The sequence below is a fragment of the Macrosteles quadrilineatus genome, unplaced genomic scaffold, assembly GCF_028750875.1.
Source record: "Macrosteles quadrilineatus isolate MER2022 unplaced genomic scaffold, UCM_ALF_1.0 Scaffold_4__1_contigs__length_99947679, whole genome shotgun sequence".
Classification (NCBI taxonomy): Eukaryota; Metazoa; Arthropoda; class Insecta; order Hemiptera; family Cicadellidae; genus Macrosteles; species Macrosteles quadrilineatus.
Genome location: NW_026542597.1, coordinates 31,149,862 through 31,294,040, shown reverse-complemented (window position 1 = coordinate 31,294,040; position 144,179 = coordinate 31,149,862). Strand labels below are relative to the sequence as shown.

The 144,179-nt window shown below is 36.8% G+C and overlaps 5 protein-coding genes across 16 annotated transcripts in view; 2 read left to right on the top strand and 3 right to left on the bottom strand.

The window, feature by feature from the left end:
* The window catches only part of LOC128991420 (SR-related and CTD-associated factor 4-like), a 51,386-nt gene extending 8,238 nt beyond the window's left edge, over nt 1-43,148 (top strand). The window contains exons 3-22 of one of the 5 annotated variants that reach the window (XM_054414283.1): nt 9,816-9,977; nt 10,212-10,386; nt 10,503-10,588; nt 13,322-13,432; nt 14,695-14,846; nt 15,844-16,015; nt 18,634-18,797; nt 19,852-20,019; nt 24,079-24,200; nt 24,580-24,788; nt 25,210-25,381; nt 25,969-26,229; nt 29,984-30,148; nt 30,413-30,601; nt 31,536-31,617; nt 37,101-37,751; nt 38,264-38,316; nt 38,796-39,530; nt 39,959-40,012; nt 40,497-43,148. In XM_054414283.1, coding sequence (XP_054270258.1) covers nt 9,816-9,977; nt 10,212-10,386; nt 10,503-10,588; nt 13,322-13,432; nt 14,695-14,846; nt 15,844-16,015; nt 18,634-18,797; nt 19,852-20,019; nt 24,079-24,200; nt 24,580-24,788; nt 25,210-25,381; nt 25,969-26,229; nt 29,984-30,148; nt 30,413-30,601; nt 31,536-31,617; nt 37,101-37,751; nt 38,264-38,316; nt 38,796-39,530; nt 39,959-40,012; nt 40,497-41,992 — 5,379 coding nt within the window. In that variant the 3' untranslated portion in view covers nt 41,993-43,148. Of the gene's footprint in view, nt 1-9,815; nt 9,978-10,211; nt 10,387-10,502; nt 10,589-13,321; nt 13,433-14,694; nt 14,847-15,843; nt 16,016-18,600; nt 18,798-19,851; nt 20,020-24,078; nt 24,201-24,579; nt 24,789-25,209; nt 25,382-25,968; nt 26,230-29,983; nt 30,149-30,412; nt 30,602-31,535; nt 31,618-37,100; nt 37,752-38,263; nt 38,317-38,795; nt 39,531-39,958; nt 40,013-40,496 lie in introns of all 5 variants that reach the window. The other 4 variants (XM_054414279.1, XM_054414280.1, XM_054414281.1 and 1 more) reach the window with 4 other exon arrangements.
* Nucleotides 43,149-45,253: 2,105 nt separating this feature from the next.
* On the bottom strand, nt 45,254-60,056 carry LOC128993337 (venom protease-like). Its single transcript, XM_054417173.1, has 8 exons — nt 59,925-60,056; nt 55,211-55,309; nt 53,787-53,920; nt 52,882-52,926; nt 51,279-51,388; nt 49,775-50,040; nt 47,818-47,981; nt 45,254-46,613 (listed from the first exon to the last, which is right to left on the bottom strand). Exons 1-8 carry the CDS (start codon nt 60,007-60,009, stop codon nt 46,437-46,439), a joined length of 1,080 nt encoding a protein of 359 aa, XP_054273148.1. The 5' UTR covers nt 60,010-60,056; the 3' UTR covers nt 45,254-46,436.
* Nucleotides 60,057-65,356: 5,300 nt separating this feature from the next.
* Nucleotides 65,357-71,032, top strand: LOC128993340 (probable dolichyl pyrophosphate Man9GlcNAc2 alpha-1,3-glucosyltransferase). Its single transcript, XM_054417177.1, has 2 exons — nt 65,357-67,122; nt 69,672-71,032. The coding sequence occupies exon 1, from the start codon at nt 65,503-65,505 to the stop codon at nt 67,015-67,017; it is 1,515 nt and encodes a 504-aa protein (XP_054273152.1). The 5' UTR covers nt 65,357-65,502; the 3' UTR covers nt 67,018-67,122; nt 69,672-71,032.
* Nucleotides 71,033-72,524: 1,492 nt separating this feature from the next.
* On the bottom strand, nt 72,525-124,749 carry LOC128991505 (polyhomeotic-proximal chromatin protein-like). 8 transcript variants are annotated; one of them, XM_054414434.1, is made up of 20 exons: nt 124,704-124,749; nt 95,318-95,490; nt 94,547-94,726; nt 93,905-93,983; nt 92,110-92,271; nt 91,698-91,816; nt 90,354-90,558; nt 89,245-89,372; nt 87,492-87,614; nt 86,900-87,128; nt 85,297-85,407; nt 83,023-83,162; nt 82,203-82,324; nt 81,363-81,553; nt 80,833-81,101; nt 80,008-80,299; nt 79,390-79,503; nt 79,107-79,227; nt 77,266-77,449; nt 72,525-76,799 (listed from the first exon to the last, which is right to left on the bottom strand). In XM_054414434.1, exons 2-20 carry the CDS (start codon nt 95,405-95,407, stop codon nt 76,572-76,574), a joined length of 3,087 nt encoding a protein of 1,028 aa, XP_054270409.1. In that variant the 5' UTR covers nt 95,408-95,490; nt 124,704-124,749; the 3' UTR covers nt 72,525-76,571. The 8 variants fall into 8 exon arrangements, with proteins under 8 accessions (XP_054270409.1, XP_054270413.1, XP_054270412.1 ...); XM_054414438.1 differs by having other exon boundaries at nt 86,900-87,095; XM_054414437.1 differs by having other exon boundaries at nt 91,722-91,816.
* A 1,226-nt stretch (nt 124,750-125,975) lies between these two features.
* Nucleotides 125,976-127,577, bottom strand: LOC128992831 (piggyBac transposable element-derived protein 4-like). The gene has a single exon (XM_054416574.1). The coding sequence runs from the start codon at nt 127,575-127,577 to the stop codon at nt 125,976-125,978; it is 1,602 nt and encodes a 533-aa protein (XP_054272549.1).
* Between the last annotated feature and the right edge of the window lie 16,602 nt (nt 127,578-144,179).

Here is a 144,179-nt window from a genome sequence, read left to right as displayed (position 1 = left end):
CATTGCCAGATAACAAATGTTTGAGGATGAACATGTACATGTGCTTGAGAGAGGGCAGATGGCCATCAGTTTTGGGGTACGCCCCACCATGCACGCTGGTATAAGCAGGAAGTCAGATTCAGATTTTCGGCGCCGAATGTCTGACTCCGATGAGGTGGCCATAATGCAAGCAGTTTTAACCTGTACCTGTCTATGTTAAGACCTATTTGAGGGATGTATACATATTTTCCCGCAACTTCTTGTAGACGACAACAGGTTTTTTTTTTAATACTTTAGGATGAGCTTGTACACCTTTTATTTAATTCTCTTAAAAATCTACCACAAGCTCACAAAAATCTGGGAAAGTTATCACAAAACCTTGAGTTAGCATCCAACCTTGAGGTAGATAAATACATTTATGTAAGTTAGACTTTTTTTTTGACAATATGACCAAAATTTTCCATTCAACTAAAGCGGCAGATAAATTTATGGTACAATGCTGCTATAATTAAAAAATAAATACTATGCATTTTACAATGGAAACCACTTAAGCGATCAATACGTAAACAAAAATTACAGTCCGTCAGGCAGGTTGTCTGAAACCAGAATGAACAATTCATTCCGGTAATTCCGGCAACATCAAACGGATGCATTGCACGACGTCCAAGTGCCACGACGTCCAATAATATTTATTCAGTGCCACGACGTCCAAAACATAATTTTTGAGTTGTTGCACGACGTCCAAGTGCCACGACGTCCAAAAGTACAGTAACTGCCAAAAATATAGTCTTTCTACAAGCTTTGGACGTCGTGACACTTGGACGTCGTGAAACAGCGCACTATAGAATTGTAAAAAAGTTACATTTGCGGGAGTGTTGCACTACGTCCAAAGTCGCTGCCAGTTGCACGACGTCCAAGTGCCACGACGTCCAATAAATATTTGACTGTTGCACGACGTCCAATATAGCTCAGCGCTGTTGCACGACGTCCAAGCTCCTTCATGATGATCGGTTACGATGACCGGCTACTTGCCGAATAGTGTTCTCTCGTGTAAAATGCTTATGGAACGTTTATTAGTTATATATACATGGGTATATGTTCTTGTTCAGAAATATATATACTATGAATATTTGAACCATTAATTGAAACATCATAAAGTAAAAAATACATAAAAAGAAAAAATAAACAAGGCAACAGTTGGAAAACTATAAGGTTTACATGGTTTGAAAAATGATGACATTTTGTTAACAACCGATCAACTTCATTATGTTTGGAGTAAGCTTTTAAATACTTATTTTTTCAAGACTAGATGAATGTACATTGATCAACATGATCTTTGAAAACTATTTTTTATACCCTCATTTTAATTTTTACTAGTATAAAGAATAGAATGCCTTTTTTGAACTGTTTTTTAGGCTTCAATTAAATGTCTTTATGTCGCAAATATGTTTATTAATAGTATTCACTTAACATTGACTTAATTTCATTTCAATAAATTTTGTGTTTGTGTTTTGCTACACCACTTATTAAATTGCAACCAATGAGAATCTATATAAATAAAATTGGAGTTTTGTCTGTACATTGCTCAGGATCATTCATTTTTAGGTTACTTTTACGTTTTATACATTAAAGGTCGATTCACACATATCAGTTCAGTCACAGTTCCGTTACAGTACAGTTACAGTCCAGTCTCAGTTGCATCCGAAATTTCTCAGTCAATTTTCCGTCTGTTGGTTTCAGTCAGTCTTCCGTCTCTGAAATGTACAGTAATTTACAATGAAAATGTTAAAGTTATAAACCTATATTCTATCAAATTATCATTGTCCATCTTGTTAATTGTTACAAACAGTATTCAAAATGTAAACACAACCATTTAAATAACAATAACACTATTTTCTAACCTCTAACAGTTCTGTCAGGCGTCCGAACAATCAAAAAGTATCGATGGAAAGAAATCTGAAATTGACTGACGGATGCCAGCAGAGTGACTGTTGGAACTGCAACGGATGAGTGTAGATAACGCTATAGAAAATCCATTAAAGAATATTTTTGTTAACTGTGACGTGCCTGAAGTGACTGGACTGTGACGCTCCGTAACTGATGTGTGTGAATCGACCTTTAAGGAGCCGAAACAAGTCTCATCTAAATTTCTGTCTGTCTGTCTTTCTGTCTTTCTGTAACACTCAAGATGGCATTTTACGCAATCTTCTCCAGGAAAACGAGAGTACCTATCAAGATCCAAGTCATTTTAATGTATTCACTGGATTGGCGAGAGTGTCTTTAGCCATAAAAATATTCACTACTTAGTAAATAATATTACGGACTTTAAAAAATGCAGTTTTGTGCGATTTTTGTCAAGTTTTCGTCCAATTTATATCACATAATGATCTATGAAATAACGAACAGCTGTTCGGATCAAGATTATTTTTTCTCGCTGTCACTGATATGTTTACAAATACCACAACCATTTCCGATCACGTTTTGAAGGCAAAGCCCATTTATCCAAGTGAGATTAAAATCGTTGTCTTACATAACGGATTTAATTAATCGCAAGTGGAATAATATAGTGTAACCGTAAATGAAATTTAATAACATCATCCAGGTTAGGAACCAGAGATTCTTTGTGTATCAAATTGTTCTTGAGTTTTGATAACCTTGAATCAGTGTTGTATAGGTCTGGGAAACTTGAATTTATTAATGATCGTCGCCAATACCTTACTAACTCATTGACGGCGCTTCAATGGTGGTTGTGTAAAGTGTAAAGTGTAAAGTAAAAAATCACAACTGCAGTGGGTGATTGTAACAGAGGTTTACGGTTTATGGATGATGCTAAACTCGCTTTTCCAATGTGTCACTTTCTGTTCCTACTCACCGTATGATGCAATCGCTGGACCATACAGCCAATAGGCCCATAGCCCATCTCTAGGGTACTTACGCCTACCCAATTATTCATAACAACCTTTTCGACGACGATCCTTGTTACCGGTACTTTTCCCTAGAATACACGGCCTCCCTACTTAAGAAATAAAATTACAAACGTCCAAAAACCCAGCATTGCGTGATTTTTGTCACATTTCATTCTAATTTTAAAAGATATGCCAATCATTGTTTAGAGAATAGGCCTGCGTAATCTATTAAATAACAAACAGTTGTTTTTATAAGGTTGTTTTTTTTCAAACTGAATAAGTTTACATTAAAAGTTGTTTACGAATAAAGCAATTAATGGGAAATAATTTTGATTGCCGATAACTTTTCACGAGAAAATCCAAAACCAAGAAATCAATAACCTTGGGACTTGATTAACGCATTTAATTTGTCGGACGTAATTCTTAACTGTAAACGTTGGTTTTTGGTACTGGTTTTTTTCTTAGAACCGTTGGTAGCAGCAAGAATCATTTTTACGTACCAACACATCACTGTAATTTACAAATTAGTTATCGTTGGTGTTGCACCTTATTTATACAGTGGTATTACAGCCTTATTCAATTTAATTGATGTCTTAACTGTATAAGTTTTGCTTTTTCTGTTTGGATTCCAAAATGTTAGTTTATGCTAAGAAAATGATAACTCATTTAAGTAAAACATTCAGTGCCGGATTTACCACTAGGCCGATTAGGCCGCGGCCTAGGGCCGCAAGCAAAAGGGGGCCGCAGAGGATTGGGAAAAACATTTTTTAGATAAAATTAATAACAAATAATTTATTTTAAACCACCAGTTTGCCGCGATCACAGCTGACCATAATGATGTCTCCGCGGACCGAGGGAGATGTTCACGATTTTGCCGCGGCCTCGGGTGCCTGTGATGACGTCCCGTGATTGCGGCCCGCGGGAGACGTTCATGATTTAGCCGCGGCCGCGGGAGACGTTCACGAATTAGATGCTGTATCGAGTTGTCAATGATGATGTCCCCGTGATTGCGGCCCGTGTGCGGGAGATGTTCACGATTTCGCCGCGGTCACAAGTGTCGATGATAATGTCCCCGTGCGTGATTGCGGTCCGCGGCAGATGTTCATGATTTCACCGCGGCTGTGAGTGTTGATGATGCATCCCCGTGATTGCGGCCCACGGGAGATGTTTTTTTTCATTCTTTATTTTGTAATTTCATTAAGAATAATACAATGGCGCCATGTTAACGATTTCGCCGCGGCTGGGGGTGTCAATGTGGATGTCCCCATGGATTTTATAATTGTTGAGAAATGTTAACCCCACAAAAATTTTTGAAAATTTTTTTGTAATGTAATGTTTTATGTATAGGCTACCGGTACATTAAATTGAAGCCCATAATTTTCCCCAAAAAAATACCGGCACGGCCGTGGGTGAGAATGATGAAGTCCTCATGATCACAGTCCACGGGAGATGTTTTTAACACGACTTTGCCGCGATCGCAAGTGTCGATGATGATGTTCCCATGATTGCGGCCCGCGGCAGATGTTCATGATTTCACCGCGGCTGTGAGTGTTGATGATGATGTCCCTGTGATCGTGGTTCACGGGAGTTGTTAACGATTTCGCCACGGCTCGGGGTGTCAATGAGGACGTTCCCGTGATGGCTTCCCGAGCGAGATGTTTAAGATTTCGGCACGGCCGCGGGTGACAATGATGAAGTCGTCATGATCGCAGTCGACGGGAGAGGTTTTTTTTAACACGACTTTGCCGCGATCGCAAGTTTCAATTATGATGTCCCCGTGATTGCGGCTCGCGGGAGATGTTCACGATTTTACTGCGGTCCCGGATAACTATGATGACTTTGACTTGGTTTAGGAGAGATGTCCACGATTTCATCCAGGATCACGGGTGTCGATGATGATGTCCCCTTGATGTATAGGAGATAGTCACTATACTTCCGCGATTGCAAGGAATTTTCACCACAGGGGGAGGGCCGCTCAAGTAATTTGGCCTAGGGCCGCAAGTACCCTAAATCCGGCACTGAAAACATTTGTTTAGCAAACCATCATGAATTGTTTACGATTTACGTTGTTTATGTATCAATAGTTTGTGGCCTATTTTTGTAATTTTATTATAGATTAAATTACCATTACCAATCTAAATTGTCTATAGTACTTCATTTTATAAAGTAAGCCGTCATTTCGACAGCATTTTGGGTCATCTTCGGTCCAAGCAAATATAAATTGTTATGATAAAATTTGATGACATTGACAAAGATTTCAAATTCTAATTTTATATGTACTTTGTTATGCTTAAAACGTAGCAAATTCCCGAATTAAGTTCTGTATTTTTGTGTGTATGTCTGTTGGTAACGCATTTATGTCCTTATTTCTCAGTGTCACGAAAAGGACAAGAGCACCTTGATAATGAAAATGTCAACCCGAATAAAGTGTTAAATGGTAAGGTTGAGGTAGTACTTTAAATGCCTTTAACCATTGTGGGAAGTAACTTTCAACTATAGGCCTTAGGGCTATGCCTCATAGATTTGTTTTGGCTTGAAACTGTCAGATACTGTATTTGCGAAGGTTTATATATAATAGTTTTGCCAGCATATCTGAAAATATGCAAACCAACTGCGTTTCTTAATATAAAAAGGTTTCAACTGACTACTTTAAGATCCCCGTGCGTAGAACGGGCACACAGCTAGTATCATATAAATAAGTTGCACACAGGGTTCTTTTGTTTCCCCAACTCTAAAATACAACGCACATGAATTGAAAATAGCGAATCGAATATCAATAAAGTTAACGTATAACAATAAATTTACATATTCCTAGATTATAATTGAATGTGTTTACGAAGGAACACCACAACCTCAAAATTCAACATTACAGTATATTTACTCAAGATTTATTGTTTTCATATAGCACAGTTGACGTTGCCAACTAGCGTGGGAGCGGAAGTCCTAATAAAGGCTGGTTCTCGGAAAAGTAATACAATTGTAGTTTGAATGAAACATTTTTTTTATTTTGTACAGGATTCATGGGATCCTCAGCATCAAGTACAAACTGCAAAATGTGTGTCGAAGGTCTGATTAGACCTTCCGAGATTTAGACCTTCAGCAACTGATCCGTTTTTTACCTTCCTTTAATTTATTCTTTTTCATGTTGTGCTTCATGTAACATACATAGACTAGAGGGCCGCTCATGCCCTTGACAAATAAATTAAATTAATTAACCTTTTCCCACTAATACAAATCAAAATCGTCATTAGACAAGAATTAAAACATAAAATTTTTAAACAAAACCTACCACGGCATATTCTTGAACAAGTATGCCTACAAACCTACGATACGCATGTTTGTTATTATTATACTTAACCTACAAATGCTATGACTTAGGGCATACCTGTTTTCCTACATAAAACATGCGAACTAATTGCGAGTGCGACGTGAACTTAGAAAAAGACTAGAAAGAATTTACAACTGTGAATTTCTCAGAATTGATTGACAGTTCAGATGAACCTATGGCCACAGACTACGGAAACCTACAGTATTATTGTATTAGTATACTGTATTTGTATTATTGTGTTACCAGTTACTAGCAGAGTACCAGTCCTTCGTACGGGGTTGACATATAAGTATAAATGCTTATTGCAGTTATGGAAGAGGACACGATTAAAAAAAAAAAAACTGGTCTCTTAATTTATACGGTATCCTATTGTGTAGCACACATCTACCATAGTCCTGATGTTCTTGCACCTAGACCATGGAAAAAGTAAAGTTCTCATTGTGTACCACAACTTTTTTTTGCTAGTTGGTTCAAATTAGCTGTGGTCATTAATGCAAACAAACAACATAATAGTGCTGCACCCTGTTTGGCAAGCCTTATAACTTTTTAATGCTGTTTAATATCATAGAACCAACTTGTACAGTTGAAACGGCTGACAAAATTCTTTAATTTTTTTAAATATGAATTCTCATAAGGTTAACTAGAGAAAGTCCAGAGCCAGAGCCACCGGGGAGGAGACTGAAAGAATTTTTGAGGTAAAAATATGTTAATCGGGGATGTCATCTATCATCATACCAAATTTCAACCTTGTCGGTTTAGTATTTTTCGCGTTTGCTTGTCACAAACATCCATCCATCCATCCATACATCCATGGTTTGCACTGTAAACAAAAAGCTATCACAATAGTTCCATACCGACAAATAGGAAAATATAAATAAATATGGAAAAGGGTAATTTTCTAACATATTTTAGTGAAATTATACAGGGTGAATTTTAAATGAGTTCCCCCCCCCCTACTTTTTTCTACATTTCTTAAGATATCAACTTCGGACCACGTCAGATCATTGTAGTGTAGTAAGTACTTCATTTTGACTGGGTAAACATTTTTGGCCGCCATCTTGGATCCGCCATATTGGATAGAAAACTTTTTTTCAAATGTAAAGGTAGGGTTGTGACCCATTGTTTCAAGCTAGAATTTTACGCTGATTACAGTGCCGTAATTAGTTTTAAAAAATCTTGATCCGTTCTAAAGTTATGAGGACTTTTTATAACTTTATTTTTAGCTCATTTTAACATTGTGCATTTACAAATTAAGACCCTAATCCCAAAATAGTGCTAGATAAAGATAAGTATACACCACCATTCATTGTCGACCTATTATCACTTGGTTATGACGGATTTATTTTTTTCGGCCGCCATCTTGGATCTGCCATTTTGAAATGTGATAAATTAATTTAAATATGAAGGTGGTGTTGTGACCCATCATTTCAGACTACTTTTTTATTCTGAATTTAATGCCGCAATCCGTTTTGCATTTTCATATTTTTTTTTTTTAAATATTGGAAATTCAAGTAAGATAATTTTAATATCTCATCAAGAAAGCCTGAGCAACAAAAACGGATTGCGGTATTGAGTTCAGCATAAAAAAGTAGTTCAAAATGATTGGTCACAATACCACCTTCATATTTAAATTAATTTATCACATTTCAAAATGGCAGATCCAAGATGGCGGCTGAAAAAAATAAATCCGTCATAACCAAGTGATAATAGGTCGACAATGAATGGTGGTGTATACTTATCTTTATCTAGCACTATTTTGAGATTATGGTCTTAGTTTGTAAATGCACAATGTTAAAATTGGCTAAAAATAAAGTTATAAAAAGTCCTCATAACTTTAGAACGGATCAAGATTTTTAAAAACTAATTGCGGCATTGTAATCAGCGTAAAATTCTAGTTTGAAACAATGGGTCACAACCCTACCTTTAGATTTAAAAAAAAAATATTTGTATCCAATATGGCGGATCCAAGATGGCGGCCAAAAATGTATACCCAGTCAAAACGAAGTACTTACTACACTTCAATGATCTGACGTGGTCCGAAGTTGATATCTTAAGAAATGTAGAAAAAAGTAGGGGGGGAACTCATTTAAAACTCACCCTGTATAATCAGGCAAATGGAAATTCAGTCTACAGATTTGCTGTGGCAGGGGGATTATATTACGGTTTACACAAAAATAAATCAAAACATAAACCTCATAACACTCAGGAAAAGGGCCTAGGTTGATAGGGCAATGATTATAGAATCTTAATTATTTCCTATATCCATTATGAATGATTTCTTTTAAAACGAATTATTCCCACTGTTTCACAGGAAACATTTTTAACCATTGTAGTAACATCATTATAGCTTAAAAAGTTGATAGTTTACATAATATTTAGCACATTTGACGGATAAAACTTTTTTGAATTCGTCATATTATATGTGTATGAAAATTCATATATCTGTGTATCAATATCTACTTATCTCATTTCTGTTCAATGGAAGTTATACAATTTCAATGATACCGGTACTTAAATGGGAAGTCTTACAGCTGTTATAAAATGTGCATACATTTTATCTTACGAGTAAATTTGCTACCAATTGATATAGTATGACAATTCTATTCTACTGCAGTACTTAGAATTCTACCACTACTCACATTAAACCAACCATATTTACTTTTGGGCTAGTGATTAATTTATTGTATTAATCATACAATCTAGTGAATAGTGTAGGTAGTCATTTATTTATTTCGTTTCTATGACATAGCTCTATTTTGTAGAAATCAATTATGCAATCATAACAACAGAAATACTGCATCATTACATTTTACGGTGACATAGTATTTATTTTACATATACAAAATTTAAGCTAATGCAATAACTAGTTCAATTAGAACCATTGAATATTGAATAATTTAAACATTAATCGAAGACGAAGCGGTTGACAACTTTCAAACAGTTGACTAGGACTAGTTGCCTTCAATAATTGCAATGCGAACTGTATGCACTGAGGTCGGCAAACAGTGTTCACAGTGTGCAGGCACTTTGGACGTCGTGGCACTTGGACGTCGTGCAACAGTCAAATATTGATTGGACGTCGTGGCACTTGGACGTCGTGCAACTGGCAGAGGCTTTGGACGTGGTGCAAATGATACGTCTTTACAATTATATAGTGCGCTGTTTCACGACGTCCAAGTGCCACGACGTCCAAAGCTTATAGAAAGACTATATTTTTGGCAGTTACTGTACTTTTGGACGTCGTGGCACTTGGACGTCGTGCAACAACTCAAAAATTATGTTTTGGACGTCGTGGCACTGGAAAAATATTATTGGACGTCGTGGCACTTGGACGTCGTGCAACACTCCCCATCAAACCTTGGTGTTCTTAAACATACTAATCCACTAGCAAAGTTTCTTGAGCTTCCATGGTATGACAAATTGACAATAGTGGTTGGCCTCGTTGTGCAAATGTATTCAACATTCTATCTTCTATGTTTTACATTTTAGAGTTTTCTCAGTAGCCTCACGTCAAACAACGGTGACGGCTAAATTCTGATTGGCGGATCAAGCTAAATAGTTTGGTTTGAAGTTTTTACACTGATTTGTATTTCATGTTTCAGTGCAAGCCCGAGTACAAAGTACCAGGGCTGTATGTGATTGATTCAATAGTGCGCCAATCCCGTCATCAGTTTGGCACCGAGAAAGATGTGTTTGCGCCGAGGTTTGCCAGAAATTTACAGCAAACTTTCGTCCATCTCTTTAACTGTCCTCCAGAAGACAAGGTCAGTTTTAAATACATTTGCTTAACATTTAAGGCTTAACTACCCAACCTAAACTCAGTTTAGGTTTTAATCCAAGCAAAGAGGTCAGATAGAGTAGATAACGATTTAAAAAAAAATGTTGACACAATAAAAAAAACTATTTTGCTCTAAAGTTATTATAATAACTGGCACTCATTGGCTGTAAAAAAAAAATTAAGGGATAGTTTTAAATCTTTATATTGATCAATTTTACAGAGCAAGGTGATTCGAGTGCTAAACTTGTGGCAGAAGAACAACGTTTTTGATTCGGAACAGATTCAGCCATTGTTTGATTTGGCGGATCCTAACCATCCGATACACAAGGAACAGCAGGCCCAGGCTCCCAGCAACGGAATTGCCCCCGCCAACGCCAATACTACACCAAAGAATGGTAATACTCTAAACTTGTTAGATTCACATTGATTATAAAGCTGCTTTGGTAAGGCATATAAAAATCTACAAAACTAACCTTCAAGTTTAAAGGATTGTATTTTGGAATGTTTTTAGTTTCAGTCAAGAAGGAGTCCGGGACTGCTGGATGGGTCAACCAACTTAACTCAGACTCACACTCAACTGTCCAACAGAAAGCTCCTGTAAGTTACTTCTGCAATGCCACTCACTGTTTCAGTAGATTATGAGTAATGTGTAAATTGAATTTAAAAAGACAAAAAATATTTGGTGGAAGAAGAGAAAAGAATGATGTAACTAATTCAGTTTTTTCAGCCGACTGGGAAACTGGGTTTGAGATATAAACCACACTTACAACTCAAGAAAACAATTTAAACTTATTTTATTACCGGTACGTGTTATTATTTTTATTTTAGAACAGTTACTTATTTGTTTGTAGTTTAAGTATAAATTTACACAATTCATTGTTATTTAAAAGTATATTCATGAATAAGGTATAAAGTATGGTTTTATTTTATTTTTCAAACTGCTATGGTTAAAAAGGATTAGGGATAACCTAGAAATTTTGAATTTGGTATTGAGTTTTAAATTTAATTTTAATGGCTTGCTGGTCCCTGTAAATGTGAATTCCTTTTGTGTCAAAACCATTTTGTAGCAGGCCTGCCTTTTACAAAATATTGCATACATTTTTGATCATCAAAAGCTGGACTGTTAACATTTGTTTGCCAATTTGAGCTGGTGAATTTGAATAAATTAATAGCTAATGAAGTCTGACATTCAAATCATTATAATATATTGGATTCTGTATTATGCCTAGTTTGCCACTTATCCTTATATATAATACGTGAAGGCGATTTCTACAAAACACTACTCCTCCGTTAATAATGGACGGATTTTTACAAACGACGTGTCAAAATAAAGTATTTTTTGTGTAGACGCCCCCTTTCACCAATTCCTGTAATAAAAATCCTCGGGCTTTGCCCCACAGGTCATCAAAGTTGGAGTTTCTCCCATAAGATTAACATGGGGAAATCTAAATATTTAACTGGAAACTTTGTCCCCACTAATTTGAGAGAACGGCTGGGCGTAGAAACTTGGTAGAGGTGTCCAAAGAAAGGTCTTGGTCTGTAGATGAGTTATCAAAAGAATAACTAAGCAAAATCCCTTAGGGCTCTGCCCCAGAAGCCTTTAAAGATCCCTCCACAGATTTGTTTACATTTTGGCCATGTGGATAGTACTTTTTTAATGAAACAGCTGTTAATTTTTAGATTGTATTTTAAACAACACAAGTTTATTGGGAGTTATTGAATTGTCCAAAAGAAGTATTTGCAATGTTATTTACTGATTTTAAAATTGATTTTCTTCTTTATCATGTCATGTTTTGCAATATAACATTCCATTATGAAATCGGTGGAAAATACTTTTATCACAGCAACTCTTAAATTATTTCTTATTGAACTATATCTTATATCCATTGTACGGGTCGGTGTCTGCCTTTTTCACCATTTTTGCTTAGATTTTATCATATTATTCTACACTTATCAAATATTTATGTAGAAATATCTGCTCTTATCGTGTCTAATAAAATCCAAACATAGAAACCTTGCCTAAAATGGTACCCACCTTGAAAAATTATTTGCACCTGCCTATATTACGGACTTTTGCGCACTGGGTTGGTAACATTATTGAAAATAACACAACATTTTGGCTGTAAAATATGGTACAAAGAGAAAATACTATTTAAGCAGCTACTGTCATGACAGAAAGGTCATATTGCTTTTAAATTAGATCACATAATCCTTTATAAGATACGTTGATTAACAATATGTAACCGTCAATATATACGTTACAGCCAATTTACAGTATTTTTGCTTTTTGGAAATGTCCCATTGCTATGTCATTTGAATTATTTGTTGCCAATGAAGCCGCCAAGACCATATGAACTAGGAGGCCCCTAACAGCTCAAGAATAAAAGTCAACTTCACTTCAAATATTCCACTACACGTAACATTCCGTAGAGAGATTATATTGACAACTTTATGTTATCGATAAGGCTGAGACATCTAACTGACATCCCCCATGTCAAGGAATTCGAGCTTTAACAGTAACCCCACAATCAATTTCTCAAAACTATGCTAGAGGGTTCATTCACTGGCAAAGAAGTACGATATGAACTGACGCGATGTGACGAAGGAAAAATTAAACTTACACTGTAACGGATATACCTCCCTTTGAAGTTAGAATATGTCTTCCCAACAAACAGGTTTTCTTTTCAAATAAAATCATATTAGACTGATGAAATCACGGAAGTGTTTAACTACAAAAGATCCACCAATACGATTTTAATACTATTTAAAGGTTCTTCCAAAGGAAGAGATACCATATAACATACTAATAATAACTCCGATGACGTTCACTATAGGAAATATTTCATCAACCAAATTTGGCAACCTAAACGCAATTAATATCATTATTGTTTTTACACTCATTACTCTTTAAACAATGCTAAATGCTCAAAATATGTATATTTCACCCAATTTATCGCAATTAGATGAATTAACGTAAGCCTTGAAAGTAACCGTCGATTTTGACGGGTTTTCACCTAGTTTATTAAAAAACTCGTATACCAACAATATGTTTTAACAAAACTGTTGTAGTTGCATACAAACAGGGCACCTATGAATAGTTTTGAGATAAAATAGATGTTTAGCGACCTTTTAAAGTTTCAGTGACCAGTCCTATTCCGCAGTCCTTATCTTAATGATTATTACATAGGGAAGTAAGTAGACTTTTCTTGGGTTAAGGGGACTTTTGGATTTATTTACTATTCAACCTTTCCTATGAGTTGAAATTTGATTATCAAGAGCAACTGTACAACTGTTCTGTAGTTGTAGTAACACGTACTGTATATGTTGCAGACCCCGGGACAGGCGCTGGACGTCAACCTGATACAACAACTGCAACAGTTGCAGACAATGTTGCTGGACCAACAGGCTGACAACAAGACTAAATCTGCAGAGTCCGATCAGGTAAAACACTCGGTCGATCTTTTAAACTTCATTTAGGTTAATGATCAGCCTCCGAATCACTGATAAAATATTAACCGGTTTAATGACCTCATCTGCCAAGTGAATGTGAAGAGGCTACCAGTTTTGATTTACATAAAGACACAAATGTCATTTTATCCTTCATTCCGAAGTCGTTGGGCTAAGAAGACATTGAGACACGTGACAAATAATAACAAAGCGGGCAATTGTGCACGGTAGTTGAGACTAAGTGAGATTTTTTTGTAATTTTTGTTCCCGACTAAGACCATATGTTTCTTGAGCCAAGGCCATTTATTTTAAATCCAGCCCAATCAAGAATAGCTGGGCCAGGTTTAGAACCATCAAAAGCACACTCTGAGCTGAAGACACGACAACTATAACCTTTATGGTGAATGAATTGAGTATTTTGTCTTACAATGAAAGTTATAGAAAAATGTGGTAAATGTCATTTTAAGAAATAGAGTATTTTAAGACAAACGTGGAAGTAAAATGCCTCTATAGTGTTCATAAAAAAAGATTAAATGATCAAATATCACTAACTTTAAGATCAAAGTTCTGTAATTTTATCAAGAGAAATGTAATAGACAGTATTATCTCAAGCAAAACTAATAGTTCGGTGATTTTTTTGTGTCATGGAAGACAGACACCTAAATTATTAGTATTTATATTGTTTTTAGCAGTTTATTATCTCCATTTTTACTCTTTTTTCCCCTTTAATATATCAGTAAAATCTTAAATTATAGATAAAAGAATTAAATATAGACTGACAAAGGAAGGTTCCACAATGTACTTCCAGAGCGTGCTCAGTGTTTGTTGATTCACCGTCTGCTACCTGAGCTACCACCCTTGCAAACGAAATGCTACCAACATATCAGATCCACTTTTCAATATGGGTACAAATATCTAAACTCCCGTAATTTTAATGGCAAAGCCAATTTTTCTTAAATCCCCGGAAATTTTTAAAACACGGAAAATAACGGAACTAACTCCTACCCTCCAGATTCTGGGGAATTCTTCAAAAGTTGGCAACCCTGGCTCCAACTACCAACTTGTCATGGCAACGCTCGCAAGCCCTTGATGCTGCAGTGGTGTGCGCCGAAACTACACAGCACTCCTAGCGATGGACGCCAGTATATCAGCATTGCTGTTGGTCTATATTTAAATCTTCCGTCTATCCTTGAATGCACTTAAGTGAGATGTAATACCTTTGTAAATCTCTCTGACAAGTTTGTGTAATGTGCTAGATAAAATTTGACAAGAAGTTGCTGGACTTTGACTATGGAGAGGAGGAAGATGAGGACGGACCGCCACAACATCATCAACATCAGCACCAACACCAACACCAGCAGCATCATCAACAACAACAAGTCGTGGCTGGCCTGGACTCCCTTGGCAGGTACTTATAAACCAGCTCAGTAGCTTATAACTCTATGAGCTATACGGGTTATTTAGTGACTTAATATTATTTTTTTTATGATTTTGCTCATCTTCTGATTATAAAACTCCAAATTATTTGAAAAAAGTTGAGGCCTATACTCACTGTCTAGAATATCTTATTAAAAAAAAAAACATATATTTGGCTAACATCCAGTCACACTTCAACTTCAATCACAAATTGGGATAAGATACTAAAACTTAAGAAAACAGCCTTCAGAATAATTTTTTTATTAGAATATAATAAAACAGTATAACATTCAAAGAATTGGAAATGTTAACAATGTCCATCTGACATTGTTGTTGGCAATCATTTCTGCCACAATTAAATTAATTGAAATACCTCTGAAACAAACTACCACACATACTTGGCATTTAAAAAATCCTTCAACCAAACACAAATTGAAACACTATGAAAAAAGACACCTTACATAGGCTTAATGTTTTCAAGAAATTCCCCAGTGATATTAGATATGAAGAAAAGAGTTAAAATATAAAAAATAAACTTGTTAAAAAATTAATGGGTTAGCCTACTTAGTGGTAAGTAGCTAGCTATATTCCCTGGAAGAGTACTTTTCCACCTTTCTTGGCTTAAGTTGGAAATAATCAAACGTTGTAAAATTTTCATTCATTAGTTCTTGGGTTATTAATGTTTTAGTGATCAAAGATTTTTGTAAATATTATTTACAATAGACTTGTTATATCATCTAATGCCATCCAGTGTACCAAACCGTACCTTATGAATAAAGAAAATCTGATTTGAATTGCACAGTAAAACCCTTTTGATGTCTGAACGATATTAGTGCACATGTATTATCATTAGATTACTGTGTGGAAGTACATTCAACCTAAAGTCTGCACGGCCATTGCCCAAGGACTACGAATCTGCCGCTGTGGAAGCCTATTTGTAAAGAGAATTAGTACTGTAATCTTCAACTGGAATTTTGTATTTGTCATAGCATCCTGGCCAATCCGGAAGTGCTTAGACAACTTCAGACTCTGCAGCAGACATTGAGTAACCCGCAGAGTCTGCGGCAGCAACAACAGGAGATGGAGGAGAAGATGAGGAAGATGCAGGAGATGAGACAACAGGAAGAGGAGTTTGACAAACATCTTGCGCAGACTGTGCCGGTGAGCTAGGCCAGAGAGAAAACAAAATTGTAGCATTTAGCTAAAGTTGTACACAAACATGGTAGTTGCATCCTTCTGAATTGGGAATGGAGTATATTTTGATCACCATCTAAACGTCATCCTTTTTGTGGACTTGATTTAAATTTATGCTATTCATCCCTGCACGTTTCTTTTAAAATAATACAATTTATGTAAGAAAATTAAATGAATTTTTTTTAATATTTGTCATTGGTGCAATGGTTTTAACTTGGGTTTTAAATCACTTTGAAAGGGGTTGATATTTACCTGCAACTGGGTAGTGGGCTAACCATATGATCAAAAGTCCATTAAATATTTCTTCCTAATATTTTTGCAATTTTTTGTAGTAAAAACTGTTAGGTTGTATTTAAAATTATGTGGTAGATTTTTTGAATTTAGAAATCTTACGTTTGTGCACTTCTCAAGGGATTACTTATGGAAATAGTATAAAAATTGCAAGTTTCTAAATAGCTGTTAAAATATGGCCATTACTAGTTGAGCATGTTGTTAGTTAAAATATATCAGAGGAAAAACAAAACTCCCAACATTTAGTTTAAGTAGTTTTACATGGACCAATGTAATTGCATCTTTCTGGATTGAGAAAACATCTTCTATTGACCACCATTGATACGTCTTGGTCCCAACTTAAATGTAGTTAATTTTACACCTTTTGTTTTTAATAATAAGGTATCATTTGAGGTATACCTTTTTAGCGAATTTCCCTATAGGGAATAAGCTATTACCGTAGGTCTCATGGTAAGACTTAGTCCCGGGACCGATTTACTTTTTCATTTTGATGTTCCTAGAAGCCAAAAACACCATCCATTCAAATTCATATATATATATATATTTATCTAATATATAAAATTCTCGTGTCACAGTGTTTGTCTGCAAACTCCTCCGGAACGACTTCACCGATCGTAATGAAATTTGGTGTGTAAATTCTGTAGGTATGCGAATCGGACGTAAACTATTTCCCGTTTCGAAATTCTTAAAAGGGCTCCGCCCCAGTGGCTCTGGAGTTTCCCATGTTAACCTTATGAGAAATGGAATTAATGAATCTTAACAGCTGTTTCAATTAAACAAGTTGGTTCTGTTCTATGATGTTCAATAGCATTAAAGTTACAAGGATTACCAACAGGGTGCAGCACTATTATTTCTTTTACATTTATGACAACAGCTAATTTGCAACCAAAAGGTGAGTGAGCGTAGCGAACGAACTTCAACCTGGTTGCGAGTGAGCGTAGCGAACGAGCTAACCTGAAGGCAAGTGAGCGCAGCGAACGAGCTCCAACCTAAAGGTGAGTGAGCGTAGCGAACGAGCTCCAAACCAAAGGTGAGTGAGCGTAGCGAACGAACTTCAACCAGGACGTGATTGAGCGATGCGAACGAGATCATCTTGAAAATTAAACGTAACGGTACTTTCTTTCCATCGGTCTGTCTTAGGGGAAACCTATAACTTAGGCGATACGAAGTTCGCCGGGTCAGCTAGTATATTTATATATTTATATATATATATATATATATATATATGTGTCCGTCAGCACGATAACTCGAGCAAAAATGATCCGATTTCGATGAAATTTGGTACAAACGTGTAAACCTACGTTTATTCGAACGAGTTCGCGAGCCAGCATGATCGGACCATGGGAACGGGGTTTTATGGGGGGATTTATGGGGTAAAAATTGGTTTTTCTCATTTTTGACCCTCAAAACATAAAATTTCCCAAATTTCTTCTAGACCATTTTGAAGAGCTTAAAAAAACAAATAATTCAGTATATTGAAGTGTTTTTGTATGGTTATTGGTTACAGAGAAAATTATAAATTAAAATTCCCATGTTATTCTTATGGAGAATAAGTAAACTTTTGTAGTTTGCTTGTTTATGCATATATTTGGATCAAACTTGGCCAATCGATTTATTTTATACTAAGCTGTTAATATTTTACTGAAAAACACACTTTATTACCCTGTAGGCAGCAAACCTACGTACTCGTTAAACCTAATGTTATTTGAATAGATTTAATTGAAAATCAAATCAGGCAAATGGAAATTCGCTTAGTCTGCAGGTTTGCTGCGGCGGGGGTATTTAAATACCTTTATGTGTCAATTGAACATTTTTTTAACATATTTTTGTCATCATCTGGTCTCAAATTATAGGCCCATATCATAATGCCCTACATTCATTAATGAGTAATGTTAGATAATTAAAATCTTTAGGAATGCTGCATTTCAAGAAACAGTTGTAATTATTGAAGACCACAACACCATAATACTAGACCCTGCTGTCCTTGGTCATTGGGCTTTTAATCAAAGGTCCTGGGCTAAAGGACAACTAATCTAAGTAACAAATCTACACAATGCTTCCTACTCCATTCTACACTCATATTTATATAAAAATTCGCTCAGTTGCATCTCAACAATTATTGACAGGTATATAAGCCACTATGAATGAGCCCCAACCTTATAGTATTGTAGTTGTTTCAGTTGGTGTAGTGATTTTGTTTTGTGTTTGTAGTGTTATTGTAGTGTCAGTATTGTAAGTGGTTGCTTGGTTGTTGGCATTAGAACCTTCCCTTTGCTGATCAATGTGAGTTAAAGCCTGGAGAGCTGAGTGGGTTCGCCGGGATGGACCTGACCCAGCCCCCGCCTGGCTATCCCCCCCAACAGAAAATGGTGATGCCCCCGGGCATGATGCTCAAACCCCCGCCTAGTCCACTGGAGGACGGGGAGCATGCTAGCTCCGACGCTGACGACAGGATCGGGTGAGTGTTATGAGTGTGTGAAAGAGCTTTAGATACTTTTAGCCTTCAGTACTCTGAATCTTTTATAGTGTCATCAAAGTACATGGTGTCGGCAAACGGATGCATACTTTTCCCATTTGCTGGACAATGAATAAGTCAAATCCCTGGGGATACCAGTTGGTACCCACTTACCAAATTTCACCAAAATTAAAGGGGGTCAAAAACAATTATTTCCTCCTAAAACACAAACTAACAAATTTAGACAAAAAAATACCTTATCCATATACTATGTAAAGGGGGGGAAAGTAATTGTTGGTTGGGCTCTGTCTTGTGTAAATACCCCTAATTTTAGGAGGGACGTGACTTATTGTGGACTCACAGACAGCCAAAAGTGAAAATGCCAAGTTATTGAGAATAATAGATTTCAAAAAAGCAAACGCTCAGTATAGTACCACAGATACACAGTTTAGTACATATCACATACAGTTTTTGTTTTTGAACTAAATACATCCACAGAGGATAATTCAAGTAAATCGAAATAAAATCACAAAAATATAACATCCCTTCATTCAATATGAATAAAACAAACAAAAATAATATGAATCGGGTAAAAGAAATGCAAAAAATGTATAAAATAAGCAAAAAACTTATACTTTTCTTTTGAAAAAATCAAATGTCAATGTTTGTATTTAAAATTTGGCTAAATTGCGAGGGGCATTGACAAAGTATAGCAAAGAAATATCCAGAAGTGTGGAAGCTAGAATATTTATTTTTCTTCTCTGTCATATGTGCCCAAGTTATGCGAACTGCCGGGTTATTGAGAGTCACTTTTGTGCGACTTAATTGCATATCCATCTACCACTATGATGGAGAAATCTACTATATTATGGGTATGTTTACCCAACTCAACAAATCTGTCAAAATACACGATTGATGAGCCAGATACATATTGTGTTTAACCGCTTTCAAACAATTAACATTAGCATTGATCTTTTATTTTAGTTGTGACCATTTGTAGCTTATGTTGTGACAGTCAAGTTGTAGTTGGATTGTTGTATCTATTGTTGATGTACAGCAGGAGAGATGAAGGAGGTCCGTCAGTGGTAGTGTTGGACAGTGACTCTCCCAGTGACTCACCTGCTCACAGTCGCAGGAGAAGACGAAGATCTCGCTCTCGCTCCAGATCTCATCATCGCAGGTCTCGCTCTGACTCTCGCTCCAGATCTCGTAGCAAACGCAAACGGTAACTACTAACCTCATTCATCGCCTAGAATTCAAAGTATTTTATGTCAACCAAGAATCATTGGAAGACATTTTTTACTAATAGAAACCTTCCTCCTCATTTTTTGGATGTGTTAGAGGGAAGGTTGGGAGAAAAATCCTTTACAAGAAATGGTCCAACTGAGAAACCTCAAAGCATCAACTTTCTCTAGAGTCTATATTTATATCCACATAACTACCATTTTAAAGATAAATGAAGATCTAACTACAAAATACCCCCGCCGCAGCAAACCTGCCGACTAAGCGAATTTCCATTTGTCTGAATTGACTTTCAGTTAAATATATTTTAATAACATTAGGTTTAACAAGTACCTAGGTTTGCTGCTACATGAAACTAATAAAGTGTGTTTTTGAGTAAAATATTGATAGCTTAGTACAAAATAAATAAATTTTTCAAAGTATATCCATAAACAAGCAAACCACAACATTTGACAATATTCTCCATAAGAATAACAAGGGAATTTTAAATTTACAATTTTTTTAATTTTCTCCGTTACTAATAATCGAACAAAAATACTTTTATATACTAAATTATTTGTTTTTTTAAGCTCTTTAAAAAGGTCTAAAGAGAAATCGGGAAATTTTGTGTTTTGAGGGTCAAAAGTGAGAAAAACCAATTTTTACCCCATAAAACCCCCCGTAAAGCCCCGTTCCCATGGTCCGATCATGCTGGTTCGCGAACTCATTCAAGTTTATCCCGCTTTACACCTTTAAACCAAATTTCATCAAAATCGGACAAAAATTACTCAAGTTATCGCGTTCACGGACGTATATATATATATATATAAGTCTATATATATATACATATATAAAAATTTGAACGAATGGTGTTTTTGGCCTCTGGGGACATCAAAATGAAAAAGTAAATCGGTCCCGGGTCTAGGTCTTACCGTGCCACCTACGGTAATAGCTACTTCCCTATAGGGAAATTCGCTAAAATACTTCCCTATAGGGAAATTCGCTAAAAAAAATGATTTGTGCTAGCCTCACCTGAGATTTGTGCTAGTATGTCAGGTGTGCTAGCCTGACATTTGCAGTCAAGCCAAATTCGAGGTAATATTGTGATTATCATGGAGATATCATCCTCGTCTTCTGGGATCACTGCAAAATCCAAAATATCTTTCTCAATTAGGGAAACATCATCACTGACTTTCGCGGTCGCAGAAAATAATGAACATCTCCCCCGGCCGTGAAGATATCATCATTAACTCCCCCAGTCACGGAAACGTCATCGTCGTCTTGCGTTCGCGGCTAAATCATTTAACATCACACATAGCCGTGTAGACATCATTGACTCCTGCGGTCACGTTATCATAGTCACCCTCGATTGCGGCATAATCATGAACAATTCCCGCGGCCGTATAGACATCATCATCATCGTCTTTTGCGGCCATCATCCACAATGGCAAAAAAATTCTAAACATTTCCCTTGGCCGTGTAGACGTCATTGTCGTCCCTCGCGATCACGGAAACGTCATCGTTGTCATCAGTGTTAACAGCAAAATCATGATTATCTTCCGCGGCCAAGTAGACATTATCATCGTCTCCGGCGCACACGGAAACGTTTTCTTGCACGCTCCTTGCAGTACCGGTAATTTTCCGATCGCACGGGCTTGACAGGTATCGGTATCAACTTTTGACAATCAGTTTTCCATACCAATACCAACTGCCAAGTAACGTGGTATCGTGAATTGACACATTCCTAATATTAGCTCATATATACAGGGTAACCATTAAGTCTTAGGACGACGTTATAACTTTTAAATGACAAACGATATCACAACCACATTTGGTATACCGTTACTGGAAATTGTAAGCTACTTTTCTGTGTACATGGTGGTCTGATATCACCTTTGGGGGATGGCCCGTCGGGGGTCAGAAAAAAATCTTTAATGACAGCCTATGTTGAGTTGTACATCATTTTAAAGGTCTACTTCAACTGAAAACAATGCCGCAAACCGGACTTCAAAAGGTTGATCCATTCGGAAGAAATCACGTTTCAAAGTTTAAAAAATGTTTAATACCATTATTACTGTAGCTAATAGAAGTTAAGGGTAATACTTACAGAAAGTCTTTTAAAGTAGGTGTTCAAAATGTCCACCATCGGTCGTCTGGCAATATGCTAACCGGTTATAAAAGGCGGCTACTGCATTTTGTAATGTATTCTCGTGGAATAGCTTGAGCTTCATGTGATATCCTATGTCTCAGTTCGTTCAGATCTGTAGGCTGAGTTCGATACACTTTGTCCTTGATATAGCCCCATAGGAAGTAGTCAAGCGGAGTTAGGTCAGGGGAACGAGCCGGCCACTCAATCGCACCTCGTCTTCCAATCCACCGGTGTGGGAATACTGCATATAAGTATTGACTTACCTGAACACCATAGTGTGGCGGTGCTCCGTCTTGTTGGAAAAAACATGATTGGAAGTCAGCGCCCAGAGTAGCTTGTAAAGCAGGAACAATCTCATTTTAGAGCATATCCTGATACTTGTTGGCATTTAAATTTCCATCGATGGTCCAATAATTGAATTACGTACGATACCTGCCCATACGTTTACTTTTTGGGGGTGTTGTGTGTGACACTCACTCATCCAGTGTGGGTTAACATTATCCCAATACCGGCAGTTATGCCTGTTAACATGGCCATTCAACATAAAAGTCGACTCATCTGAAAATACAATATCGTCCAAAAGTATTTGTCTTTGGTCAATTCTATTCATCATAGTTTCACTGAATTCCATCCGGGGATCAAAATCATCTTTGGTTAGTTCCTGCAACAGGGTAACCCGGTATGCCTTGAAACCAGACTTCTTTAATACGTTGCGAACTGATTCACGACCTATTCCATGAGATTGTGCTGCTGATCTGATTGTTTTGGATTTTCAACGAAAGACTGAAGAATGTCTAATGAGCCGTCTTCGTCTGTCACAGTACTTGGTCGTCCAGATCTGACACGATCCTTAACAGTACGAGTGTCTACAAAGCGAGCAACTGTGTACTGTGCTGTGGATTTAGAAATAGGAGCTCTATCAGGAAAAGTAGCATTGAATAATTATGTGACTTCTGCAAATGGTCTTGCATTATCACCCCAGCCGCGCATCATTAAGAGTGTAATTCTTTCACGCTCACTAAGCGGCATCTTTTAAAACTTATAATCTTATAGTAACAGGATATGGCTGCAAAAACTACTGTAGCTTGAGTGGTAATGATAAATGAACTGTTAGACAGATAAAAGCCATTAAGGGGGAAGTCCAGTGGATGGGAAACCCTGACCTAGAGGCACTACTTTCACTTTTCATTGTACTTCTTAATACAGCAGGTTTTCCTGATTACACTTAGCACATTGTCAGACGGCCGAAAGGAAAGAGTAAGATTATTTCTTACGTAATAATGGTATTTTTCATTTTTAAACTTTGAAACGCGATTTCTTCCGACTGATCAACCTGCGATCAACCTTTTGAAGTCCGGTTTGCGGCATTGTTTTCAGTTGAAGTAGACCTTTAAAATGATGTACAACTCAACATAGGCTGTCATTAAAGATTTTCTTCTGACCCCCGACGGGCCGTCCCCCAAAGGTGATATCCGACCACTATGTACACAGAAAAGTAGCTTACAATTTCCAGTAATGGTATACCAAATGTGGTTGTGATATTGTTTGTCGTTTTAAAGTTATAAAGTCGTCCTAAGACTTAATGGTCACCCTGTATACACTTTGTTTCCATTCTTCCATTCTGTGTTATTTAATATTCTCTTAGTTCGAGAACCTCTTTGGTTAGTAACTGAAGCTGAGTAAGAGTGCCTGTACCACAGTCGAACCCTACATTTCTCTTGGCGTTATTTACTCCATCAGGAGTTATCTGGTCCTATCCATAATTACTCTGTTGTATATGGAACGAACCTGCCTCTTTTTTTGAAGTAGGCCTATAACTTTTCCAAATTGATAATTTTCTCATTCATATTATTGTATATTGCCAATTTCACAGTAGCTTGGTTTCATAAGGACATTAAACTATCTTTTTTGCAGGCGGTCTAGTTCTTTCGATGATAAAGACTGGGAGAGATCAAAGATGAGGGAAGCAGAGAAAGAAAAGGAAAGGGAGAGGAAGAGGAAAGGACTGCCTACACTCAAGAAAAATCATCTGGCAGGTTTGTTGATTACAATAATCATACATTTTACCTGTTTGACTGTTCACTTAATTTTTATTAATTTGTACATTTCTGAAAACAGTTATTCCTTAAGTGAAATCTAATTTTTTACCTCAGAGTGCCATAAAATGGATGGATAAAATTGAAAAACTTTCTTCCATATACTTAATGGATATGAAATTGTTTTATTTTTTGTTTTTCTTTCCATTCTTGTTGTTATTTTGTTGTAACTTTTTATTTAGTTTTTACAACTTATCGGTCGACCATGCATCTGTTCACCATTGCCTTTGTAATGAAGAATGTTTTATGCATTAAAATACTTATGACATTATTTAAAATTCAACACACGCATGTAAGCTGACCAGAAGTAATTTTCCAGTTTGCAGTACAACTCTGTGGATCGGACACTTGTCCAAACTAGTTCAGCAGGAAGAGTTGTCTGACACATTCGGAGAGTTTGGTGACATTGTGAGCATTGACCTGATCCCACCACGCGGCTGTGCGTTTATCTGCATGAACAGACGCCAAGACGCTCACCGGGCACTACAGGATCTGCGGCATCACAAGCTGCAAGGCAAGGCCATCACGGTGAGTTAAAATATACTTAGGGTGTTTGCAAATTATCTAGTGAGCGAAAAGTAACAAGCATTGTGTATTTTGGCAAAAATACTTCTCACCGCATATACAAGCCAATGATTCATTCTATTTTCTACTTTGTACCTGGTAGAACTATCTTTGTGTTTTATGTTAACATAGGTTTTTATATGCTCATTCAAATTGACCCCAGTTTAGTGTGTTGCTACCAAATCTATTTTTCTCTGTTTACCTGAGCTTTGAATAAGAAATGTTATACAGAACATTTTTAGTTCCAAAACAGTTGACAAATATTTAAAGCTAGAGCAGCACTGCTAGGATCCTTATCTCTCTGATAGCCAAAGGGGTTGAGGCTTGAGAGTAAGAATATTTTCACATAAACATATTCTACCTATCTCTAACTGTGTGTCTGCAGCTGGCGTGGGCTCCAGGCAAGGGCATGAAGGGCAAGGAGTACAAGGACTATTGGGAGGTAGACCAAGGGGTGTCGTACATCCCTTGGAGCAAGATAACCCATGACATTGACGTGGAGCTGCTGGAGGAGGGAGGCATGATAGACGAGGAGTCCATGCCTGACTGGCTCAGAGGTGAGATTCTCTTCCATTCTGGTTAATCTCAGGTCTACACACTCCCCCACCGTTTCCTCTCCTCTAAACCCATCTTCATATACTTTTACTAGGTCTTCCTCTTAGTCTCTTTCTAACATCTCTAACAATCTAACAACCCTTTTCTAACATCTCTATCCCACATGTAATGCAATATGACTTAAAGATGTGTGTGAGGTAAAGATTTGTCAATTGCCCCAAGCTTTAAAAATAAGTCGAGTCAAGCTTTTGTGTGTATCTTGATTAACTAAAATTCTTTTGTTGTGAAAGCAATGAACGTTTAACAAATCCTGCAAAACAAGCATTTTTAAATTGATAAGTTTACTTGAAAAGTATTTCGAGTACTTGTAAGTTCACAGGTTTGTCTTACATGTTTGCAAATCCAAATGCCAGTTTATTGAGATGGTAGTTACACATCAAAGGCTGTACTAGACAATGATGAATAGAATACTTGATGTTCATTCACGTATGCCAAGCCTGCTACAAGTGCTACTGACTGCTGATTTGTTATCACTACCACACCTGTGATCAGTACTTCCCTGTAAATTCTTGACACTGTACTTCCACAGAGAGGATGAAGAAGAACAAAGATGACGATCACCATCGGTCTCAGAGCTCCTCGCAGGCTGAGGATGACGAGTCTAAGGCTGGTGACCTGGACATTCCAGTTCCAGCACCTACTCTGCCCGGCTACATCCCGTTGCCTGACGGACCACAACCTGCCGACCGTCCCCCCGTCAGTCAGCCACCCCCCACCATGCCTCCCCTCATGGGCCCTGCACCCCCATTGGGCATGATGCCACCGTTTGCCGTCCCGCGTGAGTATACTGGTAATGTGTCATCTGTTTTGTTTTTGATACCATAGTTTTTAAAATCCTATTACACAGTTCTCTTGATTGTGGATTTTGTATTACTAGTGTCCCTATTGCTCGAATTCAATCAATTGCTAAATGTTACCTAGGCATTACACATTTGTTACATTGTAGTTGGTAGATAATGTTCTTCGTTTCACAATTTGTAACGAAGAACATTATCTACCAACTACAATGTAACAAATGTGAGGCACAGTATGTAGGCCTATCCACCAATAGCCTCAGAACCAGGATGAATGACCATAGACAAGATGTATCTACTGGATACAAAGACAAACCAGTTGTACAACATGCCCAGAGCCACAACAACCCTAGTTTCAATGACTGCTATACAACCAAAATAGTCAAATCACTGCCTCCTCGATGTAACCAGTCACAACTGAGAAGATGGGAATTGTCTTACCAATGGTTTACTAAGTCTAGACAACCCCCAAACCTAAACCTAAGATAATACCTTTCATCTAACCCACTCCACTTCAACATCCAACCTAACTAGCAGGCTTACATATTTATTCATATAAATATAGTGCATATAAGATCAACTGAAACTGTGTTTTTTGAATTCATACTATTGGTAAAACTGACTCAACAACTCACTGGCCATCATTTTGGACATCTAGAAAACTCTCTCTTCCTTAGTTGAAAATGCTGTCAGTGGCAGTGAAATATTCTAATGTTTTGTGTATATAGTGTAAAGTTGTGTTTTCCTGTGCCAGTTTGGACTCTTTCCCATTCAGGTAAGCCCCACACAAAAAATCATCCTCTCAAAAAATCCTAAAAAATCTAGGCCCTTGTGCTCTATGCCAGCGTTTCCCAACCTGTGGTACGCGTACCACTAGTGGTACGCAACGGTGACTGCGGTGGTACGCAGTGACGTACGAGTAGGCATAGTAATTTCACCATTTTTTGCACCGGTGTGCCACTATTAACAATTAATTGACCACCGGCAACTGTAGGCCTATCTAGTTAAACAATACATTAGAACAAGGACGAGTTAATTTGTTAGATAGCTATTACAGTTACTGGCTTATAACAGTAGCAGTCAAGTAATATGTGCGAGATTCAAAATTCATGCCCCCAGTCATCAGGCGATAGGCAGTACGAGTACAGTACATGCACGGATTCGGAAATGATCGGGATGGCTCGGCACTCGGCTCGTCAGCGCTGCGATTCCCCACCACAGTTCATTGACCTCTGTAGTCGCTCACTAGTCAGTCGCTACTCTATTTCTGTCAGTGTCAGTTTAGTGGAATTCACTGTGTATTTGTTTGAGGTTAGTTTCCTTTGTGCTTACGGTACGCTGTTGATATGGATAAGTTTTTAAAACGAAGTCAACCTGGTCCTTCAACCAGTAGTTCTCAACCTAAAGTTTTCAAAATTAGTGAGAGTGAATTGAACACTGTTGGTGGTCCTTCAACCAGTTCTTATGGGTCTAAAACTATTCAAAGTGATATGAAAACTGTTGGCAGTAGTTCTGAAGGTACGGACACGCCTACTGAACGTGATGTAGCCCCGACTAGTAGGCCTACTCAGTCATCCAAAAGTACAGCTAAGGTAATTAAAAAAGAGATCAGACGAAAGTACGACCCTAGTTATTTAGCTTTTGGGTTTACTTACACTGGGGATTTAAATGAGCCTACTCCACAGTGTGTTATTTGTATGGAAACATTATCCAAACATAGTATGAAACCGTCCCTTCTCATGAGGCATTTCAATACAAAACACCATAATTTAAAAGGGAAACCTGTGGCTTATTTTAAAAATAAAGAAAGTGAGCTTAAAGGTAGCAAAAACACAATGAGCTCATTTTCATCTCTTAACACTCGAGCAGTTGAAGCATCGTACAAAGTAAGTTTAAGAATTGCTCAAGAAGCTAAACCACATACGATTGGTGAATCCTTAATCCTACCTGCTGCCAAAGATATGGTTTCTTCAATTTTAGGAGAAAAAGAAGCAAAGCTGCTTGATGTTGTGTCGTTATCTAACAACACGGTAACACGAAGAGTAAAAGACATGGCGTTAGATGTCAAACGCATGTTAATCGAGAAAATAAAGAAGAGTCCATATTTTTCACTGCAAATTGACGAAACAACAGACATTACAAATATGCCGAATTTGCTGTGTTATGTTAGATATGAAGACAGTAACAGGGTAAATGAAGACATGTTATTTTGTGAGATATTACCGACACATACAACTGGTGAAGACATTTTTGTTAAATTAAATGGTTTTATAAATGAGCATGATCTGGATTGGAACAAGTGCGTGGGACTTTGTACTGACGGAGCCGCCGCAATGGTAGGTCGCCACTCTGGGGTTGTGGCTAGAGTAAAACAAGTAGCCACCCAAGCAACATTCACTCACTGTTGTTTGCATCGAGAGGCTTTGGTAAGCAAAAATTGCCCTGAGAGCCTAAAGAAGGTTTTAAGCCAAGCTGTTAAAACAGTAAATTTTATCAAGGCACGTGCTTTACATTCTCGTTTGTTTGCAATACTGTGTGATGATATGGGTAGTTTGCACAGACAGCTATTGCTACACACCGAGGTCAGATGGCTATCGAGAGGAAAGGTTTTGACTCGTCTGTTTGAGCTACGCAATGAGGTTTTTGTATTTTTGTCCGACAAAAACTTTGAATTTAAGGACTGCTTCGCAGATGAACTGTGGATGAGTAGGTTGGTGTATCTGGCAGAAATATTTTCAAAGCTCAACGAACTCAACCAAAGTTTGCAAGGAAATAACAACACCCCTTTTCGAGTTAATGACAAAGTATCTGCAATGAAAAAGAAGCTGAACCAAGGAGCGAAAGAAGCAGAAGAAAAAAAGATTTCACTGTTTCCTACTCTTGAGAGTTTTGTTGACGAAAATGACATCCAACTTAGTCCTGAATTTCTGGCTGACATTAAAAACCATTGTCTCAGCTTAATTAACAGCTACAACCTTTACTTTCCTGAGGACTTGAATGAATATTCCTGGATCCAAAACCCGTTTGCAGAGATAGAAATGGCACCAGACAACTTGACTGCACCAGAAAAAGAACAGTTGTTTGAACTAAACTGTGATTCGGAACTTCGGCAACAATTTTCAAGAATGATGCTTGTGGACTTCTGGGTCGAAAGGCGTGTGGATTACGGACAAGTAGCTGACAAAGCAGTTAAATTTTTGCTTCCATTTTCAACTTCATACCTGTGTGAGACAGCCTTTTCATCTCTTGTGTACCTTAAGAACAAATATCGAAACAGACTTCTAAATGTGGAAAATGATCTCCGTTTAAGGCTAAGCAATCTTCGACCAGACATTCCAAAGCTAGCTTCCAAAATTCAAGCTCAACCTTCTCATTGACGTTTTTTTGTATTCTGTTGTCTTTTCCATTTTTTGTTGCAATAGGCCTATGTGTCATATCTAGAGCTTGTTTCTTGTTCATTTTACTGTAATTCATTAAATGTTGCAACACTACACAGAATTTTATATTTCATCCTTTTGGTTGTAAAGATTAGTTAGGTTTACACAATATTAAAGATTTTTCCATAGTTAACTAGGTATTCATACTTCACGACTAGGTGGTACGTGACATTTTTTGGTCTAGTGAAGTGGTACACCAGTAAAAAAGGTTGGGAAACACTGCTCTATGCTACACCCTCAAGTTAATAATAAATTAGTTTTATCAAGTGGATTGTATATGTTTGAGATTTAACTGTTGTATATGCTGTTATAGGCCTGCTAGGACCCATGGGCATGGCGATGGGGCCGGGTCTGATGCCGAACGTACCTCTAGGAGTCCCTCCCCCGGGCATGCAGGGTCTCATGGGCAACCCACTGATGCACCAACAGATGATGAGTAGAATGCCACAACCCGTAGGCTCTCCGTTCAACCCTCCACGTAAGTGCTCGGCTAGGATTCTCCAACAAAATATTGTCTTTACTTACTTCTGAAATTCTTCTTTGAATTAAATTATAACTCAAATGAACTGAACTCTTTACTTTCTTGCTAACTATCCCTTTTACAAATATTCTAACAAGTCACCTGGCTTTCCTTTAAAATATATACAGGAAACGTAATTTGTAAAGGTATCATAGTTGATCTCGGATAGACTGGATTTAAGCACAATCATTGTAATTCCATTGTTCACTCACCTACTGACAGTTCTATGTGCTGCAGCGGGAGTGGGTCTACTTGGCCCCCAGTTGTCCCAGATCCCACTACCAGGTCAGGACAAGAGCAAGGCGGGGCTGGGTCCAATGGGTGTGCCTCCGCCCACAGACGGGTCCATGCCGTTCACTGATGCCATGATGCAGTTGCCGTTCACTTTACCTCCTCAGCTTCAGCTACCAGGTTAGTTGATTCGTCCTGCATGTTCTATCTTTCTAAACATATTCTGCTCCTGTTAGTATCCATTACTTCTCTTCTGACCCATGTTTTCAAGCCTCTTAGATAACCTGTGTCTGAATATACAGGGGGATTTTTAAATGAGTTCCCCCCTACTTTTTTCTACATTTCTTAAGATATCAACTCCGGACCACGTCATATCATTGTAGAGTAGTAAGTACTTCATTTTGACTGGGTATAAATTTTTAGCCGCCATATTGGACACAAAGTTTTTTTTTCAAATGTAAAGGTAGGGTTGTGACCCATTATTCCAAACGATGATAATATTCCAGCATAAATGCCTCAAATTCAACTAAAAAAATTAAAACATTAAAAAATAAAAATAAAATAAAACTATTTGCGGCATTGAAATCAGCGTAAAATTCTAGTTTGGAATAATGGGTCACAACCCTACCTTTACATTTGAAAAAAAACTGTATCCAATATGGCGGATCCAAGATGGCGGCCAAAAATTTATACCCAGTCAAAATTAAGTACTTACTGCTTTACAATGATCTGACGTGGTCCGGAGTTGATATCTTAAGAAATGTAGAAAAAAGTAGGGGGGGGGACTCATTTAAAACTCACCCTGTATTATTGGTAACTGATCAAATGAAATAAGGAAATAAGACGGAGATCAAAATGGGAAGAACAAATTATGTAGTTCTTTTGTTGATAACTGTTGAAAACTTGGTGTTCAATAATCTCAATTAAAATTTAATATTTTTTGTAAGGTTAATTTTATTTTACTATCATGATTGCGCGGTGAACAAAATTTAAATTTTGCAGTTTTCTACTATCTAGAAAACTTACCACTTGGTCTTGCTTGGACCTTGCCACTGCAGAATATTAGCATATCAATGTTTCTGTTGTAGATTGTAAACTCTAGTTTGTGTTGCAGGCATGGGAATGTTGACAAGACCTCCTGTGGCAGACGTCAAACCTGGCGATGGCGACAAGATGGACACAGGCAGTCCTCCAACGTATGTATACTTAGGAACCACTCCCACTTTACAAACATTTCCAAATAACATCTTAATTTTGGGACAGTTGATAATCCTTTGATCAGAATAGATCAGGACAATGAATGTTATAGACTCATTGTGATTACAATAAAGCATGCTATTTTTAAAATCAAAAGTGCAACCATTTAACTCAAGTAAAAGTTTAGAAATACAGTAGAACCTCGATAGTTCCACACTTGTAAGGGGTTTCGAACTATAGGGAGTGAACGGTAGTGATGGTAAAAGCCAGAAATTTTTGAATCTCAAAACCGAAACCAAAATTTAAAAAAATTGAATCTCAAATCAAATCTTTAAACCTAGACACGAAACTTTTTTCCTTAGCTGGTGACAAGAGTTAAGGTTAAAAATATACAGGTAATAATAAAATGTTAACATTAAAATAAATTAAGCTCCTGACACCAACATGAACATGATTAGATTAATTAGAACATTTAGACTAGCGGCTAGTCCCTGCCCACCAAATCTGTTCGGGAGCGAAACTTCTACCCTCCCTCCAGCTGAATTTTCATTCCTGGATTAGTTTTGCCAACAGTGTCATTTGGAAACTTCTGATTAGCTATAATGCAGGTTTACTAATTGAAAAATTAGTTTTGTTCATAAAATAAAATTATAAATGCCTCAAATTCAATTTTATAATTTTTTTATGAAATTAAACTGTCAATAACCTAACCAAACCAACCAAACTTGCTGATAAAGAAAAAATCTGATGAAGGTTTATTAATCGAACAAATAGTTCTGTTCATAAAATAAAACTATAAATGGCTCAAATTTATTTTATAATGTTTTAATTATAAAATTAAACTGTCATAACCTAACCAAACCAACCAAACTTGCTGATAATGAAAAAATCCTAGACAAAAATATAGCGCCTCAGGTGAGATTCGAACCCGGCTCCTTCAGGTTATCAGCCCGGCACTCTACCCACTATACCACCGAGGCCGATGGCATCATGCCGTATCGTTGCGCTAATGGTGTTCCTCAGCCAATCAGAACAGCTGGAGGGTAGAAGTTTCGCTCCCGAACAGATTTGGTGGGCAGGGACTAGCCGCTAGTAACATTTAGTGGTCAATATTTATTTGTCTTTATTAAACACTAGCGTCTAGACTGCCAGTGCAAGTCCGAGGAGCGGACTCAGATCAGGATCGTGGATCAGATCAGTGGATCACCCCCCACCACCGCACCATGTCGTACGCTTCCGAATCATACCGGCGCATCCGCATAGCTTATCTAACTGTTCGCGGAAAATTGTTATCTGTATCACTGTCGCTGTCAAAACGTATAATTTTTAGATTAAATTTGAATTAAATATAACTAAACTATCATAACCTAACCAAACTAACCAAACCTGCTGATAATGATAAACTCGAATGAAGGTTCACTAATCGAAAAATAGCTCTGTTCTAAAAATAAAATTATTAATGTCTCAAATTCAATTTTACAATCTTTTAATTATAAAATTAAACTGTCATAACCTAACCAAACCAACCAAACTTGCTGATATGAAAAAAATTGTTGACAAAAAGTTAGTGCTCCCAGTGGGATTCGAACCCGGCACCTTCAGATTATCAGCCCGACACGCTATCCACTTCACCACAAAGGCTCATGACTCAGTTCCGTATCGTTGCAGTAATGGTTGACGTCACGCCATCGGCACTGAGCGGTGGTGGGGGGTTTTTCGATCTGATCCACGATCCTACCGATCCTAGGAGTTGCACTGGCAGTCTAGATGCTTATATTAAATATTGCTAAGCAACTGAGCTGTATGTTGGTCCAGTTATAGTATGCCTTTTGAAGTTCAGAATCAGAATACAATTTACTGTTTTCATTACTGTTAATGGTGATCCGTTTGATTTATTGCTACAAGCTTGTGTGAAAAGTGGAAACAGTGTTAAGACACAATATTAATGACGCAAAATATGTCAGCAGTTTCAAGAATAAAACTGCCAAAAACTTCAATTTCGAAACTTTTGAATCTCCAAACTCGGTGATCGAATCTCAAAACCGAAACTTTTCCAAAGTTTTAATGGATTTGAGATTCGGTTTTGAAACCATCACTAGTAAATAGAGTTTGATATACCAGTACAGAAAAGTAAAAATACAAGTTTTATATAGAAATCACACAAATTTATTAAATAATAAGCTTAACAATTTCACTGTTCATTAGTCTCAAGTCAACAATAAATGACAAATTAATGTTCAAGTCAAGATAGTTTTTCACCCTAATTTCACTCTGATAGCTGGAAAGAACTAGTCCCCCGGTCATTAACCGTACGTGTAAAAAAAAAAAAAAAATGGATCGCTAATGTTTAGATGGGTAGCCTCAGCCCGTGTCGAACTATTGAAGGTTTACTGTAATTAAATCAAATTTCCTTCAGTAAAGGTACAGTTTTGTACAGTGTATGGTGTCGAACATATCTAATCTACCTTAAAATATTATTTACGATGGTTGTCTGTAAATTAAGGTCTCCATCCAGCTCCCCAAGCAAGCCAGTTCAAATCTGAGACCAACGTTATGTTCCTTACCGGTACTTCATTCACTACTATTCTAGATGCTTCCCAACCCTATAGGACAATTAATTAGTTGGTTATAGTAAAAGTCGCAAAGGAAAATTAATGCTCTCTCCGAGTATAAATCACATTCTGTGGTTAAATTTTTGTTAAAAGGGGCTCAACCCTGCTGCCAGTTAACAGGATGTGTATGCAGAATTGACTACGGAAATCTAATTATAGAAAACAATTTATACTTGGTGGAAGCGTCCACTTTCTTTCACACTGGTTTTTAATTGTATGACCAGACCAATTGTCCCATAGGGATGGGAATCAGCTGAAAGTTCGACGGGACCTTAATTTACAGCCCTCGTACAAGAGATCATTATCAGTAATAATAATCTTAAGAACCAGTGAATAAATATCATTATTATCCTAAATAAAACTATCTGAGGTGGAAAGGTACCCTTCTTGAAATAAAGTTGGTCAATATAAAAGTACATTACGTTACTTTTCCGTGTGTAGACACGGCAAAGGGCAACTTTCCAGCCTATCAATACGGATGGAGAAGCACCTGTTTCTGTGTAGTATGATGTAAAATTTTATTCATATTCCAGCAAGTGAATTAAAAAAAAAAAAAAAAAAAAAAAAATGCCAAAATGTAATAAGTTACCTTACTTACATTACGATTCTAAAACCTAGTGACTTAGTCCAACGAAAAGCTGATTATCAGTATAGATTAGGGGTCTGCGGTACAGAAAATTTAAGGTCGGTACGGTTCGGCACGGTACAATATTTTGTACCTCGGTTCTCGGTACAAAATCGGTACGGTACGCGGCTACCCGTATTTTTGCGGTTTTCTTCTCAGAACTGTATCTAAACCATTATTTTTAACTTTAATACATAGACATTACTATGAAAATGGATATTATCCTACATTCATGGTTTTCTAACAACAATTACTGTACCACATATTATTAAAACAAAACCTTTTACTACTAAGAGGATTGTGTCAAGAAAAATCACAGTTGAGATATAGGCTTTACCTATTTTACTCTGAGATACTTTGAATAGCCATGATAAAGTAGTTTAAAAATAGGATAAGAGTTTTTATGAATAAACATGTTTGAAACATTTATTGACAAGATAATTTCACAAAACTGGTAAATTATTTCCAACCAACACTATGTCTAGTTGTTTTTTTTTTTTATTTTAAAAACATATAAAAGCATTCAGTAGAAGACAGTGTAGTTTTGCCAGCTGTTCACAGCAGATGACAAAGAAAAACTGGAGGTTATGATGAAGTAATGGCAAAGACCATTTTTTTTTTATCAGCTTCAAAACTAGTTAAGTTATGGATACAATTCTTGCAAAGTTTTTTCTGAAACTAAAATTTGGATTATCACAGAGTAAGATTTGATGTTGGGCAATTAGACTTTATAACTGTGTAAAAGGTGTGTATCCCTGAATTTATAAATTGCATTCTACACTTATTCACTGCCAAACATAATTCAGTAGAACCTTGATGAACCGAGAATTACACTAGCCTACATAACTTCATTACCCCAAGTAAAATACCAAGATAATTTTTATAATTGTATTTGAATCGTATAATCTTAGTTTGTTAAAAATGCATTGTATGTTCAACAATAATTGCAGTCCATTAGTGTTAAGCAGTATGGTCCCAAATTATTGTTTTTGATTTTGAAACATCACAGTTCATTTGACAAAATTATAGTTGAAGCAGCTTAATGTCAAGTCACGCTTGTGCAATAGTTTGTTTACATGCTTTCTCCAGACCACGGGGGAGGGGAGGGTCTGATAAGCCGTCTATTGTTCACCCCCAAGAAGGTCCGACCCTCATTAGTGCCGCTCGGCTGCACTCAGTGGGGAACCACCTGCTGTGCGCTATGTCACAAAAGCTGATAACGACATGGGTGTTTAGTAACCATGGCAACTTGTTGAATGCGTGATGAAAGGAAACCCAAGAAATAGGAGAACAAAGAGAAAGAATAACGTTGTTATCTTTATACCCTTTTTACAATTTCCGTTATTGTTATCATCTTTATGTAAGATTTTATGATTTTGTTTTATAGGTTTATAAAATAATTCTTTTTAACTACGGGAATATCAATTTATAATTTATCAACTTGCTTCTCTTCTGAAACAGCATTACCGGATGCATAATAAAGGTCAATGGCCTAAAATATCACGATTGTGCAATATTGTATTTTGATGTTGAAATTAAAATCACGACAAAAGTTTGTATATATCCATGGTCGTCAATAGAAAGATAAAATATCCATAACAAATATTTAATTTATAAAATAAGATTGTAGATTAGTTACAAGTTTTATATGTAGCCATAAACAGTTTTATGGCAGTAGGCAATGGCCAGCGGCAAATTCAATATTCACGAAAATACTGATTAAGTTAGAGATAACATTTAACAGTCATCATAAAACCATTATTTTTATGATAAAACAGAATTGGGGAAAGTCGTAAAGAAATAAAAGTGATAAAACTCAACAGTTCTTGGAAGTACTTCAATACAACAATTATTGTCGTGATAAAATGTTAATGGATTTGGGACTGCTAATGGGTTTTTTATTGCATCATCACGCTAGTAATAAATTATGAAGATCGTAAACAAACATCTGATAAGACTTTTATGTGCTCGGAACCAACTGCCGTTGACTACGATAGTAAACTGAATGTAATTTATTATTATAATAGGCTGTACCGAACCGAATTTGTACCGTGTAAAATGCTGTACCGAACCGATGACGGTAATTAAGCTTGTACCGTACCGTACCGACTTTTTCGGTGCACCGCAGACCCCTAGTATAGATGTAAATATACTAAGGTTTTATTCAAAACTCCGTCCTTCATTAATTCTTCACAATCTCACGCAACAATTTTATTATAAGCTACATTGAGTTGTGTTGTTGCAGGAGTGGGGCGGGGACTTTGTTCGGCCAACCTCCGCCGCAGTTCTCTCCCATGTCACTCATGAAGATCCCACCTCCAATGTCAATCCCTCCCCCCAACAAGGGGGACAACCACACATCCGAGGACAAGGACGAGAGAGAACTGAGGGACAAAGATTACAGAGATACGCCTAAGGAATACAAAGACAGGGACAAAGATCGGGATAGAGATAGGGACTACAGAAACAAACGTGACAGAGATTACAGAGGAGATCGTGACTATAGGGATAGGTCTGACAAGGATTACAGAGAAAGAGATAAGGACTACAGGGAAAGAAGAGATAGGAGAGACAGGTCAAGAGAAAGAGACGAGAAGAACGATCAAGACTTGAGGGACAAGGATGGGAAACCAGATGACAAGGAGAGGAAAGACGAATTGTCTAAAGACGACAAAGGCTTCCGGGACAGAAACGATAGAGATAGGAGTAGAAACAGAGATAGGGACAGGGACAGGGATAGAGGACGAGTCAGGAAGTGGGGTGACGGGGAGAGAGAGAGGGGAAGAGATGACAGGAGGGGTAGAGACAGGGAACGTGGACGCAGCAAAGAGATGAAGGGAAGTGCAGAGAGAGATAAAAGTGGACAAGACAGACTAAGGAACATGGATCAGGACAGGTACTGTGATAACAAATTTTAAATTAAGACCTTTCTGATGTAGGACACCAACCAATGGAATTCAGACTTGCACCACCTTTTAGTAACCACTCAAATGTTGATATTTCACACTGATAGACGTTTCAAGATCAGAGTATGAAAGCATAAAGTAAATCTATTAATTTTGGTTGTAAGTTAGAAAGAACAAAGATATTTTATCATCTACTTGATTTTTATGATGAGAATTGTTACTGTAGATTAAAAGTAGTTGTAATTTTTGTATAGTAGGCCTACAGCCAAGCTTTAACATTGCAAGCCGTCATGTTAAATGTTTTAAAATAATAATTTCAATGTTTACTAATGGTTTGCTACCCTTAAGTAATTTCCTACAATATAATCATTTAAAATTAAATATTAATATTAAGACCCGTGGTAAATTATAGAAACATATTTGACTCTATCCAAAAATAAGATGTTTTCTTGAATTTACTATAAATTAATATTGTTTCTAATGTGGAAATTCCTCTTTTCAGAGGAGAGTTTCTAAGAGGAGGCATGGAGCCTGACAACTTCCAAGGCCCACCAGGTAAACCATTGATCCTTATTACATTTTATTTTTTGTGATATATTCTTTTTGTCTTCAATGTCATAACTGACTTTGTCCTTTTAATGTCCATAACTTAGATCTGAAATGCATGAAAACTAGCTTGTCAGTGTGGCGAATGTCTTAAGTCTTTATAGACCACAGCAGAATTTTAAAATCATAGCGAATTGCAGTTAAATCCCTATGGTTCGGCTGCACGTTAGTCCGAACTATCCCATAATCTGGCAGTCAAGAGATTTTGCAGGTTTAGTCTATTTATGGTAATTTTATGTCACTGCAAGTCTTTTTTGTCCATTTCAGTTCCATTGATAAGCAGTGGAATTATTTTGGGGACGTAAGTGTTTTAAATACCATTGAAGTTTTGTAAGTCCTATGCATATAAGAATAATTACAAACAAATAGTTTTACCGTAACTCTAACAAAAAATATACCTTAGACTGATAGATATGTTTTTCTTGTAGGTGGACAAAACTTTGGTCCGAGGAATGAAGGATTCCACCCTGAGGGGTATCCTCCAGACATGCATGGACGACACCCTGGGCGGAGAGAAGGGTTTGACGGTCGGGGCCCTGGGCCGAGGGACATGTTTGACCACAGAGGCCCTCCACCTGATGGCTTTGACCCAAGGGGTCCACCTCCTGACGGTTTCGGATCCCGAGGAGGTCCACCAATGGACAACTTTGACCCTAGAGGACCACCTCCGGAAGGTTTTGGACCTAGAGGACCACCACCAGAAGGTTTTGGCCCTAGAGGACCACCTCCGGAAGGTTTTGGCCCTAGAGGACCACCTCCGGAAGGTTTTGGCCCTAGAGGACCACCACCAGAAGGTTTTGTCCCTAGAGGACCACCACCAGAAGGTTTCGCACCACGTGGTCCACCTCCAGATGGATTTGACCTGCGGGGCCCGTCTCCTGGTGGGTTTGACCCGAGAGGTCCCCCGCCAGACTTTGAAGGTCCTCCACCTGAGAACTTCAAAATGAGAGGTCCGCCTCCTGATAACTTTAACCGAGGTCCTCTTATACCGGACAACTTTGGACCAGGTGGTCCACCTCCTGACAATTTTCTCCGAGGTCTTCCTACTGATGAGTTTGGGCCGTTCGAAGGGTTTGGTGGTCCTGGTGAGTTCCAGCCGAGGATCCGGTTCGAGCTGTTCTCTAGAGGACGCGGGCGGGGACAGGACGCTTTCCGCGGCAGAGGTGGGCATCAGTGTTTTAAATATGTGTTTAAAATAAATGTCATGCCTTTTCTTATTTGTCAGGCCTACTTATTTTTTTACATAAAATACAAAAAAAACTTAACCATATAAAATTATCTGTGACCATTTTGCTGCGACATTTAGTTATTACAATTTGCTTTTTCAATATATAGCCTAATTACAATAGCCTAGTTAATAATAGCATTTAAAATACAATATTTTCATTTAACATGTTAATTTTTGTTATCAACAAGTAAGAATTGTTTACAGGTTTTTGCCCTATAATAGCAAAAAAAAAAAAAAAAATAAGTGTGTGACAAATATAGACATTCTAATCCAAATGTAAGTATAGGAGATGTATTACCAACACTTGCCCATGTGTATGTTGTAAAAGGAGGTAATTATATGATTATTGTCTTATTATTACAGGCGGTCCAGCTATGTTTTCACCCAGGGGTGCTGGTCCTAGAGGTCCTAGAGCAGGTAGTTATTGATATTTCGTTAAATCTTAGTAATCATACTGTAGGCCGCTGCTCTGTGGTGTTAAGGTTAGTTTGGTTCAGTGTAGTTTATAAAGCTTATAAAAAAAGGATAGTACTATAAAACAAATACAAATTGACGTCTTTATAAATTTAGATCTTTAACATTTAACACTATATATCAACATAAATCTGTTTAAACAAATTTTATATTTTTTGCTATTATTAAACTGAACAAAATTAACCTAACCTAACCACCATAGCATAACGTGGAGTCTTCTTGAAAAACATACAATTGATATTTATATCTCGTGAAGACTATACCTGATACGATATAAATACCGAACTAATATTTCATCCAATAATATATTGTAGGCTCTCTGCGGAACTGGACCCTTTAATTTTTGTGCCAATTTCTTCTTTCATAAAATTCCTACTCAGTAGACCTATCTCTCAAAATACAGGATTTTAAAACTTGATTTTTCTAGGTCCGTGGATGGAGTCTCAAGGGCCTTCTCCTCCCAAACCAGGATTTGGATTTCCACCTAGAGGATTTGCCCCACCTGAAGGTGGTCCAGAGCGATTCGGGCCTCCAGTGTTTGAGGAAAGCGGAAGAGGACGCGGAAGTCCAACCATCAGAGGTCGAGGAAGAGGATTCCAGGGTCGCGGAGAAGATAGGAGGTGGGAAGAAGAAGAAGGAACATCACCAAGTCCGAAAAAGTTATCAAGATGGAGCAACATGTCCCCTCCCCCAGCGTTTGCCCCTCCCAGTGAAGAACCAAGGGCAGAGTCAGACTCTGTTGTTGAAACTTCAGCAACTGATCCAGTGGCTATGGACGTCAGTGAATCCCAACAAGAACCAGTTTCAGTCAATCAGGATGATAAAAACACAGAAAATCCCTTCTGCTCAGAAAATTCTTTGTCTCAAACAGATAGATCAGTTGGAGATGTTCTTTTAGAAACAAATCGAGATAATGAACCTGGTAATGAAAATATCCTTCCCTCAACTGATATGGCCGGTGATCAAAGTAATAACTTGCCTGTTGAGGAGGAAAGAAACTTTCCTTTTGGTGGAGTTAGTGAAGATTCTTCTAGTATGCAAATGCCAACTGACAATCAGAAAACAGAAAGAGAAGAAGTAAGCTCAGTCTTCCAACAAGATTCTCAGTCCATGCCGGATGTAGAAATGTCAAGTAGCCATTTCAGCTTTACTGAAAGTGGTCAGCAAAGTCAGCCAGAAGATTCTCAAACTTCTGAAACACCAGAAAGGCGAAGCTCCTTCCAATTAGAAAATTGTCAAGCAAATGAAGAAGAGCAAAGAAAAGAGTCAGAAGTCGAGGGATTTCAATCAGAGGATCCAAATCGGAGGTTTGCTGATATTGGGTTCGCTGAGAGAATGTCACATGCGGAGAGCCTTATAGCCTCTTCTCTGCAGGAAGATAGGCAGGCCTCTATGAAAGAGATTCAGGAATGCTTACAGTCACAGTCATCACCCAAAGTTTCTACTGCAGAACATGACAACGTTGATTTCTCAATGGGTGACTCAGTGTCATCTGCTGTAGAACAAAGTGTATTTGAGACTCAATCCGCCTCTGGACCAGACTATGATCCTACGGAAAGTTCTCAGTCAGTGCATTTTGATCAAAGGCCTAATGACTTCTTTGAGAACTCGCAACCTTGCAACCAACAAACATTCAGTACTGAAGAGCCACAAGAGAATTTACCTTCCTTTCACGAACAGCCAACTGAAGTAGAACAGAATTTGTGCAGAGAGACTGAGTCTATGCTGCAGCAGTCGCCTGTAGAGACAAATTTTGAATCACACCAAAGCCAAGTATCACCACCGGAAACTTCTGGTCATGAACAGCCGTCGTGCGAAATTCAGGCTCAAAATTCTGAATCGGAAGTGAGAATAGGGGAAGTTATATCGGGTGAAATAAGTTCTTTAGAACATAACAGTTCTTTAAATGATTCTGAACAATAGAACCTAGTCTAGTATATCTGCCCGAGAAATTAAAACTCATTTGTAATTTAATTGTTTGTATGATGAACATTTACACGTTGTATCTTGGAAGCGAGATGAGCAAACTGCCGCGTTTGACCAAAGTTTAGTGCCAGGTGAAATGTGGTTGTGGAAATGTGAACACAGGATAAATCAGGTGTTGTGGTTTCCTGTATAAACAGTTACCAAAACCAAAACCAGTCTTAATATTTTTAATTTTGATAGTAACGATGAATAGAATGAACACTGTGGTGCTTGTTATTGTTTTGTACATTAGAATTTTAACCATATTTATATATTTTTTATACGATGAGTAATTTGTACAGTGTTTCATAGTTATTTATGTTTCAAATTTGTATATTTTATACAATTTAAAATATTTCAATTAAAAATTGCAAACAAAATTGCTTTACTTGGTCGAGTGTTCCTGTGTTCACGAGAATTACCACGCCACGACCACGGGCTGCGGAGAGGATGGAACTAGTGCTTGCGCTCAAATAGAGTGACAAGTGCAAGGTACTGTGACTCTGACTTTACAACCTTAATTTTAGTTTTGGCGACATCACAAGGATCTAATGTGAACAATCGGCTTTCTGGGTCGATGTTAACCGTTAATTGAATATTTATCAATATTTATCATTTATACTAGTTCCTTGTGATGTCTTTTACATTCACCCTACATTTGTATATTAATGGACATCTTGTACTAAGTAGTCATTTTAGATCTTTATTGTATTAAGCATGTCTTGTCAAAAACAGGTTTTTGTCTACAAAATTGTAAAAAATTGTATCGAATTTGTTTTCTATTTTGTGTTGCAAATTCTATTTACATTTTGATGATTTTACCGTTTTGTTATAAGTTTTGCTAGGAAGCCATTCTCATTCTGTCCATGATTTGTGAACTATATTGTAATGTTTTGTGAAGAGTTTTAATGTTCATTCAAACGAAATGTTGATTCATTTTGATACGACATTTACAAAAAGCTTTTGATTTATTTTCAAGTTGCTTTATAACTTGCCGGAGTTTGACTTGTAACATATTTTTAATTGATGCATAGACTATATACAAATTGCAAACATGAGTTTTTGTAAGATATTGTTAGCATCTTGTTTAGTTTACGGTTACAATAAATATTAGGGCATAAAATGTTTTTGCTTACACCTCTGAGCTCCACTTCACTTGCTGCTGCTGGGAAGCATCCAGAGAACAACTGTCAGCCAGAACAACCAACAGCAGACCTGCATACACTCACCACCTACATACACCTGCTGAGCTGATACATGACTTCTGAAAGAGATGGGTATGTCTTATGTCTGAAAGAGCCATGTCATCGTCATGTATATTTTAATATTTTGTCCAAAGATGGACAACAATTAAGTTTTGGGTCCTGGCAAAAAAACTGCTGGTTTGATATTATTAACATAAAGCTAGACTAGAAATCTCCACTATACTGGTCTAGTAGCATTCATTAGTAGTCAGACTTAATCTCAATGTATCAATATAACAGATGTAAATAACAAACCTTACCCTGATAGCACTATCTGGAGATTGATAGTGAGTGCAATTCTGCACATCTATCTAGCTAGGTCATTCACTATTGAAATCCTTGGAGGCTAGCGGCCGTCTTGGAATATTTTCAAATAGCTGTTAAGGGCTTATAAAATTATTTGTTCAAAGTGATTGCAATTTAAATATCCAGTGCACTAAGATCAGAAAATTAATACGTAGTTATGTACTTGTTTTACAAGTGAGTCCATGGAGGCTAACGGCAATCTTGGATTTTTTCTTGCTATAAGAGCAGTGTTAGATTTGTTGATTTCAAACAGCCACTGAAGAGTTATTTACCATCTCAAAATATTTTTTTCAAATATTTAAGTGAAAGTAATTTAAATGCTCAGTGCTTGTGGAAGTAGAAGTCGTCTTTATACTTGTGAAATTGTTTTATGTGTTATAATGTGCAGGCTCCCGGGACTCTTCAACAATATCCAGCAATCTAACACATACTTTCTCCCATTAGCTTATCAACAACTCAATGAATAAGCTATGGGGGAAATCTCTAAAGCTGCAATAACTTGTGAACTGTAATTGGGATTGTAGTGTTTAGTTAAGAGTCATGAACGACTACAACATGAAATTAATTATATATTTGAGCTGTTAACCTGGTTTTACCTTTGTATTTAGGGAAGATCACAAAAGTTGCTATAACTTATGAGCTGTAATTTTTACAGTAATGGGGGTTGTACGCTTTGTTGAGAGTTAAAAGCACGAAACACACAAAACCTTTGAGAGTTCGTTTCCATTAGCTGGAGACAACTTTTCTTTTTTCTCAAAGAAACACTGATCTTTCTATTGACTGTGGTCTGTTGAAAATTTCTTTTGTTCAATTTAAGACCATCCATGTGAAAGATAACTTGGTTCTGGATTGATCAGATTTTGAAGGATGATTTCATGAAGGTTTTGTTACCTGAAAATGTTAGGTATAATTGCTACAACCAGCTTACAAGTACAAGTTTGATGTATGTTTAGCTAATCCTAAAGCTTATATTATTGAGTTAATACAGTGAAGTCTTGGTGAGATGACAAACATATATTCACTGTTTTATTATTAGTTTATTTATAGTACTACTGACTGAAAGATTTATTTGAGCTGCTAGAATGATTTGATAGCTCAGAAGTTAGAATGTCACTAGAATGACCATCTCACTGGTAATTTGTTTTTCTGAAAATCAATAGCTTAAGCTGGACAATAATGGTAGGTATCCACAAACTTGACTCTATTAAAGTCAAAATACATTTTAGTTAAAACTATGTCTCAAGGCCATTAAAAGTGCAAATGCTAGCACAAGATGTCACAAACTCATAAGATTCATTAGAATGCCATGACACTCATACAATATCTTTATTGTGATATTCATCTTAAGTTCAAATCTCGTTTGTACTGTCTCTCTGAATTTAAATGTAGTAATAACTCTTAATTCAAAATCTAATAATTTGTTTGACTCCTAAATGCCATGAAAACCAAGCATAAAACAATCATTGAAATCTAATTATCCGGTTATTCGGTAGTTGTGCAACCCCAAGGTTTTCAGATATGGTATTTTACTTAAAAGCTGAATTTCTACTTAATGATAGAGGACGGAAACAGTAGTTTTTAATTTGACTATAATCATTCCCTTATATTATAAATGAACTTAGATCAATCTAGATGCAAAACTACATGCTTTAAGAAATGGCATAATGAATTATAAGAATACATAGATCATTTTTAATATTAAATTAGGTACATGTTTTTTTTATCTAACTATATTACACATATACAATTATATACAGCCATCAGTCTCAAATGTTTATATGAATGTCCCTGAAACAACTGAAGTCTCTAATAATTTTCCTAAACATGAATTGAATTCTGAAAAATAAAAATGCATGGAACAGTCATAATATATTATGCGTAGAAAATGACTCCTAGCGCTATCCCTAAACTCGAAAACAAACAAAAAAATCGTATTGCCACAAAATAACTCTTTCTGCCCCAGCACTCCCATAACATATTAGCGAACAATAACAAATCCGAATGGTTTTCATTAGCTCTTGACTTACACGTCTTAAGTTCTCTCAATCAATAAAAAACTAACCATTTTAGAAGTTGTTGGTATGTTCCTCCCATACTGTATTAATTTTTGGTCAAGAGTAACACCAAGAAGCTTATTTACTGACTTAGCCCTGTTATATTGTTCAATTTGTCTCAAAGTAAATATTATAATTTCAGTTTTACTTTAATTTATACTCAAATAGTTAGAATCAAAACACAATAATTGGCAGAGACAGTCCAGTTGCTTTATTAATATGATTATCACATTCATTCAAATATTTCCGATTTACTAGCACAGATGTGCCATCTGCAATCTAAATTACTAGGGAGGTCATTAGTGTGCAATAACTTAATTGTAAATATGGATTGTTATGTACAGGATATGGATCAGCTAGCTTACCTGGTAGACAGAGTACAGATTAGCCTCATATTAAGTTTTTCTGTGTTGTATGTGTGTCTAGGGTAATCTGGACTCTGTATACCAGTCCCAATAATAGCCTAGGGCCAAGTGTCTTGTCCCCTAGCCCCCCTCCTCCCCCTACCTGGAGCAGCCCCTGGTTTCAATTGGAATTAAAATGGCTGACATACTCCGCAAATCTCAAAACAAAATTCAATATTTCTTTAATTCAGGCTTTTCTAAGTCGCAATAATGAGACTGAGCTGGAACGAGATTCCAGAAATCTGACGAATAAGTTACATATTAATATTTTTAACAACTTATGTGGATCTGGCAGTTCCTAAAGCCAGGCGTTAGTCTCAGGAACAATCGAGCAAGACTTTTAACTAGATCCCTTGTAGACAAATACTTTCAACAAATAGTAGATCGTCAGTTCCTATGGCCAGACGTTGGTCTCGATCCATTGTATGTAAGAGGACACCCTGGTATAGATGGCTGGATACTTGGGTTGCCCGTAGAAGTTGCCACATTTGACTCCAAAGGACGTTATCCCCACCTGACTGTACATACAGGAGTCAGGCCGCAGGTACTGCAGCGGACCCCCAGAGTCGCCCTGCAATCAGCCACAGACATGTAAGCCAGCAAATATCAGCGTAAACAATGAAATGTGAAACTGAGCAGTAAAACCATTGTTTATAGAGTAGTTTCCTTACTCATGTTTTTCATTGCATTGCGGACAGAACAGAATAATGTTCTTCTTTTAATCTACCTAGTACGGTACTGTAGAAAACAGATACACTAGGTACACATCGATTTTGGAGGATCAATCTAAAAAAGGTGCAAAGGAAAAAAGTGAGAGCGTACTGACTCCTTGATCCTCAAACTACACAGTATTGGTGGTGTGTGGTGGTTAACGACAGCTTATTACATCTGGGTCTGGGGAAAACATAACTAAAATGTACATATTTAGACAAGCCCATTTTATCAACCAAGCAAAACGCTAGTTTTGTTTGACAAGTTAATACTGTCGCTATGGTCTCATTACTTTTAACCTTTTTTTTATTCTTTATGTGATTTTTTATCCTTTTACACAAAAAATTATGGCTGACTTGATTAAACATTGATTTTAAATCCTGTAATGTGTACTTCAAAATCGCCATAGACTGGTCGATCTGTTATACATTACCAGTGCCTTAATGTCACCAAGAAGGACTCTGACAAAATTAATAAATGGGACTAAATCAGAGTATTTTTTTAGAGGAGTTGTTTAACAATTCATCTAAATAAGTCTTATGATATAGAAATTACATTAAATATTAACTCTGAGTCATAATCCTTTTAGCTGACTGGCTTATGTCTGACTCTGAGTCATAATCCTTTTAGCTGACTGGCTTATGTCTAACTCTGAGTCATAATCTTTTTTGCTGACTGGCTTATGTCTAACTCTGAGTCATAATCTTTTTAGCTGACTGGCTTATGTCTAACTCTGAGTCATAATCCTTTTAGCTGACTGGCTTTGGCTTCTTTGACAAAAATTTAGTCTTAATGTTTAAAGTACAAGGTTTTACGGAATTAAAAACTATACATTATCTCACATACCAACATCTTTTCTTGGATTGAAGGAAATGGTGGGTGTAGCATAACATTATTAAATGTTGTTAATTGCTGGGCATCAATTATGATGTCCAGCAATGAATTAATTGTCCTGTTTAGTGATCAATTATCATTGGACTGTATTTTATGCTTATGCTTACATGTTTCAGCTTGTCTGTTCAATATGAAAGTCTGCCAATTGCTTAATAAATCTTCAATCCTACCTGACAGGTGTCTGTTCCATTGACAAAGTTGGCCGCACACAGCATCATTTTATCTTTCAGTTCTGCATCTCTTTGCTTCATAATTGGGCCTATGGCATTGTTGCACTCTTGTTCAGGTATAAATGAAACATTGCCTTTTTGGAGGATGTCAGTCATTGGTCCTCCTACAGAGAGACAAGAGTAATAATTTAGGATGTCATCAGCATTGTTAAACAAGTTTTAGAGTGAAAAAGTCAAATTGGTCTTGAGACATATTATCGGAAGGAGGATATTACCATAGTACAGATAAAATATTATGGGAATCTGTAGTTCTTAGGAGAACAAAGACTTACTAGAGACCAAAGGAATAGACTGGCAATAGCGTAGAAATTGAAGGCACCTTTTTTGGGTGGTAGGGCCTTTGGAGAAGATTTCTGAGGATACGTGTATTTACCTCCCACTGACAATGGGAATAATCAATTGATTTAACTTTTAATAAAAAAGAAATATTTTTGCTTTAAACCATCTTCTGAAATACACAACAAAATTCCACACAGTGAGAAATAATCACCACCTAATAATAAACTACAAGTTACAACTTGTAGTTTCCATTATATTTGCATTGGGTGTTCAGCTAATTTATATATTAGTTTGTAGTTTATTATGAAATGGGCCCGAGTCAGTAAAAAAAGAACTCCTAACTGCCAAATTAATCAAACTAACATCCTAACATTGACAGTTTTACAACTTTCTCACAGACAAAAATCACCTGACTAAAAATGACAAAATTCCCTTACAGACAATCTTTTATTATGATTGATATTTCACACATGTTTTTATTGTTTACAAAAATTGACATTTATTTAGAAGAGTAAGCTTCTACTAGCAAGACCCCACTCGAGAAAAACAGGCCATGCTACAGGATCCATGACGTCATACTATAGTGGATGATAGATTCGTTGATAGATTCACTGCCATGTTCCATATGTTTTAGGTAAATAAGCTGGCTGTTTGTCAGATTTTAACGGTAAGATTTTAGTACAACTATCCACCACTGTGACATAGTGTGGAGCTGCAGCATGGCCTGTTTTTCTAGTGGGGCCTTGCTACTATAGTCACAGATGTGATATTACAGCTGCTAAAATTTGTCCTCATAGTACCAACACTGCATGGGGGAACTAGCATTCATCAAACAACTGCGAAAAGTTAAGAGTAAAAGTAAATTATTGCCACATATGGAATCATTAATGTTAGCCAGTATATAGTACAGATTTAGTTTGAATGAAATGTGTGTGGCTACTTAATGGCTATGACATTGAATAATTTGATTTATTTTTCTGAAGCCATCCACAGTAAAATTATACCTTAGTAAGGTTGGCTAACGTGGACAACAATAAAAACTATTGTAAACATATTATTCAAAATCATTAAACTATTAAAGTACAAACTGTTTACAAACTGATCAAGGCTTTAAATTTTGTATTCCATTGAAACCACCAGCAAAAGTGTTTCTGTTTTGAAGCATTAAATACCATAATAAACAACCAACAAAGTACTTCTTTACTTAACTGTGAAATGAAAGGTAAAACCAATTCTCACACAGGCATAGGTCTCAGTTTGCATTGTGACTAAGACGTAAGGAGTAGCTAGAGAAGACTGCAGGCAGGTATGAGGAGTTGACAAAATATGTGGTCCGTAGTGCTAGAGCGCTACACGGACCACATATTTTGTCAACTCCTAAAAAAAAGTACAGGTTAAGTCCTTAGCATTTAAGGTTGTCTGAGTTCAGACAGAGGTGACAAAAAGACCAACCCACTACAATGTACATCATGACACGCCAAAACAGTTAACAATTTCTTAATTGGTTTTTATTGCCCACTGGAGGGGTCAGATGACACAAAAGGTTGGAAAATCGAATATCAGATAGTTAAGACTAGCTATTAACTGGCTTGTAATCAACTTACACCCGTACACTCACCATACTCAATACCGCCCCATCCTGATAAGATGCCGTTACTTGTTGGTATTTTGTACTCAGTATGGAGACAGATCGGTTTAATGAATCTGTCGAAGACAACTGGTCTGTCTAGTTTATACAGAGTGATATCATTGTAGCCCCTATCTTGATCGTACTCCGGGTGCGTTATTACTTGGATGATCTTGAACTCCTGTGGTTTGGAATAGCCCAAATTTTCGTCGTCATTAGACATCATGTTGTAATCACCAAGACGAACGTACTTCGGCCTGTAAAACAGAATAATATTTTTATTAGTGTCTGTTTATTACCACAGAGTCTACAGTTTGCAGTGTCTATATATTGTTTGTTTCAAAAATATATCTTTCAAAACGTTACCGGTACTGTATCTTTTGATAGTAAATACTTCTGTGGACATGTGTATGCTGTAACCATAGTTGGTTGAGTTCAATGTATTGTCTTTTTAATGAATTAATGTAATTTTTATTTTTATGTTCTCTTTTAGTGATCCATAAAGGTATTCACAAGTCTCAGCACAGGTTATAGTGACTTTATTGCTGACTTGTGACTTGTTTTCTTTTGAAATAAATCATTTAATGCATTTTGATTTTGTTTAACACTACTATATACCAAAAATTGGCCTCCAATGTGAACTCAAAGCTGCATTATTGATACTGTTAACGCTTTGAGCTTACAAAAATGTATGCGGGTATAACTCAACAAAAACGGCTTAGAACTAATATTACATGTCCTGCAACCTTGTGGCTATGTCAAGAACTATTTCACTTGGGCTAGGGCTTCAGGTTGACCATTGTTGTTCCATTAGAAAGTGAAGCAATCCCAGTCTGCCATTCTGCATTGGCCAAGGAGAAATCACCAAAATTGAGGTTTTTAATTTTTTCTCAGTCAAGTCTGGTGCGTAAGTAGGAGTTTGCCTGTCTGTAGGAGAGGCCCAAATAGACAAATCAGGCAAAGTTTTGGTAGGCTAGATGAATTTTTAGTAAGTTGCACATCAAATCAGCCATTTTGCATAGCCTTTCTAGGTGTAGACTATAAAAATCTGGTTTCAAAAGTATTTCAGTTTCAGTATTTGGATTTTGTTTTGTTCATTAGATGCAAGAAATAATAAAAATAGATTTAGTTAACCAAATCACTCAACAATCCTTGCCTCAATGGAAGAGACTTTTTACATGTTTGCAAAATCATGGGTCAAGCTCACCCCTAGTGTTTACAGAATGAAGGCCAGTTGGCAAGCAGGTTACTTGCCTCAGGGAACTTGCAACTTGAAATACATTGTTAGAGGCCTACCTGCTCTATGGCATTGTGTAAACACAGTTTGCCTTTGGTAAAATGAATAACAATAACTAAGGCTGGTCTAACCCATGGTGGAAGTACTTTACTTCCACCATGGGTCTGTCTAACCTGCCTGCCTACTGATGGCCTCATGTGACCGCAGCTTTAATGCCTAAATCAGAAATATTCTACAAGTGGACAGAACTGCCAATACCCTCCGGCACGATCGTTGCAGTGAGCGGCGCTCAGAACAAACTGTTCACTGATGAGACTTCCTCCGCATCTCCACTGGACTCCGAGGAAGCTGTCAAACCCGATCAGAGCCTAAAAAACCATAGAGTAAGTTAAAAAGAGTGCATTAGCCTTGTAAAACATTTGGACTACAAGGAACTCTTCCAAAAAGTCTTTTTAGTATAAATGATGTTTTGCAGTATCATTCAGAAAAACTCCTGTTATTTTAGTCTGAACATTGCTGCAAACCAAAAATATTTACTGGGCGTTCATTCATTTGTCTTTATTATATACTCAAAACCTTAAATTTAGTTCGTACGGTACAATTATTGTCGAAACTTTCAAATAATGTATTCTGGCTCTGACTTTATGTGTTAAATGGTATAGCCTGCACTTATCACTTTTCAAATACTCTGTACCTATTCATCAGAACTATTTCAAGAGTTTGACAGACAAACAGTTATATTTTTCAAAGAAAATTAAAACAAAAGTATATTGAATTTATATAAACAAAAATGGAAATCTATATAAATAAAATTAGAGTTTTGTCTGTACATTGCTTAGAATAATGAACTTTTTGGTTATTTTTACATTTCATAGGTCAGAGAAACCGAATCAAACCTTATCTCAATTTCTGTCTGTCTGTCTGTCTGTCTGTCTGTCTGTCTATCTGTCATTCTCTTGGTAACGCTAAAATACGCACTTTATTACAACTACTCCTCAATAACTATAGCACTGTCCCGCCTGAAACTTATTTTCCAAATACTATACATATATGAGATGGTTTTAGACGTATTTCATCGAATATGAGACAGTTAGATATTTAACAGTAAACCCTTGAAAATCAAGTTTTTGTCGATTTTTGACGTGGAATTTCTGGAAGCCCATGTTAACCTTATGAGAAATGAAATTATTGAATCTTAACAGCTGTTTCAATTAAACAAGTTGGTTCTGTTCTGTGATGTTCAATAGCATTAAAGTTACAAGGATTACCAACAGGGTGCAGCACTAGCACTATTATTTCTTTTACATTTATGACAACAGCTAATTTGCAACCTGGAGGCGAGTGAGCGTAGCGAACGAGCTAACCTGAAGGCAAGTGAGCGTAGCGAACGAGCTAACCTGAAGGAAAGTGAGCGCAGCGAACGAGCTCCAACATACAGGTGAGTGAGCGTAGCGAACGAACTTCAACCAGGACGTGATTGAGCCATGCAAACGAGATCAGATAGTAAAAATAAAAGTAAGCCTACCGTTATAGGATCGACCGGCAGACACAGAGGTAATTTAACCTTTTATTGATTGTCATACCGATCCGGAACAACAAAAAACAACATAAAATGAAGCTATGTATAATAGTTTGGCCAGCATATCTTAAAATATGCAAACCAACTGCTGTTCGTTATATAAGAAGGTTTCAACTGAATATTATAAGATCCCCGTGCGTAGAACGGGTACACAGCTAGTATATGATTAAAATACAATCTGATACTGCACCAATGTAAGGGAGTCCAAAAGTCATTATTTGATCCATTAGAACTGTTTCAATTAATAAAATAAAATCGTCAATATTAAACATAAGGGCTTACCATGTGAGGAAATTCAGTGGGTTTAGCGTCAGTGCCATTGAGAATCTAAAAAAAAAACAAAGCACATTAAAATCATACAGTAAGTTATATGCAGTATATTAACATAGATTGTTGTATTAATAGTTGCTGTCTGAAGAAACTTTTCTGTCCCTCCTTTTGTTCTCATTATAAATTGATTTATTTCACTTTATATTAAGGATAGCTGAGGTTAAGTATATTTTATAATGACCCAAATCCATAGATAGATTTGATATTATGTGAAGAGCTATTTTTTGTATTTAAGAAATTATGTATGTTATTAACTTATTTAATAATGTTGTTAGTTTTATCCTATCCTATATTATTATATTTCTTATATGAGTTGTATATATGGACTTATGCTTGCAGCACAAAGATCTAACAAACGGCTTCGACGATCTTTTCAAATGTTGTAAATAATTTATTTCTGGCCTAAAAACATGTTTAATGCAGTTAAAACTCTAATTTTACGTAAAAATGAAATTGAAAGTCATTTTTTTTTACATTGGTCTTATGGGTTGCCAAGTAACCATGTGGTTGAACAAAACAACAATAAGGAAAAAGTAAACAAACGATTTGTAACATGTGTTTATAACGCTATCCGCAGTACACTGGCAAATTGCAAAATACAGTAGTCTACAAAAGGGGAAAAAATCAGTTGTAACTTTTGAGCAAAGATCACACTGAAGATTACTCGATTCGATATAGGGGTTCAATGGAAATAAACTATCGAGCCATGGCTCGGTCCCCAGTTACTTTTATCTATGGTAATATTCCAACATACAGCTTTCTTTCTACACCAACAGCCTATATATACATAAGATGCAGGAAATGCAGATATAATTAAATTAACTTCTTTTTTAAAGCTGTATGATGAGTTTACTCACCAAGCCAGGCAATAGACTTGTATCGGCCGCCGTGCCGTTGATGATCAGTGGTTCTGCCTGGTCGTAGTCATCATCGTAACTATCTATTGAGGTTCTTGTCAGTCGTACACACTGTGTCTCATACTTCCTACACACTGCCACAACATATAAACTAATACAGTGTTTACATGCCTGTCTAGTGTCTACTGGACTAAAATAATTTTGACAGAAGCTCTACGCAGTGTTTACATGCCTGTCTAGTGTCTACTGGACTAAACTAATGCAGTGTTTACATGCCTGTCTAGTGTCTACTGGACTAAAATAATTTTGACAGAAGCTCTACGCAGTGTTTACATGCCTGTCTAGTGTCTACTGGACTAAACTAATGCAGTGTTTACATGCCTGTCTAGTGTCTACTGAACTAAAATAATTTTGACAGAAGCTCTACGCAGTGTTTACATGCCTGTCTAGTGTCTACTGGACTAAACTAATGCAGTGTTTACATGCCTGTCTAGTGTCTACTGGACTAAAATAATTTTGACAGAAGCTCTACGCAGTGTTTACATGCCTGTCTAGTGTCTACTGGACTAAACTAATGCAGTGTTTACATGCCTGTCTAGTGTCTACTGGACTAAAATAATTTTGACAGAAGCTCAGTCAGAGGCTCATCCAACCATGTTTTATTTAAATGAAGAATTGTGTACAACTGTCATACGTATACACTCAGCATTCAGTACCCAGCATTCAATGGTAATACTTTATACTGATACTTACTGTTAAAATGTATAGATTTTTTTTTTTACATTGAGTAAAGGAAGTAGGGTGCTTCTAACTAAATGAGTTATTCAACTTTGATATTATTTTACAGACTTTATGTACAGTACAGAGTACAAGCATAGTCAATATGGTACAATGTAATAATGAAAAAAATTTTTTGACTATAGGGTACATTATTGAAATATTATAAAAGTAATATACAAATATTTTACTGTTAGGGTGTTTTATCGGTCCAAGAGATGATTGCGTCCCTCTCCACCTACCTTGTGGAGAAATTTTCCTCTTCTTTGCACACACAACAGACAGTGGCGGATCCAGAGGGGGGGCGAAGGGGGCGACCACCCCCCCTCGGGCATACATATATATATTTTTTTACTGCATGTAATACAGTAGTGCATACACATTGCGTAAAATAATTTGTTACACTAACTTTGGACAAAGAAATTGTATAAAACTGCCATTTTGGAGACTTAGTTTAAACAAATGTTTGGGGGGGGGGGTACCCCGAATCCCCCAGACCCCCCGGTTTGCCCCCCCTCCCCTTGTGACTGTTCTAGATCCGCCACTGAAAACAGACCTAAAACTTCTTGTGCCCCTGCCGTTTATTTGATTAAAATTTCAATAACAAAATAACCTAGAGACTATGTATACTCTGTTTGGTAACTTACTTTGAATACTCTTTCTTTCCCCTTGTATCGCGGCCAGTCTTGGTCTTACTGTTGTAGTCAGTGTGTGTGGTATTTCTTGGCCCGGGAAATAGATTAAACCTGTTTTAGAAATTCAAGTGAGGATATAAAAATGAATTGTAATCAATACCAAACTGTTGATCATGCTCTTTTTTCCAACCAAGAACTTTTTTTACTGGAGTTATTAAATCTCACGTTATTAAAATGTAATAGCTCATTGAACCATTGGTGGTTCTAAGGGGTGGGGGAGGGGTATAAATCCTCCCCCCCATTGGAATCTGGAAATTAATATTTTAACATATTATTTTATATTTTGTCATCAATCACTAGCTCATGTTCTTCAGGTTAATGTTGTATTATTATTTATATCATTTGCTTATTGTTCAACTTGAACAGATTGTAAATTAAATAAAGTTAAAAAAAAATATTTTGTCATAAAAACATACGGTAACAGAGTTTTTTAGGCAGAGTTCTAGACATTGAAATGTCTTAAAAGTCACCAAACGACTTAAAACAGATGGCTTACTTAAAAAAAATTCCAAAGGAACACAAAAAACAAAATTTGTACAACAGTAATATATATAAATAAATTGTAAGCATATTAAGCTGGGTTTTCCTAGGCGCGGAAGCGGAGAGCGGAGTGAGGAACGCGGAGAGCGGAAAAGAGGTTAACATGGTGTTACGCTCCGCTTCTAGGAAAACTGTAACATTAAATTACCTAAGACAAGTGGAGTCCGCTCTCCGCTTCCGCGTCTAGGAAAACCTGGCTTTAGTCAGTTTTATTTCTTTTTTTCTTATTTTATACCCACTGAGAAGTTAGTTGAAACCACTCTTCTTCTGTCTGTTAGTATATTTTATAAATACACCAAAGACTGCAGATCATAATATAAGTTGTCTACACGATATAAAATTAATAATTAATTAAAGACCCACATTAAGGACAACTAATACTGATCAGAGCTATTTAGTTAGGGGATCCACAATCCTAACTGGAAAACTGTTTAAAACATGGCAACATCATGTAACACTATTGCTTGTCATCTGGAGTTAAGCCAAAGTGTGGAGCTGAGATAGTATAATTGATTCTAATTAAGAGAAAATGATGAGAAACAAGAGAAATCATTCCACAAAAGTCATGTCACCGCATACAAACAAACATACATCAAAAGATACTACAGGGATTAGCATGAAAAGTCTATTTTTGCACTATTCAAATTCAATTATTATAATATGGATATAATTTTTGTCAAGCCTTTAAGTAAAAAATTGGTTTGAAGTTTGTTGATATTTTTAAAAGTCTTAGACTTTAAGTTATGTTATTGGAAACCAGACATTCTTTTCACACATCTTTGGTTTTGAAATTGGCAACAAAGTCATTGGTCATATTAGCAATTTTGGTATGTTTTTTTTTACCTCAAACAATGTGAGGTTCAAAAATAATAATATTATGCACAGTTAGCAATGCTGATTGTATAATGTTATCTACATTTTATTTATAGCCATTGAACCCATATTACCGCCAAAATCATCAATAGTTTCCTCATTTTGAAATATCTATCTGTTTTCCTTTTAAGAATTAAATAACTAACTGATAAATTTTAAATGCAAAAGTTTCCTGTAACACAAATTAATTTTATTGGGCAAAAATGTATTAGATACTAGCCGCTATACTGTGCCTTGCAAGGGGGTCAAGATGCAGAAGAGACAATTTTGGTTCAATTTTGGTATGGTTCAACTGTACCACTTTAGCTTGATAACAGTCAATTGGTAAAACGAATCCTATTTGAGAAGATTGAATGAATAGCAAATAGCTTATAAATCACGATTTTTGCTGCCAAATAAATAAAGTGAACCCTGAAAAGGCATAGGCCTATTTTTGCCTGGCCTGTACAACTAAAATTTGTTATTTCTCAGCTATTCGTAATTCGATCTTTTTGACTGATAACATTTCAAAGGAATTTTAAATGCTAAATAAAAGTGTTTCTGGAATCTTTTCATAAAATCAGCCGATTTCAATTGATTTGAGAAATAAAAATTGAAATGGCCGCCATTTTTATTAAAAATGAAAACATTGTTCTTTTGTAAATACATTATGACTTGATACAATTATTGTATACCAACTTTCATAAAGAAAATCTTGAATGGATCTTGAGAAATGAATTTAAAACATAAAAACAAAATGTTAGATATCTCACAGGGGTATTTTTGAAAATAATTGTTCTTGATTTTCGTTGTTTTTGACCCAATAAACCTATTCCTACTTTGTAATTACTTACGGGACATTCTGTATAAACCTACGGGTCGCCGGATTTCTACCCCCGGATATTTACCCCCATGAAAAAACGCCTACGTCATTTTGACGTCACGAGGGGCGGAGCTTATACACGGTCGAGAAACAGCCCGCGACTGGAAATCTACCCCCGGACATCTACCCCCAGACATCTACCCCCGGACATCTACCCCCGGACATCTACCCCCAGACATCTACCCCCGGACATCTACCCCCGGACATCTACCCCCGGAAATCTACCCCCAGTGGTCAGCTCTGCCGCGTATCAGCCAATATTCATTGTTGTAATTGATTTTATCAATTGCTTTATGTAAATCAATGGCTCTTCGGTTAATCATTACCCTCTAATATCTAGTATTAAGCATGTGATATGTCATTGCTTTGTTTAACAATCTTTATCTTCCTAATAAAATAAGCTGTAACAAGCCCTTTTTCACCCGAACTACTTCACTGATATTTATGATTGAGGTGTAATTTTAAATCTTAAGATCCAGCTCAACGCAAAACGGCATTTAAAACTATATGTTAATAAAGGGCTTCTAAAGTGTGACCCTTAAGCATTTGATTCATTTCCAGGCAGTGATTTAAATGGTTGACCAACTTTCACATACAGTAACAGCTAACGGCGCATGCATGAGCGCGGATCGGAAGTATTTATCACAAAAGATTGACCAATACGATTTTAATACTATTTTAAGGTTCTTCCAAAAGAAGAGAAACCAGTTAATAATAATAACTATTATGACGTACGGTATGGGAAATATTTTGTTCATTGAATTATCAACCATATTTTATAACTAACGCAATAGTCATTATTGCTTTAACACTTATTAATAATCAAAATAGCTAAAGAGCTAAAGGCTCCAAATTTTTATTACTTCAATCTATTTATCGCAGTTATATGAATTAGCATAAGCCTTGAAAGTAACCGTCAATGTCGACGGGTTTCACCTAATTCTGTTCTGTATACTACCTTAAAATGCCTCATTTTAACATTTTACTGGCAGGAAACCTGCTTATTCACTTCCTATATGGTATTCTTATGAATGAATCTTTTGAACACTTATTTATGGACATAAGTTGACAAGTTTTGTTTTAAGGCAGGATTTTCCAATAAGACTTTATACATTCTTTGAATATGCGAATGTGCTGCAATTAGGCGTACCGTTGATATATATTAAAAGATATTAGGCTATGCTTAAAAAATTGAATGTGGCCATTATTTTGAATTTTAATAATTGTCTTATTTTAGGTCTTTAATAGAAGATACTTTAAAATCCTCTCTTAGTACGCATTTAAAATCTTCGAAACTATTTTTTTTACTACTAGGTGATATGAAAAATTTACCATTATACACCTGACTTTTATTGATCCTCTTTCTCAATTTAAGAGTTTACAACTGAGTTTTGGTTTACTAAACAATTATTACTACTAGGCCTACATCGAATAAACCGGAAGTTCACCACAGTTTATTCACATTTTTATTTAAGAAATGTGTGTAAAACAATGGTTCAGTACGATGTAACACTTGACCATGTGAAAAATGCGCAATATTATATTATTTTCATAACTTTTTCACCTACTATTTACAGTTTCAGACGATCTATTCATGTTTTCACAACCTGTTTTAAAAATTAATCTGTTGAGTACTACTCACATTTCACTTTTAAACTGTTACTGTATAGTGTAAAAGTTGGTCAACCATTGGAAGCACCTTCTAGGAATAAATCAAAGGCTTAGAAGTCAACCTTTTGAAGCCCTAATCGAAATATCCTTTTAATTACCAGCTTGTGCTGCGCTAGATCTTAAGCTTATAAAAGACACATCAATTGTAAAAATCAGTGAAACAGGTCGGGTTGAAAAGGACTGTTACAACTTATTGAATTATAAAATATGGATAATGTTAAAACAGACATCGACATATCACATGTTTACTACTGGGTATAAGAAGGTAAAGCAATTTATAAAATCAATTACAACAATGAATATTGGCCGATACGCGGAAGAGCTGACCACTGGGGGTAGATTTCCGGGGGTAGATGTCCGGGGGTAGATGTCCGGGGGTAGATGTCCTGGGGTAGATGTCTGGGGGTAGATTTCCAGTCGCGGGCTGTTTCTCGAACGTGTATAGGCCCCGCCCCTCGTGACATCAAAATGACGTAGGCGTTTTTTCATGGGGGTAAATATCCGGGGGTAGAAATCCGCTACCCCAAACCTACAAGTCTCAAACGATATTCCTTCAGAACAAAATCATTTTTTTTATTTTTATTTATGACTATTAAATATTACATCTACTTGTAAAAAGATTTATCAATATATAAACTGAGGGAATTGTCACCTGTGTTCTTTTAAAGGCAATAATATTTTTTTTATTAGTAGGCCTACTTGAAAACAAACATCACTTACCCCCTTCATTGAAAATACTCTTCTGTGGAGCGCCGACTACTAAAGCGACAACACACGTAAAGGCGACAGAAGCGCGGGAACACATAGTGATTTCGGCGGGAGACACTGTGAGGGACTGGTGATAATGTTGTGTGAAGCTCTACAGCGCGCAGCTGAACTCAGCAAACGCGTCTTTTCCTGCAATGACGTCGCACAACGCAAGACCAGTTTGGACGTCGTTGACCACACAACCAGTTTGCAAATCTCTTGATTTCGTTTTTTTACAAATCAAAATTACAGTACATTCGCACTGACGCTGACGTCTTGGGGGCGTTGCTAGGATCATCATTAGTAGATTTCCCATCCTTGTGGAACAGCTGAAGCCAATTTTACTGTTAGTTCTGTCCGGTGTACTACCATAGACTAACCGTATGTTTTATATATGGTACTACTGTAGAGTCGTGTTTTGTTTACAATTAGTTTCTTGCTATTTCAGTAATTTAAAACCTCGTTTAGCCAAATAAAACTATCTAATCATAGACAATAACTTGTCCACTAGCTATATAACCAAACAGTGAGGCACAAATCATGATAAACTAACCCTAAAATTGCAAACAAAACACGACATCTACTACAGTACACCGGACAGAACTAACAATAAAATTGGCTTCAGCTGTTCCATAAGGATGGGAAATCGAGTATGTTTTATCTATAGTTAGCCTATATCCTGGTTATCCATAGTATGCCTACATTGGTCAATATGCTCATTGGTACAGTGGTAAAATAAAAAAATAAATAAATGTTGAACGAAGTAATATTACGAAATAAAGTCACGAAAATCGTTAATTGTTGAAAAAACTTCGTTAGTAAACTACAGAGTTACCCATTTAACAAGTTGTGTGTTAGTTTGAAACTAATCGTTAGATGAACTGAAAATATTTTTTACGCGTGCCTACACTTAGTGTTTCGCATTTTAGGGAAGGTTATATGTTTATATGTATTTAAATTGTTGAACAATTTAATAACGACGCAATTTAAACGTAGAATATGCTGTAGGGATTGCCAAACAGATGATTCGGTTATCCAGCAACAGTCAGGTATGTTAGTTCGATATTGATGGTAGGGTGGAGAGTCGTATAAAGCCGCGTTTACACCGGAGTTGACACAAACAAACGTTTATGAACTTTTTATGTTAGTCTATTAACAAAGTTATTAATTAATATGTTTCTAACATTTTGTTTTGACTTGTAACGTTTGTTATTAACATTTAGCAACTTCCACAACCACGCTTCACGTCAGTTCCCCCGACAATGTCAAGTGAGCAGGATGTGTTTCTTGTTGCGACTGACTGTTTGATTTTTGCGAAGCAGAGGAAACCAAGAATATTCTTGGTTAACCTTCTCTAGGCAAGAACTAGGTATAGTGGAAGTGACATGTTGCAATATTTAAAAGATGGCATCCTTTGTCGAGAGAGTTAAGGTGTGACGGGAGCTTGAGAATTTCCTACCAATGGCTAGTTTTAACTTCAAATATTTTATTTAAATGTTGGGTCACCAGAAAATTTCCAAACAGGAGAAAGAAAGGATATGAACTCGGAACTATCGGAGAGCAATACCAGTTTATGGGTAAGTTAGCAGTGACATTGCGTTTTGGATAATAATAGCATCTAAAATGTGTAGTAACATTTGTTAACAACAAAAATGTCATTAACATTGTGGCCGATCCAAGAATGATACCGACTCTTTGGTAACATGAAATGGTTTGCCCGATTTGGTAGTGGGTAAAGAAATTGTTGTTAAAACACGGGATTTGTGTTAGTAACACGAAGTGTTACTGACAATTTAGACGCGTTTTCTAAATGTTATCAACAAGTTAAAAGCAATTTTTTAATGTATGCGGAAACAACTCAAACAGAGATCAGAATGTGTGATATTATTTTAACTGTACGATGTTTTAAATGGACAATTCTCAGAATCTCATCACGCTTGATATCGTTCTGGTCATTAAATAGGTTATCATCACATCGTCGCTTGGGTTTCCTCTTGCATTTCATACGTACGTTTTCCTTGCTAGTTATCAACCAAATAATTTGTATGGGTATAATTATTTTTTCCTCATATCGCTAGCTCCAAAGAATCAAGGATTTTGTTTAAATTATGACAACAAAATCAAATTAATTGTTTTTAATAGTTTGAATTAACACAGCGCTCGAGAAGTAACCGTTAGGCCTATAAACACAGATACATCTAACATACCCTGCCTGATTCATTGATTGAAAACTGAAGCAAAGTTTGCTTTTTTATAATTAAAACATCTTGCATCTTCTTAACTTAAAGGACTTATGCGCGTACATAGTTTGAGTTTGGACACATTACAAATCCCTATAAAAAAATAATCATTATTCAATATTTTCAGAAATGGAGAATTTTAACGCAGCTGTTGGTCATACCAAATTACTGTATTATACTAAAACAAATTAGATTTTTTTTTGTCGGCTGCTGGACTATTTTTTTAATTAAATTAGAACAGCTAGCAATTTGCTATAAATATAAAATCCTCGGTCATCCTAGGCCGCCAATAGCCGTGGCCTTGCACTAGCCGTAGGCAACTACAGTAGTGAGTGGCCGATGTGTGAGTGGCAAGGACTCAATAATTAGTCGCGGGTTGATTTAAATTGCCGTAAGTTTTGTCTATGTCTAGTTGAACAAAGCTCTTAACTACACACCTAGCTGCTTTTGTTTTCCACATTCTCCACCTGAACGGCTGATTGGTTGTAGCGATCCACGTGAAATTTAGCACAGTCATAGTAATTAACTACGGGAAGGCCACGAATACTTGAGGGAAGGTTTATCTGAAAAGGTACAAATCAGACGAAAGGGAGAGACATGTTTACATTGTTTGCAGAATAACAATAAACAGGTAAACAAAAGAGTAGTAACATTAGTCAGCGAATCATCCAAAACAGCACATTACAAATATATAGTAGGCCTACAAATGAGTAGACCAGTAGAACAATCGGATTAATATCGTTAATTGAGCTTGAGCATAATTTACTACCTACAAAATATATAACTTATTATAGTCGCCGGCATTAGGCAAATGTACCATTGACTTTATAGGTACTCCAAGTAGCCATTCCATTTATTTGGACCAAATATACCATTCAATGACTTTAAAGATACTGAAATTAGACATCGCATTGACGAGAACCAGACGTACTTTGGATACTGAAAGTAGGCATTCCCTTTATGTGAACCATGGAATTTGGATATTGCAAATAGACATTCCATGTAAGTGAAATAAGCGTAGGGCCTAAGGCTGTCACTCCCAGATAGCAAATTAAGGTTGCGACAAGCAATTGTCAAGCTTGTTGCTGACAAGTGACAAGCTTGACACAAGCTTGTTACTGAAAGCATGTGACAATCATGTGACAAGCTTCCTATTTGACAAAAGTTGAGGTTGTCACATGCTTGTCATGTTTGATTGTGACAACCTTGTCAGAGGTGAGAATGCCACAATCATGAATTATTTATTGTTGTGAAAAGCTGGACATGTTTACAATTGTGACAGGCTTGTCAAGGAAAGTTTAATAAAGCTTTTCAAACATGGCAACTCTTTAACAACAAAATTAATTTTATCCTGTAGATATAGAAGTGTTATATAGACAATAGTTCCTGCCTCCTGTGGGCGTGGGTGGTCCTTCCCTTTCCCTTCTTCCCTCTTGGTATCATCTTCTTTCTTTCTTCCACAATCCAATCCACATCCACTCCACTTCACTTCAGCAGTTGTCTTCGTGCTCTTTCTCCCTTTCTTTTCTGTGGTTCAAGAGTTTAGCCATAGGCCCAAAGATGAACTAATCTATGGTTTAGCCATATAGATTAAGATACTTCATCCATGGTTTAACTATGCTTATGCTATGCGTTGTTTTTTTGTACGGATGTACGGTTTTTGTTCAGTATTTCAGGTTCAGAGCACAGAGTTTCAGCTGTGGAATTTTCTAGGTAATTTTTTTTTAACTTGTGATCTACGCAGTAGAGTGACTATTAGAGATAGAGTCTACGTTGTCATTTGACCAGACTGATTCTGGTTGACCTAGTTTATTTAGTTTGAGATTATTTTTCTATTCCAAAATAATTTGATTTAACACTTTGAGGACTTGTCCTGTGCCAGGCTAGAATATTTCATACCTGAACTTAATTTGTTTGAACCACCAAAACATAAAAAGAAAATAATTCTTCATCCTAAAACTAAGTATTCGCGATAATGGTCTTTCACATGGTCGAAGGAAAATCCCTTTTTAGCGAATTTCCCATATACGGAATAAGCTATTACCATAGTACTCATGGTAAGACCTGGACCCGGGACCGATTTACTTTTTGTTTTCAGGTCCATAGAGGCCAAAAACACCATCCACTTATATGAAAAATAGAATAATAGGGCTATAAAGGAAATTCACAGACATTGAAAAAATTAGTACCCAAGTAAAAAATATTCATTAAGATATTTACTGGCTAGTTTTAGCTCTAAGGCCATTTTCAAATGGCCATTTTGAAAATGGCCTTAGTGCTGAGACTAGTCAGTAAATATCTTAATAAATATTTTTCACTTGGGTACTAAGTTGTTCAATGTCTGATTGTCCTTTATATATATGTGTGTGTGTCCGTTAGCACGATAACTCGAGCAAAAATGATCCGATTTTGATGAAATTCAGTACAAACGTGTAAACCTACATTTATTCGAATGAGTTCGCGAACCAGTATGTGGACTATGGGAAGGAGGTTTTATGGGGTAAAAATAGGTTTTTCCCATTTTTGACCCTAAAAACACAAAATGTCACAATTTATTTCCAAACCATTTTGTAGAGCTTAAAAAAACAAATAATTTAGTGTATTGAAGCTTTACTATGTGCCTAATGGTTAGGAGAAAATTCCAAAAGATTTTAAATTTAAAATCCCCATGTTATTCTAATGGAGAGTCAACTGTTGTAGTTTGCTTGTTTATGAACAAATTTTGATCAAATTTGGAGAATACATTAATTTCTTACTAAACTACAGTATTAACATTTAACAATAAAAATACTTTTTACCCTCCCTGTTGCAGCAAACCTAAGTTGTCGTTAAACTAATTGTGTAAAAATAGGGAATAAATGTGATATTTTTAAGGAGACATTTTAGTGTAAATCCAATTAAGCAAATGGAAATTCACTTACTCTGCAGGTTTGCTGCGGCGGGGGTATTTCCTTCAATAGGGGGGGGGTCTTTCATAGATATATGAATTTCACATAAACATCTCCCATCTCCAGAGTTATTAATATAAAGAGGCAACACTGATTATGGAGCTACATGAGCAAAAAAAGGCTAGACCAAATCGGAGTATGTTTGCCGCATCGTCTGCTGATGGCAAAACATTTTGTCTTCTTCTCTATTTCTTGACATTTTGTCTGTTTACGTCAACAAAACAACACAGCGTCGACATAGCATTTATGCACTGTGTTCTACGGTATCTATTAAACGACCATGCAGGGTAAATTTTATCTTTTCAAAGTCACTCAGTGCTGTGAATTTATGTGAAGTGAACTGTAGTTTAAATTTTTGTGAAGATGCTTGTTATTTTGTTGGGGGTTCTTTTGAGGTTATGTGTTTCTCTTCATTCATATTCTGGTAAAAACAAACCCCCAATGTTTGGTGACTATGAAGCACAAAGACATTGGATGGAAATTACCTTAAATTTGCCGGTAAAAGAATGGTACATAAACTCCACCGACAACGATCTAATGTATTGGGGTCTAGACTATCCGCCACTAACGGCCTACCACAGTTTATTATGTGGTCAAATTGCAGCATATATCAATTCTAGTTATGTGGAATTGTTTAAGTCAAGAGGATTTGAATCTGATGCTCATAAGCAGTTCATGAGACTAACAGTGCTTGTGTCAGATTTGATTACATTCGTTCCAGCCATTGTTTTGTTTTTCAAACTGAGTAAAAGGTTATACACTACTTATGGAAAAGAGTTCGGTATGAGTCCTAATGAAACGATGAAATTCTCTTGTTTATTAGCATTAACTTATCCTGGACTAATACTCATAGATCATGGACATTTTCAATACAATTGTGTTTCGCTTGGACTCTTTGTATTTGCTGTCACAGCGATCATTGAAGAAAAACAATTACTAGCTTCCACCTTATTTTGTTGTGCTTTCCTGTACAAACAAATGGAACTGTACCATGCCTTGCCGTTCTTTTTCTATCTTCTAGGTCAACTGTTTTTGCTGTTTAAGCAAAAAGGAATACTCAGTGCTGGGAAGAAACTACTTTTGCTCGCAATTGTTGTCATATTTACTGTGACTATAATCTGTCTTCCATTTTTGACGAGCATTGATCAAGCAACACAGCTGTTGGTTCGTCTTTTCCCTATAGCACGGGGGGTATTTGAAGACAAGGTTGCTAATTTTTGGTGCATGATCAACGTTATTTATAAATTAAAATCTGTTGTGTCCAACGTATCAATGGCCAAAATTTGTGGAGTTTGTACTCTTGTTGCAGTTGCACCAACCTCATTCAATGTTTTTTGGAACTCTTCGCCTCTAAAATTCATCTACAGTCTAGTGAATTCCTCACTAGCATTTTTCCTATTCTCGTATCAAGTTCATGAAAAGTCAATTCTTCTAGTTGCTATACCTGTTTTGCTCATCCTTCCCTCTGATCCTAAAACATGCATTTGGTTTCTGAACATCTCTGTTTTTAGTATGTTGCCATTGCTGGTAAAGGACCAGTTATTGGGTCCTTATATTGCTCTTACTACTTTCTTCATTTTATTATTTAATTGTTCTTCTTTTGTCAAACTTCACAAGTCAGCCGTAAATGTCAAAAGCCCTGGTAGCGTAGTAAAATATATAGTTCACTCTTCTGTTCAACAGTATTTGTATCTTGCATCAATGTGTGGTTGCTTGGTTTTGACAGTTAGCATTTCTCTCATCAGCGCTCCCAAGCGTTATCCTGACATTTTCCCCCTGCTTATATCTGCTTATTCTTGTATACATTTCTTAGCATTTTTTGTATATTTTAATGTGAAACAGTGGACAATTCATGAAATAAAAGGGAAGTGGGAGTAGACATTGAATTCCAACTCTAGAAGATTTAGAAAAAAAGAAGCCAAAGAACCAAAGATTAGGCCTGTTTATTTACAAGTAGCCTATGAAGGATTAAACAAAACCTAGGTAAGTTAGGCTTTGTGTTTACTTTTAAAAGCATAAATCATATTACCCATAAAGAAATTTTGCATCCGGAGAAAAAAATTTATGAATATGGTAGGCCTATATGAATTTGGTGTTAAAAACCGGCAGGTGAACAAGTTGAAATTTGGCACTTCTGTTTACACTAATCTAAGGTAATTTATTCAGTTTCTTTTCCACTGTGCATTCTCTTTCTCTGGTACCTTGGCATTATCTGGAGGCCACCCATAGGCCTATACAGTGCGCTGCAGCGGTTATGTTAGGTTGGGTTATCATAAATGGAAAGAACACACATTAATTGACTCACTGTCCAAATTTGACATGATTACAATTAACGGCCTTTGAGTTCTGTCTCCCAGAAGGCAGCCATGTCGGCGAGGATTGAGTTGTATTCGTCGCCGTCTCTAGCTGCCACAGGCGGTGACAGGTTATGCGCGCGCTCCGTTCAACAACCTCACCGCCCTACTTGGAGGGGATTTGGCAAGAGAAAGTACAAATAGCTCACAATAAGTCATCCCATTTGTTTGCCTTGGCAAACAAATTTGTTTAGGCCTATTCAACAGAAATTAGTAATTTAGATCAGCACAATCTGTTAGTGGCTCACATCAAATAAAGACGATTTTGACCAAAAAAAACTGGCGACAACTTTAACATGGGGATGGAATGTCTAGTTGTATCAATAGTCAAAAGAAATAAAAGCAAAAGAATAATATATAAAATAAATAGCCTACCTGCAAGTTAAACTCAAAATTATCTTTAGAGGTAAAAGCGGCTTTCTAGTTTTTATGTGTAAACTATTTTACCTACAACAGTTAAACTAGCCTTTTCAATTGAGTTCTTAGAATTGAAAAGATTCACATTACAGTATTATTTTGTTGCTTTACATTAAGTTACAAGTTTGGATCAATGAGGTTCAACCATGGTTCAACGAATGAGGGAAAAGAAGTAAACTAATACTTTGAGCGTCAACTTAAGATTGAATTGAATGAGTGATTGAAATAAATTGCTTGGAATAGAATCATGATCTCCGAGCCACGATTGTGTCAAACCATACAAACACTAATCCGGCAATACGGTCGTCACTGGACTACCTTGATTCTAAAATAAGTGACCTGGAAGCTTATCCAGAAATAAATCCCCCAGAAATAAAATGTAATGAATTTCAAGTTTTTTTTAGTTGAAGTTAATTATTTGTTTGCTGTGTGTCTTTGATTAGAAAATACCCCCGCTCCAGCAAACCTGCAGACTAAGTTAATTTCAATTTGCCTGATTTGATTATCAATTCAATCTATTTCATTTAATTTATTTTCAATGGTAAACACTATTTTTGCAATACGATACATAAATTTATGGTCAGTCTTACAAGCAAACAGTAATAAATAATCAGATCAATTCTTAAAATTGGAAAATAAATACAGTTCTACAAGAAACAGGAGAGTCGCAATGTATAACAAGGAAAGACAATTTAAAAATTAGGAAAAACTTAACATTCGCTGTGAAAATAAAACGTAGTCAATGGTAACGATAACAAGGGCAAAGGAATTTAGTCAGCCTAGCGATAACAAAACTATAATTGTACAATTGACAATAGGAACTTTGAGACAGTGAATAACAGAAAAAATAAAAATTAACAACCAACAAGAAATATGAAATAACAACAATAGTGAATATAAATATAAAAGATAATATCTAGCAAGAGATGTTGAATAACAATAACAACATAAATGTTATTTCAATAACATTAGGTTTAACCTACGTTTGCTGTGACGGGAAAAGAATAAGGCGTGTTTTTTTAGTTAAACAAGTAAGCTAAGAAACTTAGCAATTACTATCCACAGTTTATTATGTGGTCAACTCAAATTGCAGCATATATCAATTCTAGTTACGTAGAATTGTTTAAGTCAAGAGGATCTGAATCTGATGCTCATAAGCAGCAGTTCATGAGACTAACAATGCTTGTATGTTGGCGAGCGAAACAGTTTTACTGAGTTTAGCTTGGTAAAAAATAAATAGATTCGCCAAGTTGTTAGAATAACATGGGAATTTTAAATCTAGGCTACAATTTTTTTGATTTCTATTTGCTGTAACCAATATCCTTACAAAAACACTTTAATATACTAAATTATTTGTTATTTTAAGCTCTTCAAAATTTTCTAGAGAAAATTTTTTTATTTTGAGGGTCAGAAACAAAAAAACCAATTTTTTACCCCATAAAGACACGTTCCCTTGGTTTGCGAATTCGTTCAGATAAACATAGGTTTACTTAAACGTTTGTACCAAATTTCATTGAAATTAGATCATTTTTGCTTCATAGTGCTAACAGACACACACACATATATAAATTATATGGTTGGCCACTGGGGACATTAAAATTAAAAAGTACATCGGTCCTGGGTCCAAATCTTAGCATGAGACCTACGGTAATAGCTTATATTCCCTATATGGGAAATTCGCTAAAAGGTAAATGTAGCTAACAGTATTAAAAAAAACACTTAGGAAATGTTTTTCCTGACTATATATTGTTTTTGTTGCAGCAAACCTGGGCCTGCTTCTCAGCTCAACGTGGAGCTTCACGTGTGTAGATTTACTAGATGACAATCAAAGGATTAAAACACTTTGAGAAGACATTATTATTGGATTGTATTGTAATAAGTAAGTTACAGATGTTAATAGTGTATCTAGGTTGTACTGGAGGTTGGAGCCCATCAGGATTAATTTTGTATAGAGAATTCAAACCAAATTATTTATTTCTCTTGAAAAATATGTTCTGTGAAATACATAATTAGATAACGGGTAATTAGGTAGATACAGGTTTGCAATAATTAATTAGTCTTCCACTGTAATTACAAAACAAAGGGTACTGTGCTGTTAGTTGCCGTATAATTCTGCGGGGAAAATAATGTGTGTGTATTCTCAAAAAGTTAGTTGTTAGGATTCAAAAATAATTCTAAAAACTAATTTTTACAATATTTTTACGACTAAATTCATTTTACTACCAATCACACTGCTGTCGGTTAAGTTATATTGCAAAGTTCAGCGTCAAGTGTGAAATTGTGAGTGATCATTCAAATCAAATTATATTTCAGAAGAAACTAAAAAGAAATCTTTATAGATAGTTAAGTAAGAAATGTAACAATAAATTAAAGCTATAGATAGACTATGTAATGTAGTTATATTTTAACCGCTACTGTAGGGGTCAATATCTAAGACAAAATATTTTTTTAAAACATTTTATTGAAAGAAATAATATTTAGTACCCATTAAAAAAAAATTAAACCGATTTAAATTACAATTAAAAAATAACTTAATCAACTGTGAGTAGCCTGGACTCAAGATTTTAAAGGTTGGAGCACACTTGGCAAGTCAAGCGGAAGCGAGGCGCAGCATCGCAAAGTTTTTCCTCCTGCCTCTCCAGAGGAACCTGTCCCCGCTCCTAAGGAGACAAGAAGATCCGAATCAACATGAGAAGTTCTGAAAACACTAAGAAGGTTCCGAAAATTCAAAATACACAAATTTTGAACAGACCCTGTGCACACCTAGCAACCCGAGATGCTGCGCCGGCCACACAAAAAACTTCTACTCCGAATTCTCCAAGCGGATTCGAGAGGAAGTTTAAACCCGTGCTTCTCTGCAAGTTGCCAAGTGTGCTTCACTTTATAATTTCCATATATTTAACATGTGGTTAATATTTTGTGGGAGCCAAATATTCAAATAATTAACTATCTGCTGTAGGCCTACAATAGATATAAAAAATATGAATAACGCTGTATAGACATCTAAAGACAAGTTACTTATTTGCATTTGTCATGTATGAGAATTATAAATTTGTCATGAATAAGACTTATACATTGTTATACTTTTTTAGTTGTTATTTAATAAATTTGTATTTTTGTGATTTTGTCTCCATTTACCACATCCTTCTTTAACAACCCTTTAAATGTTTTATCATCATTTTTTCTATACTGTAGGATGCTGAGAGAATAGGGAGAGTATATACATAATTTGTTATAACCATCATCGCAAGAGGGCCATTCAAAATTTTAATTTTTCACACCATTCACGAATATTAGAATTAGGATCCTGCCACGTTCAGCCACTCTGGTACAGTTCGGCCAAAGTTTCTGTGCGCGCGACCAGATCTGGTTGGGTCTTGGCGAGGGGGTTGGCTGGGCTACTTTTGTGAAAACATTTGTGTCTTGCTACTCACTCACCCCTACCCCCAGCACTGCCAATAGCCGGTACCCATATGTTATAGTTCGGCTAGTAGCGACCCGTCCACGTGCACAGAAGTTTTGGCCACTCTGGTACCAGAAGGAAGAAAGTATCTATGATCTGGCAGAATTTAAATTTTCATCATAGGAAACCAGAAATCATTAAGTCAAAACCAACTGTGAAATATTCAACTAAGTTTTGCCACTCTGGGAACGATATTCTTTCACATGAGGCCATTTTTACATTGACAGGCTAAAGGCCCTAAATGTCAACCACATCAGAGGTAGGAACATGCCCCTATTCTACCTGCTTCAGGGTTGCTGCTATTAAGAGGGGGTCGAACATAAACTCACAATCGCCTTTTAATTCTCTCGTTACTCACTCACAGCTGTGGCGCTACCGTCGCTCCTGGTATCAACGTCAGCAAGGCAGTTCTAATGTCGGACCGGTTGTTCAGGAAGGACAAAAAACGTAGGGTTGTTAACCCCAAGGGTTTGGACCTTTTGGGCTGAAACACGATAAAGCTGGCGAAAGTTCCAACAAGGCAGAGTAGCGTGCACTGAGGCACTCACCGACTACGCGCGCTCAATCTGGTTACAATTGCGTATCTATTGTATTGTCAGTTTTTGTTTTTATAATAAGTCAAATTATGGAAGAATAAATTTACTGATTGTTTTTATTTCAACAGTTCATCTCTTTATTACACCACATGAAATAAAATGTTAAACATAGAAATACTGCTTTTTGGCAAAGTACAATCATTAAGGAAAAGATGCTCTTTAATACAGCGTTTGATTTATAATTTGTTACCTAATCAGTGGTTTTATAATCAAGTAGGCTACAAAATAATACAAAATCCTTATGGGAAATGAAATACTAACTTTTTCTGATATTAAGGTTATGCAGCAGAATTGGAACTTTCCTAGGTAATAGCTTGATTCCCATTCATATCATCTATGCTGTGTTTAAAATTAGAAACCCACATAGTCCTGAAAACAGGGAATTTTGAGTTGCACTCTATGTTAAATTGACGCCCACAGACTGGAGCCACTGAGCTATGTCCAGCCCCCTCTTAAGCCACCATTACGCAAGGCCAGTAGCCTTGTCTCAGTTAAAAGGTATTATCTTTTTAATTTGAAGGAAAAGGTATTTTATTAAAACATCAAAAACGTAGATGAAAAATTATCAATTTGTTTTAATATTGTAAACTGGCAGTGTCGGGAGACAAATTAATATACAAATTACATTTAAACATAACAAAAAGCTAGATATTATGTACAAAACATAAAATAATTTTAATAAATAAAGATATCAGTCAAAACAACACATGTAAATTATATACAACAGTTTTGCTTTTAACTCCCAGCCAACAATAGTTGGACTAGTTTAAAGTATACATTGCACACTACCTAATTGTATCTAACACATTTGATCAGTTCCAATGAAATCTCTTTGAGCAGGGTTAAGTCTGCTTCATTATGGATGACAAGATAGGGTAACATTTTTTATTAATGATTTGCCAGGATTGAAATTATAAGTTTGAAAGCAAGTAAAAGGGATTGTGATCCCATCTCAGCTTCCCTAATAGAATTTTGTTACTGAGATAGTTTTTGTGACTTAAAATATGCTATTGTGTACAAGTTGTCCAAACACAAGTACCAATTGCATTTGAAATTTACCTATTGGAATCACTAAAATTTCCCTCAGCAGGCTCAGCTTGCAGTGAATAACCCCATTCAAAATATTGTCTTTAAGGGGTATCAAAAGTTGTCAAGATTCTGGATCCCCTCCAGCAATCCTTTTTCAGACTAAAAACAGGTGATACCCGAAAAGAAAACATTAGGTTAGGTGGGACTACTCAGAAGATCCAAGCTTAACTTGTACCAACGAGTCATCTGATAAAATATGTGGTAATGACCTAACCTCTACAGATCAGCGTAAATAGATTGCTAGAAGAGATCCAAAACCTCAATAAGTCTAACTATTGACTTTATTGGGAAGCAAACAGTCCCAGGAGAACCGAGCGTTCTAGGATGTAAAGGTGGGACATAAAAAAAAGAAAAACTCCTATAATCCAAGATTTTCATGTCTACTTTAACCATGGAATGTGAGTTATGATAAATTCCACATTGAATGCTGTTGACAGCTGCAAAATATGATACAACTAAAACACTTATTTTCCTTCTTTCAACATTATAACTCAAATAAACATATATCCTGTATGGTTAACAAAAAAAAAAAAAAAAAAAAAAAAAAAAAAAAACGAAGTTAGACATACAATAAGATACATTGTAGGAATTAGCTCTGTTTTATAATAGAGATTGCACAGGAAAACTATTTCTTTAAGGCCATTTTTAATTAGTTAACAAATTTGGCCGTAACAAGAATTTTTAGCATGAAATTATAGTAAAAAAAAACTTTACAGAGTAGTGATAAGAGTTTATACTATTCAGTTCAAAGGCATGTTGTTGATTACTTTACCAAACTAACATTCTATGTGAACCCTATTTTTAATTGTATGATTGGCTAATGCATTGCAAAACCATTAAAATTAAGATAAATGTTTGACTGCCCAAACTGTAATACTTGTTATTTAAACCATCCTTTACTATATTTTATTTTTAACAGCCATCAGTCACTAAAATGCTTATATCTAGGATAGGAAAAATTACGTTTTGTACAAAGTTTTTACAAAATCGGTACAAAATCTATATTCATACATTATTTACAAATAGCAAAATTAATAAACGACCAACAACACTTTTCACAAAATGACATCCCTAATACAACGGAAAGCGCATATAAAAAGGTTATATCAAAGCAACAAATAGACATATTTGCTCTTGAAATTTCTAAGGAAACAGGACAATTTGTTTAATTGCTAATGCATATTTAACAAAAACATTACAAATTCAATTTTATCATAACTTTTCCAAATCAATTGTTTATGGTAATAGTATATTACGTTACTAGTCCTGAAAATGAATGTTTACCAGAACGAGTCCGGTACACACATTTTGGACGAGTTACGTATGATAGTTTACACCATACTACTAAATCCGTACAAATCCCTATATATTTCCACCAACTAAAGGACTAAAAATCACTAGTCATAACCTCTAAGAGATGTTTTTTTTTTGTTTATAACCACTCATTGCCACCTAAATACAGTATAATCAGCTGATTGGTGTCCGGTAAAACTCATTGAAGTACAGTAGTACGCAATAAAACCCCATTCGAATAAGCTGGCGGCAAACAGCTGTTTTCTGGACTAAATCCTTCAAAACATTGTAGTGTGGCGTAAAAATATTTTTTCAATATTTCTGGTAAAATTCCTTCACCAAATTGTTTACCTTGAATTCTTAGTACCATTGAAGGATTACAAAGAATATCCATAGTACCTTTTATAACGCCAAATTAAATTCTTAAATACCAGAAGTCGATTAGAACATCCAAAGAAAGGTAATGCAGAAGAAACATTCCGAGAGCGGAAGTGAGTGTCATTTTTACAGTAAAACTCTGCTAATCTAGAACATTCAATCATTTACTATTGGATACTGAAGTAGACATTCCATCTATAGTGGTCCTATGTATATATATATATAGCCTATGATATAGCTTTTGCCAATTTGTTTCAAAGAACATAGTTGGGTAAGCCAGTCACAGTATGTGCTAGTGTCTAAAAATTATATGTTCTACCATATTTTTTTATTGCTGACATACATTATCGGTCTTAAAGACTTGCTATAGCTCACAATAAGTTGTTTCATCAGTTGGACTTGGTAAAAACATAAGCCCAATATGTCAGTGGCTTACATCAACTACGATGATTTTGATTAAAACACTGGCAAAAGTGTTAACATGGGGCGGAATGTCTAGTTGTATAAATGGTTTGAGCCTTTTTTTATTGAATAGTGAACAAGTCTTATAGGAGGGGAGGTGCACTTGGTAGTGATGATGAAGAATCTTTATCCCCAATTTTAGCGAATTTCCCTATAGGGAAGTAGCTATTACCGTGGGTGGCATGGCAAGACCTAGGCCCGGGACCGATTTACTTTTTAATTTTTATGTCACCAGAGATCTAAGTTATTTGAATAGATTTAATTGGAAATCAACTTAGACACATGGAAATTTGCTTAGTCGGCAGGTTTGTTGCGGCGGGGGTATTTTTCTTACTTATGCTCGTTTGTCAGTATTTGACTGTGCAGTAATTGGAAAAGTTAACAAGAAGAAGTTAATAAAAAAACAACTGTCAGTAACAAAGCAACACAGATCACCTCACCCTATTCTAGACTCACTCTTAATTCAAACTCAGCTTAAAATATACAGAAAAGTGTGCTTTGCTGACTTTGGCATTACAAACTAAGCGAATGACCCATTAACACTTGACTCCCAGAATGTTTCATCTGTAGCAATATCTCAATAGTGCATCACAGATCCCTGCCTTCCAACATAGACACAACTATCACAAATTACCTCTCAGCTAGATAGCTGAGGGAGATAAATTAAACAATAAATAACAAGTGTTGGGGAAGTAGTTATAGTACGCTACTTATGTAGCGATTTTTCATGTAAATACCATGTTTGGAAATTTCACGTAAACCTATGTTTTATATTTTATTCATTGAATGATCAACCATATTTTGTAACCAACCCAATAGTAATTATTGTTTTTACACTTATTACTCATTAAACAAACAATGCTAAATGCTCAAAATTAGTAAAATTTCACTCTATTTATCGCAGTTAGATGAATTAGCTTAAGCTTGAAAGTAACTGTCAATTTTGACGGGTTTTGCCTAGTAGCCCTTTAAATTCCATTACACAATATAATGTGTATTGTAAGTATAAAAAAAAACAATTTAATCACTTATAGTGATTGTAAAATGTTATTTAACTTCATGAAGTACAATTATAATACATCAGACTTGCTTGTTTAACCATTTGATTGTTTAAAAGACTAAATACTTGATTCTAAGAGTTTGTTTACATATCAGTGCCCAAGTAAACTGTGGGATTTAACTAGCATAAATCTTGGTTTTGAAAAGATGCTTGTAAATATCTTAACTTTCCATTGCAAAACAAGTGCCACAGCTTGACTTTTTAAGACATTTCAGAAACCGTTTGCAAAGCGAGAGACAGATTGAGCGAAGTGAATGAGCGATGAATGGTAACTGTAGTGTCAGTGATCAGATCATAAAAAGTTACGGGTAGTGACGGCTTCATTTCTCAGGACTGGCTTGAGCGCCGGGCTGTGGTGTTGTGGCTCGCATCGTGTCTATCTTGGCACAGATCTTGAGCGCCGGGCCGAGCTTCATAGACATAGCAGACATGAGGTGGTCAGCCTTGAGCAACATGAGGGCCTGGCCGTCAATCTCCTGGATAGCAAAGTCCTCAGCGTAGTCCATACACCCTGGCAGTGCTCGGATAAACTCACAAACATCAGCCACCTGCAACAACAGATTACATTTATATCTTGGTTGTAGTATGTCCACACTGAGACTGAAGCAATTGAACAATAAAAATAGTCATCAGAGAAAAATGAAGAAACTAACTTGCTCTTCTTTCTAATTCGCATGAATCAGTCTCTCACGAATTAGACACATGAGTGAGTGTGAACCTCTGACAAAAACAAACATTTAAGTCTTGATCTGCACTTGGTATCCCCAACTGCGACAACCAATCAAATGACACATGAAATCTTTCCCTCCTGCAAAGGTACATTCCATGTGCCAAAAGTAGGTTCAGTCTAAGCCAATCTTGATCGGCTGCAGATCACGTTCGATTTGTAAAGTCCATAAACAGTTTATTGACAGTTGTGCTAGTTTCTTAGTCTGCAAGTCCAACTAATGATGATCAGAAATGTCAAAAAACATGTAACCTTTTAGCATTATCAAATACTACAGTTGTACTTACCGTCCACTTGAGCGGGTTGACCTTGGGCATGTTGTCGGAGTCGTCCAGGTCCATTGCAGGGTTGACAGTCGTTTCACCAGGGGAAGGATTGCTACTCTCACCAGCAGAGTCGTTGGTGTCCATGTCTGCACTGTCCCCACCCCAGTCCTTGCCCTTCCCGTCTGGCTGCCGTTTGGCAAAAGCTCTGTAACATGTCCACACGTTAACATCAAATACTAGAGGTTGGTATTTACTTCATGAGTATGATCTCACTTATTGTGGTTCATATGTTCTACAGCAGTTATCATGGAAATTGTGACACCAACATTAAAGTTTTAATGCACATGGTCTTAAAAGCATAAAAACAATACATTGCCAAATCGAAAATACTAAGATGGATTTACTTTTGAAAAACTTCCAAAGTAGGTTAAAAAAGAAACTTAGTAATACCATTTAAAGATACTAATCTAATAAATAACAATTTCAGTACCAACCAATTGGCTAAAAAGTTATGCAGTCCTAAATTTTAAAACGGCAACTACTCTTTTCCAATTTTAATTTTTTGTTGTGAAGTTATAGGCCCTGTCACACTTAGCCTGTAGCTAGTTTTATTTTGAAAATAAATTACTGAAATATTTGACGTTAGGATGTAACATAGAGCAAAAGGTTAGTAGGATTTTTAGTGAAGATAGCAGGTTTATCAGAATAGGAAAGAGTCCAAACTAACACGAGAAAAGCAAAATTTAACACCATACACAAAAACATTACAGTAGACCCTCTCTAATCTGGCACTGCACCACTCCGGCACTCCAGTAATCCGGCGTCTTTTGATGGGTGAGGTCTTCCGCGATCGCGGTAAAATTCTGATTATCTCCCGCGGCCGTGTAGACATCATCATCCACTCCCGCGGTCACGAAAACGTCATCATCGTCTGTCCGATCGCGGCAAAATCATGAACATTTCCCGCGGACGTATAGACGTTATCATCGCCTCCCGCGGTCACGGAAACGTCATCGTCGTCATGCACGATCGCGGCAAAATCATCAACATCTCCCGCGGTCACGGAAAATCATCGTCATCATGCGCGATCGCGGCAAAATCATGAACATCTCCCGCGGTCACGGAAAATCATTGTCATCATGCGCGATCCCTGCAAAATCACGAACATCTCCTGCAGACGTATAGACGTTATCATTGCCTCCCGCCGTCACGGAAACGTCATCGTCGTCATGCGCGATCGCGGCAACAAGGGGTTCCGATTGCGCGATCTTCGGAGACGTGTTTAGTTGCATTTTAAGTGTTTTTATTGATATCATTCCAGTAATCCGGCAGTATGGCGGTCCTATATCTGCCGGATTACTGAGAGTCTACTGTACTAACATTAGAGTTTTTCTCTATTACGACAGCACTTTCAACTAAGGAAGAGCTAAAAATTGAAAACTCTTCCTTAGTTGAAAATTCTTTAAATGACAGTGAAATATTCACTTATCTTGTGTATACAGTATAAAGTTTAGGGTTTCTTGTGTCAGTTTGACACAATACCATTCAGGTAAACTTCTTACCCTACCTAAAAATCCTAATACTGAAATATTTGATAAAACTTGAGTTAAATCACTTTCTTTGGTTTCAAAGTATGTAAAGTACAAGAGCACATTGTCTAAAACCAAAATATATTTTTTGTAATCATTATCAATTATATTTTCCTCAAAGCACACATCATTGATACTATAAAACGTTGTCAGACTCTGCATTATGAACAGATTGGATAATAAATACAGTAATAATTATATTAAAATACTTATTTAATTAATTATTTATTTAATTATTAAATAGTGCTACTTTTGTCAGAGCTCTAGGCCTACCTTTTGCAGGCAACTGTGCAGAAGCGTTTCCCCTTCTTCAGTTTTAGTTTCACGTCAGTCTTTCCGCAGTTCTCACATTTGTCCGAGTCAGACTTGGCTCCCTCCAAAGCTTGTTTTTTTACTGTAATCATTCAAATCTCACATCAAAAGCTGGCCAAGATGGAGTTCAAAGATATTAATCAAACTGTGAATTAATTCTCTATAAGCACACAGAGAAAACTAGTTAACAATCAATACAAGCCACCAATGTAACATAATGATATATTAACGTTACAGTACTCACACGGAGGCTCGTCTGCAGACATCAGTTTGGTTCTGATCTCCTTCTCCGAGCGAGCCACTTGCGCCAGCTCAGACAGTAGAGAGTTGCTCCTGTTGGTCGGGAACGGTTCTGCCGCTACAAATAAAACATCCTTTGTAAATTCATTTATTTCATACTTCAATGCAATTATTTAATTGCAAAACTCTAAGACTTTAGCAATATTGCATAGATCTTACTATAAACTTTGTCCCCACAAAGTTATTTACTAAATTTAAAACACAGTTCTGTAAAAGGGATAACAAGTAGTTTTTTAACAAATTAAAAAAAAAATTGAAAGAACATTTCATTAGGATTAGTAGAGTTCAAAGTTTAAGAATCCGGCCTCTGATCCTGTTCTGAGGAGTGAAAGTATCTTAACCTAACAAGATTAGTAGGCCTACATAAATTTAACCCAAGGTGGAAATTATACAAAGAAAAACCACACAGAGCTAATAATCACATTTCACGGGAAAACCTTTTACTTGTAATAGAAAATGTCTGCAACTCATTTAAATAACATAAACTCACCAAGAATTTGCTTAAAAAATGTCATCAGATTCTGTGCCTATACAAATATGTGAGAAAAATGATTGTTTGTACCTTCTTGTATGACGAATCCCTCGATAACATGTGTCAGGACCTGAGGTTTGACTAGAGCCTTGGGTAGATCCCTCTCTCTAGCAGGCTCCTCTGTAGGCGGGGCATCTGTCTTGGCCGTCGTCTGCTCTAGCGCCGCCTGATCTGTCACCCCCGCCACAACCTCAGTGTGTGTGTCTACAGCAGCTACCTCCCCTGCACCATCCCCCGTCTTGTCATCCTCCTTGGCGGGGGGAGGAGCCAGCGTGGGGGCAGGGGGCATCGACGTCACTGTCATCACCGGCCTCTCCACCATCTGAATAACAATTGCTTATTAATAAAAAACTATCCATCTTTCTTTTGTGCTATGGAAATGTAGATTTTAAGGATGTTTAGTGTATGGGATTCTCTGATATCTTCCCAAAGGGAACAATGTACTTATGGCACTAATGATGTACTGATGAAAGTACTTATGACGATGTATTTATTATCAAGGAGTTTATTAAAATACACACGTAGGTAGCATCTCCATCTCAATGATTGATTAACTGTCTCTTCATGTCCAAGAGAGCTATATTTTTATTCTGTTTCATAAGTGAGTCTGGACCTGCATCTTAAGCTAAGCTTCAAACTACTCAATCAATTAATCAACCACTGTTGTTGACTCGCTGGGTCCCCATTCCATCAGATCAGAAGTCCCACACTATAATCATTAGAGCAATAGCAGATTAACAACATATTTGCTGTACTCTATCCTTGATGTACTCCCACAACTTTCAGTACTCCATTCCTCAATATATATATACTTTAAGTTAGCAATGCACCTCTCATCTAAACTGTAAATTGTACCTGAATAGGCTGAGGCTGCTGAGATAATGCCTGCTGAACTTGAGCTTGGGCTTGGGCTTGGGCTTGAGCCTGAGCCTGAGCTTGAGCTTGTTGTTGAGCAACCAACTGTTGCTGTTGTGCTTGCTGTTGTTGTTGCTGCTGCTGTTGTTGCTGTTGCTGCTGCTGCTGTTGTTGTTGTTGCTGCTGCTGCTGTTGTTGTTGAACCATTTGTTGCTGGACCATCTGTTGATGTTGCATCTGTTGTTGGTGTTGCAAGGTAACAGCCATACCTGTAAGCAAAGTTTAATAATTAACATCGTTTTGAATTCATTCAACAATTTTGTTAAGCACTAATATAATTATCTGATCTTGTGGTTTCTTTAACTCAAAAGATAGTTATGAAACCAACTTAGAAAAGTTTCACTTTAAAATAAAGAGAAGCCAACAAACTAAAAAATTATGGATAGAATATTAATTTGGTGTCTAATAAACAAAATGCAGGTCAATGTAATTACTTCCGTGAACCCTGATTGTAGTTGCAGTTGGCCTACCTATGATAGGTGGAGGTTTGGGCTGAATTAACTGTTGTTGCTGGTAAGTGGTGATCTGCTGAGGAGACATGACCAGTTGTTGTTGCTGAGGCAGCTTCTGTTGCTGCATCTGCTGCTGTTGTTGTTTCATCTGTTCCTGAGTCATCTGTTGAGGACTAGCCACAATCGTGCCAGCACTTGTCAGAATCATCCTGAATCACACATATGCTCATGTACTTAGGTAATGGCCAGTATATACTCAGTTAGGAGGTACACTACCCAGTACCTCTATGATGAGTTAAGATAAAATAAGGTTCAATCAAGCTAAAACTCATTTTATTAGATGACATTTTCACAAAAAGTTTTGTGTATGATTAATCAATTTGTTTTAAACATTTTTTAACGGATAAAAATAGCTTGTCCCTAAAAAAGTGAGTCAAATAGAGAAATAGATAATTTTACGAATTATTTGAAAATGGTTTTGCTGACTTACTTGAGAAATTTACAGTACAGAGACTAAAATATACACTCATAAATATCACAAAACATAACACTGATATTTTGTCTCGAGACATCTTCAGAGAGTAGATTGAAGCGAAATGTCAGAGACAATACCAAGAGTGCAAGGGCTTATAGATACACAAGCTACACAGCTGAAAACTGACACTCCTTCATATAGGACTCTCGATAGAGTTTTTGATATAGTAATCATTGGATTGATTAGATATTGGCCATCAATCTACTCTTATACTAGGGCAAAATATCAGCGCTGTGTGACTTGTTGTTGATTTAATTTTCTGAGTGGAGCTAGCTAACTCCAATCCCTATGTTTTATAGCTGGATAGGCCTATGCCTACTCACTTGTTGGACTGCAGTTGCTGATGCTGAGGACTACCCATGGTCTGAGGCTTTGTCTGGTTGGCCGCATCTGCTTTCTGTCCCCCCACCCCAGCACGGATCATCGGCTTAGCTCTCATCTTGGCCTGCGTATCAAAGAAAAAAACCCTTAACATTTTGCAGAGTTTCAATCAATTTTTCACACAATTAATTTTGGTACTAAGCCTCTAATTCCTTATCAAATCATTTGTGCTCTAAACTTGTTGTGTGCTGTTATCTATCTGAAATTCTTTTCTTGGATTCAGTTCTTCCTTAATCTCTAACCTAGTGCTCATTCCCCCCAAAACGAATATTATATCGGTTCAAAAATGTCATCTCAAAGAACTCTTGGAATAGCCTAGTTTCTTAGTCTTATTCTCAAAATGTGTACCACAGAATTTTCATAATTGAATAGAATATTTCTTTAATGCCTTCATTTTATACTCAAGAAATGATAATAATTTCAAATGTCCAACTCCAAGAAATTACAGAAAAATTGATTTATTTATCCTGTTCTCAAACTGTGCACACAGTATTCAAACAATAGAATAAAAGGATTTTGATTTTAAAATTATTTTAAATCCATAATAGGTGGACTACAACTATCTTTGTGACCACAGTAAATACTTAAAATTACAGCAGATGCAAATTTTCAAGAAGTGTACTTTAAAACTTTTGAAATTTAATCTTGTATAGTTGGAACACTATCAAAGTTTCAAGTGTCACAAAATCCAATGGTGTATGAATTGTGTTGCCAACCAATTGCTTCAAAACTCGATTCCTAAGTTTAACCGGAGGACAGTACCTGTGCTTTCTGATTCTGCATCTGCGCCTGGGTGATGTGTTGGTTGACAGCTGTCTGAGTAGACACTGATGAGGCAGGTCGGATGGCTGGCTGGTTGCTAGGCAGGATGTTACTCAGTTGGCGGACTCCTGGCTGACTACCTGTCAACATCAACTCGATACTTAACTAAAGAGGTGGGGTTGGGATTAATTTCAAGTACAACAAATTGTGAAAATTCATAGACTGGGCCTATATAGCCAAGTAAACTGTTATACAGAGATACATTAATTCTGAGTGCTCATATTTCCGAGTTACATCTAAACTTATCTTTTCGGAGCGACCAATTTCAAGTGCTGACTGACTACGTTCTAGACTACTGGTCCCAACTCCTCAAATTTTAGAGCAGTCAGGGCTAAAAACATACTTTTTGTCAAGTCAAGTCAAGACAAATAAATCTTTATTCAGACATACAACAATGTGTACATGAATGCGTCTTAATCTTAAACTATAACTAATACTAAAACCATTTGTCCTAGTCTGGTGGACAAAGGTGAATCAGATAACTGTCATAGCCAAGCTAGAAAGCATGCAAAGGCTCGGCACGCTACAGGCCACTGGAGCCTTCAGGAGCAGTCCATCAGCTACTCTAGAAGTCGCTCTTGGGCTGCTACCACTGGATATCTTCATCAGATCTGAGGCCCTCAAGGCGGCTTACCGTCTGAGGGTTTCAAATCTGTGGAGGGAAGGCCTGTCAGGGGCAGGCCACTGCGCCATTGCTAAGACTTTGGCTGAGTGTCCTGTGCTTGACATGACCTCGGACTTCCTAAGCAAGGAAGCAGTTTTCACCAAACCCTTTAATGTTGAATTCCGCTCCAGAGATGAGTGGAAACATCAGGAAGGGCACCTCCAAGATATGGAGAGCTTCGTCTGGTACACAGACGGCTCCCTAATCGATGGAAAATCTGGTTTTGGGGTTTACTGTCGATCACCCAGAACAGAACTATCAGGAAGTCTGGGACAATACTGTACCATCTTCCAGGCAGAAATCTATGGCATCTTGGCTTGTGCCAACCTAGGACTAGCCAGACGGTACCAAGACAAAAGGATAGTGATTTTATCTGATTGTCAGGCTGCTCTCAAAGCTCTTGACTCAAATGAAGTCACCTCAAAACTGGTCTGGGAGTGTTTCAACACCCTCTGCAGACTTGCATCACAGAACTCTGTAACTCTCGGCTGGGTCCCAGGCCATGTAGGCATTGGCGGCAACGAGAGTGCAGACAAGCTGGCAAAAAAAGGTGCGAGCATGCCACTCTTTGGACCAGAGCCATTTTGTGGCATCAGGAAAGCGGCCGCTAAACATGTAATAAACAAATGGTCCAGGGGACAACACCTTGAGCGTTGGCGTAATTATCCTGGACAATCACTTGGAAAAAAACTGCTCTCAGAACCTAGCACCCCCTTCACTCGCTGGCTGCTAAAGCTGGGGAGAGGGCAGGTCAAGCAGGTACTTGCTCTTATCACTGGACACAGCCATTTCAGGAAATATCTCCACACTCTAGGAATTGTCAATGACAAGCAGGAGTGTCGACTTTGTAATCAGTCCGATGCGACTGCTAAACACATCATTCTGGACTGCGATGGACTACGGGCTAGGAGAAGGGCTCTGTTTGGTCTAAAGCAGCCAGGTGATGAACCAGACGCTAACATTGGGCAAAAGCTCCTGCACCTAGTTAGGGACACAGGTATAGGCTTACCCAGTTAGTGGCAAGTGGGATGCACAATAAGCTTCGGTTGACGTGCTTGGACCTTGAGTCCACCCTCACACAATCAATCAATCAAAACCATTTTCCTGATCCATTTTATTTATTTTACATATTTACATGTTTATTTACATATTTTAACATAGTGCAGTAAATTCTTCAAAATTTGTCTGGGTTACCAGTATAGATTTGATGTCAGTGGACGCTATAAATTATGAAAATTATGATGTATTAAAAATTAGGTATTCTAAACATAGAATCATGTTTTTTGTTAGAGCATTGACTATTAATAGTCAAAGGTTAAAGTTAAATTGATTCCAACTGAGACCATGAATTAAACTTTAGTTTAGTGAGGTAATTTTACTTGAAATCTCTTTTACAGTAATTTTACTCCAATGCCATTCTTAATAAAAAGAACCATTGTCTTACAGTCAAAATACTTCATTTTTTCAAACTGTTTTTACCACAGCTGTATAACTGTTCCTAACATATTCAGATGAAGAAAAATGTATGCTGTGTTGCCATGCATCTTTACCTTTAGGTTGTATGTTGTCTGATGAGTTGCGAGGCTTAGCCCCCACCACAGAAGTTGTGTTGCCGCTGACTGCGATCTGAGTCAGATTAGGCAACCCTCCCTGTACTCCACCTGTGTACATCAATAGTGACAAAACTCATTTGAACATGATAAACCTTAATAGGTTATTTGATAATGGCAGTGCAGCTGCACTATAATGATATGCTACCGTTCAGTACCCTGAATAGATTCAAGATTCAAGATTCAAATAGTCTTTATTCAATATATAACATATATGAAACATACATGTATCTGAATAGAGTCAAAATCTATATACAAATCATACACATTAAAACATAGATCTACGCAAATGTCCATTATGAAAAATAAATGGAAATTCAAATGAAATATTTTGTTTTATCTACAAATTCTTGTAATGAATAAAAAGGATTTTTTACTAAGAAATCTTTTAAAAGTTTTTTGAATTTTTTGAAATTTGTCTCCTGCCGGATTTTTATTGGTAAATATTGTAAAAATTTCAATCCTGCATAGGTGGTTTTCTTGGTATAATATTCTAATTTATGCTGAGGCAATCTAATTTTTAACCTAGTATTATAGTTATGCCCGGGATTGGAGGGTGTTGTTAGTTCCCTTTGTTTCAAAAAGATTATGGTTTCAAGAATATATAAATTATACACAGTTAAAATGTCCAATTTACGAAAAAGATTCTTCACTGAGATGGTTTTCCGTAATTTCATAATAGTGCGAATTGCTCTTTTTTGCTGTTTAAGTACTTTATCAAGATTTGATTTTGTTGTTCCACCATAGACTGTGATTCCGTATGAAATGTGGGATTGAACTAATGAATAATAAATAATTTTTAAAGTTTCCAAATCACAGACTCTGGACATCTGTCTCAGAGCATAGATACCAGAAGATAATTTGTTTACTAGGTGATTGATGTGATCATCCCATGAGAGATTTTCATCAATGATTAAACCAAGAAATTTAGTTAGGCCCACTTGATCTATTCTATCTGATTTTAAGAAAATATTTGGCTCGAGTTTGACTTTTGATTGTTTGGTTGAAAATGATATTAGGTTTGTTTTCTTTTTATTTACTAATAGATTTTTTTAATACATCAAGGTATGATGCAATAGTGGGTAAGGAAATGAAATTTGTTTAATATCAAGTTCCAGTTATCCTGTATTTGTAATAGACACAAGTTCTGACTTGTAAACTAAACTAAAATTCAAAAGAAATTGTCTAAATTAGCTACCTCTAATAAATTCAGACAATACTTTTTTTAACTTTCATATCTTAGACCTTTTTTTTGTTAGAACAGAATTTTTTGGTGATAAATCTAAAATGTATCTAAACAGTAATTTTGGTAACCTACATTATATAAGGCACGTGAATGTGTGATTTATTGATTTCTAAAGTACAATAGCTTTCAATTCAATTGACAATAAGCCGTCCCACCTTCAAATCTTAGGACATGAGCTCTAGCCCGGAACAGTTTTACATATTACTTCAAGCTAAATCTTTAGTAGCATCATGTTGTCAATTATATCAAATTAATTGGCGATTTAGAGGGAATTGAAGAACTGTGATAGTGACTGACCATGCTGCGTGTGTATGGACTGTGGCGGAGGACTCTGTATAAACATGGGCGTGGTGCCGTCCTGCTGTGTAGCGCCTCGGATGAAGATGGGGTTCTGCGTAGTGAGCAGAGGCTGTGGTGTAGCCCACGCGATGCCCTGCGGCAGGCCTGTGTTGAACTGCCACGGAGAGAACTGCATCGGCTGCGGTGTATTCTGCTGCACGGTGCGGCCGCCCTGGCACGTCGCATACTGCGTACATTACACAAACACACTGTAGCTACTCTACCGTGCCACACTCACGCATGCTACACCCACCACTCACCTCTACAGCCACTGTACATTAGACGTGAAGCAGTTGAGTGAGTGTAAGGAGAACTTTTACTTTAATTAGTATATAAGCGCAGGTTAGTTTTCTGAAAGACTAAAGGGGTTTAACTTGAGCCACGCCCTCAGCATATAATTTATAGGCTGAATTTTACCGAACTTGAAGTACCGTACACGTATTAACATCTATTAACATTATAGCTAAACATACATTTAAACACAAAATTTGGTATTCAAAGTGATCAGATACTATCTCCTTACTGAGGTTAGTGTTAACGTTTAGTGTACCTGTATTGGCAATATCTGCTGTCCCTGGCCTATGACACCAGAGTGTAACTGGCCTTGAGTGGCCAGCGCTCCTGACTCTGATGTTTTCAACTGACCTCCAGCCACCACATTGACACCTTTCATCTGATAACACATGCGCCACACTACACTCACACTACCCCGACACAAAAAACTAGGGATGGGCCGATTCATACTTCCTAGATCCTAACTTTAGATATGATATTAATAATGGAAACTCCCACGATCACAATGAAATCATGATTATTTATGTTGCAATTGCTGTGTAATCGTGACGAGGCTAAAAGTCGCGTAGTGGTAGGAACCCAGCTGGATTAAAAGTCGACGTAGTAAAGAACATGGCTTCCTTCGTTTTTGAGCTAGCTTGCTTGTTCCCAACAATTGCTCAAAGGATTCACAGACAACCCTCATACTATCAAGATCGCTGAAGACATCTTACAAATTTGCGAAATCAAAATTTCTTGATGGAATCACTGTTGTAGGTGGAAAACAATGAAAAGAAATGTAGCACTCACAAAGTATAAATCACATTTTGAGACTAGATTTCTTTGGTCTAAGGCGTCAACTGAAGTCCATCACCAGTTCATGGACATGAATAAAGTTAATTGTTTAGACATACTGTATAAAATTGTGCAAGTTTGTAGGCCGGCTGCGTTAGTTCATGAGTCTCACTTGAGGTAGTAACCAAAGTTGGGAGAAATTTACATGTGGATGGCAGTATGAACTATGAACAAGAGATTGCCGAACTGATATGGAAATCTATGTCTTTAGTTGTATATGACAATCATCAGCAAGCAAGGTTTTTTGAACTTTGGTCATGGTCTTTCTTTGGTGATTAAATTGAAACTGTATAGCCTCTTTGTTTTTATTTATTGTATATCGTTCTTTGGTTTGGAATCGGAACTGCAACCAAGAATCAAGTGACCATTTAAGCGTGAGGATCAAACCATTTTGGAATCGGCCCATCACTACAAAAAAGCATAGCAATTAAATTAATGGTGTTATGACATAAAATCCCAAGCTTAAAACAGGCAACACACCAAACATTGAAAGCGTTTATTTAGCAGCCCATACCATCGTGAGCAAAACATGCTTAACATGTATAGCTATTATATACATCAACTTAACAATATACAATTTTATTACAATTATTAAAAATTGTTGGGGGAAAATAAATTTTTGTAAAAATATTTCTCATATAAGAAATCCCTCACAAATAAATTATTGTAATAATAGCAAAATGACCATAGCGTCTAATATTAATTTTAGGTCTTCATTCTTCTCTAAACACATTTTACTCTTAACTTTTGAACCAATTACATTATTCTGTTATATTTAATTTCTTCATTTTACAGTAGTACTTATAATAAGTCTAAAAGTCTCGCCTATCCCACAAGTGTTTCATGATTTAAATATTTTTAATTTGGGTATTGAGCTTGCAGTCAGCCCACCAAAAAATTAGAGTCCCCCAAAAGGTGCATAATAAATTACCACAACACTGTTACTGTATTTTGACTTAATATGGTACTAATTTACAGAGCAGAATTTATATTTATTTTTTAAATTTTGTTTTATAGGTTTTGGCATTTTTAGATTTTAGTAAGAGAACAGTCCAAACCCATCATAAAAAAATCATCTATAAAATATGACCTGTTAAAAAAAAGTTGCCCCTAGTCCATGAGTGAAAAGAAATAATTTCACTACAGTAGCGTTAGTATTATTACAAGCTACTGACCTTTTGCATGTCCTGCTTGTTGGAGTGGGCAGGCAGGATGTTGGGCTGACTACTACCCAGGGCAACCTGACTGATGAGCAGCGTCTGGTTGGTGGTGGTGGGGATGGTGGCGTAAGACGGGAACGATGCTGAAACACACACATTGGCATCACAACAACTCATCAATGCTATACAGTACACTATCCCTCTAACACGTTTGAATCTGAAAAGCATCTTAGTATAACCTTAAACAACTGATACAACTATATATTTCATCCCCATGTAAAGGTTGTTGTTTTTTAATGAAAAAAGGTTTAAATGAGTCATCAACAGAGTATGCTGATGTAAATTCCTGATTTCTATTGAATAGGCCAATTTTTCAACCAGATAAACAGATGGCATGATTGTTACCTTTCGCATCATTTATGTCACATCCTATCTTAGTAAAAAAAGATGGCTGGAATCTAATTTTACACATGTACGAATGGCTGATTCAACTGTGTTTTTTACAGTAAAAAAAAGGCGACAGCAGGTCAGTACGAAGAATGGAGGTCTACTTCAGTATTCAAAATTCAATGGTATAACCTTTGACTATGTATTGAACTAGAAATCCCTACAATGAAAATCAGCTTAAAACTTACTGTAAATTATGACGTAGTTTGTGTCAGATCAACTATCTCTGTAAGAAAAACTAAGGAAGGAAATTTTATTTTAACAGTAGCACACTCTCAAAGTGGCTCATTTGCTCCAATAGAATACAACATTGTTTACATATGGTTCACACATAGTTTTGTTCATAGTTTAGTAAGCAAACAAGGCTACCTGTTCATCTTCTAGCATTATTCAGTACATACAGATGTTATTGCAGTAGTCTTTTTTTCAGCACATTATTGTAGTTCACTAATTTTGCACACTTGATGTAACACCACTTGATTTTGCCCCAGTAATATCACTAGCTAATATCAATATTATTTCTAAGATCAAAGTCTTTTTAATCAAGGTGAATCGCCTCATAGCTTGATCACACATGCAATGTGGATTCTAAAAAGTGAAACCCGCCATAGCCCAACTGAAACATCAGGTAGTTTTCTGGGAGTGGGAACCCCTTGAATATAGCTGCTTCTACTCACTAGGCTGTCCCTGGGTGAGCTTGCCCTGTGTGATCATGTGAGAGGCCAGTTGGTTGGGCTGGAAAGGTTTTCCAGCGGCTATAACCTGGATGGAGCCCCCAGGGTTCATGCCAGCCGGGTGTAGAGCTATGTTGCCCGGCATGAGTAGTTGGCCACCCTGCGTGCTGTACATCTGCGGAAGATATGGCTGCTGAATAACCTGCACCTGCAAAACAAACACAGGTTAGACCTACCAATACTGATCACTGAACCAACATAGCTAAGTCGTAAATGTGGAGAGGTTCAGGTGAGCAAGAAAGTCTAGGGATTTTGGAGCCGAGTCTAGGCTAAAAGCTTGAGTGATCAAGCACTAAGTTAGAAAATTGAAGTAAACGGAGCTTTGTTGATATTACCACAATTGTGAATTGTGTCTGCAAAGATTACACCATCAAGGATTCACGCTTCCACTGCGATTGGGATGGATGATAATAATGTTTCCACAAACATGGGAGATGTTCACGATGTATAAACCACAACCATAACAAGTTATGTTATGAAGCCATCATTATTAACAAATCCAAATCATTAATGTGATGATCAATAAATGTTTCTTTTTCTGCAAAAGTGTGTCAATCATGACAAATTAATATAAATCTATTTTTCATGGGTTTGTGTGTATTTAACATGTAAAAGAAAAACTATGTCCCAACTAAATTTGTTAACATACAGAACCCCCAATAATAAATAATTTTGACAATTTCAAAGATCAGAACACTGTTAGGTAATTTAAACTAAACATAAAAAGTATTAGCAAGCAAAAATACAAACCAAAAAGCAATAAAACCATTAAAGTGGGCCTACCACATTTCATTTACAATTATTGCAACTAAATTCAAACAAAAGTTCCCGATCGTGATTAGACCTACATTAATTCCGAAGTTCCTACATTTACAAATAATCATTAACTACAAATTAAAATTACATTCACCGAAAACTATAAATAAAAACAATATTTCATTTCTCAATTTTGAGGGAAAAGGAGTTGACTATAAACCAACATGATTTCTACAAGACATGCAAATAAATAGCTACATAAGCAAACCTCCCAAAAAAGTAATAACAATAGGTTTTTATCACTTTCATCACAAACTAACATCATCACAGTATACTGCTAGTCGTAAGCATCAATTTAGACTACCCTAACATAATCCTTAATTTTTGTTTAGCCTGTCTGAATTTAAATATTACATTTCATATTAAAGTAGAAACCTAAAAGCAACACAAAATGTTTCTTTACAGTACTAAACACATTCCAGAAAATTTCTATCAAGAACTATGTATGAAATGACATGCTCATGCACATACCCGACCACTGGCCCAGTCGCTGACCTGCTGTATCTGACCCTGCTGCGGGGCCGGGGTCTGGGCTTGTATTGGATGTTGCCCATGCTGCAGTGTGGACATTGTGGTGATTGTTGTTGTGCCTGACAACATCAAATGTCAATTAACATCGGATAAACTTTGTATAGAAAGCAACGTTGTAAATATGTATTTGAACATTTTGAAAGTAATACATTCTCTTAATGAAAATAACTTGGGAATAATTTCTTAGGAATGGAAAGATAGAAAACTAGGCTCAAAGTCAATTTAAGTCAGATACACCATGTGTATTTGATTTATGTCGCTCATCTGACAGATTAAGTCGTAGAATGATGGACTGATGAACATGAGACACCAGGTTCATCATTACAACCTATATACAAGAGAGTATGTTTACCAGACTGAGGTGTGTGTATTTGCTGCATGTTGCCAGGCAGTGCCATGGTGCCCAGAGGTGCTTGCATGGTAGTCAGCGTGTTGGTACCACTGCCCTGGGTCAGCTGATTGAGTGGTGCTTGTGTCAGCGTCGTCTGCCCTCCCTGCTGCAAAGAAATGGATCCTGCAACCAACAACAGTGATGTGATTCACAAATCACCACTTTAGTGCATTTATCTTACTCTTCTATCAGGGTTATTAATTTTACTGGTGTGTAAAAATAATATACATTATTTCCCCAGTATGTTAACATCTTTCTGTCACTACAACAGCCATCTGTTGAGTGCAAGTAGCTCAGAGAAGCTGATCTGCTGACCAATTTTAGTTTAGTTTATTTTTGTTTTAGTGGGTAATGATACTACAACACGGACGTTGTTTGGATCTGTTTGGTTTGTACTTTAGATGGTTTGAATGACAATATATTTCATCTTACAAATAAATAGGTTGTTTTGTACATTTGCAGTATAGTCTGTCCGTTTGGCTATGATACCCAGAGGATTAGGAACCTTCTCGGAACTCAACTCACCCTCTCAACCCGTTCGTCGGGCTGGCAGGAGACAAACAGTGACTTACCGACTTTCACAGTCTCACAGATCTGTAACTTTTTATTTTAAGTTAAAATAAATTGTTCTTTATAAATTTGAGTTCTAAATGGAATTCCAAAAATAATAAACCCAAACATGACGTGGATACATAATAACTACGATCTGAAAGTAGTACAATTACTCTGAATAGTCACCGACTTTCAGATCGTAGATATTAAGTATCAACATCGGGTAAGGACTCATTATTTTTGGAATTTTGTGTAGAACTCAAATATATAAAAAAAACAATTTTTTTTAACTCAAAATCCAAAAAAATGCATATTTGTGGGACTGTGACAGTAGGTAAGTCAACTTTTTTATCAACGGTGAGCGGGTCCGGAAGGGTGAGTTGAGTTCCGATAAAGTTCCTAATCCCCTGAGTATCATAGCCAAATATAACAATTTCACAAACTGGTTAGCTGGCATTATTGGGTCCGTACTAAACCTAATGTGTTTCAATCATTATTTTTTAGAGTTCTACATGTACAATGTGTGGTATAAAAAGAATCCATTCATTTGGTACTAACATCTGAAGGTTAGTATTGTTTTCATATTAACGGGACAAGGGACTAGGGACTGGTAGGTAAAATTTTCCTGTCTTTCTAAATAATAATTATTACTTTGCAAATTATTTTTTTTCACTTTCAATAAAATAAATTCATCTATCTATCATAGAAATTAAAAAATCATAAGTAGTCAGGACCAGTACAACCATGCGACCAGAGTATTTATGCCGATTATGCTCTATGCTCAGACCTGGATATTTATGGCGATTATACCCAGAAGTAAAATGCTAGTAGTGACCATATAAAATTTTGTTTAACATATTTTATTATCATTTTACTATCCTTACAGGGTAATAATTGCAAAAAAACATCTCAATCTTCTCTAACTTTAATAAAAATTATAAATACCCAGTTTTTGGGTATTTACCCGGGCCTGGGGTAAATACCCGGGTAAAAACCCAATTTATATTTACCTACCCACTGGGTATTTACCCGGCCCACATCACTAATTGCACAACAATTATTTTGTTAAAACATCACAGCAAGTAAAATATCCAAAAGAAGGGTGGTTTGGACTTTTTCAGTTCAAAGTTTTGGTTCCACATTCCAAGTTCCTAAGTGACCAAATGTGTCTACAGCATGTTCCAGGTAGTTAGTTGCAACTCACCCAGCTGCATTGTGTTCCCCTGAGACTGAGGCACTTGCTGCATCTGCTGCTGTAGTTGCTGCAACTGCTGCTGATTATTCTGAAACACACACATTGGACTGATATACTGTAATGACATTTCTCCTGTGACAGAAAAATCCTTTGATCATTGAATGTTAGGTACCAAGACAAAATGTATATAAACTGACTGATGAATTTTTTTTCCATGACTAGTCAAAATCTCACTGGAGGGTGATTTTGTATTTAGTCAGACCGTTGTCAACTTCAAATGTTAATTAAGTACAATTTTATCTGGAGTTTGACTACCTCACTATCAAAAATATAATTTTGTATGCAATGATTTTTTTCTATCCTGGGAACGTTTTTAATCATCATGGTTTTTTCTCTTTTTATGTCCCAACTTCATTCACATCCTGCGAAGCTAGCTCTAACCCAGAACAAGCAGAGCTAAAGGTGATTGGTGGGATTTGAACCCAGACCTCAGGGACCAAAGTTCCACACACACTACCACTACACCATCTCGCTCCCCAATCACTAAATACAGTAGTGAGAAGCTTAAATAAATCTTTCATAACAAAGAATCTAGAGATTCATAATATTCTCAATTCTGGAATTTAAAAAGTGTTTGTCAGGTGTTCATACCTGCTGTACCTGCAGTTGTTGCTGTTGTTGTTGAATGTTGGCAGTGTTGACTATCAGTGCAGAAGGAGTGACCCCTTGTTGTTGGCCCCCCTGTTGCATCATGTTGTCATGTTGTTGCTGCATCACCTGTTGCTGCTGTTGTTGTTGCTGCTGTTGTTGCTGTTGCTGCTGCTGTTGTTGCTGCCAAACAACAATGAAAGGATTACTAATTGCTACATCTTTCCCTACCATGTTTAGATAATAATACACAAATATCTCTCCATTGGTAAACCACAGTAGAAAAAAATCCCAATCCTTATCAACCGATGGGTAAGTTTTAAGACACAATCCAATTGCTATTTAAAAGGTATGCAAACAAAAGAAGGAAATGATACCAAAAATATTTTTTGGGGAAATCTACAGAACTGTTAAAAAAATTATGCATACTACTATGTGGTCTGCATACAATATATAATAGACAAATGAAATAAAACAAACTCAATACAGACCTGTTGATAATTTAACATTTACAGGGAGATTGTGGCACCACTGAGAACATTAGTCACAGAAAGTTAATTTAGAAAATTAATAAAAATTAAATTATAACAATATTTTTATAATCTTATACATTTGTGGGTTAAATTTGGCCCATTAAAAAAGCATTATTTAAAAAATATAATGTTGGAATATAATGTTTGTTAGAATATCAAGTATCAGACTATCGAGTGCCAACAGCACTGTTTCATGTAAATCTTTCTGTCAAAATACTTAATAGTTTATCAAAATAATCACCTGCTGCTGGTGATCATTTTGCTGCTGCTGCAACTGTTGTTGTTGCTGGTTCTGTTGTTGTTGTTTGTTGGCATCGCTCATGTCGTTCATTCTGTCTCTCTGTTGTATGCTAAATGGAAGACTTGGATCTCTGACACTTTAGTTGGCAGTCATTTTTTCTGTCTTTTAGGGACCTAAAACAAAGAAAATTTGGTATAATTTAAACAATCAAATTTTGATTTTTTACTAATTGAATCACTATGAAATATTAGGAACATAATAATCCAGAGTAATTAATTTATCAACATAGTTAATTATCAAAAGATCTGAGCTATAAACTAACATAATTTTACGGGCAGAATCTTTGTATACAGCAACTTGTTACTAGTCTATTTAATTTGTCTTTGGGGTTTGTCTATCCATTAGCAATGTGTTTAAATTTTTATTAGGAACAGTCCTGGTCTTGTTACAACCTAACCTTTTATCAGATGGCCAGATTAATTGGTATGGTGGCTGATAAGATAAGCTCCATGAAAAATTGTTGTTTTCAAATTGTTGTATTCGTTTGACATATGTATATGCTTTAAAAGCATATCTTATTCCGTAAATTAAAAACAAACTAATTAAGAGTGTTGATTACTGACTGTAAACTGTCAAAAAAGGTCATTATTCATTTCCCCAAATCTATTGATTTTATTCAACTTCCAACAAACTTCTCATATTTGTTTTGGTTTGGCCACCGTCCATAGCCGAAAGGTTTATGTGCACACTGTTATCATATATCACAACACAGCAATCCCATACAAGTTTCTGTGTATTGAATTACACATTAAGTACAAAGTAGCACAGCCACTTCACTTGGGCCAATTCTGATTGGAACTCGAAGATAAATGGGTTACTAGTTCGTGTTCGACACTACATGATGGCGGGGGGAGGGGGGTAATGATCGTGGTAGAGGAGGGGGTGCATAAAACAAGCTGATGACAATGATTACCAGGGGGGATGCAGTTATAATGATCCGCGTATCCCCTCGCACTCCCCTCATTGCAACAACGTCGGCCAACTTCGGCCGTCCTCGGCTGTGACGGGCCCCTCGCCGCGGGAGGAAGAGGGAGAGAGAGGAGTGCAAGAGAGAGATACTACATCTGATTGTGGTGTTTTCTCTCTCACTCCGCCACGACGAGGAGTCGCGGCCGCGGGAGAACCACCTTCATCAGTCTGCTGATTGGCCTCATCCGATTACGTGGTTGGAGCGTCTTGTTACGGATTTTTTATTAGGAAACGTCTAACGGACTTCTGAGCAGTTAGAAACTCCTCCGAGGATAGTACAAAGAAATCCTGGCAAAATGAATGAACGCAGGTCGTTGACTGCCGACACTTAACTACGACACTATACACTATACACACTCTTGAAATTTACTTTTGTTGATTATAAAAATTATGTGGAATTTTTTATTACAGTTTAAAAAGTAAGGAAAGGTTCCTAGTGTCTGGTTGGATAGGTAAATGATTTGCCCTCATTGCATTTACCAGTTGGTGTCCAAAATGTAAACACACTTTAAATCCAAGGCTTTAAATCTCTCCAAATATATTGAGACAATCCGATAGTAAACCAATGGAAGCACCTTGAATCTGCGTACGTTTTCACTAACTCAGTCAAAATAGCATAGATCCCGGCACAATCCATTACATAGCTAAAGGAAAACTAGGATACTGTAATGTACGAATCAATTCAGAGTGTGTCAATTTTATGTTTGGTTGTCATGTGCTCATCGGTGAAATTTCGTAGGATTCATCAATAAACGGCAACGGCTATCCAGCATCACCTGTCCCCGTCTCCAATCTATATCAAAATACCTTCCATCTCACAATAGTCAATAACCCAAACAACTTGTGTGTTTTACAAAGTAACTGCTGTCGTTATTCCACCTAACCGAGTACGATAACATGTGTTTAATCATAATGTCTGATAGATACGACCGAAAACAATGTGTACACGAAGAGTATCAAGATGTTGACATCACGGAAAACTATTCTAAAACCACGACAAAATAGAACAGAAACACACAATAATTTGTAAGTTAACATCAACGAGGTATTGACTTCGCATCAATTACTCCGCGCTTGACAATATCATAGGAAAGGCTATAGTTAGAGAGCGTGACAGATGTGGTCACACAAGGTTACGTGTTCGGCTGTTTACAGCCCGATGGTTCGGAACCTACAGATGCTTGAGAGCGGTTAATTACTACTGTATTTATGGCTCCAAGCAAGGATAATAATATAATAAGATTATTACCATACTTCAAACTATCATTAAGTTGGGAAACTCCACGCACTGACACACACAAACTCGATTAACAAATAAGCAAACCATTTTTGGACGTTAAATTAGTAAATACTACAACTACTCCAATATAGGTATATAAACTACTGTTCCTATTTCCAACGTCACCCCAGTTGTCTTGGACGTCGCCTATTGTGGGATACGAGGACAAAGCCTAAGCCCCAACGCTCGAGAGTTTCAGAGCTGAAGAGCCAAATCAATAACGTATCGCCCGCTCGCGGGGCGTCGGCAGATTAGCGAGCGACCCTCGCAGCCATCCATTAGGGAGAGGCCGGGGAAACGTCAGCTGGCAACACAACAGTCTGTAGTCTGTAGTGTAGGCCTACTGCTGGGGGAATGTCACTAACATTGGTGGCTCTGCGTGGTAATTTAGCGATTACATGGGTAACAGGTCCAGCATAAAGCAAGGATGCGCGATTCGTTGTTCTGAAACGCGTTGGCAACAGTACGCTCTGAAACACGTGTTTTCGTGTTAAAAAACGAAGCTGAAACACGTTGTCATGTACACAAACCATAGCTTGGAACGAGTTTTCAGGCAACGGAAGCAAGTTATTGCTCAGAATACACGATCAATATACAAATCATGGCTCTTCAAAACGCTCTCCAAACACACCAGAGGCGCGACTCGAGCCAACTTTCCGTGTGCTAGAGCCAGAGGTATAGTGTTTCAGGTAAGAAAGTTTAATATCTCTACATATGAAATATGTTGCACTATAGTCGCCGGAGCTGGCAAACATTTTATTCGTAGTTAAACACAGTTTATTAAACGTATCTTAATCAGCGAAACTTTGATATCCGACTTAAGGCCGGGGCCACACTCATCTTATCTCGCTGATTTTTTTCCACGGGCGTTACCCGTGGGTTTGAGAGATACATTACGGTATATGGGGCAGGCCACACTAGAGTAAAAACGTCCGTGAACGCGTTTGTCAGTCTCACTGGTTTTACCAGCGAGACTGACAAACGGAATTGCACGTGTATTCTCTACTAACATCCCACGGGCGTTGCACGTAAAACTAGTCGCGGGGCATTGCGGCTTATGGGAGTGAACACACTCATCTTATCTCGCTGAACTTTTTCCACGGACGTTTCTAGTTTTAACCTGTACAGAGAGCGTGGAAGGGGGGGAGTGCGTATCACGTACACGGACGATTTTTATTGCCAGTGTGGCATACTCTATCAGTCTCGCTGGTTTGCCCGAAAAACCTATCTCGTAAGACGAGTGTGGCCACGGGCAAACTGTTTCACGTGCGCCGCACGTGAAAACGGAAAAACAGTCTCGCTGGTTGAAAATTACAAGTGTGGCCCCGGCCTTAACCGTACTATTGAACATAAACGTCTCGAAGTCTATCGATAGACAAACTTAGCTTAACCAAAAACCAAACGGTTTGCACCAATTAAGTTTTGGATAAATTAATTGTATTATAGTTGTAGTTTGTACAACGTAGTTGTTATCCAATAACTTATTACTCACTACTAACTAAGTAATTAGACCAATTTTTACACAGTAAATTTCAATAAACAATATAGCACAAAGCTAACCGCGCTAAATTGTTTGCCCTCACAATGAATCGATCTCTAGAGTGATTATCGGCAAAATGCAGATTCAACCGCTGATATTGTGGAGAGGCAGGTAGAAACTGTGGGGAGAGAGACAGGTAAACAATTTATTTAATGACCCGGCAAAGACAATGTGCAATTCCACCCTTATTTATTCGCCGGTCTTCGCTAGAATCTTCCCTGCACACCAACGCCCCAACAATCCGCCCACACAACCGACAAATATTACTTCCAACTCGACTGACTTCTGACGGTACCTAGTTAATTGAACTTGAAAAAAAATATTGTTTCGTATTGCTTACACACAGACAACCAAGTCAACCACCTATATCTCCATTATACGTCTGTTTTTGTTCCATCTAAGTTCACTTAATCCGGATAAAATTGTATGATCCATAACCTCAGCTGTGCTGGTGTGAATACAAATTCGTGATGATAGGAGCAAACTATTAAAAACAAATCAAATAATAAGTCTACTCAGCGAGCACATGATATGACAACGGCGTTCAGTTTGTGTTCGATCAACGTCATCCAACAACGATCCAACAACTCTAGTCCAGTTTGGTTATCCAAAAAAGCATTACAGTAACACTTTTAAGCATTACTTTGGGCTTATGGGGCTGTTACCTCTTTGCAGGCTTATAAATAAATATAGACTATAACAAGTAAAATTAAATAGTCGGATGGTAACGAGTGACCTACGGCTCATTCGGTTAGGGCCAGGCCTTGCTTTTAAGCAAATTAGGTGCGATTCAATGTTTCATACATGAAAAGTAAAAGTTGTAAAAATTAAAAAGGTAAATGTAAAAAGTAAAAGTTTAATGTTTTGTACGTAAAAGGTGTTTAGTGATGTTTATGAATCGACGAACTAATGTCTGATTTGAGCAATGAAGCTCTGGGTGAGCTAGTCATAGGAAATAGGAGACAAACAACCGTATTTTCCAGCTACAAACCTATTCAACAGCCATTTCATCAACCCAAATGGAAAATAATCTAAATAAAATAAATTATATGAAAAATAAAATATACGCACGGTTTGCTGAATGATTCGAGCGCTTTCCTACCAAAATACACGACAAAAACCCCTGCTGCAATCACCATCTCCAAACAAACTTGTACCACACGACGGAGCAATATTAAATATAAAGAGTAAATCAAAACAGAGCGGCTCGGTTTGAACCCCTCCACACCGCAATATGAGACGATAAGTGGCAGAACGAAACATGCACAATCCAGAATCCACCCCATGATCCTCCCAGCAAACATAGGCCTACGTCGGTTTGATTTTATAAGGTTCTATTGACGGTTTAGATAATACGGGGATCGATTCCATCCCAATTCACGATCATTAAAGTCGACTGAAATTCCAATTTGGCTTTGTTAAAAATGACTCATTTTATCTTATATGTAGGCCTACACATTGTTGTATGTAATAAATTCAGAAGTAATTATAAACCGAGTTTTCTGTTACTTTGCAAAACGAAAAATTTCTATAAAAGTCTCCTCCTTTACCATAAACTTAAACTCGTGAACTTTGTTCGTGTGAACAATCCCATCCAAAAATAATTATAGAAATCAAAGTGCAGGATTAATTACAGAATAAAGAGTAGACAAACTTTATTAAGTTTATTGACAAGTACAGTGTTTGTTTTAGTTACAGTATTGGTAAAAATATTTAACAGTGGGGCGACTTACTGTTTATGCTAGATTAACTTTAAAAGGCATAAATATACCGACACGTTATTGATTTAAAAATGTATTTTATGTTCAACAATATCCACATTTTTTATGTAATGTCACTAAAAGCACAAAAGCTTCAGCGACCTATGGTTACGCGAAACCACGGTAGACAGTATTGACCAGTTTGGAAAGCCGCGTGGTTTTGCGGTGGCCACTCACGACGGGGCTTCGTTACGCTGTTGATACTTTGCTGTGCGAATGGTTTTGGAAAGCCACGAAACTCGCCCAACTGTTGGACACAATATTCGCGATTAGTCTCAAAAGGATAGATGCATGCGCATTTTATGCAACACCGACATCAACAACTGTACATTTTTTTCAATCAGAGTGTTAAGTGATATTCACACTATTGCTCAGTCTACGTATAGTTGCCATAAGTTAAAAACGATTAAAAAATGATGGAGTCAAGATAAAAACAACTCGTAGCTTACAACATATTACTAAATATTAGCCTGGAACAATAGTTAAATGGTTAGTGTTCGCCTCATAATAAGGCCATTCCGATCCTAATAAGAGTCAAAACAGTTTTGACGTTTCAAAACTGAACCGAGATGATTACGGATGGCCCTTGATGATAGGATTCGGTTTGTTCGTTTGTACTAACATTTTTATACTCTAATCTTGATTTCAAGTAAACCCCCGAAGCGTTCGCATATTGAAAGTCAATCAGCGATAGCACTGGTAACTACTTGTTTCAACCATGTTTATTTTACCAAGCAAACTCTTGTTTTGAACGTTTCAGCCAGTCCAAGGCCCTTTTGGTAGTCCACTCGACAAGATCTATTCAAGAATTGTTTACAACACTCTATAGCGGGCGTTTGGTGTCCACTTTCTCCCGACCCTTCTCACGTACACAAAAAACTCGCCACCCAGCCGCGCTGCGCCGAAAAGCACAAAAAAATAGTGTCTCAAAGCTACTGTAATGTATGTACCAGTATACAGTACCAAGCTTTCATACGTTCCGGTTTTCTACGATCAGCGGATTCTATCTTTGATCACTTGACGGACGATCAGCGGATTCTATCTTTGATCACTTGACGGTTTTTATCTTTGAGACGCTCACCGGTTCCGATTTTTTGGACGCTCACCGGTCCCGATTTTTGAGGCGCTCGCCGGTTTTTATCTTTGAGACGCTCGCCGGTTTTGATCTTTGAGACGCCCACTGGTATTGGTATAGCCTTTATCACTGTATACTATTAAATCAGTGTACGATCAATATAGCCTATTAAAATCAATTATCTCACAAATTTAAAGCGAGTGTGTATCCTGGTTGCACTCTACTAATTACAACTGTTTAACAGGCTAATCAAGCTAGTGAGCTATAATCTACAAGCGGTAGAGAAACCTGAGTGTTGAAATTCTTCATAAACGTCAATAAAAAGAATTCTTTCCACATCGATTCATAAAAATTATGGATCAAATTCTGGAAGCTGCTACGAATCAAAGTTTTAGTTACGTAGTGCCAAACAAGAAAAGGGAACTGAGTAACGAAAATAATATAAAAATAAAGCGCGGCGGTAAACAAACAGACTTTTTGTGTGAACTAGGGCCGTCCCACTAACCGGATTCCAAAATGGAACTAACATAAGCAAAAAGTGGCGAGAGCGGCGCGGGGGCTCTGGACTCTCTCCAACTCCTGTCCTGACCTTCCTACACTCGGAGTCGGCGGAGCTGGTCGATACAAGGCGGTCCTCCACCTCACACCTACTGCGCGGCGGCGCGGGGGGGGAGGGGAGAGAGAGCAGCATCTCATCTCACTCTAGCTTAGCAGCTAGCTCGCGTACCGTGCACCCGCACCGAGCAATCGTATATGAATTGATGGCGATAGCAAGTACGAATGGCGGTCGAATTCGTGAAAATACTGAATAAAACTTTACTTTGGATGTATGATAGCCTAGATCAAAGATGTTGTGGGAGATGTCCTATAAAAAAGATAACGCCTAGAAAGTCTTATTAAAAGTAAGCATTACATCGGTTTAACACACTACTGAAAGACAAATAAAAATAACTCAACTGACAAAACTTGCTCAAAATTAAAAGTTGTTAGCGCTGAACGGAAAGGACAGGCTTCACGCGAAAAGCTTCAAAAAAGATCCTAAAGAGATCGCTGGGATAAGAGAACAAGTAGGTTACTATTTTGCCAAAAATGCCTTCAAAACTTCTTTGAAACACGTAAATAGCACCAGCTAGTACAGTACCTACAAAAATTAATAGTAGATAACTAAACAAAAGCACATAATTTGTAGATACGGAATTTGATCCGAATGCCGACTTGTTTTGTCTCTAGAGAGGTAACTAAGTATTAGTAATCTCTACTAAATATCGCTAGGTAGTTTAGGAGGTACCAATGCTAAGAATTGACTTAGAATAGTGCTAATAGAAGTTCCATAATCTGAGCTTGGGCTTTCTGTTCGCTTGTGAAGTTGGTTAGTGAAGAAGTGCACGGATGTTGATTCAATGCTTTTCTTTTTATTATCGGCCAAATTTAATAATAGGCTTATTATTTGGTTATACATACCACAAGACAAGCGATAGGTTACAATTAGGTCTGACGCCTGACTTTGTTTAACTCAAGATATCCTTCTTATTCATTTGACAATATGCCTGCCCTTGTTATGAGATAATTTCTGACACTGCACCATTGACTATATATACCTACAGGTATATATAGTCAATGCACTGCACTATTTATATGTTTAACCATAGCTACAGTGACAAGACAACCTCTGACATTGTAAACATGACTACTGTATGACATTGTGATGTGTATGTGTGTGGTGTGCTATTTTTTTAACTGAATGTGCTGAATGCAGCTAGGGTGAAGGACGAATGATCTTCACATAGCTTTGCTAAGCTGGACCAGGATCATTCATCAAAACCCATGATCGAGGACACCTGGGCCCCCATTTCAAACAAATCAATGATATTATTAAAATGTGGATCTGAATACACCTGATATATCAACAATGATTATTATTATCTTTAGTACCCTATATGGACTTTCAAGGAAGGGTTGATTTGAATGTACGTTTACAGATATGAGAATGCAGCAGAATAAAAACTAAACTATAACAAGATTTTTAAGGAATTTTTAAAGTAAAAGCAAGAGGAGAGGAATGGAGAGATCAAAAGAGATATGGTCGAGTACAGCTTAAGAGGGTGAGTAGGACAGGGAAACTAAGATGGATTATAGGTTTTAAAAAGAATGTAAGGGGAAAAGAGAATTTCCAGGAAAATGGTGTTGATGAAGATAAGAGAACAGGAGATCTAGAGGAAGGGTATGGATATATGAGGTGAAAATGGATGTGGAGAAGAGGTGGAGGAAGAGATTGTATGTATGACTTGTCAATAACCTGTAATACACTTCAGAAGCCATGTAATGTATTAAAAACCCCGCAACACCCTCAAATCTAGTATTACAGTGCGTTCAAACAGCCATGGCACCTGAGGTATGAGGAGACCCCAAGGGTTTCCATGGGCTCTCCTAATCCGTCAGGTGCCACGGCTGTTTGAACGCACTATACATTCTAAATAATAACTGTGAGAAGACCAGATATTGTTTTACTTCTTTAACAAAACATTCTTTAGTGCAATACAATATTTTGTCTTATGACGGTTTCGTTAATGCAAAAAATGTGTGTGTTCCTTTTTGTGACAGATATACACCATTGACTTTGAGACTTTGTACAGTACAAAAGTAGACTTCTTTTCTCATTCTGGTAACTTGGGCTTCTGTTGATATGTGTTGTGATGTTTGAGTGCTATAATGGACTAAATGTGTTTAATCTGATTTTAGGTTGGATTTTATGTTTTATATATGTGCTTTACTCTTCAGGTATGGTTACTCCACAGAACAAATGGTTTAATATTATATGGTTTCATCTGGTCAAATAACAAGAAATAAACATTAAACGATAAAACCACCTCCTTCATAAACTGATAGAATATTAAAATGTTATCCATAAGGATGATGAATCTATTTTGTGTATTTTAAATCTACTCCTACTCTGACCAATTGCATATCTGTAGTTTATGTTGACTTGTATTATAATAACACTTGAAAATCACCAGTTAGGGCCTACTCAATAATTTAAATAAGCTTGTTGCATCTTCCTACAGAGCACTGTATTGCCTACTTAATTTATAATCAAGGAACATTTTTTCATTGTGACCAATTAAACTAAGTAAAAACAGATCCATTTTAACTACACCAATCTGCATATAACACTACAATAAAGCGCCACAAATTAGAGAATGTCAGTTATTTTTCCATTAACTCCTAATTGGTGAGTGTTTCTTAATTGCTGTTGACTTTCCTTTTACACTCACCAGTTCTACTCAACTCAAAAGCAAAGTGAGTGTTATAATACTTCTTTTTAGGAAATTGATTAGTGGGCCAGGATGCATTAAACATATTTCATTCATTAATTACCTAATACTGTATCTTAATGCCTTTTCCCAATCTATATATTAATAGGCAAGCATGCTTCTTTAAACCCTTTTTCCTCAGCTTGTGTGCATCGCAGGGAAAATCTACGCATACTGTTGGAAAACTAGTTTCCTGTAGATGTGGAGAATTCCTTTATAAATTAAAATGGACTTTAAAGTAAGCACAACAAAATGTATCTAAAATTAAAAAAAAATTAACATGGGCCTTATGGGTTGCCATGTTGCTGACGATATAACAACGAAATAAACAGACAATCTAAACAAATGGAAGATATTCCAATCACATGTCTTAAAATTTACAGCGTGGGGTGAAAATAAAGAAGTCTGTACTACATTAAATGTTCTTGGTTGAGTTTTCAACCACTGCACTAGTGTGTATTAAATTATACCCAAGTGGTCAAATGTCTAGTGTATGGTAATAAGGTTTTTGGATGCCAACCCTTAAAATAAACTACAATATTTTTGGTTTGGTTAGCAAGATTTTACCACAGGACTGATCGGGTTGATACTGGTGTAATAATAGGTACAGTAGGTAAGTACTGAACTAAAACATTTCACTCCAACAGTACATTTGCCCTCTTTTTGGTTTGATAAATTAACTAATATTTATGTGACCACGGTGTGGAACATTATGACAGCAAGATGGGGATTCGTAATAAAGGAGAGTGGATATGAGATGGGAGGGTTGGGATGAAATGGGACTGACTCCCCAGGGAGGGAAAGTTGGGGATCCCATCCACACAACTTACATCCCCTATCTGCGAACTTAACCTACACCAGATGTAACTTATCATGAGTCTAAAATCAAACTCAAGCTGGATACAACATTCAAAATTCATTGAACTTTTAAATCGTACTATTGAAAGATAATTTTGCTATATTAAAAAAAATTCTTAAACAAGGTTTCTAGGATTGAAAAGTTATTTTTTGTTTCTTCTTGTCGTAAGACGCTAGGCACGAGCCCGGGATTGTTTTTCACATTACCTTAGGCTAGTCCTGACCTATGGGTTGCGGCATAGGGTTGGATAGTACAATCTACAGTAACCCTGTAAGGGCAATTTCATGACATTTAATAAAGCCGCGTTTACACCGGAGTTTCAAACAAAAAGTTGCAAACTTTTATTGCAAACAGCAGTTGCAAACAGTAGTTTCAAATAAATGTTTGCAATTTTTATTTCATGATTTGTTTCCATGTTTCATGAAATTGTTTGAAATAATTTCGACCTTGATTATGACTCGCCTCGTTCTGGTTCTTCGGATCAGTCCTTCCGAGGATGTCAAGTGTCAAGTGTCGAGGATGTCATTTTAGCCGCGGCGGCGTGTGTCGTGTTGTCAAAGCAACGTAGGCCGAGTCGATGCTAGGTGAACATCGGTGATTGTATAAATCATCAAATTAAAATTATTATTAATTTTTAAAGATTGCAAGGAATTAATTATAACCCTTTTAATTCACCTGAGACGTTATTTTTATTTTAAATTAGACGACCTTGTCATTTGAGATTAGTGTTAATTCATTGACAGTCAAACAGCATTTTCCCGATTAATTTAACACTGAATCAAGACACAGGGTCGCAGTGATCACGTGAGTGAGAGTGAAGGTGGTAGCGTAGGGGATGGCGGAGAAATGTTTCTGTTTCGTGTTTCAATGGCTCATATTGACCGAAACTAGTGTTGCAAACAGAGAGTTTGCAACTCCCTTTGATCTTTACCGACTTCAAGTGGAAACAAAAATTTCTGTTGCAAACACTGAAAAACTGTTTGCAACAGCGAAATGTTTCGTCTAAAAATGTGCGTTTTTAGAGATGTTTGCAATTTCTGTTTGCAACTCGTGTTTCAAACTCCGGTGTAAACGTGGCTTAATCTCAACAAAAATCTATTCATCAAAAGATATCATAACTGTAATAACAATGATTAGTGGGTAGATCAATTGTTTCAAATTACCTAATTAAGTACTATATTTTATATACCAGTATATTTATATTGAAGTTAAAGTGACCCCCTCCCTTGCCTATTATTTTTATTTCCTTCATTAGGCCTACTCCATAGTCCTATTGATGATATGAAATATTTCATAGGCTAATTATTATTTGTTAGCTTGCCAAGTAGGCCCAAAGATAAACAGAATTTTAAACCTGTTGCTGCTTATAATTAAGTTACAGTATAAAATATTCATTAACCACAGTAACGTGTAACCGGGACCAAAACTGTTAAAATGAAGCCTAATGTACATTTTACTTTTAATAAGCAGTTTTGTTTTAACCTATGCTTATTACATATGTGCACTAATTATGTTTAAATATTCTACCTAAATGGGCTTGTAAGACCCAAGTGATTCCAATGGTTAGTTTTTCTTTTTACCAATTTTGCGGACAAAATTGATATTAATGGGACTATACCGGTACTTACTTAGGAGTTACCAATGAGAGTGAAAAATTCAATTAAAGTAAAGATGTGTATGGGCTTTCTACAAGTGTCTTGAAATATGTGATACTAGCAATATTGTGACATCTTGTCACCTGCATCAACTCCTGTCTTGCTGAAGGAACTTTTCCTAGTTCTCAAAAAATTTGGTTTCCGTAGTGGGTTGTCTACCACAGATGCCCTAGAGGAATTTATGTCCGACATCTTATTGGCTTTTGAGGATGGCAGCTTTGACCAGCTCACTGCTTGCGATCTGAGCAAGGCTTTCAATTTTGTTGATCATAAAATGTTGCTAGAAAAGTAAGATTATTAAAGCATTTGTGGTATTCAGCTTAAGTTTTTTAAATCATACCTGAGTGGTAGAACTGAATACGTTGATGCAGGTGGTAATGTGTTGGATTGCTTGGAAGTTAAATCTGGAGTGCCACAAGGATCAGTTATTGGACCATTGCTGTTTATTTTAACAATAGGCCAAAGTGACTTAGATTTTAATGTGATTGTTTCGTCCACTGTTATACTTGCCGACGATGCAACTTTTTGAATTATTCACCCAGATTCTGACTTGTTAGGATCAAAGGTAGAACGTACTTTAGACAGAGTTAAATGTGGTTTAATTCAAACAGCCTACACTAGAACATTGACAAGACTCAGAAGTACTCGATTAACATTGTACCTGATTCGTACGTTCGAATAGCTTAAGTTATTTTGCATTTTTCCAGTCTGTGATAAATTATGGCCTAATTCTCTGGGGAAATAGTTGTCATGTTAGTGAAGTTTTATTGATCCAAAAAAAGTCTCTTAGAATAATCAATAAGGGGTAAGTATTTTACCGATCATAATGTAGTAAGCCCTTGTTTAGTAATAGTAAAATTTTGACTTTGATAAATCTATTTGATAACCTATATATTACTTATTTGTTTGTTTAATACCTAAGTTATTTTTAAAAAAAGATTAAAGCATAGGTTCTTTAGTTTTCAGATCGGACTTAGGCCTACATGAACACAATAAGTTACCAGAAACCAATCCTTACTTGAGTTACCATACACTAGGTTAAGTAAATGTCAAAGTAGCTTTAATTATTGTTAGTCATAAGTTTAAGACCGGCTTTAAAAATAAACTTATAAAGACTTCTTTGTAACAAGACCCTACTACAAAATAAATGATTTCTTTGAGGCTGTAGATGACTGAAGATGATGTGAAGAACAGAAATAAATCCGGACGAGCCCCCTTTCTTAAGGACAGCGGAGGCGAACATAACTTATACAAGCCCGATACAAGCTCTCTTATTTATTACTGGTTATTAACCTAATTCACAAATGCAAATGTAGGTAAACTTAAGCTTCCTGAACTGATAATTTAGCCAGGATAGGTTAATAAATATAATAAGTTAATGACCAACAAGCAGTTCCAAACCTTCAAACAGGTACCTAAACAGACTCTTCTAGGATTCAAATGACAACATTCTGGTTGTAGCCTGCCTAAGTAACCTATCTTACTAAGTAGAGTCACAGAAAACATATTACTATAACCCAGAATGCCAACCGCGTGGTAAAAAGCATTAAGTGTTTTGAGAGAGCTTTGCCTGTCAATCGTAGGCAGCGCCACCAGCGTTACCATGCACTCAGCATAGCAACAACGCTGGTGGCGCTGCTTACGATTGACAGGCAAAGCTCTCTCAAAACACTTCAGTTAAATGCTTTTTACCATGCGGTTGGCATTCTGGGTTATAGTAGTATGTTTTCTGTGGTAGAGTTCACTAAGCTCCACAGCTCGTTTAGATAACTAATAACGTAAGTTAGATAGGTATTGAAGGTAAGCTTAAGTAAACTTAAACTCTAGGTAATTAATTTAACCCTTTCTTGTACAACACAGATAGCCTACCTTAAGTTACCTAAGTTGCCTTAAGTTACGGCTTTGACATAGGCCTACCACGACTCAATGTTCAAAATCTGCGTAGAAATAAGTTAAATGTTAGCAATCAGGCACTGATGAGATACCTACATTACATACCTTAACTTAAGCTGACGTAAGTTACAAACCAATGTAAGGCAAAGTAATAGAAAGGTTACAACTAACTTAAGTTACTTTATGATTACCTTATTACTGAACTATTTGACTAAGAATTAAGTGAATGCACTGTTTTATGTCATAACTCAAACTCAACTAACTTTATTTACCTTTATACAAACATAGAATAACAAATAAACATATGATAATAATTAATAGAAATTAACAGGTGTTATGAAATAAACTGTCTCACAACATCCTCCCTTTTAAGTTTGAAAGTTCTTCAACCAGCTTGGTTTTTGTATGTTTCTCTTTGGACGGTTGTATGGTTCTGTTTGATGTGTATTCGCTGACAAATTTTGTTCACTGTTTTCCTCTCTTAAATAAGGGGCAAGTTTGAGGTGGAATCGATTTCTTCTCACATTCCTCTTATCAGTTTCAACAATATATGAACGAGGGCTGTCGAGGATTTTCACAATCTTGCCATGTCTTCTAAGGTCCACAATCCAAACTGGGTCTCCTATATGAAGAGGATTGAGAGTTAGCACTTTGTGCCTTCTATCATAGTTGTGTTTGTACTTCTCACGATATCTTTCCTCTCTCCCTTTAAGATCCTTTAGATCTGGTTTTCCACAAAGCAAATGTCCTGTCTGAGGCAATGTGCTCCGTAATCGCCTGTTCATAAGAAGCTGAGAGGGACTGAACCCATTCCAGAGGGGTGTCGTTCGATAGGCTAGAAGCGCTAAATAAGGGTCTTCCACATTTTTCTTTAGAATCATTTTGGCGATTTTCACTGCCGCTTCAGCCTCTCCATTGCTTTGGGAAAATTTTGGGCTACTTGTTACATGCTTGAAGCCATAAACTTTGGAAAATGTCTTGAAATCTGAATTTTCAAGGACTTGAAATTGAGACCCACAGTCAGACCTAATTTCTTCTGGAATGCCGTGTCGACAGAAAAAGGCTTTGCATCTCATTATTACTTCTCGTGATGTTAATGACTCTAATTCAGCTATCTCAAAATATCTGGAGTAATAATCTGTCACAGTCAAAAACCAAACGCCTTCAAGTTTGAACAAATCCATCGCAAGTGTTTTCCATGGCCTGTCAGGGAATTGTGTGGGAAGCAATGGTTCATGACTGTTCCTTGAATGTTTAATACAAGTAGGGCATGATTTCACCATACTTTCAATGGCTGAAGAAATTCCTGGCCACCAGACTGACTCTTTTGCACGTAAACGACACTTGGTGATTCCAAAGTGACCTTCATGTACTCTTTGAAGTGCCCAAGACTGCAGAGCTGGCGGAATTACAAGTCTTGAACCTCGTAGTATCATCTCATTATCAACACTTAGCTCATCCTTAACTGAATTGTACAGTTTTAGGTCATCTCGCAATGATGTCTTAGAAGGCCAACCTTGGATGATTATTTTTTTCAGTTCACGTAAAGTCGGATCTTTATTTTGTTCCTCCAATACTTTAGCAACTATGCAGTCGTTTATATCGATGGATGACAAAACCATTTGAACAAACGCTTGAGTTTCTTCTTCTAACTCACGGTCATCAGTACCTGAAAATGGGAGAGGTGCTCTTGAAAGAGCATCAGGAACTAGAAGCTGCTTTCCAGGAATATAAGTAATTGAAAAATCATATCTCATGAGACGCAATCGAATTCTTTGAATTCTTGGAGACAATTCATCAAGATGTTTGGACTTCAAAATTTGAAGCAGTGGTTTGTGATCTGTTTGTATTGTTATTCTCTTGCCAATAATAAATTCTTGAAACTTTTCACATGCCCAAGCAACAGCTGTAGCCTCCCTCTCGATGTTTGCATAGTTTTTTTCAGAAGGAAGAAGGCTTCGGGATGCAAATGATACTGGTCGTATAGAACCATCATCTTGAACTTGAGAAAGAGTTGATCCTAGTCCTTGAAGCGAGGCATCACATGAGATAATTGTTTCCCGATTTACATCGTAAATAGCTAGGCAAGGAGAGTTGGTCAAAATGAGTTTTATTTCATCAAATGCCTTCGCCTGCTCTGGACCCCATATCCATGGAACGTTAGCTTGAAGTAGTGAATTCATTGGGGCCAAAATCTTAGCTTTGTCAGGAATAAACTTACCAAGAAAGTTTACCATCCCATTGAACCTTTGAAGTTCTTTTACGTTTTTTGGGCAGTCCATTTTGAGAATGGCGGAAACCTTTTCCTTATCAACAGAAATTCCATCGGATGAGAGGAAATGCCCGAGGAATTTAATACTTGACTTCCCAAACTCAGTTTTGTCTTTGTTAAGTGTCATTCCTACATTTTTAAGCTTTTCAAGTACTTGCCGAACAACTGTATCATGTTCTTCTTTCGTTTTGCCCCAAATCAGAATATCGTCCATATGGACTGCGACATTTGACTGGTTGTCTAAGATTTTGTTCATGCATTTCTGAAAATGTTCAGGTGCTGATGTGATTCCAAATGGAAGTTTGAGAAATTTAAACCGTCCAAAAGGGGTAAGGAAAGTAGTTAGATCCTGGGAATTTACATTTAAGGGGACTTGCCAAAAACCACTGTTTGCATCAAGTTTTGAAAACCATTTTGCTCCTGAAATTGAGCTGAGAGACGTTTCAATTTTGGGAATCGGATGATAAGACCGCTGGATGGATTCATTCAACTTTGTTAAGTCAACACATATGCGGACATCTCCATTAGATTTAGGCACTACTACCATTGCTGAGCACCATTCAGTAGCATGCTCAACTGGTGTGATTACATTATTTTGGACCATACTTTCTAGTTCTTTTTTCACTTGACACATTAGGGGTAAAGGTACTGTCCTAGGAGTGGTTATTGCGTATGGCTTTGCGCCATCCTTAAGTGCTATTGTGTAGGGATCAGGAATGACGCCCAGACCACTAAACATTTCATGGTATTCGGTAAAAAAGTCACTGTCTACCTCTGAAACTGAATTAACAAAAGTTAAAATTTTCAAGTCCTGTATTGCTGGACGACCAAGCAAGGGTGTTATGAGTCCCTTCACTACGTATACCATGTGATTTATTTTAACATCTCTGTATTGGATATTAGCTCTAACACAACCTACAGTTTCTAATTTTGTTCTACCAACCCCAAACAACTCAACTAGAGTCGGCTGGATCCTACTTGGATCAACTATGCCAGGGGGAATTACTGTTACATCTGCCCCTGAATCAATTTTAAATGTTTGTGGCTTTCCCTCAAATAGTAATTCTAGTTTCCAGGGCTTACATTTTGACCCATCCCCAAGTGTACCTATGCATACTTTATTATTTGAAGGTCCAAGTTCACTTACTTCATTTTCATCAGTTACTTCCTGTGCTTCTTTAGATCTGCAGACCTTCGAAAAGTGACCAATCTTTTTGCATAAGTTACATGTTGCGCTTTTTGCTGGACACGTGCTTCTTGGATGAGACGGTTTATAACCACACCAGATACATTGCGCTGGGTATTCTTGTTTCTTTTGACGAAACATATATCCTTGATTTTGGTTTGAACTCGATGACGTAGTTGCTTCAATTTGAACTCTTTTCTCATCACATAAATCTGCCTTCTCTTTCTTTACGTTATCTGCATGTCTTATTACTGTAATGGCCTTGTCTAAATTCATCTCAGGATCTAGCAACAAGCGATCACTAAGTTTCTCATCATTTAAACCCAGTATTAGTACCATCAACACCATTTCATCATTAAGTGAGCCCCAGTCACAGGTTCTAGCCAAGGAATGGAGACTAACTATAAACTCTTCAACTGTTTCATTAATTTTTTGTTGTCTCTTCAAAAACTTTGCTCTTTCAAAAATTAAGTTCCTCCGTGGAATAAAATGTTTGTCAAATAAATCTAAGACTTCTTCAAATGTTAGCGTTGATTCGGTTGCTAAATTAAAAGATGCAAAAATCTCATCAGCTTTCTCACCTAATGTGTATATAAGAGTGTTGATTTGTTTGTTCTCAGACACTTCAGATAGCCCAGATGCTGACCGATATCTTTGAAATCGTGTTTTCCATCTTGGCCAATCTGCTGGTACAAAGGAGAAACTAGCTGGAGGTTGAATTACTGAATGAGTGTTTGATACAATGATTGACTTCTTAGTTGAATTTTTGTATTCATTTTCTCTGCTTCTTTCATTTTCATTATCTTCATAGTCAGATTGTTTCCTTCTTGGATTTCTCTTCTGAGGCATAGCTCTAAACCGCTGCCACCATGAACTATTTGACTAAGAATTAAGTGAATGCACTGTTTTATGTCATAACTCAAACTCAACTAACTTTATTTACCTTTATACAAACATAGAATAACAAATAAACATATGATAATAATTAATAGAAATTAACAGGTGTTATGAAATAAACTGTCTCACAACAATTACCATGTCTTCATCTTTTACCCAATAAGGGATTGATGGCGTCAGAATTTCAATATATACAAAAATACATAATAACAAACTGAATTTGAGTAGATAAAAACATATATTTACAATAACTTTGGCATGTGGATATGCGGTTTAGCCAGACAATTCAGGAAAACTATCCTAAAAAAAATCCTTTAGAGAGTAGTGATGGCATGAGATTGTGCTACAGGAATTTCTACGAAACATTGAGCAGCTGAATAAGACCTTTCCATGCTTGGTATGGTTTGTTTACACGTGGATCAACTTACTATGTACTTATAGGTTAGCCAATGTTATTGATCTAAGAGCAAAGTGTTCATTAGTTTATTTCACAACTGAATCAGACAAACAATGCCCCTGCATTAAATTTGGAATTGTTTTAAGGCAGTATAGTGCTATACGGATATTTAATAAATTAAGTTAACGGTTAAACTAACTAAAGTACATACTCCCCTGAATAAGGGAGCATTTTACGTTTACTCTTTTACTAAACTTGGTTGGTAAGGTTTGTTTACACAAATTTACTACTTTTATAGGTTATGTATGCCCTAGTGTTATTGATCGCTGAGCCAAGTTTTAATTAGGCCTACATAACCTAAGGCAACATAAGTTATTGGCTGCAATCTTAGGCTAAGTATAATGTAATTTTAGAATTCTACATAGGTTGTAGCTATGGTTGTAGGCAGACTTCATAACAACATTCCATCCTAGAGAAAAATCAAACAAAAAAAAATCCTACAGATAGGAATCAACAAACGTTAGATTTGAGGTTATGTCCGCTAAATTAAAACTCCGTATAAAAGTTAGTTCCGAGTAAAACTAACGAGCTTAACAAAAATTAATGTCTATGAATAGCAATGGAAATCTTAATAAATAGTATATAACTATTATTTATTGTGTTTACTTACAACCAACAAGAACACTACGTCATCATAGCACATACACGGGAGCGGGGGAAGGCACAGGCACAGGGCACAGACGCGAAATCACCAACACCAACCCAAAACGAGAAACGCCGAACAGAAAATCTAATATGGCGAACTCGGAACTCGGCTCGGCTTGCGTGCTCTCCTCCACTGCGTCGTCATGCGCAGTAGACCAAAACTGGTCTCGACCAATCACAGGACTCGTTAGAACCCCCCTATGATCTACCGACCAATCACAATCAACATGCATTGCAACACCCAGCTTCATGGAGGGTCTATAATTAAACAGAAATGGAAGCCAGCAGCCAGCACTGAAAAAGATTTTTTTACTAGCCTTTTATTTCAAACCCAATAAACCATGTGGGTTACTTACTTCACTCTGGTCTTCGCGTCTAAACATTTTACCCTGTACACCTATCAACCCACTCCATTACGAATTCTCCTCTATTGAGAAAAATTCTAATAGGTCCTATCTATGGAAAATATCTTTTACTCAATAAAATAGGTCCTATCTATGGAAAATATCTGTTACCCAATAAAATAGTAATGATGATATTAATCTCAGATTTCAAGGATAGTTTAACTTAATTAACTTATTAATTAATGTGTAGTGACCACAGTACCAAATTACTGAAGTAACTTAGACGTCCCATCTATATGGACCAGCTGTAGCTATTTCTTTTTAATTAGGTAGGTCTAGTGGACTAGCCCGTAATGGGGTTGGCAAATTAACAAATTGTATTAAAATTCAATAAAACCAGCTTACTCTACAGGAATGTAACATAATAGTTATTTGTGCAACTAGTGAGCAATTGCAATTTGCACATTATATTTTTTCCTACAGTTACCATAAAACAAATAAATTGGTAAAGAAACGTGACATATTTTTACACAGAAGTGAACTTTTAATATGACATTTAACGTGAAGTGACAAATACAACAGTACAACAGCTGACCAGCTGATTTACAGCCAGTGCTGCCAACGTATTTCGCGCGCATACGACCTTGTCTGCATGTTACGCGCTCACTATTTCCTGCCTTCATGTTGCAAATCTGGAGTGAGACAAAGTAATTAGAGTGAGACAATGTTAACATTGTCTCACTGATGAGCGAATTGGCCACTTTGCTTTCTCAAATCAGTGAGAGAACATGTACATTGTTAGTTAACTGTAGAAAAATATTTTTTCTCTGAAACTCCACGTCATAGCTGTAGTTTTTCTTTGTTCATCTAATGACAACATAATCAGTGTAGTCAATTTGGACTTGATTTGTATGATTACATAACAGAGTTTATAGAATACGCAAGATTCCACAATTATAAACTTTTTTTGTATGAAATATGTTGAGCTATGTAAAATTAACTTTAAACATATTATATGATGTGGAATGATCTACACTACAAAAGCAAGAAACAAAAATATTTAAACCAATTAATCGGTCTTAATACTTTAATTGATATTTTACAAACAAATCGCGGAGTTTATTGGAAATTCGCTTAGTGGTACCTTGCGGTTTCCGATCAGAATGGTACCTTTCGCTTAGCCATAATAGGTTTGTTGCGGCGGGGGGTTTAATTCAATGAAAGGACAAAATACTTTTACTAAAAAAAAATCAAATCTGGATAGATAGAATAACTTATGTTACCATATAAATTAATAAATAGGTACAATTTTAAAGGCAACACAGTCAAAACCGTTAGGCCTACTGAGGTGTAGGCCTAGAATTCAAATGTGGATAATTTTGATTTTATTAGGCCTATTATTATTAACGTCGTAGATTCCGCAAACATAACAATACTTGTAATGATGAAATATAATTACAGGCTTACTTTATTTACGTACAAAACTACAAATCCGTCCAACAACAATGGACACACCACACTGTACTGTTCACCCGCTTGTCGTAGTTATCAACTTTGCCACTAGGTCGCAGGAGCTGTACTTTCGCGAAATATCACACTCTGCATTATTGATCTGTAAACACCGATTGGATTTATCTATCTAATCAATGAACGTTGGGTGGACATTGGCCAAGCTTTGCTCGTTAGAATATATTTTCACTTGAAAGAATATAGGATCTTGTTTGCCATAACAATTCACTAATTATTTAAACAATCAACCTAAAACATATTCTTAGCATATTTCCAGTTGTTGATGTCTCTCTTTTCAGACTTGTTTCGTAATCTACTAGTTTTCGAGACTAGTTTTCTGGCTCAGAGTAAAGGGACTCAGAAATTGTTTAACAATACTCATTATTTGTTTATATTAAACTCGTCATAGTTCTGGTGTTTGGCAATTTTACCAAAATAAACAAGTCTTTGAACGAGCCAAATTTAAGTTTTTCAAAAATTCCCTGCAGCGTAAAATAAGTAGCCCAATGACATTTTGTATTTAAATCTCTTATTTTGTGTGGGTTTATATAATTCTTTACAGGCCAAAAATGTAGAGAGTCTCGACGTGAATTTTTGGGTGCAAAGAGCCGCTTGCCATCTCAAACGTCACTTGCAAAACTCGACACATTCCATCTATTATTTTTTTTATCCATTTACTATCGAAATTTATCATCATCGCCAAGCGTCCAAAACCCAAATGTTTTACTAGATCCAAAAAGACATAGAATGACATTTTCAACTAAAATGAAAATGTCTCCTATGCCAACCACCCTCATTTCGACCATTCGTTATCCCTCATTTCCATACGTCCACCATTACTTGATCAGCTATGCAGGTAGATTACGTAAGGGTCCCACCCCAGCTATGGCGGCGCCTTCTCAACATGGAGGTGTATAAAAACTCCCCTTTGTTCTACCGACTGTCTCCCTCTCTGTCACCACCCTCGCCGCGGGGAGTCTCCATCTCCCGTCCTTGACTGGTAATTTATTCCCCGCGGCAGACAGGTGGCTGGGGCTGATTTACAGAGGCCCGGGCAGCGACGTTGGCAAAACCTACAGACAAGACCGGAAGAACAGAGATCTGATGTGGCGAAATGTTGAAGTTATCAACAGAAGGCCAGAAAAGGATATCTGATTGTAGCAAGATGTTGTGATAAATATGTCGACTAAAGTCTAGAAGGAAAAGAAATCTTGATTGTAACTTTCAAACTTTTAAAACAAAGAGAGGGACGAAATAAATGCTGTGGCAACATTGTGTGATGATTTTTTCAACTAAAGAAAGAAGAAGGTTTGTTTTATAATGTTGTGATAAACTTATCGACTGAGGATTGTAAGGACAAGAAATTTTAAATGTAGTAAACTTGAATAAATAGTCATGAAGACCGGAAGAAAACTAAATATTTTTGTTGAAAAGTTTTGTTATAAATTTGTAAACTTTTACCAGAAGACCGTGCAAAATTGAATTGCGGATAAATGTACCAAATTTGTCAACTGATGAGTGACAAACCATGAATAAACGAGTTTCACGTAGTGTACGATACTAATTAAAATAATAATGTAAAAGAAAAAAAGGTTTATAACCAAAGTAAAGATGGAAAACTTCTTCTTAGTTGCCGGTTTTGTATTACTCACTTGAGGAACCGAACTTTAGTAATAACATATTTTCGATACAAATAATTGAGATTTCTCGGAAGGCTAAATGTGCGTAGATAAGTGATGCGATTTAGTGAGGGCGAGCTCTCTCACTATTTTGTCACATTGTGCGCGGCCACTGGGTCGGTACGGAATTTTTCATTAGTTAAAAACATTGAATCAAATTAGCATGCGCTACTGCATCATCACGGCCGGCAACGGCGTTCCGCACCTTCGGCATGTCCGATCAGAGAGCTGTGCTCTCTGTGTCCGATAGAAAATCTGGAGCTACGAACTCCAGGAACTTCTGTGACGGCGGATCCGTCCGACCGAGCCAGTGCGCTCCATTTTTGTGCGTGGTTCAAGCATCGTTGTATGTAGCCTAGTCGTAGTCTATCGATGGGTTCAAGTCATCATCGAAGTGTATAACACAACAGTTGTGTTATATACTTCGATGGTTCAAGTGCACCCTATAGTTTCTGTAATCAATGGTGGGCGTGTAACCGTATAAAAGTCGATTTTTAGAATCACCTTTTTACTTTGCGTACTCAGTCCGTCAAGAAGCACGATGAAGTAACTATATTATAGTAGACTAATATTTTTTAAATGGCGTTGGTTTCTGTTTATGATTTTAAGGAACCACGTTTTGTTTCTATATTCAATTGGTTCAAGCATAGTTGTATGTAGCCTAGTCGTAGTCTATCGATGGGTTCAAGTCATCATCGAAGTGTATAACACAACAGTTGTGTTATATACTTCGATGGTTCAAGTGCACCCTATAGTTTCTGTAATCAATGGTGGGCGTGTAACTGTCTGTGGTGTAACCTTATAAAAGTCGATTTTTAGAATCACCTTTTTACTTTGCGTACTCAGTCCGTCAAGAAGCACGATGAAGTAACTATATTATAGTAGACTAATATTTTTTAAATGGCGTTGGTTTCTGTTTATGATTTTAAGGAACCACGTTTTGTTTCTATATTCAATGGTAGGTGGGCAACTGATCTAGCTACAGAACCACATCGTTCCGTTTCTTAACTACTTTTGAATAATCATAACGCAAAAATAAACTTCCATTCGAATTGAATTACACAATATAGGTCTACGTATGGCACTATTAATCAAACCTCCAATCCTGCAATACCGCCGCGGAGCTAAAGCCTAGTCTAAATGGAAATCAACCTATCAGTATCGGCGTGCCGTGGTAAAATTCAGTTAGCCGAGAGGAAGGGAGGGAGGGGGTCAATTATTAAAAGCGTAGCGTGCTACACACATGAGCTAACTAACAATACCCTATAGTTAGACTAATAACATCACAGTGGCCTGAGGCCTAAACGCGGCCTAACCACTGGCCTGTAGCCTATCTACAGCGATAAACTACTGGCTTCTGTGATAAATGATGAATGGATCTCAAAGTAACTACAACCTTTGACTATTGATAGAAGTAGTCCAGACGTCTCAGACCCGAGTTGTAGCTAGTTTGAAATCAAGATGAAAAGTTAGACTAATAACATCACAGTGGCCTGAGGCCTAAACGCGGCCTAACAACTGGCCTGTAGCCTATCTACAGCGATAAACTACTGGCTTCTGTGATAAATGATGAATGGATCTCAAAGTGGGTCGCCGGAATGGTCGCCCCCGGAAACATCACCCCCCAGGCTAAACGTGACGTCACGAAACCAGACAACCAGCTGGTATAAAATCTATGTCCGCGACCGGAATCGCACCCCCCCAAGGGCTTGACAAGTAATTTATCAAAGTCTAGTTGATACGAACTAATTATGTTATTAATTTTAATTCAAACAAGTAGAAACGGAAAGGTCTCCCCCGGCAAGGCATCCCCTATGTACACCCCGGAATCGTCCCCCCCTGAAACGCTACCCCTAGTAGGGCTGGGCTGCTCGGCAGCCTACCTGCTGCCAGTCCTCCCCAGTCCATTGTTCTGAGGGTCGGCCGCTCGTTCATTATTATTGTCGCTTGGACAACAGCTTTTCCACAGAAGAAAATTGCAGACGCTGTGGTGGAATATCAATCAGTAGATTTAGATGTGTATGAACTTCTAAGACAACTAAATAATACGAGCAAAGATTGGCTTTAAAAATGATTCTTTTATACTTAATTCATAACCAACGATAATGCGTAAAGTATACATTTTTTCTGTTGCATTAAATAGTAGTTATAATTATCAACTTCAGTAAACTTACCTTACACCCTATGGTAATTGTTAAGCAACACATTTGTTAAAAATAGAATAATTTCTAAATGTATTAAAAATGAATCGCATTGCTTTAGGTTTGGCCCCGATTTAATTCATAATTTGAAAATTAGAAACAGATTATTAAATAAGAATAAACATAATAATATCTTTTAGGGGATTAATCCCTTAAATTTAACTAAATAATTAATTGTTAGTAATTACAAATATGTAAATGATACTATTCTAAAGGTTATGCCAAAAAGTACCTTAATTCAGAAACAGCCTAGGCTAGATTCATATCACTGGAATAGAGTCAAAATATAATGAAAGTATAATCAAAATATCAGAATCACTTTAAATCGAGAAGAGGACTTGCAATCAGTGTTGATATACCAATAAATTAGTTTTGTTATAAGATGTATATGTTTAGAAAACCTTTTTGCTACTGAAGTTTGCAAAATTATGTTTCATAATTACTAAGGGGAAAATATACGTGAGTAAATGTTGAGCTGTAAACTTGTATTACATCGCTTAAACGATAGTAAAATTCGTATATATTCCAATTAATGTATCACAAAGTGCCAATTTTAATCAAAAATACCCCCGCCACAGCAAACCTGCAGACTAAGCGAATTTCCATTTGCCTGATTGGATTTACGCTAAAATGTCTCTGTAAAAATATCACATTTATTCCCTATTTAAATAACATTAGTTCAATATATATCAATATCAATATCAATTGATATGGGGACGCCACCTAGGTGCGTATTTTAACCCAAATATGAGTGTAGAATGGTGTGAGATGATCTGTGTAGCTTTGTTACTGACTAAGATCAGCTGTTTCATTAGCTAGGATCATTTATTTAAAGCCCAATGCAAATTACAGACGAATTCCATAAATCAATACTCTGAGAATAGTGGATACTATACTTAGGATTATGTTCTCTTGCAAACTTTTAAGTTAAATACGTATTAATATTCTGCGAACTACAGGTAGATTTAAATGTGTAATTTTCAAAACAATGGGCGACCGTTCATGGAATAACTGTACTACTTCAATGTCAATTTAGTTATTTAATATCAGCAATGTGAAATCATGAAATAAAGGGAATGTGACACGGTTGCTTACTTCTCTATCAACGCAAACGTAAACATTGTGAGCTTTTTCCTGTTTATTGCCGAAGAAACTAACCAATATTTACTTTCTAAATTCTTTTTACGGGAAAGAGTCCTTCGCCAATATCAAGTCAGGAATATTCTCGATGCACTTATTTTAGTATAAAATCCAGACAATTATTTATACATCATTTATTGCTCAATGTTTACAATTTAAGAATTAGAATTAGGAAATGTGAAAATATGTTTGTCAAGTGTGTACTGTATTATGATGTTGAGTGGTTGAAGCAGGCTCATATTAATATGAGTTGATTCCTTACTTAATTTTTACTATTACTATAAACATTTTATTTCATTTCCACGTGTTTCAAATACATTTCATGCGTTGACGGAAAAAAAACTATATGTAATTTACACATCATTTGATGTATAAAATTAAGGGGAAATGTCTAGAGAAAGCACAATATCAAAGTGTTAATTTGTATTTATCTTAATATCCACAACATTTGCGTAATAATGCCATATACTTCCCATTCTTGCGAGTTCAGTCGAACGGTGGTAATATGGGACAGTCTCTACCCTTGTGAACAATAGCTGGCTCGAGTCACGAGCCCAAGCCCTACAGCAGGTATACCGGGGGTGATCATGGAAGGGGGGGACCTTTCCGGGGTGTGCATTTTGAAAACGATCGGGGTTAACGTATCCGGTTAACATCAATTATTGTAATTAGAAAATCTGGTAATTGTATATGATAAGTGAATATAATTATCTAATTAATGCTCAAACTCAAAAATAACTCGTCTTATCGACGAGTGCATGCTGCAACTGAAATTGAGTGTCCGCGGCCGGAAACATCACCCCCCAGTCTCTGACGTCATTATGACGTAGGGGGGTGATGTTTCCGGGGGCGACCTTTCCGCGTCCCCCTCAAAGTAACTACAACCTTTGACTATTGATAGAAGTAGTCCAGACGTCTCAGACCCGAGATGTAGCTAGTTTGAAATCAAGATGAAAAGCTAGTGAGAAAAAAGAATTTTGACGATACAGTATCACAAAAATCAAGAGGTCCATTTAACTATGTAAAACGATTTGATTATGGGTACTAGAGTTTATTGTGCTCGCCTTCAAATCGCTGGTTCGATTCCAAACTAGATCAAATTGTGGGCCCATACTCCCATACTTGTTTCTGTAAGTATTCTATATATTCCATCGTCGGAATTGAATTAAATTATATCTAACAAAAAGTCATTGATAGTTACACGTAAAAAATGCCGATGGCGTAAACACAAACAAATATGTCCACTTCACTATCCAAACAATGTTAATGTTATTGTTACAATAAACCTCACTAATTCGACACCCGGTAACTCGACAGTCAGCTGACAGATGCACCCACACTTGTGGCATTCGCAGATGCGTCCACAACATTGAGCGGAGTTTCAGGGCCATTGACCCTCACCATCAAACTTCAAAATAATTTTTACCAACAATTTCAGCTAGAGAAACGTGTGTGCAGGGATAAACTTTTAGGGTTATTAAAATAGTTACACAATTATTTTCGAGCGAATAGAAACAATTTGTCAATAACACAGAGATATCATTATGCATTTTTGAGACCCTGATTTACGTTTTAAGCTTAAAACCTCTGGGATGGTATAACATTTACATTTTTCAAACAGGGCGGTACGGATGATTACATTCAACCTAAAATTTTTATAACTGATAACTGAATAACAGTTTAATTTTTAATTTTATGTGTTGATAAAAATAGAAAAGAAAACATTAAAGATGTCGATTTTCACTACACACCTACCTTCTTCAAGTGATGAAAACTGTAAAGATAAAATTAGAAAAAAAATAGACTTTTTAATACCACACTTCTATTTTCAAACGCTCGTATTTAACTATTATGACAACAACAAAACAAAACCAAACCATATGACAATGACAAATCAATTAGTTCAAAGTTAATATTCATCATAACAGACTAGGAGATATAACAGCCATTATTTTATATCCAAGAAATCAAGAACTAAAAAAAACTAACCAGCCAATAGACGTATATATTTAGTTTAACAATTCAACATGAATTTAATACAAGAAACGATGATCATCGAATAGTAATTTCCTCTAGACTGAGCTTTTGTTTATTCTCATCAGACGTTCTTTTGGAAATCTTGGGTTTGAAAAGCAACATATCTATCAATCATATAAACAAATTACGTCCCAAAAGCAAACATGTATGTATTCTTATTTTAATCAACTGTAAAAAACGACCAAACCATTATGTTAATGTTATTATTGTACCGTATGTTATTATTAGTGACGTCATGACGTGTGTTTATGATCCATACCGTTTCTGTTCTAATATCTTTGATAACAGTTACAATAATTCCTTTAAGTCAACAGCATTAATTTGTTTTTGTGTCAAACACAGCTTCCATAAGGATTACATTGAAACTTTGACGGCCCGTGGGGCGGATTCCTTGGTGAATTTGTTAACACCATATGGTTGTTAGCACTTACCGATATGGCCTTTATCACCATGAGAAATTTAAGAATGATTGCTTCAGCTGTCTTTCGTATTGCGGAATGCATAAGAGTCGACGTGAGCTTCACTCATTTCGCTCATTTAAAGTAAGATTGTATCATTCCTGGAGGCACAATGGAGACAATTATTTCAATACCTACAAAATTAAAGTACAGTACTTACAGTTCGGGCTCACTTTTGTTCTGTCCTTTTCGAGGAAGTATTCCGTCTGGAAAGAGAAAAAAAATACTATTAACAAGGTATAAAGCCATTTTATTGTTATATATTTTTTATCGTCAATTGAAAAGTATACTACTTATTTTAATTCATAATTGGGTAAGTTATAGCAAGTGGTCGTTGGTTATACCTCATTATTAGGTAAGTTTTACCAAGTGATCGTTGGATATACCAAAATCAAAGAATGTTTGTGACGTGTCTATTTTGTGTGACGTCAGTATAAAGTAATATTGGTTTTATTGCTACACCAAGGTATAGTACAAATATACAAATAAAAACAGGTAAATATACAAATATAAGTACAATGTAGTTTATATATTCATATTTAAGAGAGCGGTTGATTCTAAATTTAATCATAAACACCCAGTATTTCTAAAAACGCACCAACGTCACTATACCGTATTAGGGATAAATAAAATAATCAAACTAAGCGATTCTAAAATCAATGATAGGTGTCTCTCTTTTATGCAGCATGTATTAAATTACTCCCTTCCACCGTTCTCACCGTTCTACGTCCTTTTCCCATTGCGAAGCGCCGGTGTAGTAGCTATAGGTGTTCGATAAACCATAGATTAAAGGAGGCCTTGAATCTTAAACGTAGGCAATTTAAATAAATTTCCCTAAACTCTTTCGTCTTTTGCTTACAATTTAACTGGGATTTGAAAGGATGTTAAAAGGCAATAAGATGTTAATTACAATTGACATCACTTTGAGAGCTGATAATTATGAGCTAGAGGTAATGATTGTTGCGATCCTATAAAACGTGAAAACATATACAGTAATGTGATTACTTACAGTACTCAAAAATTATGTCAGGGTATCCAAATTATGGACCTAGATGTCTCAGTTTCGATTTTGGGTGAAATTGGTGAGGTAACTTCCGGGGCGGGAATTCCCGTCTTTAATTACCGATGCTGGTTTTTGTCCAACCCGTAACTATATTTCAGCCCCACGGTAAATAGTTTTTTTATATTCACTAATTCTTATAAAATTAATATTTGTATAACAAATAAATTTACCGCCCCTCCCACCACCAGTCTATTTAGCTTTCTGAAATATCAATCACAAAATGTTTTCAAAAACTTGTTATAAGTACACTATATAGGCAAAAAAATGAATTTTGTATGGAAATAATAAAATATACAACTAAAACATAAATATTACAAAATATGTACATTAAATTATACATCCCCACCCACCGCTATTTTGTTTTTAGGGTTACTCATCGACATCCTCATGGAACTTGTCGAAGCACCGGAGTTCGCAGAGGCCCGGCTCACCGGGACACACGGCACAAATGAACACAGTCTCTTTACGCTTTCCTTCTTTGCAACAAACACGGCACTTTTTCAAGACCCGGTTTCCATTTGCTTTGCGCTTCTCATTTTTTGACAGTCTATGGAGACTACCGCGTGTCGGAGTCACCATCAGTGGGGCGGGTTTTGGGGGCAATAGTTGTTCAATCACTTCCAAACGGAAATCGTACAGGCTCAGTCGATTGCCAGAGTTATGCTTGTTGTATAAAATAAACGCATTTGTCATGATCACCTGGAGAAAGTGCACAAATATCTTTTTATGCCAACGAAACGTTTTCAGTTCGCCGGGATAGTACGACATAATCTGGTCTAGGCGGTCTGTTCCCTTCATGTGAGCATTGTATTGTATCAACGGTTTAGGCATGACTCTCTGCTGGCTCCGTGTGTTGGTAGTTGTCGCCATCTGGTTGTCAAATTGTGAGGAAATGTATGTTACAGCACGCTTGTCTTTCCATTTGCCGATCATGATGCCCTCCGCATAGCGAGTGATAGTTTCACCTTTAGACAATGTGGCCGACTTGACATCTACGGGGGTGTGCTTCCTATCAGCACACAGAGTGCCTGTGGTGTAGGTTAGCCGTCGCAGGAGTTTAGATGAGAGGATGAAACTATTATAGAAATTGTCCATAAACAATGAGTGACCTTTGCCGAGGAAATCTTTCATGAGTTTCATGACTACATTCGCTGTATGGCCTTTTCCCGCAACATTATCAGCTTTCCCTGTGTACACGTGTAAACGAAGTATGAGTCCTCCTGGTTCGTTCAATGAATATATCTTTATCCCGTACTTGTGGCGTTTTCCTTGTACGTACTGCCGAAATGCTAAACGGCCACGCCACAGTACCATTTCCTCGTCCATGGTTAGCTCTCGACCAGGATAATAGATTTCCCTCATCTTATTGTTGAAGTAGTCGACAATAGGATTGATTTTGAAGGCCCTTTGTTCAACAGGTTCCGGGGTGTCCGTTGTTCCAACCCCGGAAAAATTTAAGCACCTTAGGATGATTTGGAATCTGTCTCGTGTCATATACTGGCTGAAAACACTACTTGTCGGACTAAACAACCTATGTGTTTTCCAATAGTCCTGCAATCGATTCATTCTAATAGTTCCGGTATGCATTAGTAGGCCTAAAAAGATCATTAGTTCGTCAAGAACCAAGTCTTTCCATTTTGTGATGCGAGATTTGGGCTTAGTATTTGGGGCACACAAAAATTCTAGTGCATACTTGTTAGTTTCAGCCACAATATTCTGTAGGAATACAACATCTGATAATAAACGGAACCAATCAATTGGCTTATTATTGCCTGGTATAGGCACACGAAGACCAGGTTCACCTGTAAACGGAATGTCCCGTAATCTGCCCATGACGCCAGGGGAGGCCGACCATTGAGGGGTGGTAATGTCGGCGTCATCCTCGTCTGAACTCCCACAACTGGATTCAGATTCTTCCTCATTCTCAGAATACGCGTGTTCAACTAATTCACTGGCACGGTGTTCATCCATTCCGCACAATACTGTAGACAGACACAAACACGAAGCACCGGCAAAGAACGGAGTGGTCGACACGGAAACGAAGCTGGAAGCTCTCCTATTTACAACGGAGATGTTGCAGAAAGCAGGTACAAAACGCGGCAATCGGACACAACAAGCTCACTCACGAAGCTGAGCAGAAGCAAAAGCAAGGTCTTTGGCATGGGAGGGGGCCGACATTTCCCGCCCGGTCCCAGTGGTGCCACTACCGCGAGTCGGGATTTCCCGCCCCGCGCGCTTAACGTGTTGAGCTTTTATAAATCAATTATAAATATTTTTTTACCTAGGTGCGTAGGATATATGAAGCAAAATATGAGTAAAGAATGAGTTAGAATGATTGAATGGTGTGAGATTGATCCATGTAGCTGTGTTACTGTCTGACTAAGGACTAAGATCAACTGGTACATCAGTCAGGATCATTTTTAACCCAATGATCAGGAACAGCTAGGTCCGGTTTTGTACCATCAAAATGCTAATGACTTTTGAAAGCGAATAAAATTAAAGGCTACGGAGGTTTACCTACCATTCGCAGGTGCGCTAGATCATGAGTTTAATAATGACACATCAATCGCAAAAACGTGGTAAGACGGGTGAAAAGGGATGTTACATAGAAACGTCTGAATTCTCAGCTATGCACGGCCGTTTTCGGTCCATAGTCCATAGAGCTGACCAAAGAGTTTATAGTTGTGGGAATGTCGCATCGCGGGCGGCGGCTTCACCAATAAATTATTAGCATAACCCTAACATTTTATGGGGTTAGGTAGACAGATGGACGGACGCCTGAATCATTTATGAACCCTCAACCCCCGCCCAACCACCACAAAAAGGTATAAACATAAACTCGGTGGCAACGATGTCTCTCTGCCGATGGAAAAACTTTAATTACAAATATTGTTTCCTGGCTGGAGTAGAAAGTTAAAACATAGATTACTGTAAGCATACCTTATGCTTAATCTATGGTTAAACTAAAAAATGTGGTACCAAACAGCGAAAGCCGCTTACTGTGATTGTTGGCGAACAATCAAATTTTTCTATTATACCTACTAAATTATAATTATGTATTATAATTATAATTGTGTAGCAAAACTTCGCCTCATAATTAATCAGTTTGTGTAGCATTTGTCTGTTATTGGGCAATCAACCAAGACAGAGATAAGACTTTTTCACTCTATTTGTCCCATCTAACTTGGTGTAGAAAATCAAATTAATAAAACTGACCTAATCAGTTCCTTTCTCATCCCAAAATATTGAACTCTGACATGGTTGTTAGAAATAGTTATTCCGTTAAAACTGATTTTAAGTTTTGAGACTCTCCAATATATTATTATATAGTTCTCTGATGCGGAAGGAATTTATAAGTATATTTTTGAAAAAATTACCGGTTTGTGTTTGTGTGATCTTTGCTGAAATAGCAAACCTATAAACTTCCGTCTACACAGAATACGTGCATTGAAAATTTTATGACGTATTGTTTAGTTAACTGTACTTGCCTTTTAGTACCTAAACAAACATGTGTAAATATTATTTGTACAAGAAAGTTTAAGAAATTCGATTCGTCAACAAACTTCCTATTCGCAATATATTTTTTAGAAAAAATATGTTAGACTGATTTGTTTTATAGAATTACGTAAATCCGTGAAATGCCTTTTCTACCATAAAATAACAAAACCTAAGCTGGGTTTGGTATCATCGGCGGATTACGATGGAAATTAGTAATCAAACTAAGTGGTGTGTGGGGTTTAGACCATCAATATGTGATCAGTACTGGCCAATGCACTGTGCTGCAGCTGCAGTTTGCATCCAGGCTGCAATCAATACATTCTCAGCGTGACTATACTGACAATGGAATGTCAGAACATAGACGAACAGCAGGGTTTACAGGTTTTATGTCATGTTTCGTTTCTGGATCTTGAACGTCGTGTATACGTTTTGCACCATTGACTTTGGTAGGTATACGAAGTAGACATTCTATCTATAGGAACCTGCTGTCCTATTTTAAACAAAAAAAGAAAAATACGACGGTACGTTAGTCTAAAATAATAAACCTGTAAAAAGACGGTGACACACTATCGATCTTTTCCCCGATCAAGATCCCGCAGGGGGAAGTTTAACATTATTAAGTTTAACATTATTGATATAATTGATTGGTTTCAAGTGTTTCAACTTCTAAAATACATTTTTAACCTTGACCAAACAAACCACAAAATTACAATATAAACGCCCATCCATCCATATATAAAGCCCAAAGTACCCATGAACTTTTGAGAAAACTACAAATCACACCCCCATAAACCATATAGGTACTTAAAATGTTCGTCATGACGGGAAACCTCGCCCAAAACTATCCTTTATTTCATAAATTGCCCTGTAAGGTCGTAATTGTTTTCCAAAGGGAACTTTCCATATACCTAATGTTAAAAATACCTCAGTTGTACTAATTTGTTTGTTATTCTTTCAATTGATTACCTTATTAAACCCAGGTGTGATTATTTGTTTGTATTAGGCCCTAGTGTACTCTGTCTTGTTTTGTTCTATTTCAGCTTAACCAATCAATAGTGCTGGTAACATATAACGGCAAAATATTACCATATTACCAAAAAAATTGTATTTTTCCAATACAAGAGTTTACTTTCCACATTAAATTAGGAACTATCAACGCTAAACGCAGCCGGCCGTTCGGTGCGGCGCTCGCGACAACGTACGGGACAAAAATATACCGTGACACACTATCGTACATCATTGACATTCCGTACATCGGACCGATCTTTTCTTTGATCTTTCCCCAAAAAACCGCCTCCAGGGGCCCATTTCATGATAATAAACTACAAGTTACAAGTTACAACTTGTAACTTGTAATTTCCATTAGATTTGCATTGGACGATCAGCTGATTTACTAATAATATTAGTTTGTAGTTGATTATGAAATGGGCCCCTGAGCGCTCGTCTCCCTGCTCGGCCTGATGTCTGGTTCGCCGTCTGGATCGGTGTACGGACCCACGGACCCCTGACACACTATCGAACATGCTGTACTATACACGCTGGTCTTGAAAGTTCGTACAACAAAAATCTAGTTAATTCTGAAACATACTAAAATAGTGTACAGTAGCTAGATAGCTGTATGGTTGGACTGTAATTGAATCAATTAGAAATTAGAAGGTTGTCGGTTCCGGTTATCAAGAAGTTAGTAGTTTTTTGATGGCTTGAAACAGGACCCGGGCGTCCTTGACCATTGGGATGGCAAAAAAAAATTCAACTGGCTATAGAATCAGCTGGTCTTATCTAGTCAGGAATGACGATACCGTGCTTCGCAAGGAATTCAGCTAGTATAGGAGATGGTTCAAATTCACATTGAAATAGTTACACATCCACCATTACTTCTATAAAAATAACTGAATTGCACAGCACGAACAAAAACAGTCAACAGGAAAAAAACAACACACGCTATAGGGTAGCTAGCTATACAATCAATAATGACATTGAGGTCACGTGAAAAATAGGTTTTGCCTTTATGTCAGGCTGCTTTACCTAACACCGACTCTTTATTCGTGATAATTCGTCTGTAACAAAGCTGATATCGCATTCATTCCACATTCACATTTTATTCTATATTGTGTTGGTTGGGATAAATTAATCACATAATGAGTAGAAAATGTTTTAACTCAAATCAATGATACAATCTAGGGTACGAAGAGTATTTTTTTGTAAACACACAGGCTCACAGGCACATTTCACTCAACATATTTTCTGGCCATTCTATGACCCATCTATCAGCGTTATACGATAACAGTTATACAATATACAATCTAAATTTGTAAAATATGAAGAACTAATATTATTTATTGATCGCATTATGCTTGGTCGTATAGCCAATGCCAATGCCAAATGCTGAACAGAAATGCTACCGTAAAGCGGTGATAATCCAGTCTACAGAAAGAGTGGGTCGGTGTTTGTGAATTTTTTAACTGAAATCCCACGTTATTGGCAGTTCCGCGAAGGATTTACTCGCTTTGCTTGGGGAATGAACAACGAATAGCGCGATCGCGAGCGCGAGGGACGTAAAAACCAAAACAAACGCGAGGCCAAGTTTAAAGGGAGGCGAGCGTTGTGGGGGGGGGGGAGGGGAGCTGCAATTAGACTACTACCCGTTGTAAAAACATTCACACTTTTGATTTACTGTCCACTATTCTAGTGTTGGAAAGTTTGTAATTGTCGAGTTATTTTACAGAAAGTTGCACATGGAATCTCTATATAATTGTAAGTACAATTTAATATTTGAAGTTGATATGATTTGTTTGTGTTTTCCAATATTGTTTACGTTTTCGAATGGTAGGCGTGTAAACTGTAGTTGAATGATTATTTTCTGTTTTTAAATACTGTACCTCTTCTTACTACTTTGAAGGGGCAGTTTGAAGGAGTGTGAGTGCAGGAACTTAACTACAGTTGAATTTTGATGGTGTTAATCATACACGAATCGATGAAAAGGTGATATCTCCTATCATAAGCTTTCTAATTTAGGCAAAGTAAGGACACTTTGGATAGTTTTTGACCAAGTGCTCGTGCAAACCGCATCAAACAAGAAGCGGATAGGGATAAGAAAAGACTACGTACATGAATGGATAGTTAAATTACATACTTCATAATTTAATGTGCGTTTACCAATGAAATGTCGAGAGATGAGTCATGTGGTTCAGTTCGGCCACAGACTTAACTTATAGGATTTAAATGTAGTTGCGCCAGACAGGCCTATCAAACTGTTTAAGCTTGCCTTTCAATATTGCCGCAGATTTGGAAGGATTCCGACCTTTGAAATGAAAACCACTTTATGAAAGGGAGCGGTTGAGCTGGGTTATGACATTTGAGATAAACGTTTCCAAAGTTTCTAACATTTAAAAAATCTCTCAAATAATCCTTTCTTGGAATGATTACATATTAAATAATCACAAGCAAATATATTTTTCAGCGTTAACAGCATCTGTGTTTTATGCGTTGCCGTTTCAAATTGCTCGGAATAAATAATCTGCTGGTTTCAGAAATGCATTTTAACAATAAAAGATCACCAAAATTAAATTAGGGCTTAAATTTGGTTTACAAATGCGGTATAAAATGACTATAAGCTGTTAAAATTTTAAAATAGCTCTAACTACTAACTGTTTATCCATTACGAATTTCTATATAGTAGTCATAAAACCTGGTAAAACATATAACAGGTCAATAGTCTATAGTCTGGTCTTGTCCTTGACGCGTATGTAAATGTTGTAAACTTAAATGTTTTTTGTGCGTATTTTATGTATAAAGAATTTTAACAACGGCAAGGGCTGAATGACTATGTTTGATTGGCGAGAAAAATGTTTTGAAAACGGGTTAAACCCCAAAACTATAACTATAGTCTTCCACGACAAATTACAGGATCGATTGACGCCAGGTCAGCGACCTTAAACTGTTAAACACAACTAGCTGTTACCCACGGGCTAGCGACCTTAAACTGTTAAACACAACTAGCTGTACCCACGGGCTAGCGACCTTAAACTGTTAAACACAACTAGCTGTTACCCACGGGCTAGCGACCTTAAACTGTTAAACACAACTAGCTGTTACCCACGGGCTAGCGACCTTAAACTGTTAAACACGACTAGCTTTACCCACGGGCTTCACCAAAGCCTACAAACAAATAATCACACCTTTTAATCTTACTAATATTATAAATATGTGAAAGTTTGTGTGTTTGTTTGAAGTTCAATCACGCATTAACTAGTAGTATGTGTTCTGTGCTACTGGACGGATTGGGCTGAAATTTGGCATGATGATAGCTCACATTCCTGATTAACACATAGGCATATTCTTATATCAAAAATCCTTTCGGGCTCCGCCCCAGTGGCTCTGTAGTTCTCCATGTTAACCTTATGAGTATTCATATTTAAAGGGAATTAAAGAATTTGGTCAGCTGTTTCAACCACACAAGTTGGTTCTATGATATGCAAGCATTAAACAGTTATAAGATTGACCAACAGGGTGCAGCACTATTATTTTTTTTTTTCATTTATGAAAACAGCTAAAACTTGAACTAAACAGCAACGAAAACTGTCTTTTACGCGATGAGAACCGTCAGAGTAGGATTGTTTACAGTTATGTTTATATGTTTTTAATTTCATGAATCATTTGTGATATTTTGAGTATTTTTAATAATTTATTTTTCTCTATTGTTTTGGTAAAGTGGTAGAAAATTATGGCTATGGTAGATGTGTTATACCCTACTATGTACAGTAATAGGCCTGCCTTAAATTAAATAACTCGTTTATTGAACCAGGTAGACACAATTACATGTATAGGTTACAGTAAAAGAAGCAAATTTTATAAAACTGTGTCCTCCCCCATTGCAAACGCAAAGCTTGAGTATAACTGCAATAATCAGTTCATATTTATATGCCAACCCCGTACGAAGGACGGGTACTCTGCTAGTAAGGTGATAAAATTGAAAGAACAACAAACAAATAAGTACAGATGGAGTATTTTTAACATTAGGTACGGTATATGGAAAGTTCCCTTTAGAAAGGAATTAAGTACTCGTTTTGCGCAAGGTTTCTCGTCATGACAAACATTTTAAGTATATATGGTTTATGGGGGTGTGACTTGTAGTTTTTTTCAAATGTTCGTGGGTTGGGTACTTTAAGATTTATATATGGATAAACAACGAGATATGCCAAATTCTACAAAGTTCAGTATTCTATTCATTAATCGACAAAAAAACTGCAAACATACGTTCTATGCAGATTGAGTAAAAAGTAATAGCCTAGTGCAGATAAAAAAAATCAATTTTAAAACTACCATGTAGGGAAGCGTGTACCTAATGAAATAACCTCTTTCTAAAGTCAAACCCCTGAGATAGGCCTAGCGTCTCAACTTTGAACGTTGAAACGTGTTAATTTGCGAAAAATTACATATGTCCTACTTATTATAGTAAAGTATCATGAGAGAAATAATAAACATTTGCACCTTCAATTATGTAGGTCTATAATGTAAAGGTAAGCTTGACTGGAGGTTTATTATAGCCTTTAAGTTTACAGTAGCCTACCATGTACCATGTCTAGTGGTTAGTTTTGATTGTTCTGTATATTACACAACAAACAGACCAATTGCAAATGCAATAAAGAAATGCTTTTAAAACCACGTCTATAAATAAATTCAAAGGATGTTGACATACCTGCATGTTGGGTAAGAGTGGAATGTGGACACACTTGATAGATGTTTATTCACACATTTATACACACTAACTTGCTAACTGTATCTTCAACGTGTATATGATACACAAACACAATTCTAACTGTATCTTGCTAATGCTATCTTGTTACTCTGTCTTTACGAGTGGAATGTATTCACTCTTGTAGATGTTAATTTACACAATATTTACACGCTATCTTGCTATCTTGTTACTCCTATTCTGACTTCTTCCGTTCTATCAGCCTATGGTACTTGTCGAAGCATCCGATGACACACAGACCCGGTTGTCCCACGCACTGTTTGCACATGTAAGCGGTCTGAGTGGTCTTATTTTCCATAGAACACATTCTGCATCTCTTCCTCAAGGTCCGACCATTGGTTGCCTTGCTTTCTCTTTTGGACAGCTCGTGTCTATTGGACCCTGCATTGCTTCGTTGGTCGGAGTCCTTACCCCGTGGGCCAGCGCTGGGACCCGCACCCGACCTTTTGTCCCTCAAGTCATGGAGGACCTCAAGCCTGAACGTGGGACCCACATCCGACCTTTTGCCCATCAAGTCATGGATGACCTCAAGCCTGAACGTGTGGTAATCACGTGATACGGAGGCCCCGATGGACTCCAGGGCCATGAGGTACAGCTTGTACGCGTTCAGCGAGATCACTTGCAGCAGGTACATGAAGGTCCGCTTGTGCCACGCAAGACGAGGACGAACGGTGAACGTCGGATGGTAATCCGCCAATGGTGTATTTACCTCCTCGGTGTGAACCTTGTCCCTTTTCTCGAGCTGCAACACCGCAAGAGGTTTCATCCGGGGCCTGTGCCGCCCGTGCCCGTCTATAGGGACCAATGTGTTGTCTGTCTCGGTAGACAAGTAGTACACGTCGTGGCTCCTCCACCTCCACTTGCCGATCATGACGCTATCCGCGTACCTCGCTGATGCCTCCCCCTCCTCTAGCTCGGTATCTCTCAACTGTGACGGAATGTCTCGTGAGTCCAGCCTCAGATATCCCGAACAGTGCGTCTCTACGTCCAGAAGGTACTTGGCCATCGCCAAGCTGAGGTTGTCGTTCACTATCACAGAATGCCCGCTTCGCATATTTCCCATCAACTGTTGGGTAAAGCTGATCATCAGGCTCTCAGGGTGTGTCTTGAACTGGAGACTGCATTGACCGATCATACTGATCGTCGGACCTCCTAACTCGCTCAGACTGTAGAGCTTCAACCCGCAGTCGTTGTCTTTTGGGAAAACTTCCTCCACTACCAGATCTTTCCCCGGGTAGTACACCCTTGCCATGGTGTTGTTGAACTGTTGTATTAATATATTGGATTGTCTTGCCGTAGAGTTGTCAACAGAAAAAGTCAAGCTCCCCAAAATTGCTCGGAATCTCGCAATTGTCATGTTTTCTACAACGAATGGCATGCTAAACATTGTATTGTGGCTCCAGTATTCCTTTAATATTTTGCATTTGACAGTCCCCGTGAACATCAAAATTCCTATAAACCTTTTCAGCTCGACCACGTCGAGAGGAGCCCAATTAGGTGTTTCACTACCAAATTCGTTAGTTTCTTTTACGATTAACTCTAACAACTCGTTGTGTAACAGCAGATTGAACCAATCTATCGGTTTATTACCCCCTGGAGGCGTGACTATTTTTTTACTTTCCTCATTGAACTGGATTGTTTTCATTTTTGAGGCAGTTCCCCATATCAGTGTACTATTTAATGGAGGACTTACTATTCCCTGAGAGAGTCTGGCGTCATACCGCGCACGTTTGCAGTTTTTGTTCGTGTAGGCAGCTCTGGCGGCTCTCTCGTCGGTGGAACGTTCCAGTAAGCAATTTTCTGAGGAGTCATCACTTTTGTCGCACTCAACGGGGGAACGTTCGCGTTTAATGGGAGCGGGAAACCTCTCGTCGGTGGAACGTCCAAGTAAGCATTTTTCTGAGGAGTCGTCACTTTTGTCGCACCCAACGGGGGAACGTTCGCGTTTAATGGGAAACGAAATGGTTGGACCTAATTCACCTCCTTCACTGAAATTAGCACAATCCACAAAACTTGGCGGTTCGAGTAGTTCATGTGAGGGTGTATAATTCACGCTATCATCTGCGTCATCTGATGGAAACACGTCGGCTCGCCCATCACGAGACACGGTAGGGCTGTCTTGATCTTCTGAACGGCTTGGCCCTCTGTCCGCTTCCGCAGTTGCAGCACCTCTGTCGCTCACATCCGACGTATCATCTAAATCACTTAAAAACAGCTCAAATGGTTCTTCTTCCTTTATTACCTCAAGTTTGATTTCATAACATTGATCACTCATTATGTTGGGAAAGTTACAAATAAATGTACCAACTCACGTTCATACAGAATACACAGTTCAGCATATGGCACAGATCACGTGGCAGACGAATACAATTCACAAACACGATCGACTATCAAAAATCGCGGTAAATTTCCGACACTGAGCCAGACAATACTGTAATAATAATTGACAGCACCCGCACAGAATAAAGACTAGTTACTAGTTGTACGTAGTACGAGACGAGGTCACACACAGCACAGCTGCGAGCTACGATGGCAAAGCGCTAGTGTAGTGACAAGTGACTGAGTGGCTACTGGCAGTCCCCACCCCAGCCCCAGTGTAAGATGGCCGCCGCCGCCACCACACACTGATGCCTTCTGGGTACGCAACCGTTCACCCACCGAACCGACTCGACTCACCGTCGCCGAGTTGCCGATGTTTATTTATTTTTTTAATAAGTTCATTATATTATGTTTATCATAAGTGAGTCACGACACAATGATTCGTCAGGACATTTTGCAAATGTATAGTCTCCAACTAAACTGGGGAAACGTAAACAGTTCGCTGGTTTCAAATTGCTAGCCATGTAATTAATTTTGTAATTTTAACCTTACCTCATTCGCTCATTGAGCGGAGCGAAGCGAAGCTCTTTGGGATCGACTACAATGCAAACTTTAACTATCACTCAATAACGGCTGACCAGCCAAACTTACCAAAGTTTGAAGGTTTAAGACGCAACAATTTCAATTTTGGAAAATGCCAATATAATTTTAAAAGTAACTCAAAGTTTTTATATTTTATTTAACATTGGACTTATGGGTTGCCATGATGGCTACAAAAATAACGGCGTAAAAGTAAACAAAACAAAGAGTCGTGGCAAATAGCATAGGTTTGAAATCAAGACAGTATAGACCTATACACAGTAGAAATCATAAACATTTGGATGACGACCACTGATCCACTGATCGAATAGGTACCGTATTGTACGGATTTTATTTATGTGACCTAAATTAGGTTATAACAATCAAAATTATTGAGATTCGGTTGGCTAGAAGAGCTGAACCGACACGGAGAAGAAACCCCCATAATCTTTTTCTAGATTGTGTATTGGACAATTTTTGCTATTTAAAAATTACTATTCGTTTAAATAGCTATTCCACGCAGGACTGGCGTTACACCATAACTAAATTTATTTTTTCCAATATGCATAATACACGTAAATTTAAACGAGAAAGACATCGATCATAGAGCATTGTAGGCATATACCTCGAAACATGCTTACTATGTAGTTGGCAACCAAAAAATGTTTTGATCCTCTGTAACTTTGATCGCGCAAACATGATAATGTAATTTCCTTATATTGTTAATTCCTTTACAACCATTTCGTATTTGCGATCAGCGTTATCGAGGGAAACTTCAAAAGCCTTTGAACACTAACACTGTAAACTAAAAAGGTTCTTTGAGGCTTCTAATAATCGGCGACGGTACCTACATTACACCTATTTGTACCTATATAGTCTGTGGTGAACTTGTAAATAATATTATTCTATGACAAAAATTATCATAAAACGAATCCAGCAAAACCTAGAAAGTTTGGAGGGGACTAGGAAATTCCATTTAGCATTATTTAGCGAGGATTGCACCGTTCGCAGAACTGTCAGCTAGCGAAGAGAGAGACAAGGGCGAGAAAGAAGAAAGATATAAACATAAACGGAAGGGACGACGACCGGCCCAGCTGATTGTGGCGTGACCTTGAAGCGTCTCGTCTTGGACGAGTCCATTTCACTGCGAGAGGGGAGGAACGTTCGAGTTACGTTATCTCATACCCCCGATCACCGTTTTATTAATAGCCATTGCTGGGTAAATTATATTCGTATTTCACAAGTGATACACCGCAATTATATGGTATCATTGTTGACAAATAGAAATTTCCGATAGAGTTTATTTGATACAGTTAGGATTGAGGATTGACCTACTTACGAGTTTTTTAAACAAGGTAGACTATCATGAAAAGTGAACAAGTGACACACATAGTTTAGTTCAATAGCTTGCTTGGTAAGTTTCAATTACATAAATTCTCTGAGTCAACCAATGCAGTTACCTCTTTTGTTTGCTGGAATTTGTAAACACCAACATTTCTTTTGCAGGATGCTTATGCAATAACATTATTACACTCAAAGTTCGAGTAGTGTATAGCTAAATGAAATATTTGAGTGTAATTTAGCTAGGCCTAAATGGTACTTAATTGTTGGTTTAGTAGGCTAAAATAAAACTTTTCCAGTTAACTTGGATTAGCGTCTGTTTTTTTTATTGCTAACTTACTAAAAATCGCAATAATAGGGCCTACATTAACCAACTCGTAAGCAATTAATTAATTATTCAACGCTAAGCGAATATTTAGCACGTTTTGGAACGATTATTATACTGCATCTAAAGAATCCAATGACAGTATTTCACTATAGCCTACAAACCGACATTTCTTGCTAGTGATGTTGATGTTTTCTCGACAGACAGTAGTTATCTGCCAGTTTCCTCCCCTCGAGAGTCCCGCCGTGGACTCGTCCATTGGGAGGGGGTCGGTCGGCTCCATATCTCTTGTCGCGCGCCTGCCAGTGTTGCCAGGTGTACGATAATTATCGTATTTGTACGATTATTTTGCTCCTTCCCCATAAAAAATAATTTTGAAAAATTGTACGATAATTTTGACGTTGTGTACGATTTTTTGTCATAATGTACGATTATTTTTTGGTGGCTGGAAAATAAACTATTTCATATTGATTACTATACATTTAAACACGTTTCCCACTTTTAATATATGGAAAAACGGTAACATCACTTCGTTGCTGTTCGATCTGGCAACCTTGCAAAGCCATCAGCTGTGTTAGAGAGGGCCCATTGGCTACCAACTTAAGTGTTTATAGGAGAATTTTGAGAGAAGTTGGCCGCCATTTGTACTAGAGGTAGATTACGTTGTACCTTCAATTAATTATTGTACTCAGTACATTAGAAGTAGGGGAATGAAATAAAGCAATGAGCTGGATGATTTTTCCAGTTGAGAACGAAAATACCATAATTTTACAGCTTTTCAATTTTTTTCTAGCAGAGATGCAGATTCCGTGTGTGCGTGTGATAGTGTGCTGCCTCCGGTAGAATTTATATTTTTCATTTTTCTAGCTCAGTGGTAGGCTAGTAGAGCAAAAACGGTGGGTGGCAGAGACAAATAGAGTAAAATTTCGGCCATTCCATCATCGACTTGCTTGTTTTACATTATAATAATATTATTATAAAATACAATTGTGTGTACGATAATTTTGCCCCAAAAACGATAATTTTGGCCTGCTTGTACGATAATTTTCGCCGGCGAATCTGGCAACACTGCGCCTGCCTCAACAACTGTCGTTCAGGTTAGTTTGTTTACGTTCGTTCAGTGCCTCTTCTGTAATTACGGATAACCTCAAAACGCACAGGTCTTCAGAAAGTTCCACTATATTATGCGTTAGTTTAAAATTTTCTATTTAGGTTTGGTTTAAAGTTATGCCTAAACTTTCCCTTAGGGAGAAGCAAAATATTATCACAGTGCTTGAGTGCTTTTAAGTACTGTAGGCCTATTGATAAAATAATTAATCAGGAACTTTTAAAAAGATAAACAAAATTATAACAGTGCTTGAGTGCTTCTAAGGAGGCTAGGCATATTGCTAAAATAATTCCTCCGGAACTTTTAAATAATTATGTGTTGCTGAATATTGAAAAGGAAGTTTTCGCTGAAGTCATTTCACGATTTAAAAATATTCTCTTTGAAAAAATATATGGGTGGGCTATTCATTTAGCCGAGTCCAGTTCGACAAACATGTATGACAAGCAATTTTCCCCCCATGGTATAAATAACAATCAAATAAAAATACTTGGTCAAAACAATTGTTTTAAAGCAAAAACGTTTATGTGTTGACAACCATTATGTTATTGTTTGCTGATATTTGTCACTGAGTTGCTCTGTTTGTTTATTTATCTAGTTACGGTAGCCTAACCATTTTACAATAATGTATAACATTCATAAACCATTTTAAGAACCTAGGAATTAATATTGGGATGGAGGTTCCAATTAAGCTTTAGATGTGCAATAAGAAGCGTGTTCAAGCATTGAAGATGACCATTGCCAAGTCCAAACTACTACAACTGCCGTCTTGTGTTTGTCAGCCACTATGCACAGATTTGCACGATGAAATTTTAATCACACCCATAACTTTCAGTATGTCTACTAGCTTAAGAATATAAAAGAGTGAAGTGAAAAAACTTAGCTATGTAACGATAGTCCAGAAAATTCTGTCTAGAGTTTGCTATTTTTCACACCTTTAACCTCTAAAAATTGGGTAAAACGTTTTTTGGTATTTATTCCGTATAGGTGCCTCCAAACGAATTGTTAATTTTGATATCTTACTTTATAGTTTTTTACCTCCTGAATCCAAATATACCATTATTTTTCACCGCTGATAAATATTTCTCAAGATATCGCCGTAAAAACATGCTTAACATTACAATAAACAAGATAGGATGGATAACATTTCAAGTGATTCTGTAGTCAAATAACTTAATGTTCTCTATAATAGGAATTTCGTCACATTATGGAGATATTGATGGACTGGTGGACTAATTACTTGTAGTTCTTATTTAGGTATGTCAGGGTGGTAGGTCGGGCTGTATGTGAATTGGTAACTGCATTAAGTGTTTTGAAGTTTAAAAAAAAAAAAAAAAAAACAGAAAAACACTTCAAATTACTATTTCAAAAATGCAAGCATTTTTGAAAAAGTAATTTGAAGTGTTTTTCTCAGGATTTTAATTTTACAAAAATAGTAACAACTTGATACATTATAACCTAAACTTTAACTTACCTAATCTAACCTACCTTCAAAGGACTTAATGCAGTCACCAATTCACATAAAGCACGACCTATCACCCTGACATACCTTTTCTGACATCAAAAGGAGTTTGCTTACACATTCTAGAGGTTTGGTTAGGTTAGGTTATGTTAGAATAGCACCATTTTAGTATGTAATTTCTAAACGGCGAAATATAAATCAATAAATCATTAATAAGAATAAAATACCCATAGTACATTCCACTTTTAAATGGCATCCATCCTACCTTGTTTATTGTAATGTTGTATATTATTACGGCGGTATCTTGAGAAATATTCATCAGCTGTGAAAAATAATGGTATATTTGGATTCAGGAGGTAAAAAACTATAAAGTAAGATATCAAAATTAAAAATTCGTTTGGAGGCACCTATACGGAATAATTACCCGTTTTTTAAATGCTATTTAACATATAGTAAGGCCTTCATATATTTCCGTAAAAACAAACATTTTTTAAAGCTCAAGCACAACCAGCCACTGGCATAATAGAAGGTGTCCATGAACTATCTACCGACCGTTTTTAATTCTGGTCCAAATCCATGCTCATGCTACAAATTTCCTATACTCCAAATTGGGTGTACAGCCGTCATTTTTTAATTGGCAACGGCTGTTTGTGTTTTATTTTATTTGGCGCATACATGATTAACGCAAAACCTATTTTGAGAAACAATACGTTTTATAATGTGTAAGAAGTTAGTTTCAAGATAATAACGTAAAACAACGTATATGTAAAAAAACAAGCAAGTAAACGACGATCGGATGATAAATTTAAGTTTATTCAAATCCTATATCTTACCTTTCCTAAGAATTGTGTGGCCAAAAATCTAAAATGAAAGCCTTCAATTCTCAATTTCACATGCGAATGACATTCCAGAATTTCTTGGAATTGAAACTATATAAAGGCCAGATCTCCGAGGAACACAGTAGATCTTATAATGTAAGACTAATTATACATAATTATTTAGTAATTATCATAGGTTGGGTTGCATCAACGATTGCCAGTCACATAAAATTGGTAATTTAGAGTTAACCTCATTTTTAGCGAATTTCCCTAAGAAGGGAAGTAGCTTTACCGCAGGTGGCACGGTAATTTTCAAATTTCCCTTCATGCCATTTCAAATAGCTAAAAAAACAAATACTTTATTATATTGGAGTGTTTTTGTGCGGTTTTTGGGTTACGGAGAAAATTGAATTAAGAATTTAATTTAAGATTCCCATTGTTGGAAATTGAGTTATTTTTATATAGTACAAATCAATATTAATCAACATAAAATATAATAATTTGTTAGGCTTTGTTTTTAATTAACAGATGTTTTATTTTAATTCATAAAAACAATAAAGAAGAGTTGTGTTAAGAATTTTAAAAAGTGACCAAGAACATAACAATTTAGTTAAAGAGAAATGTTATGAAATATTTGTTATTTATCAGCATTAAAACAGTTCTTTATTCGATAATATTTGGTAAAGTTCTTTATTTTACACGAGTTCTTTGGCGACCGTGACAGGACATTTTTATAGTTAAAATTCAGATTTAGGACTAAGCTTATATTTTACTTTACAATGGATAAGCTGAAGTCATTAAAGACAAAAAGGACTCAACTAAGAAGGACTTTTACAAAGTGTAGTAATGAAATGGATAAATTACTGGCAGAGGATATTAAAGATGAAGCAGCAATTAAAAGTAATCTAAACAAGTTGCAAGATAAAGCTGATAGGCTTTTTAAGCTAGATGAAGACATCGAGGAAGCCTTGTTTGAAGATCCTGCAACAACGGAAGAGGACTTAGAAGCTGAGTTTGATACTACAGAATCTTACAGAGACATGTTATCTTCAATGAGAGCTAAGTATGACCATTTCATTATTCAGGTTGGCCTAAGCCAACAGTCAAGAAGTGAAGTCGGGGATACCGTTCACAGTCTTAAATTAGTATCTAAGAAGGGGTTAAGTCTACCTAAATTACAATTAAACCAGTTTGATGGAGATGTAAAAAATTGGATAGGGTTTTGGGGGCAGTTTAAGAAGGTCCATGAGGATCCTGATCTAGAACCTGAGGATAAGTTCCAATACCTCATCCAATCTTTAAAACCAGGATCATCCCCTAGGGAATTAGTAGAAAGTTTTCCCCCATCTGGAACTAATTATGTAAAGGCCC

Bases quoted from the DNA above. Each gene is read 5' to 3' on its own strand.
- LOC128993340 (XM_054417177.1), top strand. From the start codon at position 65,503: ATGCTTGTTATTTTGTTGGGGGTTCTTTTGAGGTTATGTGTTTCTCTT.
- LOC128991505 (XM_054414434.1), bottom strand. From the start codon at position 95,407: ATGAACGACATGAGCGATGCCAACAAACAACAACAACAGAACCAGCAA. The intron at 87,615-89,244 runs GTCAGTAGCTTG...ATGTGTTATCAG, and splicing joins ACAAGCAGGACATGCAAAAG to ATGAAAGGTGTCAATGTGGT. The intron at 77,450-79,106 runs GTAGGCCTAGAG...GACATGTTACAG, and splicing joins TGCACAGTTGCCTGCAAAAG to AGCTTTTGCCAAACGGCAGC.
- LOC128993337 (XM_054417173.1), bottom strand. From the start codon at position 60,009: ATGTGTTCCCGCGCTTCTGTCGCCTTTACGTGTGTTGTCGCTTTAGTA. The intron at 51,389-52,881 runs GTAAGCCCTTAT...ATGGTTTTTTAG, and splicing joins CCACTGAATTTCCTCACATG to GCTCTGATCGGGTTTGACAG. The intron at 50,041-51,278 runs GTATTGGCAGTT...TCTGTTTTACAG, and splicing joins TGCAACGATCGTGCCGGAGG to GCCGAAGTACGTTCGTCTTG.
- LOC128992831 (XM_054416574.1), bottom strand. From the start codon at position 127,577: ATGGATGAACACCGTGCCAGTGAATTAGTTGAACACGCGTATTCTGAG.